The 110158-nt window shown below is 40.5% G+C and overlaps 2 protein-coding genes across 3 annotated transcripts; both read left to right on the plus strand.

The window, feature by feature from the left end:
• Positions 1 to 13215: 13215 nt before the first annotated feature.
• LOC310943116 (plakophilin-4-like) lies at positions 13216 to 87762 on the plus strand (the record flags this gene model as incomplete). The annotated part of the gene is made up of 22 exons (XM_083908633.1): positions 13216 to 13344; positions 33286 to 33398; positions 39406 to 39440; positions 44232 to 44354; positions 45670 to 45863; positions 48943 to 49534; positions 51062 to 51088; positions 58833 to 59003; positions 62823 to 63033; positions 64468 to 64600; positions 66669 to 66882; positions 75936 to 76119; positions 76757 to 76874; positions 77473 to 77664; positions 78237 to 78410; positions 78526 to 78676; positions 80879 to 81071; positions 82470 to 82554; positions 82981 to 83098; positions 83214 to 83354; positions 84791 to 84852; positions 86822 to 87762. The coding sequence occupies 22 exons, from the start codon at positions 13216 to 13218 to the stop codon at positions 87065 to 87067; spliced, it is 3606 nt and encodes a 1201-aa protein (XP_083764759.1). The 3' UTR covers positions 87068 to 87762.
• An 833-nt stretch (positions 87763 to 88595) lies between these two features.
• On the plus strand, positions 88596 to 91991 carry dap1b (death associated protein 1b). 2 transcript variants are annotated; one of them, XM_083908267.1, is made up of 4 exons: positions 88596 to 88741; positions 91008 to 91104; positions 91244 to 91310; positions 91426 to 91991. In XM_083908267.1, the coding sequence occupies exons 1-4, from the start codon at positions 88672 to 88674 to the stop codon at positions 91540 to 91542; spliced, it is 351 nt and encodes a 116-aa protein (XP_083764393.1). In that variant the 5' UTR covers positions 88596 to 88671; the 3' UTR covers positions 91543 to 91991. The 2 variants fall into 2 exon arrangements, with proteins under 2 accessions (XP_083764393.1, XP_083764394.1); XM_083908268.1 differs by having other exon boundaries at positions 91247 to 91310.
• The last annotated feature ends 18167 nt before the right edge of the window (positions 91992 to 110158 follow it).

Consider the following 110158-nt stretch of genomic DNA (forward strand, 5'->3'; position numbering starts at 1 on the left):
GGCCATGATCCCAAAATGTTAGTATTTTGTTGTTTGTGCAGCTCCAAGTATTTTTCCAAGTCATCCTGCCTGTTGCATCTCTATTTTGGCACTTCAACTGTATGTCATCAGTGAAGGAACATGTTCAGTGTCATATTCCACTATGATGGGATGTAATGGAAAAAAAAACGAGTTTTCTTATAACCTTGTTTGTCCCTAAAATAAGTAGGAGAAAAGTCACTGCAAGAGGAGTTTTCCATTTAATTTAAATTCCCGTGTGCCATGACTAAAACCAAGCCGGGGCACAGGGATTGAAGAAGCAGTCATTAATTCTGTTATGATGAATATTCACCAAAGGTCAAGTCTCAGGCTTTGACGCATGAAAGATGCTGTTGCCATGCAGACATGCAGTGGTTTGTCTGCCTTCATCACTGATGAGACCATGCTGCAAGTTAATATTGTTTTTGGCCAATTATCGGCCCCCGAAGTGGCTGTGGCAAAGGAAGATCTGTGTGTGTGAACTCTTTCTCACCCTCACCTAGTCTGACATAACACACACACACTTGTACATGTACATGCACCAGAGCTGCTGGGTTACTCTCCTCATGATTTACATTACCATACAAGACACTGCAGCTGACAGACACTGAGGTTTGTTTACTGTGGACTTGAGACAGGGGTCGGCTGATGGAGCAGGTCCCTCTGTTTATGTGCGAGTTTCCTCTTGCAGCTTGTGCTCGCGCTCAAAGCGGTGAGACTGTTGCAGTTGCAGCGGGTCAGACGTGCAGCCGACCGCGCGTCAGTTTGATTTGTCCTGCTCCGTGGGCTTTGTCACAGTTGCTGCACAGCACGGTGAGCCACGTTTGTGTATAGATTGTGTAGGTGATACAGTGGATGTTAAAACATTCCCTTTTTTTGTGTGTCAACGAAGAACAACAACCTGTGCCGCAGTGGAGACAAACACAGGCATGCTTGCGATGCTATTTGTGTGCCCGGTGTGATTGTTTGACCCAGTCTTCACGGTGAGTTCCTTTTTAATGGGAACTGACAACAGTTGAATAGTGTGCAGCACTTTGCCGGGTCGTTCTTCCTTGTAGCATTTTCACTCCCTAATTCGGGCCTAACATCAAAGCTTAAGCCCTCAGCCTTATGTTACATGTCAGCTTAAGTTTTTTTTTTCCCTGCCATGCTCGAAAAGCACCCCTCATCTTTTTTTAAGAATGGAAGGAATTTCCAGTCTCCATCTCACAGCCGTGTTGCTTATTTATTCCCCTTGTGTGTGTAAAGTAAAATGCTGGAGAATCCTCCTCCTCTTCATTCAGCCAGTCAAGAGAAGGTCAGGCCTGTTTGTGCACCATTCAGTCAGTCAGGTGCTCCTCTAAAGTCAAGCTTTTGCTGAGTGGCAGTCAGCCTTTTGTGGTTTATTTACTCTGTTTCCAAGCCTCAAGCGTATGTTTTATAATATTGCTGTATTTGGTATGGAAAAAGGCTGGGGGGGGGGGTTACTGCTCATAAGCACAGGTTACGATTGTACGTATTAATATTACATATACAATTTACTAGCATTTGGGAGGATGCATAATAATTTAGATTTGTTTAAAGTGGTGAAAATAAGATATTCAGTAGATATTGGTTTGTTTGTTCTATGTCTGGGAAGTTCTCTTGGTTGCTGTGGTGTGTCTCCAATGTGGGAAGGTAATAACAGTGCGCAGCAGAAATCAAGTTCAGAAAACTTTTATTTATCCGACAGAGTGAATTTTTTTCCCATCAAATCCAACCCACGCATCTTTTTTTTTCCCCATCCCACATTTACAAGGTGTGGTCTAAACAGATCTCATCCCACTCTCCTGCCTCAACAAACCACATGTAATAGTGTAGGGAGTTTCCATCGTGATTTGATGTCTGTCTTTGTTATATTTCTTTGGATACTTCTCACAATATTTCCTAAAATCCGTGCCATAAATGCCAGTCATTCATTAGCTAGTTAACTTTTACACTCGGCGTCCTTTCTTATCATATTTAAAATCACATCATAGGCGGAATAAGCCTTGACGTGTGCAGTCACTGACCGATTGTTGATCTAACTGGATATGTAGATAGATTCCTGAATGTGTTCCAGATTTCATGCTGTGGCTGGATCCTGGACAGCTAAAGATAATACAGAACACAAAAGTATGTCAGCGCTTTTTGAGATTAAGTGCACAATAGATTTTTGTCTCGTGGAACAGCCCTCCGTGGGCCTGACATGCTGAGTCAGAGTAAAACGTGCAATCACCACTGTCCACTTTGCGGACGGCAGCAGTGGAGTGGACAGAACTGTCTGTCGCGCCACACGCTGCCGTACTACCGACAACGTCTTCCTTTCAAGTTCAGTGCTATAGCGATTCCATTAATCTTATCACGTCTGGCTGCAGAAATGCCTGAAAAGGGCACATTATACGTTGTTGAATATTTAAAAGCGACTCGCATTATCACCCCAGGCAAAAGCTCTCTCTTCTTTCTTACTGAGGTAAAAAGGAGAAGTGGTACAGGAGTCCATACCAGTGGAGTACACAACATAATAAGTGAGCGTCCATGAAAGTAGCTTTACAGCCATATAAAGACGCTATAGAGTGACAGTGCTGAATGGGGGGATTTTTGAGCTTTGCCCCAACAATGCACTGTTTCTGTTTAGAATGAGTGCACTGTTTTTCAGATTTTTCGCATATGAATATTTTCTGGTTTCTAGCTTGTGGACAAAACAAGACATTTGAGAGCATCATCATTGGGAAACGCAACTAACCGATTCTTCAAGTAATCAAGCAAACAAACGGTAGATTAGTCCATTTAAAAACAAACAAACAAACAGCAATTACAGATAATTGCACAATTTTATCGGCACGATACCTGCAGATATTGTATTATCGGATATCGGCGAACACACCAGGATCTGCAGAGATGACTACAACATGAGGCTAAACATGCTGCTACTTCCTTGACTTCACTGCTGGTACCCTCTACAATTATTATTTTATTTTGGTTGAATTATTTTTGCTCAACGAAGACAATTTCTAAATGCATGTGCATAAGTATGAAAAATATTCTGTTAATTTCACTATAGAATAGACTAAATGACCCGGCGTAAGCACTCCGGGTACATCGTGGATATCAGCAAAAAAAAGTCTAATATTGTACATCCCTACAAATAATAATAATACTTTGAATAATATGGTGATTTTTGTTTTGTTTATTTAATTCTTTAATTTTTGACCAGCCGTCTCCACACACAGTCGTGGTAATAGAAAATCTCCCAGTAAACAAAGTGAAGCCACTAAGTGTTTACCGTTGTCAGCCAAATGAATGACTCAAACAATTAGTTCTCTCTCAAATCTGATTAAGTTTTAGTTCAGTCTGTTGACTGAGTTCTTAATTGACTCACTGCACACGAGGTAAACATGAGGTTGTGTGCTTTTCGGCTTCGTATTTTTCAAAGCTCAAATGGCTCGTTTGCTGGATCAGGTGTCGTCCAAAGGTGGTATGTGGGTGTACTGGTGGGTGTATTTAGTCAGAAGGTGAAGGCATTCCTCCAGTGTCAGGTTATATTCTAGTGAGCACGAGCATAACGCCTCCTCCTCTGATTATAGTTGGATACTCAACCGATCTGTGGGATTTGCCTTTGCCTCACCGGTTTCCCCAAAAGTCCGCCAGAAGAAGCAGAAGACACACGTCTTAAATGTCGAGGCATTTATATATGGCTGCAACAAAAGAAAATGATCTCTGATAAGGGAAAGCTGTTGATGTTGAAAAAGTGCGACTACAGTTCCAGACAATTTTATAGATCCTGTAAGCTCAGAGATTGGTTGTGGAGTTGTAAAGCATAGCTGTGATATCAAAGCTTCTGCTGTATCTTTTCTTTCTCTGTCAGAGTAACTTAATACACTGACAACATCAAAGCTGACAAACCTGCAGCCTTAAGGCAATGGTGCACAGATTTGATATCTTCCATACAATCACAGCATGCCCAGCATTTTTTGTCTTTAAGGTATTATTATTTGACTGGAAAGTGACCATAGCTGTTACGCTCACATCTTGCAAGCCCATTCAACCTGTTAAAGAGGTTGTTCTCTCTAAGGAAGAACTGTTAATCTGTCCTCTGATCAGTAATCCCAAACAACACTACCCCCCTCTTATTTTTTGGATGTTCTCTACATTCAATTCCCATGTGCTCACAACATAATGTAGGGCTTCCTGTTGTCGCTGATATAAATGAAGAAATACTAAAAGAAACATTACTCACACACTGTGTAGTGGTTATGAGGATAAGAAAGTGCATACTGATGTGTCATACGTTTAAAACATTTGCAAAAGTAACTTTGGATATGACACTGATGCATGTGGCCAGATTTAAATGATAGAAAATGCCTTAAGTAAAAATACATGTACCTCTGCAGAGCTGCAAAGTCAAACACTGCCTCCATGAATCATTACAACTAAGAAGGGATTTATTTAACTAACTCGTGGGATGTGATTTATTTTCTTTAATTAAATCCCCTTTGATATATTTTCTATCTATACGGTGCCCTCTGAAATCAAACGTTCCCCTCGGTTTTCAGTGACATTGCAGTGTGGGAGATATTCACCTTTTTTTTGTCAGTCTGTGGGAGAGCGAGTCGCAGGGATTTCTGATGAACTGTGGCAGTGAATTAGAAACAAGATTGGATATCAAGTACAGTTTATATTCACCCGAGCAAACTCATTGTTCCAGAAGGGCCGGTTGGTGATGGTGGTCTGACCTGACATTTACTTAAAGGCCTTCATATTTTAAGGAACTATATCATTTCCCTCTGTCTTTCTGCATTAGTGTCCTGATTGTGGAGCAACAGTAAAGTATGTTACACATTTTCCCTTTGGTTGCATTCACACTACTATGTTTGCATTTCATCTCCTTACCTGAAGTAACCCGCATCCATATAAAAGCATGTGAAAAATGCATATCATGTGACCATTTAGGCACACTAGACGTGTGCATGCCACTGTTAAGAGACAGATGATGACGTGATAGTGAAACTGCTAAGCTGATAGTTGAGTTCTGGCCTCAGGTAACTGCCTCATTGTTTTCAATGGGAATTTCTGCCAATCTAGACTGAAATGCCTCTATGGAGCTTTAAAACAAAAACAGAGCTAGAAGCATTTTCAAACCCCCTCGTTTCCAGATCTTGAAAGCATCAGATTTGGGTTAGTGTGGACAGCAGATATCCAGGACTAGGGATGTGAATCTTTGGGTGGCTCACGGTTCGATTCGATTCCAATACTTAGGGTCACGATTCGATTCAAAATCGATTCTCGGTTAAACTGTTTAGATTCATGCGATTCTGGATTCAAAAATTGATACAATGCATAGTGTGTTAAGGCAAATTATGGCATCAAAACAATACAGTTTGTATAAGATAATGTGATAATGTGATCACACAAAGCCAAACGTAAGACAAAAGTTAACATTTATTCATTCAAAACAAATAAAAACTTGCTTGAATAACACAAACTGGTGTTTTGTGTGTTTTTACAAAATAGAAACTATTTTTTTATTTTTTAAATCGATTTTTGAAGTTTATTAATCGATTCAGAATCGTGGATGATTAGTATCGCGATTCCTATGTGAATCTATTTTTTTCCCCCACCCCTATCCAGGACTGAATGCATTTGTTTTTAAATGAAAACCAAGTAGCACCTTACTGTATTCCAGATGAATATACCTTCCAAGGTGGTCACTCATTTTATGCTTGATCCTGAAGATATTCTTCTTTTCCTTGTCATAATAATTATAAAAATCCAAAGGCAACAGTCTCACTGACCTACAGTCTGCCACTCACTTCTCCCCTGCATACTTAATCACATTTAATAATATCAGCTGTATATTGAGTTCAGCTACACATACAGAATATTAAGCAGAGCAGGAAATCATGTAAGGGACCCGGTTCATTCTTATAAGTATTCTTACTGGCCACATATACCTAAAGGAAGCCACAGGCTTCCCTGTGCTGTGGTTTGTTGAGCTCAGAAAGAGTCTTTTCCACCTTCACTCTCTCTGCATGTGTATGAGCGCATGTGTATTATAATTAGAATGAAAATTAAATCATTCAGTTAGTCTCCACCATTTTTTCCTCTTACTGTGTTTGTTTTGGGTCGATCCCTAAGGTTGCAAAGCTCCGTGCCTGTGCCGTTCGTTCAACAATAACACATGATCCGTTTATGTTGCACCATTAGAAATAAATCTATAAAAGTCCTTGTTTTTGTGTTATTTACAATCATCTACTTCTTCTACCACATCGTTACTGCAAAAATAAACCAAATTCCAAACTGATTTGTCCATCTTTTTATTTGTTTACCTTTATCTTTATTGTGGCTGTAGTATTCATTGTACTAGAAGCCTTTCTGTGGAGTACAGGTTATACAGTAGAGAGAGCTCATAAACATCCACAATTCTTCTCAATTTACTGCTGAAAATCAGTTTAGTGCATTTGTCACACAAGAAGTTAAATTTTATGACATGTACACGGTTTAATGCTTCCATTGTATAAATCCAACTGTAAGCAGAACGGCATTCGGGTATCCATCTATTAATCTAACTGTGTGACAGGAGGAAGAGCATCTGTCTAACACAAACCTTTATTCTACTTAAGGGAATTACATCTGATCAGAATAATTTATGTCCACTTTGGTCACATCATTGTACTAATGAAAGCTGATGAGCCTCTCTGCTTCCCATCAGTTGCGAGGTATCGTTGCAAGGGTATGATTTTGAAGGTTGGGAACGATCGCTACGGGAAGTTGTTCTGGCAAAGGTTGGTCTCATGTTTGTGCTGGTTGCACAGTGCAAACACGGATTATTTGGTCTGCGGTGTTTCCTTCCCCGTCCCCGTTGCTGCTTTAGAGAGTTTGGATGTGGTGGCGTGTGTGGCAGGTTTGTGTGCGCTGTGAAGACTCCTTCCAATGACTGTGTTTCTTCCTGCCTTTGCACAGGCACAAGCCCTGCCCTGTGGATACACATGCTCAGATAGGCCCTCAGGTTATTGCAGCATTCGTCAGTGTATGGCTCGAAGGTGTGAAGTAGTGATAGGTGCAGCAGCAGAAGCAGCAGCAGCAGCCTCGGAGTAACTTTTACCTCTACCCATTTCATTAAAAAGAGTGTTGTGGGGATGGTGTTGGACTATTGTCTTCACTCTACATCGTCTCATACGCGTCACCTTGATAGGTTCCGTGTCAACGAAGGACAGGGTATGTGTCTCTTTAAAGTCAACTACATCACTCTCTGCTTATTTAGGGTAATGATTGACAGAGTCGTTTTGTGTCTGTGTGTGTGTGTGTGAGAGGGAAAGAGAGAGAGACTGTTTCTCTGGAAAAGAGACATTCCTTTGCACTTGGGCGTGTCATCATGAGCAAAGCATTTTCAGCTGTTGAGAGCAGTAGAAAGTCAAACATCTAGGGATCTAATAATAACCTTTTGTATTTTTCTATTGGCAAGTCTTTAATGTGGGACATTTTTATGTTAGAAACGTGTCATCCCTCCTTTTTAAAAGACTTTTACCACACGTGGCACTGACTTAGAAGCCACAGTATGTGGATACTTAGACGCACACAGCCTGAGGTTGAAGGTTAATCAGTGACGTGCTGTATGAGGATATTAGGGCACTTATTAACCACATCCCAACACTGTGCACAGATTTCGGCATAAATTGTTTATTTAACTAATGAAAAGTTGTTTTTATGGTCTGTCTGTCCTGGTAAATTGGGTTAAATTATGTTGGGGGTTTTTTGGGAGTTACTGGAAATGTTGCTCTAGTTCCTGAGAGAGTAGTCTTGCGGAGCTTTCACATGCCACATAATGCTCCCAGTTCACCCTAAATTTGTTAAGAGCAATCATGTGCCACTGGGGCCTGAGAGCATGAGGGTTTTCATCTGATTGCATTGATCAGTGCTCAGCCTGAAGTTGATTTCCCTCTTTTGGTAGCAAAAGTGAATCCAGCTTAGATTTATGTTAGGGTTGTACATCATGGGCAAAAAATGTCATTGCTGTTATTAACTAGATAGATAAGTTAAAGGCACCATATGTAAGAATGTGGACAAAAACAGTTATTGCGCTCAAATTCAAAATACCAAGGTCTTTTAGGTTTCGTTTTCTCTGCCATTGTAGCTCAGACGTAACTGGCAACCCGTGGTTGCTCGGCAGCTGAGACTCTACTGACTGCAATGATTAGTAGACGGTAGATGGTAGGTGGCGCCACATGCCAAAACATGATTTCAAAACATAAACATGATTTGCAGTCTGCAAAAGATTGTTTTTAATGTGAATATTTTGGCTGTACTGTTGTTGTTGGTGAGTTCAGTTTGTTATATGAACATTATTCCTGAGTCTCTGTGACATATTAGGAGGATTTTATGGCCAGTTGCTTTAGATTTATTACATAATGCACCTTTAAGATGCAGACAGTTAAGTTTCAAGCATCCTGGGAAACCCCTCACCGTCTGTGCTTATTGCTTTTAGATTTAAATTTGTGTCCTCTGTGTAATTTCAGGCTGATCATTTTGGCTCCGTTGTCTTCCTACAAAATGAACGTGGACCAGATCAGATTCCGTGTGACAAAATGTTTTCTGCATACTGTAAATAAGCTTTTGACTATTTCATGTTTGTTGGAGACCAACAGAGGTTTAATGGAATATTGAGATGAATCCACTGTTGAATATCTACTTGTAACGAGTAGATGATTTGTGATTTCGCGCCATGTATAGTTTGGGACCATGCAGAGAATTTAAATTGAGTTTTAAGGAGATGATAATCACTTAATGCTTTTTTTTTTTTAAGTGCAGTGATATATATAGACTGTTGTTGCTCTTGTTTCTAGCTTCTCTCAGACTCCTTGGCACTTAATTTATCTCCAGTTGTCTGTGCAGGAAGTCCTTTCTGTCACACATTGGGTCTTTTTGAATTATAGGCAAACTATATTCAGATGATGGCAGTTTATCTCATTTGATGTTCAGGTAGAAAAAATGAAGGATTTAGTCATTCATGTCACCTGTTTGACCTCTGATAGCGACAGTAATGTTTGATGTCACATAAGCAGCAATTGGATTATGATAACACGGTCGAACTAAGAAGATTATCATTGGGGATTTCACAGCAATGAATGTGAAAGTAAATTAGGTTTTTATTTGAGTTAAATGAATCAGAGGAAAGACGGGTAGTATGAGTGTGACAGCAGTTGCAAACATAGCCTATGATTCCAAAAGTCAGTTTAAAATACACTGTTTGAATCTGTCTTCTTTTGCATTGTCTTCTGTCTATCATTTTGACACATTTACAAATCCTTTTGTGAACACCCTAATATGCTACATTTAGTTGTGTGGAGATGGAGAGTCACCGACAGAGGACTTGTGTAAGAAGCTCTGAGGTGTGGCTTGAGTTTACTAGGTCACTAGATCAGGTCATGTGATACGAAGAGTCAGGGTGGGGTCGCAAACTAAGACTTTTCTCGGCAGACTTGAATATAATACTTGTGAGAGAAGCTGTACCTTAGCTTGGGAAATGGTGTCTTATAAAAGAGATGTTTTTTTTTTTATTCCAAATAAAATAGTTGGACAAACTGGTCACTGTAAGGCACATGTGTCAAACACAAGGCCCCGGGGGCTAGATGTGGCCCGCCACATCATTTTATATGGCCCGTGAGTGATTAATTGGTCTTATAAATCTGTGTTAAAATAGGTCTATGCTGTTTTAAGGCGTGCGTTGTCCATAAACTACATTTCCTACAATGCATGGCGATTGCGTTACCCGCAAAGTGACGGCATCCTGCCACTAGATCGCAGGTTATCATTGTATATGCATCATGCGACGAGTGAAATTGAATAAGTAATAAATACAGAAAGTTATTTATCAATATGTTATGGAGTAGTTACCTTTATTTTACATTATATTTGGTTACATTTATTCTGTATGACAGTTACATCTGGCCCTTTGAGGGTAACCATTATGCTGATGTGGCCCTCAGAGAAAATGAGTTTGACACCCCTGCTGTAAGGAATGCTGTTCAAACTGTTTTGTTTTGTCACGTGTTACTCAAAGATCTTGTCGTCTACAATCATGTAAACATGTTTGTCGGACTGAAAATCTAATAAATTAGAGCTGTGGGTGGAGCCGGTCTAGCTCCACCCTGACCGTACCATACTTTTACTCTGGTACCCCAAGGGAAATGGAACAGTTATGGCTGGTTTATAGGTAGATAATGACACTCAGTTGAGCTACCACTGCATGTATAACTTCCGTAGGACCAGAGTCAAACTTGAGATGTTCTGGACATAGAAGAAGTCGGTATAACGAAGAAGAAGAATAACAGTGACAAAAACATGGTGAAATTCATGTGTTTATTTGTTGACTGTTGAGGGCTTGTAAGTCAGCTTAATACTAACAAGCTGAAATGTGGTTTTTCGCCCCCTAGCAGAGCGGAGGCGCACCCACACCATTCAATAAATTGTATAGCTTGTTTACGAGGACAAGAGTCCAGTTTAATTTGGCATATTCGAGCGACAACCATAGGTTGATTTAACTGTGCATGGAAACGTACAGAGTGCGCTCGGTCACTTTCTGTTTTGTTTTGCTCTTTTTCAAGAAAAACAACCATAATAGTAATAATTAGACAGTGGCTTGCTGCTGTTAGTTCAGACCAGAATGAGGTCATCTTTACTGTGTTGGAACTGTGTGCAGTATAGAGTCCTCAGGCATTAGTGTAATGACAGCCTCGGAAGCTGCACAGTTTTTTTTCAGCTCCTCTGCTTCTCACCTACGTCTGTGCTGTGTGTTTGCTCCTCAAACTCTTAAGTTTTTCTGTGTGTGCATGTGTGTGTTATTCTAAGGAACCAGAGTGTTCAGTGAGGCTGTTTTTCCCTCTCAGCATTTCGAAGGAAACATGTTGAAGAACCAGTCAGCCATGTGCTTATAGGACTGTGGTAGGCTGGCAGCAGCATCATTGTCTTCAGTTCTGTCTTAAAGCCGCAGCGAGAGCAAAGCAGAGTGAAATCATTCTGGGCCTATTATTTCAGAGACATTTCAGAGGTAGGCTCTGATACACATTGCAGCTTTTCTTTGCTTTGCTTAATAGTATTGTCGATTGGCTTTGATTTCCTTTATGTATGTTGTTTTTTTCCCCGTGGCTCAGTTTCCTAGAGTCTGTATAATAGTGCGCAATTTCCTTCGGGCAAGTTTAGACTGAAAAGAGATATTCATTCAGGCTGATTATATACACACAGATTTTGGTTATAGCAAGGATTATTTTCTTTAAAGGGGAAGCCTAGTTTACATTGCTGCCATCGTGAAAGAGAAAGTCGTTTTATCCACCCAGACCGGGTCGACGACTTCACAAAGTTTAAAAAATGTTGTTCACTTGCTCCTGTTTGTGTTGTTCTCTTCTGTGTTTATCAGGGAGCTGGCATTCCCTCAAATTCATACAGCTTTTCCCGTTTCCTGTTGCTGTGTTTTCTACGAATACCATGCCATGTCCTTGATTCAGAGGCTGCAGTGGAGGTGGGAGGGAGTGAGCGTGGCATGTCGCAACACTATGAATGAGCAGGAACTGACAAGGGGATACATGAAATATCCAATGTGGACTCACATACATGGTAATAGCAAGTGCTTATCTGTCATATAACACCAGCATTGCTCACCTCGGCTCAGACACCTCGAAATGTTCTCCCTGCCTTGATGACAGACTCCCAGAATACCTCGGGGTCACATTTTGTTCAAATGTCTGGGGGGTGGGGGAGACCTCCCACATGCTCCTGCAACCCCCCCCATTTCCCCCTCACACAGCTTCATCTATCACCAAAAACCTATATGATCTCACTATAAACAATCAAACCAACTCACATGAACTGGCTGAGCTGAAGAAACCACAACTCATACAACTTGTGTGGCCTTATTTAACTCTTTCAAGAAGTATTTTAATTCAGTTAGTTTACTGTCTAGCAGGTTATGCAGTCGTCCTCGCTGTATTATAAGCTGTTTTCAGGCACAAACCTTTGGAAATGTTCAGAGGCTTGGTTTAGACATTCTCTGGAGTTTGCTGTAATAGCAGGAGGCTGTCTGAGTCAGATGTGTTCACATAAGAGGGCGAACATCAGGATCATCTAGGCGAGGAGTGGCACCTGGGTTGGTCAGGCAGGAGGTAAGACATTTGCTCAGTGTGCCTGCTGTGAATTATCCAACACTTCCCCTACTGTGATCTCTCATGCACTTGGACATTAAGTGGAGATACGAGTAGAGAGATGGCAAAAGTATTTCCGTAGAATATCCAGAGTGATTTAGGCGGACTCTGGATTTGCTGAAAGTGAATAAGGTGTCCTTTAAAGATATAATATGTAACTTGTATTAGCTATATAGCTATTACTTTGTATTTAAATAATGTTATAATACTAGCAGCAGACGTATAGTAACAACTACTACTACTACATGTAAAGCAGTTTTTGTCATTGTGTCAATTTAGCAGAAATTTAAATTTGCATTATTTGACTAGACAGACTAGACACTTATCCCACGATATAATATATATGTACGTGTACAAACCCATCTTTTTGTTGATATCCAGGGGATGACAGCAGTAATGAATCTCTAAAGCAGTAAATGTCATAGTAAATTCTCTGTTTCCCTTAAGTCGCAATGCTTTGGTGTCATAAGACTCAGGTTTGCTCTTTGCTGCTACAGCTCCGAGCTACAGGGACCAGGACCAGCTTCCTTGCCACAGCAGATATCGTCCTCTCCAGTGCCACAGGCACCAAACCTGTTCACCTGGAGAGTTTTGCTTACATTCTTGGTATTTCAAGCCTTTTTTTACTTTGATGGGTTTGAATTCCCTTTGTTTTGAGCCTTGATTAGAATTGCCGGTCTTATACGGAATCATAATTGAACTCGTTTTGTTGTCTTAAGGCCATATGGCTTTGATTTGCACTGATCCAGACATGAAACACGGATATCATTTTTTTTCCCCAACCATATGGCATGTGTGGGTGTGTGTTTGTACCACTGGCGGTGGTGGCATGTGACTGTTGATAGTCGCACTCAGCATCATACGCACGCCTGTGTGTACTGGGGAGGAGTTTACAAAGTGTGTGTGTGTTTGGTTTTGCACACACTTACGAAATGTTAGCGGTTTTTTTCTGTGAGTGCCTGAGGTCATCAGATTATTGTGTGCTGTGTGTGTGTATGTAGGAGGAATGCCAGCTCCTGAGCAGAGCCCAGTAACGGAGGAGGGGCTTCTGCTGACCATCCGCGACACGTTGCCTGGCCGTAGAATGGAGGTCGACAACACTCCAAACAACATCCTGGCCTCCGTCAAAGAACAGGTAAAGAGTTTCTCGCATTCAAACTGCTCAAATTACTTGAGCAATTCCTTTTATACCTTTTATGTTGCACATTATACTGAGATGAATGAAGAAATCCTTCACGTTCTCACAGTGTTCATAATGGTGTAGAGTTATGTCACTTATGAGAGTTTCCCATGACCATCTTTTATGTCCTGACAGAAAACAAAAAAAATATAAACTGTAGCAAACATACCACGGTGAAAGACCGTTGAGTCTTTTCATCACTGGCCTTTTCAGGAATGAATGAACTGTCCAGAGAATTTGATCTTGACATTTGTCATAGTTTGCTTTTCACACATGACAAATACAGAAGGGGAATGTGTCCGGATCATCCAGGTGAGATGGCGACACTCGGATCAAGCATGTAGGAGGTGGGAAACTCACAAACCCATCCACTCTAGGTGATAGGTGAAGTGTTGAGAGCAATTTTTGCAGACACTTGTGTTATCACACACGGAACCATCCAGTCGTTCTCCACAATGGTTTGTGCTTTAGTGCAAGTCTCAAAGCAGCTTTTAATTGCACAGAAACTAGCAGTGTTCCTGCTCGCTCACCAAACATACAGAATTACACTGTGCAGGCTGGGAAACAAAGAGGCACGATTCTCTTTACTGGATGATTTTGAAGCAATTATTGTAAGGTTAAAAAGTTGGAGAGCGTTGCTTCCAGACTCGTTAAAAGATTTCAGGTCAAAGCCCCAGATTCCCTCTGACTGAACTACTCCTGGCACTGAGCTATTGTCTTGTCATGTGTTGTGTGTGTGGGATTGTGAATCTGTTGATAGCAGGATCATGGTCAGAATGTTTTATGTCTTGCAAAAAAAAAAGAAAATGCAAGTGGAATTGTTGGTTGTTTATTGCCTGCGGTGGTGGCCTGGCTTGCATCAATGGCCAACCAGGAAGATCATCTCCTGCTGGAGCCTCTGGAGGGACAAGCCCTCTGACTCACTTCATATTTGCCTTTCTGTGATTCATCCACACTCCAGTCCTGTCTCGTACACACACTTTCCTTTCCTTGCTCCTCTCGAGTCCTCCATATTCTTTGGTAATGCAACACAGGACAAACTGGGCTAAAGGAAATTTGCTCATTACTATTGACGTTATCATCAGAGTCCTTTTATGGGATACCCTTAAGCAATCATTAGACATTTGAACTACACGTTGAAATAAAGTAAATGTATTTATGGTCAAAGATGTCACATAAATCTGATTCAGGCTTCCTGTCGTAATCTTTGTTTTGTTTACAAGAGGGAGAAAGGAAGGAAGTAGGTAAGGAAAAGAGGAAGGAAGCAAGGAGGGAGCACCTGTCAATGTCACTTCCTTCCCTGGAATATTCCTCACTGGTTTGCCCGGTTGGAGCAGATATCCATGCAGGCGAGCAGGAAGAGCGAGCTCTCCGTTGCGTGAGCTGTTGCTCTCACGGTGACATGCTGGAGATCAGCCTCGGAGGGGATTCCTGCTAAATAGACAAGACTGCAGAATGATTGCTTTTGCAACTAAATAGTGAGCGGAGCAAACGGGGTGAGCGAGCGTGAAAGAGTGAAAGTCAGAGGAGGTCAGAGACGAGGGTTAGTGTGAGTGTGGTTTTTTTTCTCCCCCCTCTGTGCGTTTGCGTGAGGTTTTCCTGTGATTGTTGAGCGGCAGAGCTTCGAGGGATCCCGCTGTTGATGTAAACATGCACATCTGCTGGGCTGAAACGGTGGCCACAGTTATGGCTGGGGCTTAGGATGACTGGGGTTTTGGTAAGTGTTTACTCTTTAAGACTCAATTGTCTTTTATTTTTAGCTCCACAAAGGATGTTATGTGCAGCAAAACTGTGAAAATTAAGAATGGCTTTTGATTAAACTTGCTGGGGGTGTAGGGTATCGCCCATGAAAGAAATTATTATTTGGATTATGGATTGAGTCGACTGATACTGTGGGAAACTTTTTTTTTCCTTTTCCGTATTTCCTCCCTTCAGTCATTCCTCTCTTTCGCTTCCCAAACTTCTGTTTGTGTCACTGCGGCAGTTACAGCTGCACAGGCTTTGCCCAGATGCCCAAACAAGGACAGATTCACCAACATATTGTGGACGCATGTCCTCTGTGTCCATTTGCTTGATTTTATGTCCCCTTTTTCCTCCCTGCAGTCTTTCTTCTACCAGTCATGAAGGAACTTAATTCGGTTGTGTTGCAGCTTGTATTAAATCCAGTCCTGTCTTTGCTCTGTGCTTACACTGATCCACCATGTGAATGACACATCCATAATGGCTTATTATAGACCCAGTTTAAGTGCTACAATGTCATTGTGTTTTTCTTGCTGCATGTTCCCACTCGCCTCAAGGAACTTCACACAGTATTTTTCAAACATGGCTTAACAGCAAAGCTGAAAACTGTAACTGTTATGCAGAATAAATTTAATATCTATTCCCTCCTCAGTATTTATTATCATATCAAATTTTAATTTAACCCAAGGGGGTTGTTTCAAGTATTATCTAAGAATTTTATCTGTTTCATTTTAAGAGTAATTGAAGCTGCTGGAGGCTGTGGCACTAACTCAGACAGACCCGTCCTTCTTAACGGACCCAGAAATCACACACAGCTTGGATGTGTTTCTTGTCAGTATGTTTTTTACTGTTCCAAAAAAGTAACGGGTAATAATTCTATAATATAAAGAAAGATGGGTGGAAAGATGGGTGATATCATTATGACAATTGTTTCAGCCATACTTGGTAATACATTCAAATCAGTAAATGTATGCAATAATATGGGCTATTATAAAATTAAAGTTAAAGTTTAAGAAACCATTTAAAAACTCTTTATTTGCAGAACGCAATTAACACTTTTGCAACACATTTGTTAAAGAAGGAGGTGAAACATGCTCAGCAATTATACATGTTATATCTCAGTATGTTTGCACAATGCATAAATATTTTGTGGTCTTGACCTAAGCTACATTGCCACAGAAGAGGTGTTTAATATGCTAATAATTATTGCCCAGCCCTGGGCTATTTTTAGCAAGTATGTCCCTTGTCAGAAATTGTCAAAAACAAAGAAAGAAAATCCCATGATTGCATCTTTAATTTCATTCCTTTCCCCCTCTTGTCGATAATGTGTCTTGCGAGCGATGCAGAATAGAGGTTCAGTGTTGCGTTCCTTGCTGCTGATGTGCGTTGATGGCTGCTTTCAATCAAGTGGCTTTTAACCACCAAGTCATTAGTAGGTTACAGCTTTTTAATGAATAGAATGGTCGACTGCATTTTGTCTGAACCAAGACTTGGCACATTTACATTCACACCGGAGCGTTCTCTCCTCAGTGGTCTCAACGGTGAAATTAACAAGTCATAGGTCATATGTCTCATTAATGTATGTGCATCTTAATTAGCTTGAACCTTTTTTGTTTTATTATTTATTTATCGTTAGCCTGCCTTAACTTTTAGTTAATGGGATTCTGCCGCGGCAAGTCCTCACGCTGTTTGGCTGTTTTAAAAAATTAGGTCTGCAAATGTTGTACAGCGAGGAAGGACATTAACATTTCATTTTCAAGTTCTCCTGGCCGTACCATTTGGATGATCAAATACAGAGATTTAATTGCATATTCATTTAGCACCTTTTATAAATGATAGTATTTTTGCAGTCTGAGCCAACATCGTAATCAAGCCTCACTGAGAACCAGTCAAATTATATTTTTAAACCAGTATTCAGGCTGTTACAAAGCTGTCTAGTATAGACTCCTGTGACACCCAATGCACAGCCATTAGTGGGTGTGAGGTCAGGTCTTTAAAGAGTGTTTTTATTGATTACACTATTCTCCTCTTTGCTCCCACAACATGTCCCGAGAGAGGAATAGCTCCTCACCAAGCACTCCACCAAGTACACACACATCACCAGTGACTCCTCAGTGTGCATCCTTCACTTATGTTGCGTGTTCCAGCATCAGTTATCTCAGGGGGGGGCGAAATGGGAAACGTGGGAGGTAAGATGGGCGATGATGAGGCTTGTGGCTGCATGACAGCACACGCATTGTTTGAGTAAACCTGGGTATGTGCAAGTTGGTATTAATTAAAGCTTTTGATTCAGTACAGCAATATCACATAATCTGCCGTAGTTATAGTTTGTTAGAAGAAGTTTTGTGATTATAATGTTCGGTAGCGACCAAAGTTCTCAGGTGTCATTCAGAGTGACATTTACAAACTCACACTTGCCTGATGTTATTGTTCTGTTTATATTCAGTGTTTCCGACATTACTAATTCAGTTTATATCAGGCGTATTGGGAGCATCATATGCACATGGGAGTTCGCTCTTGGGCACAACCAAGACAGAGTGAAAGGGGAGTTTGTGCGCGAGAGTATTGCTCACGGCCACGTGCCGTGAACAGCTACAGCTTGAACGATGGGATATATGATGTAATCATTTTACAGAAGATGTCGCAAGCGTGCAATAGCATCCTCGCTTTCTTCGTAGAGCAGTAACAGAGAAAAACACCATGTTGTGACATCCGTTGTCTCGCAAGGTTAACAAAATCCCCAGAGAATTTCAACAAAAATCTGTCTTTTACTTTTTGAGTCCTACTTTTTACAGGCAGGCCAACAAATAAATGGCTGAAAACATAACCACCTTAGTGAAGGTAATCATTTATGGAGAACACTGCCGTTAGTGTTTCTTCATTTCACAGGATCAGCAAGTTCTTTATATGCGTTTTATAGCTCCAAGAGCTTTGGACATTGACAGAGGAGGCAGGTAATTTAGTTCTTTATTCTTTCTATTCCATGCTGAGATTTCCTTTTAAACATAAAAGTAATTATCTGGTCAAATTAGTCCTTGCAATAGAGCGCCACTGAGCAGACAATTCCTTGAATCAGATTGCGTATTTTGCCCTGGGAAACACTGTGTGATGGTGTGCTCTCGTCCCCGCTCTATTATGAGGCTTTGCCCTCAGTGTAACGCAGTTATTAACTGTGCCTGAACATGCCTATATGTATTACGCAGCTGGCAAAAAGGGGCTCCAGCTTCATTGCACGGTGATGTTTCCACATGCCACCTCACAGAAAACGGCACAGTGGAATTTTACCACTTTGCTGGAGTCTGTTCTTTCACTCGAGTGCTTTTTCCCTGGCAAACAAGAGTCAAAACACTTCAGTGACCTTGTTTTCATCTGAATCGGGCACAGATTCACAGGCAGGCTCCGGCATACTTTGCAAAGCCCATGAGCTGACCTTGCTTTGAGTGTTATTACTCCCAGCTTTCGCTGAAAGACCTGATGAGCTGCCTGAATTAGTCCTCTTTTTAAATACAGATGCCAGGCTGTATCTTATTTTAATGAAGCCACTGTCATCTTTTTCTAAGCGACTAAATTTGAAGAGTTAACGGTTTAGGTCAGGGAAAAGCTTCAGAGCAGTGTTTTTGCCATTATGCATTTTTCAGGCCCTAAGTGCAGCAGAAAGGTTAAATTCTCCTCCTCCTCCATAGGCGAGGTAAAGACTCTAATTACAATCGACTAGCAATTTTCTCTGCTACTCGAGGTCTTATCTGCCTTCCTCTCCCGAGTGCTGTGACACAGGCAAGGCGAAATTCAGAGGCATATGCATTCTGGCCTCGATTGTAGTCATAAAAATGGAAGCCTGGCTCCGAGCAATTACCCCAGTGGGAAGCAGAACAAGCATGAGAGGAAAAGAGGCAGATTCAGAGCGGAGGGATACGGGTGAAGAAGAGTGCCCAGATATAGAGAGGAAAGACTAAATGCTCAAATATCGAGGGAGGGCACAGGCGGTGACGGAAGGTGGTGGGCGAGGGGGAAAGGGACAATAAGCATGACACATAGAGAGGCACAGTCAGATAAGCTGTCACCTGTGAATGCATAATGCTCTGTGGCAGCAGGTTGTCAATGCAAAGGAAAGCAGAAGAGGTAAAGACGAAGAGGAGATAATCTTCACCCCACGTGACATGGAGGAGGTGTGTATTCATTAGGAATGGGCAAGGAATATTTGATTAGAAAGCACTGATCACCGGTTATTGTGACTAATTATATTAGAAAGATACAGAACTGAAAACAGTTTTTTATCAGATATAGATCAGTGAAATTTAACCGGTTTCTTGAATGCATCCTAAAGCCGCTGCTCTCCGCTCAACACTCTGTGGACTCTGCATTATTTTCACTAGCTCTCATGTAGTGGACATTGTTGTGGTTTGTCTTCTTGGAAAATGGAGAATATCCCACTGTTGTTCGTTTCTTTTTGGAGAATTTGGAGAATCGTGTCTTTTGAAATAGCTGGAGATGACTCAGCTTTAGTTTAAAAGGTCTAAAATGACCGTATCGGACTGATATACGTATCTAGCGGCAGAAAGTGGTATTGTGCCATCCCTTTTTGAAACGTAATTTAAATTCTGGGTGAAGAACTAATGGTTTTTTCCTCCCCTGTAAAACTGCAGTGAAGTTGGTTTGAACTTGAAAAAAGTACCCTGTTGTTGTTGCCCCTGAAAGAGTCAAATATGTGGCACAAAGTCCTGTTGAATATTCAAGTAACACTACACTTACCTATCCCATAGTTTGTTTGTGTGTGTGTGTGTGCATGTACGTGTGCAATCATGTGTCTGATCTGGCACATCACTGTCATTTTGAATCCAGCCTTGGGAGATTTTTCCCAACTCGCCTGTTAATTCTCATCACCATCACTGTCATCATCATTGTTTTTATCATAATCATCCTCATCATGTCAGCGGCACGCACAGAGGAACTGGTCATTGGGGAGCAGTAGTTGTACTTGGGGAAGGTGAGAGCACAGTGAATAGTTAATTGTTGATGAGTCCACTGAGGAAGTTGAGGAAATTGAATGGATAACTGGCCAATGGGAGTGAGATTTATAGATTTCTCTGCATCCATCGTACGGCCAAACATCGCATCTTTAAAGACGCGTTTCTCAAAAGTGAGTGATGCAGAGGTATTAACATTGGCAGTCTTTGTTCACAGCAGCACACCTCCCAAACTGACAGTCCCTAGATTGCTGACTTTCCTCATTTTGCCCTGGAGCTATGTTCTTTGTGTCTAACACAATGCCGCTGATCTGTTAGTGGAGCGACATGACTACATGAATAGCGCTGGGTTAGTTGTTACACTGCTGTAGCGTTGTAGCCGTTTTTCCAGTAGAGGAGATACAGATTGCTTCTTTGAGTTACACTCATTTGCTGGCCCGCATGCCTTGGCATTATTATCATCAGCTTGTCGCTGCACAAAATAACGGCGGGTCTAGTACACACCCTATTCCAGACCTGATTGCATTTATAAATGTTCAATCGACATTGCCAAATGAGTTAACACAGCAGTGGCTAAGCTTATGGCTCGCTCCGCTGATGAAATATGCTGCAGTATTAATACATGAATGAATGAGCGGTACTGGATGATGAAGGCAGAAGAAAGCAGTAATGCAACATTCCAGCCAGTGAAACACCAAGGCTCGATAAGGGAAGTGAAAGATGATGGAAAGGAAAGGAAGGGGATCACGAAGCAGTGAAAAGATAACATCCAAGATTTCTATTCAACGAAATGGATGTAATTTGTTTTTGTCATCATTATTTCTCGTATGATTATTTTTGAACAACTCTATTTTTGGTAATATGTTACATACTATACTGTGTAATTTCATTCACAATTCAATTATTATTCGATTTAAAATAATGCGGCGTTTCCAAGGAGATTTAAGGAGAAGCAGGTCTGCAAACAGAAATATGGTAGAACATTACAGATATAATAATAACAATAATATAGTAATGTAAACATAATGTCTTGATAAAACCATATTATTTGTAATGCAATTCCGAGCTTGGTAATAACTCACAATGTTATAATAGAGAGATAATTTCCAGCTATTTCCAAAGTAATATTAGAAATAATAGCACAGTTATGAGAATTACTGTATAGGCTTTTTATTGGTGTAATTCCTTCACATGAAATGTTGTTAAGTTGAAATTCATCCTCCCTTATGTCCAAAACACAATTTTAATTGTTATTATCAAGGTATTATTTGATGATTACTGTACAAATAAGATGATATTACCACCATATAACCAAATTATTACCACATTATTACCATATTTTTACTGGACTGTGTGGTGTTTGTTACCGAACAATTCATTGTCTACCGTTTTATCCTCCACATGAGGGTCACGGTCGGCTGGAGACAATCTCATCTAACTCGGGGAGAAAGGCATGTTTTTGGACTGTGGGAGGAAACCGGAGAACCAGCTTACATTAAAGATGTCTATTCAGTGATGGGTAGCGTTTGGCAAGTGCGCTCGTCAAGTGAACTTTACTGTTACTGTTGAGCAGAATTACTGATGCAAAGCAATAAAGTTGTCCACTGTTCAACTTGGCTACAAATCCTCTCGTGAGCTCATCCAAACTTAGCTCGAGTCCTCGGTTACTCTCGTAGTTTGAGGCTCTGCAGGCACTACTGTGTTTTTTTTATCTTGGGGGGCGGAGAAGAAGTGTCTCCATGGTGTGTTATGAGTTCACTTTCATTATGAAATAGCTCTGTGAAAAATGCATTAGCTTTCCCGTGACTAAGAAGCCACCACTATCATTCATCAAGAAAAAAAAAAAAAGTGATTTTCTGGATTGTTCAACAGCGGATCAGTTTCAGTGTTGCAGAGAGTAATGGAACAATAAGGCACAGCCACAATGAGCTGGTGGTTGGTTGGTGTTGAAGAGCTGCAGGCGACTGGCTGCACATCTCCCAAATTCACAGCGAGGTAACCACCTTCTTTCACTGTGCTAGACTCCACACAGCATATGCGGGGTAAAATAAGGCCACAGTTGCTCACAGAATGAAAAGGTCAATTATTGTCTCGCTTTCATTTTTCTCTCTCTTTCAAAACAGCACTGGCTTCTTTGGCTGCCCACAGAATTTTGTGACATAGTGTCAGTAAATCAAACACAGCTTAAAGCTCACATAGAGTGGTCCTGTTGCACATATATGTTAGTTATGGAGGTCTACTTATATACATTAACTTGTTTTTATGGTCAAAAACCTCCTAGTTGCTGTAAACGAGCCGATAGAAATCCTCTTTTCTGACGCTGTTCCCCATCCGCGATATTTCAGACTCAACTCTCAACCCAGCTTCCCAACTGTCTTGTGATTGGCCAGTACCCGGAAGTGACATATTCAGCACACCCGCTCTCAGAAGCGCAGCTCCCCCCTCTGGAACGGTGGATGCACTGCTCCTCATTATCAAAACATTGTTTTAACGATGTTTAAAAAAAGTTTTGTCACGACTCCCCGCCGCAGTCCCTTTTATGACTTTGACCCGGAGTCAGACCCAGAGTCAGAAGACACTGTCGCTCGTGAAACACCTCCACAACGGACGCTATTCTTCTTCTGCGGTTCAATGTACGCAACCGGATGTGCCCAGAGCAGGACGATCTGCTGTTCCGGAGAAGCGTTGTTTACGTAACCAGACTGGGTTCTTTCAGAGATCTTGCTGAGCCCGGGATTACAATTAAACACAGCGTTCTCAGCAGTGGCTGAACTGTTTGTTTTGAACCTTCAGGGCTTCTTAAACAAGGTAATGATGCAGATACACACTAAAAAACAGCGTTAATTGGAACTTCCGGTCTAGGTCCGCTTTAAATCTTCAGTATTTTTTACAATAATGGAAATTTGCCACTGCAAAATCTGCTTTTGAAACATTGTGTTGTGACCACTATGCTGGGGAAGTGATGGTCATAGTCTGGAGTAAAAATGCAATTGCTGGCATCACGCCGTCTATGCTAATGAGGCAAAAATGCTTAGTGTGACATGGTGATTTAAATTGAGAGATTGACGATCACTCATGGTTCTCATCTTTAACCTTCGTGTCCCTTCTGTTTGTACAAATCACATCTCACAATAACCAATTTATAGTAGTCGTTGCAGATGGACCATTTACATATTCTGATGAATTAGTATCTGCAAATGAGCGCCAGATTCCAAAGCTAGATAAACAGAAAACCCCCTCAACAGTTTTTTCAACAGGCTTTTTAAAGTCTGATCTTTTCATGTTAATTTTTCCCCTCATATGGTTCGTCTTTTATGTTTGTGTCATTGGCAGTGTTCTCTTTTGTTGTCAGTCTTTTGAGTGGCAACACATGACAGCTCTTGTTATAGTGTTCACCACACAAATGACAGTTTCTTTATTAAGCCAAATTGTAACTTCCTTTTCATGTTCAAATAAGAGAGCAATTATGTTCCGTGGGGACTTACTCATCTTTTAGTTTGTTTTTGTAGGTACGAGGTCTTGATTGTGGGTTTGGAAACCAGGTATATTTTATTGATCGATTTTATTTAGGAATTATTTGGTAGTAACTACTACATGGACTCCTCCACAAAGGTCGATATATTTGGAAAATGGGAGCCAGTAGTAACTCAGGTCAGAAAGACCTTCTTTTTTTTTTTAGAAACCCAACTCCTACAACAGGATTTCCCTGCATTCATCTTAAACTCTCTCTATTCAAACTACAGTACACCAAAGTGTTGTACACAGAATATGAAAAAACTAGTAGCCGTGTTGCCTGTTTGTGTATTCTGCTGTTAATACCTATGACATTAGAAATCCTGCTAGAAATTACGTCCTATTGTAGACTTGCGTTTTCATTATCTGAGAGCGAATGGTGTTTCACGTTCCTGTGTGTGTGGCTTCTTGACACATTATCAGCTCATACAGTACAAAAGCTGCAGCGTAGCTGTGGGTGCAAAAGCAATTTTCTCCTTCTGATTCCACCCATAGCTATGCCAGCACCCACTCTCATACCTTAGCAATCCACTGTACTGTATTTTTGAAGATGTTTATTCTCCTCTGCATGATTAAACAATAGGTAATCGATTACTTCTTTTAATGGTTAAAACCAGCTCTCTGGTGTTAAATTATTTGACTAAGACATTGAAGAACATCAGCATTTTTAGGTGATCTTTGGTGAACTTATCTTTCATATCCTACAAAATATGACTTTTTCTATTGTTTTTGATGTATGCTTGTTTGAGAGGACCATCACGTTTCATGAGTGTATGAATGAACCATCGATATCAGATTTGATTCAGGTGTGAACAACGGATCTGGTCATCTGAACGTAGCCAAGGTGACTTTGTGGTGGATTTAGAACAGTACAGCACGATGTGGTTCCTTCAGGTCTGGCCATGTAGCCTGTTCTGGGCCCTGTTCTCTTTGCTGACACCTTGGGTGTGCTATTCTATCCCTGCTGCTGCAAAAAAAATCCTTTAACCTCTACTGTCATTCTCCCAACGTGCAGCAGAGCCGAGCTCCCGTTGGAATGCGTCTGCAGCGACGCTGCATCGAGCGTTACAGTTCTGTCAAGCCTCACTGCATCTTTAAATCCCTGCAAAGCAAATACAGGGGTTTGACACGTTTTATTTGATGGAAAATAGAACAGAACATGTAAAAATAAATTACCACTGTGGATTAAAGAATGAAAACAGTTTCTCTCCGGTCTTCTGTTCAGGGATCTTTTTTTGGTGCGTTAAAATATGGCTTGATAATGCACTAGAGTGATAGGGTGAGGAGTGATGACTCCTCCTCAAACACTGTAATGACATAAAAACCCTCAGCATGCTTTATCACCTGTGAGTATTTGCCCTGGTTCCTGCACTTCTGCCTTTATTTTGCTACTTTGATATGTCACATGAAAATGTGTCTTTCCTGGATGTATAAACACAAAGATCTTTATTTATATCTACTAAAGTTGAGGTAATGAAGTAGAGAAGAACACAAAGATGAACTAAGACCGTAGTCTGACTAAGACAGGCAATTGGACAACTTGCCTCTATAGGGTGCCACTGTATCTCTCTATAAGCTGCTAGTGCATATTGAATCAGTTTCTTGTTGACCTTTACGTCACAGGAAAAACAAAAAGCGAATGGTGATATGGATCATGCTGTGGTTTTGTATGTTTCTTACTTGTTGTACATGTTAGTCGTGATACAAATAAGATGGAGCATGGCTCTTCTGGTTGCTACGCCGTGGTACATGTCTCCTTATACTTCCAGGTCAAAGACGAGGGAGGAAGTTTTGGTTCATGTGCAGAACGCCAAGTCAGACTCCAGTCTGACTAAGCGTTTACATGCAGGACTAATCGGACTATGAATCGCATTATCCAGGTATGTTAGTCGGACTAAGACTAGCTTGATTTAATCGGACTAACATGTTTACATGACATTAAGAAAACTGAATTATTGCCTTAGTCCGACTAAAATCAGGTTTTAACATGTATGCATGCATGTATGTAAACGCAGTGTGGAGTATTTTGTTAAACTGAGACCCAAATGGTTGTTGAACAGGAAGTTTGATGCCGGTGCGTTTATTTTAATATTCTGCACAAACACTGGCGAACACCGGTGTTCAAGGACCTTGGTCCCCAATTAAGTACGATGAAGTATTAAATATGCATGAAAATATATTCTGTAATTTGCAAATGTGACTAACTTAAAAGCAGGAGACAGCATCTGCTCACACGACATGGTGACATTTTCTGAATGAAGTTGGGAGGGCAGGAACTAACAAAGCGTGAGTTGTGCTTTTTGCCCAATGAGCTTGTGAAAGATGTTGGAGACCTTTCATGACATCACGTTATCTGTGCTTCTTTGCCTGCGGAGCTTTTTTTTCCCCAGCCATCTTTTCAAAATAAAACTTTTTAAGATTTCATATATGTGTCTTCTGACATTTGGTGAAATTAATGCAAAACTCTTGTTTTTAATGACACATTGATGCCAAAACATATCAGTTTGTTTATCTTTGCATTAGGCTCTTTCAAAGTCAATGTATTTAAATCCAGTTTTATGACATGTTGGGGGGGGGGGGGGTTGTGTGTGTTTCTTATCTATGCTGAACCAGCAGCAGGCAGAAGCCACTTCAGGCATTTCACATGGGTCTTGTGTTGTCAGCAGCACCCATAGAAATGACATGGGGAGCGTGTATGTTGGTAGTGTGGTCTGCTGCCATCATGTGTCATCAGTTTCTTTAGAGCCTGGCTAAGGACAGATGCAGACAGGATCTGATTCAGCTCATTGTACTGGCAAATAAAGGCTGTGGAGGCTTTGTTTTTACAGGAAAGCCAGTGGCACGTTGCCCCTGCCCTCTCCCTCCACACTACAGTAAGGCCAGTTTCACACAGAATGTGTGTGTGGCGCGTCTCTCTTTTGATTTAGGTACACGTTAATTAATGAGTGTTCACACTGGCTACACAGTGGAAATGATGTTTCTTCATAGTTTCAGCATCCGTATTTGCCAGACACAGCATGTCCTGTTTTATTGTGAAATAAGTGCAGCACCAAGGGGGGTGTGGCTTCATGCTGACGGGTCCTGGTATTAAGCGAGTACAGAGGCGTATTTAGAGTATTTAAAAGTATGTTTTGTGATTTTCAAAGGCAACCTCTATGTAAAACACAGCAGAAGTATGGATGGGAATCAATATTGGTCAATATAGGTATTGGTCCGATACTGGTATTTTGTCTGTACTGTTGTTGTTGGTGAGTTCCGTTTGTTATATGAACATTATTCCTGAGTCTCTGTGACATATTAGGAGGATTTTATGGCCACTTGCTTTAGATTTATTACATGATGCCCCTTTAACTCTCAATATGAGATCTAAGGAGCTGTCACTGTAAGTGAAGTAAGCCATCATTAAGCTGAAAAATCAAAACAAACCCACTGATTTGTTTCATTTCAAATCCATCGTAGTGGTGTATAGAGCCAAAAAGATGTCCCAATATTTATGGACCTGACTGTATGTCTTTAAAGTGACTCAGTTTAAATGTGTTGTTTAACAGCTTCATAGTTCATGGTCTTAAATGACCGTATTGGCCTAATATCGGTATCGGTCGAGTTTGTGATATTGGTATCAGTATCGCACATGGTTTGTCCCATCCCTTAGCAGAAGCTCTGCAGCAGCTCTCTGGCAGGTAAGCAGGAGTCATGCACGTAGTGTGAATGACAGACACGTGCAAGGCGCCGCAGAGCAGCGCTGCTGTCGTCACGTACTGCACACGTATTCAGTGTGAAGACTGGTGCGAGGGTGAGGCTGGGTCCTCACCCGTTATAAAAAAAAAATAAAAAAAATCATAAGCCCTGTTTGATGGTAATTTCTGTTGTGCTCAGCCTGACTTGGTGGATCATTAAACTGAATAAATGTGTCACATCCTGTTTTGCGGTCAAGTATAGAAAACACCATGAATTATATAGAGCAGCGAGTGCTCTCACTTCATGGCTAATTTGAGCCTCGCTCGCAAATGTGATCCCCGATTCGTCAAACCAGAGATTACACTGGCACTGTGCAATCCCAAGCTAATTATGGATATATTGAATACATATACATAAGAGTGTTAATGAGCCATCCAGAGTAAAGTGCTCCAGTAATTTAAAAAAAACAGAAATGAAATGAAAATGACAGTATAAATTTTCTTAATAGTGTACGAATAACCAATGTCAATGACCCAATGATTCCACAGCTGAGAATCATCTGCAGCCACTTTGTTGGGAGACAGAAAAAGGAGGAGGAGAGTGCTTCATGAGGGAACCTCTGCACTGCCTCAGCGCTTCTCCGTAGTAAGAGAGAACAGCAGGGTCGGTACGTTGCCTTCTCCATCTGTGAAAGGCTTTGAGCGTCTCCGAGTATCAGGGGTGACACAGACTTTTGTGACTTATGGCTGCAGCAGATGTCTCTCTGTGTGTGTGTGTGTGCCGCGTTTGATCAAGATCGTAGATGATCTAATCACCGTTGTTGTCGTCCTTTTGTCTGCATGATTTGCCGTATATAATGAGGTATCCCGAGATGAAGAAGTCACATGGACTGGAGACAATGACACGCTGCCAAACCAAACAAGTGGATTATGAGATTAAAAGACACAAGGCACAGGAAAATGGTGGGCCAAGAATAGTGACATAATGCAGGAGCAGGGAATCTCCATCTCTTAATTCAAAACGACAACAAAACAGTGTGTTCTGTCGCTCAGTACGTGTTTAATCATTTCATTAGCTTTTGTTAAACATTAATTAATGGTAACTATAACTTCATCCATGGTATCCACTGTATGTTAGAGCCTGATACGGATATTAATATGAGGGAGCATTTTTTAATACCACTGAAATGTAATTTCTTCATATTTTTCCGTTCATCCTGAAACTTAATTATAAAAGAAGTATTATTTTTATAAGGGAATGCAACCAAATAAAATGAATAGATAAAATAAACATACAGTTAGTCATGTTAATACAATACAATACAAAAGTCACCGTAAACAATGTCTTCACATCTCAAATTAAAAAGTTATGTTATTATATAACAAATAGTGACACAAGTGCACTTTTGTTAAATATTAGATTCAATATCTGTTGTCAATTATATAAACCAGTGTGTTATTGCCAGTTTTTAAAGGTGCTAATGGTCTAATTTAGGCATTTTCTGTATCAGTATATTTCCATGCACAGTTTCATTCAGTTGGACTACTGCCCTTGTTCCAGTATACAAGCATCCGAGGGCGATCGATTTGCAGACTGTGTAGAGTCGAGCCGTGCCGAACCAAGTCGTGCCTGAACTGCATAGTGGAAAAGCGCCAAGGCAGGAGGGGGGGGAACTGTGACACAGGGGCAGAGAGCTCAGGCCCTGCTTCAGTCGACTCTCAATCACGTGATCTGGCTGTGTTAGTCCAATGTTTGGAAATTCAATTTTGTACGCTTTCAATCAGCCTGACATGTTTACATGTATTTCAAAAGACTGTGTAAGTCAATAATGAGTTTTTCTTCTAATGTCATGTAAACACACTGAGCGTCCTCTTGTTCTCAGGATATCTAATTAGAGTAAACTTTACACATTTGATTGTTTATTTTTGATTATTTTTCCCTTTTAATATGTGTGTGTGCCTTCATACTGGTTGCCCTCCTCCCTTTGCACATTCACTACATGTTCTCTCTTGCACGTTTGTGGCAAAATCACACCGTCGTGTTTTCATATTTGTATCAGGAAACAGTGACACGATAATTCAATAATCTCTCACGTCGTCGTTGTCTCTTTCTGCATGCATGTGTGGCTCTGCTGCTGTTTTTCCACTCTTCTTTCTCCCTCATTCAATACTTTGAAGGCATCAGTTCACCTTTTAATGCCGACTACGTCATCCTTTGAACACACACACCCCTGTAAATGCATTCTGAATGCGGTTGCCTTTTGTGTTGTATAATTGTCTTTGACTGTGTCTTGTGGAAAACGAGTCTCTAAACTTGCACCGCCACATACATTACTTAGGGATGGGTTTCAAAAGAACAGTCTGTTTTAGACTAAGCGTCACATCTCACAACCTGTAGGTCAAAAATTAATGTTTACAACAGGCTGTCAAATGAATGTGTCCTCCTCCTCTTTAGAAAACGTGCTTCAATTATCACATGCTGTCGAAATTCATATCCCCACACAGTTATGCTCGCACCTCTCTCTAGAAAACTAAGAATGGAAACAAAGATTGGATGGAATGATGGGCAGACATTGGTCATTTTCATGTGGCGAAATCTTTCAGCTGCGACATTTGTCTCACAGAGGCTTGATGGCTCATTTCTTTTGGTACATAAATTAGTATTGTGGCTACTCTGTCTCAGTCCTGCTCCAGTGTCTGTGTGTGTGTACACTCTTAGAAATAAAAGTGCTAAGTAGAACCATATAAGGTTCTTCGGGCTTGTTCTCATAGGAGAACCATTTTTGGCTCCAGGTAGAGCCTTTTTATAAACACTTTTAAAAGGTTCCACCAAGAACCCTCTTAAAATCCTTTATTCAGGAAAGGGGTTTTAAAGGGTTCTCTGGATCAACATGGTTCTTAGTGGGACCATTAGTGTTACCAAGAACCTTTGAAAAACCCTTTCCCAAAGAAAGGTAATACTTTGTTAGTATGCAATTATTTAATTTGTGTAAAATTGATTTTGGATTATTTCTGGGACATTTTTATCAGACGTCGGGAATTCCCCTTGATTCTTCGATCGTGGTACGGCCGGGTTCTCCAGGTCAAATTTTTAATACCCTTTCAGTACCACTAGCAATGACATTTAATGTCAACTACACGACCATAACAGTTGGATACTATCGTAGCTCAGTATGTATTATGTACCAGGACTGCACGAGAGACCCAATATTTATTTCTTAAAGAACATATTTAACAACCACTTTTATAAATGGCTACCTATAAACTTGTAAGTACTTTTTTTAGGGTTACAGGGGTGGGGAGTTGTGTGTGCGACAGACATTTCAAGCTCCCACTTATTTCCAGTGAAAGGAATAACAGTGTTCAAATAAATGGCGTTATCTTGGGTTCATCTGAACTAATTGCTGTTTCAATCGTCACAACACCGTTACTGACAATACAACGTGGTGCAGGAGCAATAAAGTTGTTGTTGTTTTTTCCTTTCCTTTGGTGGGGGGTGGGGGGGTGGGGGGGTGGGGGGGACAACCGCATAAGTAATGATGATTGGCTAACGAGCCCAGAGAATTCTAAGATAGTGTTTTCAAACAAGTAGACGTTAGTTTTCCCACCTTGAGATAAAAGGCAAGAATGTATATGTGTGTCAAAAGTTCAAAAACATCTGTTGGGTTTCATTGTCCTACTATTATAAACATAGCAATGATAGTATCTATAATAATAATAATGACATCTGATGTCTCGCATTGTCCCACAGCAACGTTAAAATACTGTACAATATTTACTGTTAATAATATATTCTATTTAATGTCCATTTCCTTCATTCAACATGTTTAATATTCAGTTTTATTATAAATCTTTCTATTGGGGAGGCAAATCCAAATTCGTTGTCGTATTTAAACATTAAACGTTACTTTTTAATACTGCTAGATACTTTTACAATGCAGTAACTAACTCCGTTACTTTTTAGGAGAGTATCTAGTAACTATAAGTAATAACTTTTTTTAAAGTAAAGTGCGCATATTGGAAAATGCAAATACTGAACTATGAGGTCAAATATTGAATGTTTTGGCCACACTAGTCTACGATATCACAAACAAACGGGCTGTTACCATGAACCTTACAACGAGGTTAGTGCTGCTTGTAAGTTAATCACTGTGGTTCAAGTGCACGTTGTCATTTCCATTTCCCGGTGGTACTTTCTAACAAGACACCAGCCTCACCACATCTGTACTATAGTGCTGTATTTTCTGTGGTGAGTTGTTGCTGTTAATGCAAACTAAACATTTCCTGCAGCTGCTTTCCATTAAATGACTTTCGCAGATTAACTAACCCCTTGGAGGCTTTTTAGCATGTATTCATACTGGAGGACACACTTTTGCATTTGTCATGAAAATGAGTGTTGCTTTGTTAGCCGCGCTATTGTTCGGACAAATCTGGTCCACACAACAGGATGTGAGCATATTGTGCTCTGCTCTAATTTGTTTGGTTATAAATATTGCAAAAGGAAAAATGCTATCGGAGGTCACAGAGCGCAGGGAGCTGCAGGCTTTTACTGTGGTTTATACAAGTCATCAAACCTTAACTACATCATGAAGGTAAACAGGACTTTTACTGCACTGTCCTTTTTTTATATTACAGTCAATAACAATAATATTTATGTGTTAAAACAGTATAAATACAGTGTTTCTATACACACACACAGATATACACATCTTTGACTGAATTTCCCTGAATATTCCTACCTTTCTTAATTTTTAACACCATTTATTTGTTGTTTTGAGTTGTGTTATTGTTTTATGTTTTGACTTTCCACATAGTTTTGTAGTTGCAACCTCCAGTGTGCTTTGGACAGCACTGAAATGCACTGTATAAATAAAGTTTCGCTCGCATTCTTGCTTCCTTTTGAATAAAGGTGTTCTTATCTTTTCTTATTTGCACCGTGCACACACTGCACAAGATGGTATCGCTCGTGGTATTGCAGGGAAATCCCAGCACCATGAGCATCATTTCATTACGGAAATACGGATGAGCGGTTTTTGTTCCTGCTCCCTCCCACTGCAGTCGAGCTTCATATCAGCTGAGGCTGAGGAAGGCAGCAGAGGGTTTTAAAAGCAGTGGTTTGTAGGGAGGAGGGTGGGGGGTGAGATCACGTTTCTAGCCTGGAGGGAAAAATTCACTTCACCCTCAGGAAACACTGGGAGAGCAAGTGTGAAAAGTAGGCTGGCCTCCAGTACAGTACTGTAGCATGACTAGACTTCTTTGGATGGGTCACAAAGGAAGCTGCTCTCTGTGTGTGTGTGTGTGTGTGCAGCTGGTTATGGATGTAATTGAGCGTGGTAATGGACATTACATGGGACAACTAAGGACAGGAAGGTTTCTACCATCTGTGCATGGAGTTATGGTGAGTGAGGCTGTATTGCAGGAAAAAACTGTTGGTCCTGGAGTACATATATTCATTATACTGCCTTGGTAGAAGTGTAAGTGAATAGAAAAATGGATATATATGCGATGCAAAATAGCAAACGTGCCATAATTTGTCTGAGCACAAAAGATATTTGGTGCGTCCGACATGATTCAGTGCCTGGAGCCTGGGAGCTGTGCAAGTAATAGCCTCACTCAAGCCAGATAATTATTCAACTGCTGATTTCTTCTAAATTCCCACAGGAACACAGTGCCACCAAGGCTAAAGATCACCAGCTGAAATGGTGCTCGTCTCTCTGTGTGGGCTTGAAAAATGACAGTACGATATAGCCAGTGTGTCTGTATGTATCCAGGTTTGTGCATGAGAGGAACTTTTTCCTCTATTCTTAAAGGTAGTTGTGGCGCAAACATTTCTCTTGCCACTTATCTGCAATGCAACATAAATTCCAGAGCAGACTGTCACCATCCAACCTCTCATATTGACTTAACATTTGTCAAATGTTTGTTAAAAGAAGTCCGTAACTCACACCTTGATGCGAATGAATATATATATATATTTTTTTTTTTTTGTCTTCTGTGTACAGGAGCTCCAGTTTGAGCGACTAACCAGGGAACTGGAAGTGGAGAGGCAGATTGTGGCCAATCAGCTGGAAAGATGCAGACTTGGAGCAGAGTCGCCAGGCGCTGGTAGCAGCAGGTAATGAGAAGACACGCGCACACACACACACCCCCACACACACACACACACACACACACACACACACAGGTTGAGCTGCAGTCCGACACATGGCTTCTTCATCCTTCACAGCTGTGACTTTAGTGAGGAGCAACCACGCTGTAATCTTCCCTGTTTTTTTCTTCATTTCTATTAAAGCCTAAGATTTTTAGCCTTATAATACGTTCCCCAACAACTTTTACAAGCCGTGGCTAATCACCCCTCATTGGCTCACAGTTGACCCTGAATTTATTTTAAACTCTTGAGTCTGCGATGGCTCAGTGGGTGAAACCCAAACGGGGAAACAACAGTGGTTCATTAGTGAGAGGAAAAAGGAGAAAGAGAAATACAATGTCAAAAATCATAGTTTTTGTCACCACATTTTCCCCCCTGGCGGCACACACTCAGCAGTTCCTCCAGGTGAAAGATCCTGCAGGTTATGACCCTGCTGCTGCTCAGTCATGTAGAGTGAACTCACAGCGACTGCAAAGACCGATGATCACAAGACAGCATGTTCATGTAAATCGCTCCATCTCCGAAAGTGGTGTGGTGTGCACTCGGCTCATGTTATTCAGAAGCATGTAATGTCAGTCTGTCACAGACATATGGAGAATTTGTTTCAGCAAATAGACTCGAGTCCCTTTCAAGTCGAGCTGACACTACATACATATACAGGTGATAATAAAGCCGGTGTTTATCAGTGACAGCATGTGATTTTGTTTGCGAATATGTGTGTGTGACAGCAGAGTGTTGTTTGCTCAGTGAAGCATCGCCGCCAGTGTGGAAGTCGAACTACGTTTGTTTAGGGAATTCGTTCCCACCGTATCCGTGAACACACGAGGCTGCCCGATCATCACACCTCACTGACCACACGTTTGGTTCTGTCTGCTGAGGCTCACACGTCAGGTTCATTCGTAAAGCTTGAGGTTGAACGCCAGATTTATATCCTCACATATATATTTTGCTTTGGTTTCTTTCAGTGCCACTTTTTCAGTGACGCAAATTAAGTTAAGGGCACTTTCATACCAGAGCTGTCTGGACCGCTTTACACTTATGTGGACCAGAGTTTGTTTCCTCAGATAGTCGGAACGCTCATCCAAACTCACAAACAAGCAAACTCTGGTCTGAACACATGGGCTTCAGTTTGCTTGCAAGTGAACCCTGGTGTGGTTCGCTTACAGTGGGCAGTGCATAGTGGGCAGCTTCTTGTGGAAAACCAATTAGCTTTTTAAACACCAAAGTAAAAACAGAAACTCCAAGACTGCATAGATTTGGTGTTGCTCCATTGTTTGTTTTTGTGGTGAACAAGCTGGCTCAAGGGAATGGATTTTAGTTTTTAGTCCTGGCCAGTTGTTGATCTGGGTGTTCTTCTTCCTCATGCTTTTTTTCTTTCTAGTTAGCACTTTAACACAATACCACCCCAAACGAGCATCTGTTTTAACTGCGAGACGTTGTCCAGGCAATTTGGTCCACGTACAAAAGTGCAGTGTGAAAGTGAACCAAACCAAATGACATAGAGACTGTGTTTGGCTATTGTTGTGACTTAGATGAAGGTCAGATCACATTTTATGCCCACTTTATGCAGAAATCCAGGTAATTCCAAAGGGTTCACATACTTTTTCTTGCAACTCAGTACAAATAACTGTGATTTGTTGGCCCACAATTCTATGAAATGTCTCCCCATGTCGTCATAATATGAAAGATTATGTTTGTGTTTTGTAGCATTCATTGATGCACTTCAAATGTGTATTATGCTGCTGTTACACTTGAAAGGCGATATTTATTTGGACCAACGTTAAGGTTAAGTGAGGTTAAATGAAAAAAGGGGGGAAATTCATTAACAGTTAGATTATGCAGGCACTATTGCTACAATCCTTCTTGTTGCTTTTGTTAATTTGCTCTGACTGAGGGCAACAGATTTGCGTGGGCTGGGATTTGTCAGGAATAATATAATTAATCTTGCAATGCACCTGAAAACACACATTACATGACTGTGTACACTGGTCATTAGCTTGCTTGTTTAAGCAGGGAGCAGATTGATGCAGACAATGTTATGATTAAGAAGTGAAGAGGAAGAAGTACAATGAGAGGCTTTTGTATTGGCCGTTGCTAATGTCATTAGCTGCATGAAGTACCTGAAAAGACTCTTATAATGTGTTTGAAATCATGGGCTTATAATTTAAGTCTTAGTTTAAAATGGTGAACTACTGAGCTGCCTTTGTTCTTAAATGGACCTTGATGCATGGGCTATGTATACAGTATTTTGGTCATCCTTGTGACAATGAGTCCCTATTACCTTAACGAATTATTGCACTTCAACATATACACCTGAAAAATAAACCCACTAGCTACCAGGAGATTGCAGCACTCCGGAATAAGTGTCCATTCCCCATTCCCTTTTTTGGAGTGGAGTAGAGTGGCATGTATAGAGCAGCTTCAGGTGCTCAGAAAAAGTCCTGGACATATTTCTGAAAATATGAGATTGTTTTAACCTTCATTTCTGTGCGCCTCGCCATTGTGATTATTTCGGACACTCTTGCTTTCCCGTGGTTAGGTCAGCAATTAGGCTTGTTTTTACGCAGCTCTCCGAGCACTCAGTCCTGATCCACACACGAAAATAACTTCCCCAATACACGTGTGGGCTATGACATCATCGTTTTCCCAGAGTTGAATATTGATCGTTCACACAAAAATGCAAGGGTGGTGTTTTAAGACACTCTGGTCTTTGACATGTAAATGAACTCAGAAACAATCAATATGTTTTCATGACATAAGAAAAAATAAACTACAACCAGACTTTTAAAATACAAATAGTATTGTGATAAATCAGATTTCTCATAGTCAGACTAACACACCACACACTAATCCTTAAAACACTGTTAAAATATTGCCACCAACGCTGATGGCACTTTTTTATAAACTTTGACAACCTCATTAAAGAAACCTCCACTCTTACTTTTCACCATTGCTGTTCTTGTTTGTCGGGTTATTTATTAACAGCACAGGAGAAAATCTGTTTCCTGTAAACACAAGCATGTGTATGTCGGAAAGCAGCTTTGTTTTAAAATGCACATGTTGTTTAAATTGGTCTACTGCCAGCAGATATTATCTCATTTGTCAGAAAACCATGTAAATGTAAACACAGCTACTCCTCTCACTGGGAGACTGGTGGCTGTTCACCAGCTCCTACAGATCCTTGAAAGCAAACATGGAAGTCAATTTTACATGCTTTTAAAAGGCGGAGAATGACAAATGAAACAGCGAGCACTGGTTATTTGTGTGTGAATGGAGATTATCTTTAAACCGTTGAGGTCACACTGCTCAGCTCAATAGCTCAGCGGGACGACAGCGGAGGTGAAAGCATACTTAAGGGTTCTGATGGGAGCCATTACATTTCACGACACCTCCTGAGTTGACCACCCTGTTTATTTCTGCGAGTCTCTGCGGGGGCTGGTCATCTAACTTGACCTCGGGCAAAACTTTAAAAGAAGCAATGTCCCATCCAGCCTGTCTCTGATTAGCCACAGGGCTTGATGCGAAGATAAAGTATTGTGCCAGGGTCAGATCTGTTGTTTATTAGCATCTTCAGTTTTACGATGGGTTTACAAAAGCTTTTTTACCCAGGCAGCCGGTCGGTACATCACCATCATGGTATCCATTCTTCTTTTCATCTGCCATGGTTCAGTGGAGCACAACTGACCCAACTTTCTCTTTTTAATTGCCTGCATGCTCATTAAAATTTGGAAAGCTGTGCTTCTTAAAGCTCATAGAATAGCACCTTGGAAATAAAAAGCTCATAGAATAACAAAAAAAAAAGCAGTAACAAGATTTGGTGCTTATTAATGGGCAGGAAATCTAAAAAAAACTCAGGTCCCCTACTTGGCCTTTGTCATAATAAGCTGTTTTGGAAAAAAACTGCTCTGAAAGTGAAATACTTTTCCTTTAGTCAGTAGGTATTTTGAAGAAGGTGATGTTATGCCTCCTAAATTGCAAGAATTGTGGAAGGTTTCTGTTCTTAAGCCTTCATCAAGACATAAACTGGATATATGAATTGTATATGGTTATATAGTGTGTTTTATGTGGTCCTAGGCAAGTCCTTGTCAAATAGTTGTGTGGGCCCAATTGCACATCCACATCCACAAATTGATGCATCTTTTCTGTTACAGAGTAAAAAACAATGTGAATACAGTTCTTCTTTGTTGTAACTTGAGCTATATTTTGTTTTCTTTAATGTTAATAAGCATACAATATTATGCAGAGGTATACTTAAAACAATTTCATAGAGAAATTATACTATTTATAGCCACGGTGGAGAGTGGGGGGGGGGGCGATCCTAAGGGGGGCATAGCAGATAATAATTGAGAAGCACTGTCCTAGGCAAATGAGACCAAGGCAGTGGTGATTCCTCGAAGACAGCGGGGGAAGCTCAGCTTCTATGAGCTCTGTTGTATTTACATTTCAATACTAAATGTGCGCTAGAACGCGGTTAAACGTGTCACTAGTTCGTTTAGAATCAGCTGTTTATCACAGATGACGGAAACCACTTGATGCTCAGCTTCAGCTGTTCTATATGGGATGGCACCGGATAGTTTTTTCTTAGTGCGGTGAGCTGATTGGAGAAGCTCGGCTTCCATGACAGCAGAACTGTCTGAAAGAGTGAACTAGGTTTTGATTGACAGTGTTGCAGAAACATAAACAACACTGAGGCCTTTTCTGCCTGGATTTCACGAGGGAAGTCTGTAGGCAAAGAGCTGGTCGTTGTGTGTTATTTGATATAGCTGCGTTTCCTTGTTCTAGTTGTTCAGAATTTGCAGAATTTATGATAAGATAAATCAATGGGCCTGAAATTAGCTCCCCCTGTTTCATAGACCAGCAACCACCACTGGATCAAGGGTGGAGTAATACGGTGTGTAACCTCTATCGCCCCTTGTGGACCTCTGAGTAATTACCACAACAATGCATTATTAATCAGCATTATGCAAGCTCATTATTTTGGTAATGGTTTGAATGTAGCCTTTGTTTATATGTTAAAAACCACAGCTTTTATATGCACACATCTACAGTTTAATTTTTACATTGATTTCTTGCCCCTTCCACAATATTAATCCTGACCAGCAGATGTTGACTTTGTTTATAATATTTAAATAAATAAAACCTTATTTCACAGCTCGGCACCTCCAGGCTCTACTATCGCTCCACTGACACACAAGCGCGTTGGCAACAAACTCATTTTTTATAGTCGGACCGAGTAAGAACATGATTTGTTTTCCTTGAACAGTAATAATCTACAAGTGGTCACTAGAGATTAACGTGGAGACACATTCATATGTGAAGCTCTTCGAGCTGTCCACTTGTGATTGGATCACGTGAGACAGATTGTAATACCAGATGTGAACAGTGTCATCGTTACAAACTGTGACCATGACTCTCTGGAGACACTCTCTCCGAGTCTCTCCGTGCTCTAATAGACACTGGCATGCTTGTCAGGATTACTCTATGTCAGAATATCCTCCTGCTCAGTGTGTGTAAATTTACTGTTTGATCACTTTTGATTTACTCCCGACTTTTTTCCCCCTCCCTCTTGTGTGTTTTCACTATCATCGACTGTTAACGCTAAATCATCCGTTGCCCTTTCGCCACACATTTCAACTTAGCATGTTTATTAAAGCTGCAGGTGCAAAACAGACTCCAGTCCCACGTTTATAGCTTTGTAGCTGTTGGTGGCGACTGGGTCCTCAAACAAAACACTATCTGTCACCAAAGGCACATTTTAGGTCTTTGGTAAACACAGATGACATAAAATGGACATAAATTAAATCACCGCTTGGGTGGTATAGTCTCCACCTCTGGCTCTGTCTGAAACATAGTGATTACAATCTCTGGCACTGTTGTGAGAGGCCTAAAGAAGTTGAGGCCCAAAGGTTGATTTCACACGTCATTCAATGTGGATTTACTCACTTTGTTTTTTGTTGTTTTTTCTCCCATGCAGCTCATCTGAGAAGTCCCTGCCTTGGAGAACTCCAGGTAAGTCAACTTCGGCATGAAAATTATTAGAAATGAATCCCTCTTCATAACCACTCTTTTTAGTTTTGGTCGTTTTTATAAGCCATGTGTGCATTTTGATCATATTTTATATCCTGTATAGTCCTTTAAGCTCTGTTTCCACCAATCAAGGTCATTTCGGTACGGTTTAGAAGGGTAAACCCTGATCTAGCTTGCATATCCACTGTGGGGTGTGCAGGCAAGATGGAGATAGCTGTGTGACTTATGTAAATATCATAATACACCAGTGTATCACACTGTAGCCTCACGGTATACTCGGTATAGAAGAACAGTGTGACACAGTAAAATACTGCTACATAAATGCTGACATTCACTCCATTTACATGGCATTAGAAGAAATGGAATTATGGCATCAGTCTTTTACACATGTATGTTTAAATTGTAGTTGAAATCGATTTTCTCACACCCAGATAATGTGGTTTGAATTCAAATTACTGTTGCATGCAAGGCACACATGGGGAAATCCAGGCCGGTGCTTTCTTTGGACTGACAAGGACATGCTCTGTCAGCTCATTGCACTGAATATTTTAAATATCTTGGCTGGTGGGAGGACTCAGATTGGGATTATTAGTATTATTGATACTGAAAATAGTATGTATGAATTTAGCTTACATTCCATTATTGGTTTTTATAGTGTTTGACCCTGGTTGTTCCCTCCTGGGCCAATTAGAGACCTGTAGTCAGTGGTCATTGACCAGTGCCAGACATGCATACCCATCTGCCTGCGTATCCCCAGTTTACTTTATGAGGCACACATTGATTTCTAATGGCCTTGACAATCTTGCCCAGTATCACAGTGATAAAATACCCTCATGTAACAGCAGAAGGCAAAAATGTTTTTGCCAAATGGTTTTCATTTATCCTTTAATCTTTGAAGAGAGCAGTTTGTGTGAGTGTGTGTTTTTCTGTGTCTGTCGTTAGGTGCAGGCTTTGTGTGTTCGTAGAGCTGCACAATATGGTCAGATATTGCGATATGATTCATAATTGCTACTGATTCACAAGAAAATTGAATTCCAAATCATGATGATTTGCCATTTCTTGGTTTCTGTCAACAAACAGAGCACATTTTTTCGTCCGAAAAGCAAGGTTTTTTTGGGCCACTGAAGTCTTGTATCTTTGTAGAATTGTGGCGCTTTTCCACCACACGGTCCCGTTACAACTCAGCACATTCTTGTTTTTAACTTTTCCATTAGCAATAGTGCCTGGTACCTTGGTCAGTGTCGTCACTGGAAGAGTCATCAGAGATACATCCGACACAAGAATCATAAGCGGACAATGCCGAACTGTAGATCTGTTAGACTTAAAAGTCTGAAAACTTGAGTTAATCTCCAACAGTTGCCAAGGAAATGTTTAAAATCTCCATATTTAACAGAGGACTCTGGTGTATTTAGCGACAGCACTGCTGATTATGCCGGCTATTATGAGCCTACATTACGACCCCTTCCGCTGTATTTCAGTTCAGTGACTGTGTCGGACTGAGTCTGTGCACCCGTCATGCAGGAAGTACTGAACAATTCTGTCAACAAATCTTTTTAATCAACTGATTGTAATGATTCAGTACATTGAAAACAACAGCTCAACAAGTCACTAATTTGTGTGTGTCGCGTGCTACGATGACCATAGTAATGGGAAAACCATACCAAACAGTGTAGAGTCAAGCCATGCCATGCTGAGCTGAGGCGGAGCATGCTGAGCATGCTGGTTGCGGTGTTGTGGAAAAGCGGTCTTTCGATTTGAACATTGTGATTTTGATTATTTTGCGATGGAATTGTGCAGCGCCTACAGTGTGCGTTTGTCTTTGTGTTTGGTCAGCACAGGCACGTTTCACGTTCCCATAATAATCATTGTTAACACGGGCCTTTTCAAGCATGCTTACGATAATGGACAGCCTAAGGCGTATTGTCGTTCTAGTATTTATCCACGCTTTGTCTGCCAGCGCACACACACACAACACAGTCAGTGATGGGAAGTGAAAGAATTTCTCACAGACCACTTTGGTTTGTTTGTTTAACCCACATCTTTGAAGGATCTTCTTGAGGAAGGAGATACTATTTGAATATACTAATGTGTTTCATGGCTTATTAACTGTGTGGTGGAAGCTAGTGAATTTCTGTAGTGGCCATTAATCTTTTATTGTCGATCCCATCAGAAGGCCTAAAGGGGTTATATTTGTACATATGCGCTGGGAATATTAATACGACATGTTTTTCTCATTTCCTTGCTGAATGCATTTCATTAGTGTTGGGGCAGCACGAAGGACAAATCACAATCACTGCTTTGCTTTGTATTGATTTCTCATTGTACTGTATATGATAAATGATAGTGAGGTGTTGCAAATCTACACTTTCCAATCGAAAAGGTTTTAACTCTCAATACAAGACCCTGTGAGTTTAATGGGCCACACTTACGTCGGCGAGGCTTCTTGGCCTCGGGAGCCAACGTACGAGTCCACCGCTCTCTGAGAGTTTGGGACTGAAGTGTGACTGTGGAACTGAGCCTTTTAGCCCCTGGAAATGTCAATGCAGTCCCATCTTGTGTCTACTGAGGATAGAAGATAAACTTCTCACAACTTTGTCTCTTGATTCTTTTAAACCATGTGTCTAATGAGAATAGAGGATAAACTTCTCAAAACTTTGTCTCTTGATACTTTTTTTTAGCTCTTTATTTCTCCAGCATCATTGTCAAAAAAAAGGACCCCATGTCATTTTAATGAAAGCCACTGGCTATCTGCCCACTTGGCGCCTAGCAACAGTTTTATAATACTGCTTTTATACAAAATGATGTGTAAGACAAGGAAATACTGACTCAGAATGTTAATATAGCAATGTGTGAGTTGAAATAATCTGATTTATGGAAATCTTCTTCTGAACATTTAATTTGAAAGGTATTATATCTAAAATTCTGAGAAATTCCATGTTTTTTCGACTGGTGTTAGAACTGCCTGATATCCACTTGCAAATGTTACCTCTGAAATAAAGATCCACAAACTCTATTTGTTCTTAGACCATTATTCCGTCGTGCATTTTCTTCTTCTCAGCCTGGAGCAGGCAGCAAATACACCAATTATAAAACGCTGGTTTTAATATGCTCACAAACATTTACATTTCAACCGAACCAGCATCAAATTGTGCCTTAGGCTCCACATTTGAAATTTGACCTCGCTTTGCGACTTGCTCTTCCTCACGGGATTATTCATGGGCAAATGTTTTGATTAGTTAATGAGTAAATGCCATCCAGAGGTCAAAGTGCATGATGTCAGCTTGTCAAGCACATCTGGCTATGTTTTTCAGTTCATATGTACTCGATAGCCGATATGTGGCCATGTGAATTGCATGAGAGAGCCTAGACCATGGGGTCTGCAACCTGCGCCTCAAGAGCTCCCTATAGCTTTCTTTGAAAGAAAAAAATTAACTGTGCACCTCTTATTTAGAGATCAAGGCGATAAATAAAAGTGTTCAAGCTAAAAATATGTGTCACATCCTATGTCTGCATCAAACTCCTCAAACTCAACAGACCTGTATTTGAAAGCAATTCCCAACACTTAAATGAAGTCATGTGGACATGAAAGAAGTGCACATATGGATCCACATACTTACACCAGCAGGTTTTCTCAAGCATGGAATCACTTTTTATAAAAAAAATTTATCGGTTTTCCTCAAATAATTGAGTTGAACATACTTCTATTTTGTGTTTTCCTTTGTCAACAGCTATGAAATATGTTTTCTTTTTTGTAGGCTAACAAATGCAACAAACTTTAGTTATTATATTTATATAAAAAAATCATTTTATTTTTGCAGCTCCAGATTAATCACATTTTGGTGTAGAGGGATCAAAAATGGCTCTTCTGAGGTTACAGACCCCTGACCTGCACGCATGTGCTGAGCATTGATATCATCGACCTGCCAACAATGGAGATCCTCTAGAATTAAATCTCCCTCACAAGTGTGCTGTCATAGCTCCCGTTTCTGAATCTCCCCTGTGTGAGAATTACTATATAAGTGTATTCTTTAATTGTAAGGTATTTGCATGCCGTTTACGAGGGCAGTCATGTTCAGATGCTTGTAGTCTGTAGACTGTGAAAAGTCAAATCTAATCTGTAATGAATCTGATTTGAATTGGATTGGAACAATCCAAACTGTGGCTGGTAATCTGAGCACGACCCGTGTACCAGTTTGAGCAACAACATTGTTTTTCGACATGGATCTCAGCTCCCATTCACACACTAGCTGACTGAGCAGGACTGGAAAAGTCCCTGGCAGCCAAACGCTTGCCTCCCTGTTCCCCCTCTGCTTGCTACCTTTTGTTCTAGTGATTGCATAGTAACCCGCTGAAGTCAGTCACGCTTAACTAGATTGTGATTGTGGAGAAACATGCACAAGCACAAAGACATTAGTGGGCTAATTTCAGTTCCTGTTGGCCGATCTGGTCGTAGCTCTGCATGAATAGAGCACGCTGTAGTGAAACGTTAGAGCGGTGAAACTATTTGGAGCGCGGTGGTAGACACAGCTGAACTAACATTCCACTCAGTTTTCTTTTCCAAAATTGGTAAGGCAGTAAATTTGAATGACTCCAAAATGTACACAGACGTGAAGGTAATGTTGCAGAAATTACCGGTGGTTATTGTTCCCTCTCATCTCCGAAAATCGTTAACTGCTTTAATTACTTTTTTAATCTTTCTGTCCCAAAAACTCTGTAACTGTTTCACACCCAAAGCCTCTGTCTGATCCCCATGTTTCTGCTGTGTCTCCCCAGATGCCGCCGCCTCAGGAGACACAAAGTCTCGGGTGACTGACAGTTCCCAGTCGCCCAGCTACCGCATCAGGACTGAGTCAGAGCAGGTGTCTCTGTATTCCCCGGAGCAGTCCTCCCATGAAAGTGAGGGTCTGTTATTGCCTTCTCTCCATCTTCTACCGTCCGTTTTCCCCCTCCTGATTCACCTCCATGTTTTCTTACCTCAGCAGTATCACACAAGGTTTATTTACTGTGTCTTGTCTTATCTATCGACGGTAGATATAAAGTCGGTGTTTGTCTTGCACTTTTCCCTGTTCCATACTAGACTGTCAATACTGATAAGTGAACTCTTAACACAGCTGGTGATGTACTATGGTACACAAGGTTTCACAAGTGGACAGCGCTAAGAAGAAGTCCTGAATATGTCTTAAGATCTTCTGATCACCTGTCTTTTGATTATTCTAGCAGTTAATGCCTAAACCTAACCAAACCACAACTCACATTTTAAGACCCAAACATAACCAGTTCCTCAGAAAAGAGGTTTTGCCTCATTAGGTCTTGGTTAATGGTACTGTCAAGGTCAGTGTTTATACCAGTAAAGTATTGAATTAACTGAACAAGAGAATTTAGACTGCTTTTTCCATTACTATGTTAAAACATATATACAGAGGCTATGAAAATGTGCAATATGTGTCTTTTTTAGCACAATCAATAGGCAATATGATGACATGATCAACATGAAATGCATTATAAATGCACAATAAATGCATTTAGTAAAGCCTGAAGATGTGACCTATAGACACACACTCCCAGGATGTCCATATAAGGACTTGTGTTTATTCCCACTGTAATTTGCCAAGGGTGTGCCTGTGACACAGATCTGTGACCCATGAGCACTAAGGGTTAAAGGTGCATTATGTAATAGATCTAAAGCAACTGGCCATAAAATCCTCCTAATATGTCACAGAGACTCAGGAATAATGTTCATATAACAAACTGAACTCACCAACAACAACAGTACAGCCAAAATATTTGCATTAAAAAAATATTTTGCAGACTGCAAATCATGTTTATGTTTTGAAATCATGTTTTGCCATGTGGCGCCACCTACCGCCATCTACCAATCATTGCAGTCAGTAGAGTCTCAGCTGCCGAGCAAACACGGGTTGCCAGTTACGTCAGAAAACGAAACCTAAAAGACCTCAGTATTTTGAATTACAATCTTACATATGGCACCTTTAAATACTATTGTACACACACACACACCAGCATACCGGGTCTCAAGGTAGTAGAGTACAGTTATCCTCCCACAGAGTCATTTGTCAGAAGTGATGTTGTCTAGGGAAAAGGTCGTGCCTGTGATGCAACCATTTATGATGTGCCCGTCTCCTGTGCCTCTAACCCTTCACCCTGACTCTCCCGCCTGTCTCATTTTGGTCTCTCTCTTTTTTTTTCACAGGGTCCACAGGGAATTCGCGCAGCTCCACTCAGATGAACTCGTACTCGGACAGTGGCTACCAGGATGCCAGCAGCGGTTATTTCATCGGCCACAACCTGGGAAAGGCTGAGCTGAGGGTGCAGCACTCCTTCCCCGGTGCTGGCACAAATACACTGATGAGAAATGCCAGGGCTGAGGGCCAGGCTTCAGCCCAGGTAATGTCACCGACTGCACCACACGTAGTATCTGGATGGTACACCGATCAAACACTTGATGTGGGCCACATGTGCACCTTTATAGGGCTGTCAAAGTTAAAGAGATAACATGTGTAGATGCTAATTCCCTTTAATTCCACAGTTTTCTTGTGTCGGACTGTAGAGTGTGTCTGCTGCAGAGCTGCTGTGGTTCACTTTTACATTGGGTTTGCCTTTGTAGATGCCATTAAACACTCGAAAATCTCCTCTGTACTCGACAAAATGTTAAAAGATCTGCTGGCTCTGCATACATTTCACATTAAAGCCCTTGTTGAAAAAACATGAATGGATTGAGGGAACAGAAACACTAGAGCGCTTTTACTTTGAAATGGCACAGAACTGACGCACGGCTCAGCATAGCTGGCTCTGAAGGAGACGTAAGAGCTGTACAAAGTGCAAACAGTTAAAATGAAGTAAGTTAAATATGAACAAATGTGAACAAGAAGGAGGAAAAGAAAATGATACTGTTTAAAACCAAACAAGCATGGCTGCAATAATATGAAACCAAACCAAAAGAAATGAAAATACCTAAAAACTAATAAGTATGAACATATTTGCATTAAGCAAACATATTTGTCCACCATGTTGATAAAAGTATTAAAATCTTTAAGTTACACATAGAACAGATAAAAAAAGCATGCAATTTATTGTGATTAAACATTTGAATCTATTGACGAATCGGGTTTAAAATTACGAAAATATAAACCTTAAGTTAGTGGTCACAGCAAACCTCAGAATTGAGAACACAAGGAAAGAGAGAGCTCAGTGACTTTGAAATGCAAAAGGATTGTTCTGGGTATCTCTGAAGCTGCCAAACCCCCTGGGATTTTCATGCACAACAGTCTCTAGAGTTTACTCAGGATAGTGAGCAGCAGCTCTGTAGACGGAAACTCCTTGTTAATGAGAGGGACTGATTAAAATTAGGAGATAGTCTTTGGCTATATATATATACAACCACCGTGGCAATGAGCGGAGAGGGAAAAAAAACAAAAAAACACCTCAGAATGCAGAACACGTCAAACCGTGAGGCTGATTGGCTACAGCAGCAGAAGACCACGAGGGGTTTGGCTTCCCGTCTGCCAAAAACGGAAATCTGATGAATGATGAACCTGGATTTCTGCTGAGATACACAGATGGTACGGTCCGGAGTTGGCATCAAAAGCGCGAATCCATGGACCCAACCTGCCTCGTGTCAGCAGCAGGCCAGAGTAGTAGTGGTGGTGTAATCATGTGTAGGGAAAGTTTTCTGGACACTTTGGACCTCTTATTATCGGTCATCATCATTTTCAATCTTGAGAATTGTTGGTGACCTTCATGCTGACAATGTCATGTGAGAATTCTGTCCAGATACACCTGCTCCCTGCGCTTTAGATATTTGAGAACAGAAGGTTTTTGTATGAAAACTCTAGGACAGCCGTTTATTGTGGAAGCAGGCTGCTTCTGCTAGTGTACATGCCGATGTGTCCTTGTGCCGGCAGCCTGTGAATGGATATGAACGATGAAGATAGACTGACCCATTCACGATGAAAGTTTGAGTGTAAAGTCTCTTTGACTGAAGACTAGAAGAGCACTTTAGAAATACAAACCACTCAATTGGTTTCTATAGGCCATGACTCAAGAATAAGCAAAAAAACAAAAAACTTTTCCATTTCCACTTACTTTGACTTTTTGATCCAACATTTCACTATTGTTATTATTTCTGAATCTAGCAAACTGCAGAAGAGATGTCCAGTATACTATATCTGAATGGTCATGTGATATATTGTATGTTTTTATTGTTAGCATCGATGCTGATTACTTCTAATATGAAGCCGAAAAGCACGTTTTATCTAAAAATAACAGCAGCACCCATTTAAAACAAAACAGTAGTATGCATGTATTATAGCTTGTAGTTTCTATTAATATTTCTCTCTATAACTGGCATCGTGAAAAGAGGTGGAAAAAGTACTAAAATATTGTACTCAAGTAAAAGTACCAATACTTTGATGAAATATTACTCAAGTAGAAGTAAAAGTAGTCATCTGAAAATGTACTCAAGTAGAAGTAGTTCATTTGAAATGTACTTTAAGTAAAAGTTACTCAGTCACTTTGCGTGTGGTGTGAGGGTAGTAGAAATATGACAAGGGCTCAGAAATCCCAAACTATTTTGAAGCTCACGCGTCCGGCGCGACAAAGGATATTACATCACTTTTGGCGCGCGCCCTCTATGTTCACGCGCCAGTGCTGGTGCTAATCACATCATCATTCGTCTGGTGTATATTTTCCCCCTGTAGGTCTTCATTGTGCTGAATTATTATTTTTACTCAGTGACGGATAGGATTTTAAAGTAACTAAGTACAATACTTGAGTCAATACGTACTCAAGTAAAATTCTAATCCTGATTTTAAATTGTACTTACAAAATACAAAATACACAAGAAAAGTATTCAATACAGTAACTTGAGTAAATGTATTTAGTCACTTTCCACCTCTGATCGTGAGCATAACTTAATATTAATATTGGTAGCAGATGACAAAGCTGCAGAAATGATGCAACGTCAATGTGAAGAAATGTTTCCACTGCTCCACAAAGACGTGAGGCTGAAGTGAGCCCTCCAGTCTTGGTCCATATGTGCTTCTGTCTATTCTCACACAGTGTTTACAAGTGTTTAATTCACAACTGCTATTTTTAAATGAACGACAACAGAAGAGAATTGGACTGGCGTGTTTTTTTTTGTTGTTTTTTTGAAGGTTGCTGTGTTGAGCTTTAAAGCACAGAAGGCACACAGTCACTGAGCACATCAACAAAATCATCCCTGCATATGGTGATGAACACAGACACCACTGAGAGGCCAAATGGCATCGCTGACTCTATAGACAATTGGTGTGGAAAAGGGAAAATAAATATGGCCTGGAGTAAAGTCATGTCCTGTGATGAATTGATTGTTCCCATTAAAGCAGAAAGTACAACACGATTGTTAATGATTTTTTTTATAGCTCCTTGGGGACTCAAAAAAACAAATACATGAAGGCTATTTTTCTTTTTTCTCCCTTGCTTGCAGGTCCCAGCGGTAACGACAGCAGTGCCTGGCCGTGCTATGCGGAGGGTAAGCTCAGTGCCTTCTCGCTCTCACTCCCCAGCCTATGCCAGCAGTATGTCCCCATCCCGCGGCTCTCTGCGTACCTCACCTGGCAGTGCCTATGGCTCTCCCATTGTAACTGAACCCAAACCCCTCTCCAGCATCTTCTCTTCAACCTTGCCCTCCGCCCAGCGAGCCAGCGCCACTGGAGGAGGTGGCGGCGGCGGCACTGGTTCGCCTTTCTCCACGCAGAAAAACTCCCCCGCTGCACTGAGGCGCATGGGCTCCATGAACTCACGGTCGGGCAGCGCTAGCCGCACCACCTCGCCCTATCAGGCTTCTGCGGGGTCCTCATCGGGCCGCATGGGCTCTCCTCTTACCATGATGGACAACATAAACCCCCCATTAACTAAGCAGCCCACGCACTCGTCGTCTCCGGTCAGATCGAGTATGACTGCTGTGCCCCAGCACTACAGCTCCACTCTGCCTCGCGCCATGATCCACAACGCTGACCCTTACGGACCCCAGAGTTACGACATTTACGAGAGGATGACGCGACCTGACAGCCTCGCAGGTGCTTTTACACACACACACACACACACACACACGCACGCTGGTTTTGCATTATTTCTTTATTTTTTACATTTATTTATTGAGTTTTTTGCACATATGAAACATACAAACATTTATAAACACGCAAACATTTATGAACACCTCTCACCCACAATCAAACACTCAGGGTAAAGAAGAGAAGACAAACATTCAGTTCAATTTAATTCAATTCAAGTCAATAATTAAAAAAAAGTGAAAACATTTAAATATAAACATACAAATACAAATAAATACAATTTAATATTCCATTGATTAAATCAAAAAGTCTAGAAAGAATAACAGGTAACACTTTAGGCACACCATATTCACCATTAAATAGGTGCTTACTAACATATATAAGTAGAATACTAGCCCTTTATTAGTTATCATTAAGCACGTATTAACACCTTATTCTACATAACCTTATTCTCCCTCGACATGAATTAAGATTTTTCCTACATAAGGTGTTAATACGTGCTTAAAATTTACTAATAAAGGGCTACTTTGCTACTTATGCATTTTAGTAAGCACCTAGTTAATAGTGAATGTGTTTCTTAATCTAAAGTGTTACCGAATAACGCTCTCTTATGAATAATATTAGTTATAACAATGAATATTAATCTTATTAGGTGCTACCAACTTATTCAGTTTTACTCATTCATTTCCACACATTGCATGAGGTTTTGCAGTCTTTGTGTGGACAAGTAAACGCCTAACCCTGACCTTTAACCTAACCCAATTCTAACCCTAAAACCAGGTCTTAAAAGCACAATAAACTTTTACACATATACACACATGCCTATAAGAGAGCAACATCATTAAATATGAGCTATTTATATTTTGTGTTTTGATAAGGGCAGTTGCAATAACTACCACTAATACCTTAAATAGCTCTGTGAATTACTGTGCGTGCCTGTGATTTATGACCCAAGGCCAACATCTTTGTCTTAATTCAAGCCAGTACTGTAAGAAATGAGTTTCTACATTTCTGGCAAAGTTGAATTTCGTGCCTTCACATTTTTAGTCTTCTTTCTTACCACGTAGTACTTCTCATTATATATTTGTCCCTAACTTGATGTAAATATTTGGACAGTGATGCACTTCTGTGTAGGATCTCTGCTCAGAGGTCTGAAGCAGACAGGAAACAGTGACTGTGAGGTCAGTGGTTGTGCAGGAGCGCAGCCAAAACACAGCTCCTGCAAGAAGACAAATATTAGCTCAAAGAGTACAACAGACTACTACTCATAGTAAGTTCTGCTTTTAAGAATAGACTGGACAACCAAATATAGTAGTCTTAAAATAGGCTGAGTTGAACCCTTCATTGTTAGTATGGTGTTTATGTGTTCTTTATACATGGCTCACAATGTTTAAGGGTTTTTAGTTCTGCTTTTCATCCAAAAAAGAAAAGTCTGCTTATCCGAGTCAATCAGGGGATCCAATAATGTGGAAAGCTACAAGGTTAATGGAGTGTTTTCTGCTTGAATTCACGCTGCCTGTGGAATATCCTCAGACGCTCTGGTTGATGATGACATTCAAGGTGAACATTTTTACATTTCCCGTCGTCGTCTTTAGCTTCACGTGACGTGTTTGTGTGTACAGTGAGTGCTGCATGTGCAGATGCACCCTCTATTTGTTCTTAGTTAAAGAATCCTCTTGCCTGCCTTTTTTTTTTGAATGTGCATGCACTGTAGTGTGTGTTGTTGACATATTAAGTTACAACCTGCTCTGTGGTTTTACTCTGTGCTCTAGTCAATAAGACTGGATAGTGGACATACAGTATTGTCACTATTGATAATTCATGTATTTTTTAGCTTCTTAAATTAGAGTATTTTCTGTTCTCTTTGCTCCCTGTAACAAAGAACTCCTTAAAACTAAATACCTTTAGTTTGTGGACAAAACACGTCATTATTTTAGGAGAAAATGAACAATATTTGTCAACATTTTCTTACAGTTTATGGACTAAACAACTATAAAATATATGATTTGATTATTAATTGCAGCCATTATCTATAGATCTTTAGAGAATTATCTTTATATGCAGTACATTTAAAAGCACCAGATAGTAGAAAGAATTCAGACCCTTCACTTTTTACACATTATTATTTTTCTACAATTTCTGTGTTTTAATTGTTCAATAAAATGTTCTGACTAATTTCATAATCCATTGTTAAATGCCACTTTTACAAACCATTAATGTTTAAACATCTTGCCAGTTTTAAAGTGTCCAATTTCATTTCATCAATAGATTGTCAGATGGCAGGCATTCATTTAAAAACAAAGAGCTTCTCTTAAGTAATGGCTTTAGTGCTGAATATATATATATATATATATTTCATCCATTTAATAAAGTTAACACAATAAAACGTGAAACAAAAGTGAAGGAGTTTGAATATATTTTGAAATATTGAAACATGCATCAGTTTTCAGGGTCTTGAAAGTTGGTCATAAGAACAAAGTGGTTTTCGGGGTCTGTTAATACTCTCCGTGTTCTGTGACAGTGGAGAGACACTTTGTATTTCCACGTTCACATAACCATTCAAATGTCATAAAAATGTTTACCAGTGTTTGCCAAACCTGGAAATAACAATGTTCTCAAATGTCTTGTTTTGTCCACAAATCAAAATGATTCCATTTTTTTATTCTTTTGCTGTTATCTGAAGCAAAAAGAGCTGAAAATATTGACCTTTGAGAAGCTGAAGAATGTGAAAGCTCGTTTTAATTATTGAAAATACACTCGAATATCAAAATAGTTGATGATTAATTAATTTATTAATTGAATAATTGTTACAGCCCTAATTTGTGCACGACCTCATGTTCCATTCCAGTCACGGCGATATCTGATGTCTTATCAGGAGATGGTGGACCTGCTCTCATAACTTAAGCAGGTTACCATGGTTATTGTGTGCTACAGGGAGCATATGGAGTTGTTGTGTACTTGCATTTGTTTGTGTCCGCTCCATGCAGACCACCATACAAATGGCCAGATGACAAAATGTACATAACATGGACTCTCAGGACACGTAGAAAATATGACCCAGGCTTTATTTCCTCCTGGATTGGTCTATGCACTATATCCTGTTGCTGCAGCCTCATTTGATTGAATAGTCAGCATTTAGTTGAATTACAGTTTTTTAACTGTTTTTTTTTTCTTATTTTGTGATTTTGATGAATTCGACTACTGCTACTGCACTCGCAACACGCATACTGCCACGATGACTGATGATGTCATCAGCAGACACAAATGGATTTTCAGTCCTCGCCCTTCAAGCAGACTGAGACACCAGTCTCCGTTTCTCGTTCTCCTCCATCCTTCCGTTATCTTCCTCCCTCTATTACCCCTCATTCGTGTATATATATGTGTGTGTGTCTCTCTCTCTCTCTCTCTCTGTAACTCTTCTGTCTTCAAAGCAGCTTTACCTCTGTCACAATAATCTGTCTGATGAGCCACAGTGGAAGGAAATGGAGACGATCACATGATCAGGCTCAATTGCAAGCATTTGGTCCGACAGCCCGACATTGTAGCCGTTGGTTATTTTTGTCAGTATCCATCAAGAGGTGTTTTGCCCCCTTCTCTCTCCTCTTTTTCTGCTCTGTCACACATTTTGTTTCCTTGTCAACAGTCTTCTATGTCTTTCCCTTCCTGTTTTTTTTTTTTTTTTTTTTTGTTACCACCCACCTGGCTCCACAGGTGCACTGACATTGGCAGGAAGTCATGCATTCCCTCAGCCGCTGAAAAAATGAAGACAAATTGTCCCTAATAGCGTATGCCTGTTTTGGTCAGTGTCCGTTTCAGAGCGCAGTGGAACAAGGGAGGGGAAAATTACCTTTGTGCACATTTGGCTTCTAAATCCAAAGCCACAATAACTCTATTATTATATCCACTCTGTATAAGCACATTCTCCACGTTTTTACGGAGACGTTGTTTTGAAAAAAAATAAAAAATTTGTTGAGTAACGCAGTCGGCTGTATCCATTTAAGTGGTTGTTTCTCCAGAGCAAGCACACGCACCAAGCTGCCACCACCCTCCATCTAGACTCTGCCAAGTGCAATCTGTTAAAGCCACGGTGAGAGGGCTGAGGGGGAGAATTAAATGACTATAACGCGACAGGAATGTGGGCCATTTATCCTCAATAGACAGCAGTATGTTATTTCTCCCTGACAATTTGCAGATGCTTTTAGAAGCGACCGCAGCGCTTCCGTCAGGGGAGCCGAATAAAGACGACAGACGGATTAGTCTCCTCTAAGGTAGTTTGAATCGCGCTACTTTCAGGAGTGGCGCGGTGCTGAGGAGGAGAGATACTGTATGCATGACGGCCTCCGTGCCAGGAGGATTTTTTTCCTTTTTTTTATTCGGCCGTAGCTCTGCCAAAAACCCTGTTCGTGTAACACAGGCTTTACAGGGGATGTAAGCTCTCTGGTGGTCTTCGACGGCCTCATTAACCCTCTTTTTTTTATTTTCATCTTCTCCTCCCCTCCCCCGCTTATATATATTCTTTTATGCTTTTCTTTTCAGTTTTCACCCACCGATCCTTTCGTCTTACTCCCCCTGTTCCCCCCGCTCTGTCTCTCTTCATATCCTTGGCCCCTTCAAACCTTTGAACAAGAGAAGCTGAACTGATTTCCTGCCAAGCTGCTGCTAGCGGCTATTGTGTGCACTGCCACAGAGTGAAAGGCGTCCTGGGCTATTGAGTGTGCCACTACAGCTCACAGTGGCAGCATTATTCAGTTTTACTTTGTTTTACCCCCGACTCTGCACGACAGCATGCCTTCCATTTTGGAGGACTTGTTGTTCTAATTTAACTTTAACTTGTTCGGGCTCCAAATCTGTTCTATGGGAACCCATCAGTAAGAGTAACCTTGAGAATCTACTGCATAATATGTTGTAATATTAGTCGTGTGACCTTCACCCTGAAATGCCTTCAACAGTCTAAGCTCAAAGAGATGAATTGATTTGGTTGAGATCTCTTTAAAGACGAGAAAGTTTTATATGAATTCCTAAATAATCTGCAAAATGGCTCAGATATTCAGCCTTGGAATTAAAGGCGCCATTTGTAAGAATGTGGCCAAAAATGGTTACTACACTCAAATTCAAAATACATAGGTTTTTCAGGTTTCGCTTTCTCCACCATTGTAGCTCATGCGTGGTTGCTCGGCAGCTGAGACTCTACTGACTGCAATGATTGGTATACGGCGGTAGGTGGCGCCACATGCCAAAACATGATTTCAAAACATAAACATGATTTGCAGTCTGCAAAATATTTTTTGTACTGCTAATATTTTGGCTGTACTGTTGTTGTTGGTGAGTTCAGTTTGTTATATGAACATTATTCCTGAGTCTCTGTGACATATTAGGATGATTTTATGTCCAGTTGCTTTAGATTTATTACATAATGCCCCTTTAAGTTCCATACTAAGGTGTAGGCAGGCTTTCTTAGACAATGGCCCCTCCTCTGCAGTCATTTTGACACGTTGCAGGAGGAAAAGCGCAGGTGTTAATTACCAAATTCACGTTGGCTGAGTTCCATTCAGCCGCCTCAGTTTCAGGGTGAATGCTGGATCAGTGTCACGTCGTCCTACCTTCTTACACCTGTGCTTTTTCTGCTAAAACGTCTCAAAATGGCTGCTGCGCAAAGGGCCCATGGTATCGTATTAGTCTTTATAGTCATGAGACATCACTTTAAACCAACAGACGCGCACTTAATTAACATTTAATTATCAACACAACTGCTCTCCACAGTCTTGTTTACTTCCCACGGATGTCTGTAGTGCCTGCTTTAATGGCGCAAAACAGTCATTTAGCAGTGAAATGAAATATGGAGAGCAGTTCTCTCGCCTCCCTCTCTCTCTCATGCAAACCTATTGGCCACTGTGTCATAATCAGAGTGGCCAAAGGCAGCACTGGGAGAGATCCCGCCTCGTCAATGGGCCTTCAAAACATCCATAAAATGTTTACAGTCCTCAGCAGGTCGGCCGCCCTCGGTGTGAGACCTGCCCTCTCTTGTCACATTGGCACAGATGAAAGTAAAGTGCGCACAGTTAACGATCATCAAAGGTCATTAAGTGGTCTTGCTGACCTCAGTCCTCCATCGTGGGAGGCGGCACGTCTGCTTCTTTTCATTCAGAGATGGCAAGATAGTGAGGTCTGCAGTGTGTTTACTAGTAGACCTATGGTGCAGTTGGATACCTGCTCTGATGTTAAGGAAAAACAAAGGTAGCACCTTGGTAGACTGGCCAACCTCAGCAAACATGTCTGATTTAAACTATCAGACCTGACTGAGGGAGTGCTTGTGTGTATACAGTGGCAGCTCAGAGGCGGATAGGGAAAATAAGCGATAATAATCCCAAAAAACTGCTGTACAAATGGGTTTTAGAGCAGTAGAATTCACTTCTGAAAAGGTTTTGTGGGCGCTGTGTTTTCAGTCATCCTTCAGTCATAGCCTGTTTGTGGCCGTTTGACTTTACTAGCGCAATGTGACTAGTTACCATGTCTACTAGAGCGACGGTTTAAAGCTACTGCTACTTCCTGTCGTCTTAGTCTTCTGTCACTATTTCCTGTGTCACGCCTACTCTTTTTCATTGGCTGTTGGCATTATGTTATTGCATTTGGGTCAGTTTTCTGTGCCAACTAGCCACACAACTAGTGCTAATTGGTGCAGACTCTGTCCAACTGTGAATTGTGGGTCAAATCGGGCCACAAAATATTGTAGGTTGTTACCGGTTTAGCTCTCTAACTGATCCGGGCAGAATAGAAGAGGTCATTTTGGCCAGTGACCTATTTTTAATTCTCATTAAAAAAAATAGAAAAAATCAAAACAAAAGTATGACTCACCATTTCTATGGATAGTGATAGAAAATTAAATACAGGAACTACATTCAAGAATAATGAGAATTCAAAATATTATGTAAACAGAGGTTAGCTGAACATTTGGCCTGCTGAAGCTGGCTCGATCTCGGCATTCTAAACCACTTGGAGCTTTAAAGGTCAGCCTCAGGCTGGTCCACTATCTAAAACAAAAATCTTCACTTCAAGGCCCTCCGCTCCCAGGAGAGGCAAACAAGCTTATTTATTAATTTCCTCTGTCAGACTTTGACAGGAATCCCTCATTCAGGTGCTTCTGCAGGATAGCAGCAGTCTGCATCTGAGCTCTTACGCATAGAAAAAGGACTAGTGATATTTGGAGGATGGTGAAATGTGCAGTGAGTAGTAAGTTATCAACTGTGAGTGACATCGGTGTGAGCTTTTACACAAATATTTCCAAGGTGATCGCTTAAGATGTGGAGGTTTGTTAGACAAAGGCAGTTAAGAATCTGAATGACTGAAAGATGAAAAGATTAGATAAATTGAGGTCAGTTTTCCAGCACTAACCATTAGTGAGAGAAACTTTGCAACCTGCTGTCATTATTATTCTTTTCTTATTCCTTTGTTATTAGAGAGTGTTCCGTGCCAACACTTCTCTTGATCTGGTGGAAATGTGGACCAACTGCAGCAACAGGCTTCAAAGTGGGCTGTAGCAAACAGGACGTTCTCACAGTAGCAGCCTAATGTCGATTATCACACTCCGATGTTTTCAGCAGAGGCTTAGATGTTTGCAGCTTGTGTCACTGCATGCAGGGGTGAAAGAAGAAATAATCACATTTCCTCTCATTATTACAAAGACGCCATGTTTCTTTGGGTAAGAGCAACGTTGACATGATAATGAACTTCACTTCATTTGTACCTTAAATCTGTTCTTAAATGTATTAGTTGTGTAAATAGGCATGATCACCATCATATAAAGAGAATATTTTGAATTTAAGTGACTTTGTACCGTATGTTTTTCCTTTTTATATAATGCATGTCTTTAGATCGGAACTATGGCTGTACCGTAAACAACAGAATGTGAAACCCTATACCCACGATAAGTGGGTGTTTTGTAAATATAGTTGCGTCAAAAAAGAATTGTGAAGTGAGTGATTTGAGGTGTGACATAAGATTGAAAACACAGATAAAGCACATGCTGCATTTTCAATGGGTTTGTTTTTTCGGGCATTGCGAGTGATGTGTGATGAATGTGACAAATTCACAGCAGCAAAAAAAAAAAAAAAAAACACACCTGCACAGAATCTGAGTCAGACAGGACTTGCTTCTTCATGCTACCCCCACGGCCTGTTGTTATAGTGATCTGTCTGGAAGGAAATGTTAATTGCAGCGCTCACCTGTGTGTGTTCGTTATTCCCACTCGTGGCAGGTCAGTCTGTTGCTGATTACAGGCTTGGGCTGCTTCCTTTTAATATGCATTTCCCAGCATCTGCTTCCTCTGACCGTGCTTTGATTGGTTCTCACTCTTCTTGGATGATCACCGTTTACTCTGCTTAGGTGGCCCATTTAATGCAGAATGTACAATGTGCTTCTCTGTAAGTTAAAAGAGCCTTTTTCAGGCTTCAATTTAATGCACAGTAAGCAGGTCCAGTTGCCTATAGCTTTAGATATGAGTAATATGCCTTTTAAGAACCATACTATTATTTTAACACCTCATTGATCATAGATCCCGGAAGTTATTTTTTATTTTGGATAGGCATCGGTATCAGTATTGGTCTGATACTGGTCAAAATCACTGGACAGATAAAAATGTAAAATGTTATACAATCCAAGAATCCTGTATATATATCGCATGCTTCACTATGCACAAAGTGTAAATAAAAATCAGCAAAAGCATTTTCGCTGAGTCATGTTCGAGCTGTTTTTTTCTTGGAAAGAATATTTGTTACACAGTTGGAGAATTCTGTCTTTGAAATGACTCGGCACAAATGTGTTGTTAACAGCTTCATACGTTCATAAATGGTCTAGCATGACCATCATACTAATATCGGTATCGTGATATTGGTATCAGTATCAGGTCACAAAAAGTGGTCCTTTTTCCTAAACGCCTTTCTATTCATTTTGATTTATTATAAAAAATGAACTTTATTGGCAGAGGTCATAGTGAACATATTTTGCCAGGGCGGTGTTATCGCTGCATGCTAATGCAGAGCAGAGCGGGCAAATCAGTGAACGACGTTATCATGCAACACTGGCATCAACTTTGACAACAATGAAAAGAGACGTGTTGCTCACTGTGATTGATTACCATCTCAAGCAAGGATCACAAATCTCTCAAAAATAGACCATCATTCAGTGTCTTCAGCTCACTATTTATCATTACTGTATACATGGCAGTTGTCAATGTTAGAAAAAAAAAACAATTCAATTAAGTGGAATCTGCTGCTTTTTTTCCCCACTAACCGCTCTCCCGCATCCACAGGAATACGGAACTCGTATGCCAGTCAACACAGCCAGCTTGGCCAGGACTTGAGATCGGCCATGTCTCCTGACCGACACATCGCACCGATCTACGAGGACCGGACTTTCCACGGCCCGTTGTACCGCAGTCCCAGCCACACCCAGCAGGGCACGCTCTACAGGAGCAGCTCAGGTTGGTCCCAGAAACTGTTTATGTTATAAAAATCTCACATGACTTGAGGAAGGTCATGTTAAACAAAATTCACACACACAGAAATCTTTGAAATCAAACATCATTTTTAATTAATAAAGGTCATTGGAAGGTCATGAGGTAGGAAAGCCTGCATAATGGTTTCCAGAAATAAATGCCTGTTAACTGGTTAAAATTTGGAAATCATGTTAATGAATAAATGTAATTTCATTCATAATTTTTTGGTGTGTAGGATTATTAGTACAGGCTATATTATTTAAACAAAACAACAACAAAAGTTACAGCAAATGTTATTTCCTGAAGCCTGTGCCACAGATCAGTGCCAGACCTTGATAGTAAAGTAATATTTTGCACTTCTTAGTGCACTCCTTATCTTCAACCTAGTATTGTCTTGGTGAATTTTGTCTGTAGTTAATCATCAGAAAGCAAGGCGATCAATCCCTTATTACATTATCTGCCTTTGCAACGTCCTGCCAAGAATAACTATGAACAACAACAAAAATAACAATAATAATAATAATAATAATAACAAAAGTGAATCTGAGAGAGGTGTTATTCTCTGGTTATTCTCAGATGATTGATCATATACTAAATAAGATTTATTTTGGTGATTTCTCTCCCCCTGTTGGATCGATGCTGTCATATAAAAAGGGTTGCCTGTGTAAAAAAAGTGAGGATGTGCTGCTGTAGTGAATAACCCACATACAGTGATGTGTGAGAGTGTAACACACCAGACTCTAAATTATTTCAAAACCTGTCAGAAACTCTATTTGGTTTCCTTATTTACCTCCATTACCCTTCCTTTATTGCTCATGCTGTTTCTATATCTTCATGCGAGTAGAGTCAAGATAAGCACTTTTCTCTTGTCTTTATTTATTTAAGGAGGACGTATTTTCTCGTCAAAGGTCCTTTCGTGTCAGTGCAGCTCAAATCAGAATCAAATTTGATTTGAATGGCACTTTTCATAAAAAGTAATGTTAACGTGCTTTGTAACACTTACGCATGCAAAAAATATATAGATTTCATCAAATTGGGCCTGAATATTCAGTGCTTCACAAATGTATTAGAGGTTTATGCCACAGCATTGCTAATGATCAAAATAATATTTTACATTTCTGTAATGATTAATACACCAGTGCATAGAAGCTCTTTAATTTAAATGAAGATATTTTTTATTTTTTATGCAAATTAATGCAAATTATAGTTATTCACTTGCATTCCTGAACAGAAAAAAAATGTTTTAGTGGTTGAATGTTATGCTGGAAATGCAAATTTGGATACAACCAAGTGAATTCAATTTGTTATTTGCCAAATAAATAACAATAGAAAATTATGAATTCACGATTATGAACGATTTCTAAAATATTGTGTGTTTTCTCATTTTAATGTGAGGTGTGTATATGTATATATACGTATATATATATATATACATATATATATATATATACGTATATATATATATATACATATATATATATATATACACATATATATATACACATATATATATACACATATATATATATACACACATATATATATATATATATATATATATATATACACATATATATATATATACATATAAAATAGGTCACTGAACAAATAGATCACTAATAATGTGATATAAAACATTCCAAAACTCTCCTAAACAAGCTCTATAAATAAATAATAAGAATATAAATAATTTTGGTAACCTTTTAACGACATCATCCGCTTTAGCCGTCTCCGCTATAACTTCCAGGTCAAAGAGGAAGGAAGTATATAATGCTACTAGTTTACCCAGTGTGTTGTACTTTGGTTTTGCATTTGATTGTCTATTTGTCACCATCCATCCATCCACTCATCCATCTTCTACCGCTTTATCCTCCACATGAGGGTTGCGGGGCGCTGGTTCCAATCCCAGCTGACACCCAGGACAGGTCGTCAGTCCATCACATGTCCACATAGAGACAAACAACCACGATGAATCACTATTACTCACTGTGGTTTGCTGCGTGTGCTGCCATCAAACACACACACGAGTAAATGAGTTAAGAATTCAACAATTCCTGTGATCTCACGATTGCTCCCCACATTGTCAAAAAAAGAAAACGTACTGAAAGTTAAATTACTTTGAAATCTTCCCTTTTAATTTTAGGTCGTTGGCACGCTGATGTGTTTGTCTTGGGGAACACCGTGCCCTTTAAATGCCCTTTCAGCTCTGCTTTATTTCTCTCCTGCTGTTCATTTTTCATATCTCTCGCCTCCTCGTTCCCTGCCCACCCCTCTTCTCCCTCCACTGTCAAACTGAAAGGGTGAGACACAAGTTAATAGGCAGGTACTACTATGTCATCCTGCCACAAAAGAGTCCATTACCTGTGTGTCATGCGGAGAATGAGAGGGATGGCGGGGGCCTGGGAACAGCTTGGTTACCCACGTTCACACCACGCTCTTGTGATGTTACCGTTCTCCTCCCATCATCCCTGGTGCCTTGGATATGTACGCACATTCCGGCATCTAGCCTTCTCTTTGCCACACTGCTTCAACCAATAAGTTGACAAATAAATGGTGTTGATGCTGTGAAGAAGCTGCACAGGCGGCTTTATACGGAGTGATATGGAGTCTTTGTCAGGGCAAACTCATTAGAACAATCCAATTTGATCCTGGAGGATTCTTTGTTACGTCGTGAAAGGAAATTTCAGTGTTGCTCGTCTCCTATCAGCTTTTCACTCAGTATCTGCCTATTTTTTTTCTTTAAGCTTGCAGCTTCTCTTTTTATGCAGGTGGTAACACGAGTTTATGTTGAACAGAAATACTGATCCTGAGCCTGAAAAGACGAAGAATTTGTATCCAAATAGTTCCGCTTCAGTTGCAGAGCTGCGCGGTGTTGTTTGTGTTCCAGTTTTCTTGGTGATATTTTAGGGCATAACCATATTGCAGGGAAGCACTGCAGCCCAACACGGGGAGTGCACTGATGTGAGAAATTGTGTTTTTGGAAGCAGCCGCACACGTTGACGCCTTGGCTCCTGGTAGGAGGGGGAGTTTGTTTTTCCGCACATGCCCAGTGCTGTTGGGCAGCTGATAGAGATCTGAATCAACACAGCAGTCACGCTGCCACACGTCACATGACTCTGGTGTCAAGCGGGACTGTATCTAGTCAGCTTGTTGATGCAGTTCAGAGTGTGACCCATTGTTTTACAGAACTAGGTCATAATATGTCTCGGAGCGGCTGAAGGAAAGAATGATCCTGCCAAGCTGAATATTGGACCCTTCTTGGAAGACGCATCTTCTCTGCATGTGTTTGTGATGGTTCTACTTTACTAGTGCATCTCTGACTCTTCTTTTTTTTTTTTGGAGCCGGTCATGTTTTACCATCATCATTCGATTAATACGTCGGCACAAAGAAGGCGCAAGAAGCCGGTGAGGAAAGGATTTATGGATCGCCGAGCAGGTGGAGTCGTCCTGTCGTCTTTGAAAAACCACCAGGATCCCCTCTGGCTAAACGCAATCTTGTAAAAAACAGAACAACAAACAAAACAGGCCTTTGAAGGAAAAGGCTTCAGCTTTGTGGAACCATGGGAGCAGTTTTTATCCTCCACATTTATTGGTTCCAGATTTGAGAATTCGCTGAGTTTGTCAGCTGCATGTCTGTATTTTCAGCTCGCTTTAAAGTTGCCTGCGACCCATGTGCAAAGCTCAGACTTTAGCTGAAAAGGCTGCTAATCTCCACTTTGTTGGCTCGCATGTGTGTTATTGTTTAAACTTTCTCTCTGAATGGTGTTTTTTTTTTTTCTTTTTTTCTATTTTGTGGGCCCTCAGGGGTGGGGAGTCTCAAGCGGACATCCAGCCAGCGCAGTGCCATGACCTACCAAAGAAACAACTATGTGCTGAACACAGCAGCCACCTATGCTGATCCGTATCGCTCGGCACAATACAGGCCCTCTGATCCAAACTACGCACGGCAGGCTGTTGTCATGGACGACGGCGCCACCCGCTCACCCTCCATAGACAGCATTCAGAAGGATCCCAGGTAAGAGCTGCTCTCTTTAGTGTGCTTTTACTACTGGATGTAGCCCCAGACTAAACTAACGTTGCACATCCACAGGAGACTACTAACGCTTACAAGGCATCGCTGTTCTGCCGGAGCAACAGCAGTGTCCACTTACTATTCAAACAGAGAGCCCTCTGGGTAGCCACACGGAAAACTGACTCTGCCTTGGCCATTTAACAATAGATTCCCACATGCACCAAAGTGCTGTGTTTGCTCTTGTCATACAGACGTGTGTCAGCGTACAGGCTTTAGTAAAACCCCTGATTTTTGCACACTGGGAGCTTTGTTTACACCCTGTAGTGTAAGAGAACTTGAAGTGAGTGCACTCTCAGTTTACAGCCACACCTTAGGTCTGTCCAGGAACTTCACTGATGTAAAATATCCCAGAGAATGTTAATTAACGGGATTCCTGTCCAGGAAAATCTGTCAGGATTCTTTCTTACTGCAGACCCCACGAGGTAACATCAGTGATTAGTTCTGTGTTTTACAGCCAAAATCTCATATCCTGATAAAGAGTCTTTTCAAATTTGCTCATACCTTTTATGAACTTCGTGAACTGAGATCATGACTCCGCAGATGTGGTCTTTTTTGCGGGTAAGAGCCTCTTGTAAGGTCCGAGTGTGGGGTTTGTACTTCTGTGGCTCTCGTTTCCTGCGTAGGTGGTTAAAGAGGGAATCGTTTGAGCGTTCACCGGCAAAAGTATGAGCTCTGAACTATGTCAAACTTCTCATAATCAAACCACAAGTATTTAACACACAGAAGTAGCCCCTCTTTTAGGTCTAAGCTCCTTATTTTGTCTTTGCCAGTCGGAGTCCTTCATTAATACCAGCGTTTGCACAGGTGCTTGAAATCCTAATGGTGTGTTTTCAAGGTTTGATAAGTGCTCGAATATTTAATACAGTGCTTGAAAATGCTCGCCTGTATGTCTTTTTGACATCAACAGCGACTCTGTCTGATTGAGTAGTTCTCTCATTAGAGCGGGGAATAAAATAAATCAGAGAATGTAAATGAAAATCCTCTGCCTAGACCTCACATGAGTGTGCGACTATTAGAAAACACAATTTTGGTGGTTTATTGCATTAAATGAGCTCCTTTAATGTGTCAAAAGAAGTGAAATATTCTCTATTCAGTATGCATTTATATAAATGTGTAATTTACAACAGCTATGAGGTGCTGGGAAAGCGTGAAAATTGATCATAAATGTGCTTCAGCGTGAAAACCCTGGATTTACAATACTCTGTACACCCTTTACCTTGAGTGTACTGCTCGTCGTAAAACAGTTACAAAGAAGTGGTTGTGACTTAAGCAATATTTTAATTCACATTGAGCTCTTGTTTTTTCCTCTTCAGAAGACGACCTTATTCCTCTCTCTGTTGTCTCTGCTGATACATTTTGTGCTCCACCTGTTTCTAGAGAGTTTGCCTGGCGTGACCCCGAGCTGACGGAGGTGATTCACATGCTGCAGCACCACTTCCCCTCCGTGCAGGCCAATGCGGCCGCATATCTGCAGCACCTGTGCTTTGGCGATAATCAAATCAAAGCAGAGGTAGGCATTTTACTGAACCCACTCACTGTCTTTGTAGAATGACCTCACTCACCCCAAGTATTTTCTGGTAATTACGACACGTTTCATGTTTCTTTTTTTGTTGCTGCTGCTGTTGCTGTTTTTTTATTTTAATTTAGAAGCTCAAGTCATTTGTTTTATTGCACTAATCCGACACTTACATTCAGAAAACAAAGGCTTTCTCTGTGCTCGTTTTCAGTTTAAGGGTTGGGGGGGAAAGAAATTCTTGAAATATTGCATTCCATTTTTTTTGGTTGGGTGATTTTGGAAATGTTGGTATTTGAATAAAAGGCAGATGTGAATTACTGCAATAGAAACACAGGGTGCATGCGTAGCTCTTGAAAGTCTAAAAAAGTATGGAATTTTGGATTTTCCAGACCTTAAAAAGTCTGAAAGTCTTGGAAAAAGTATTTTTTGCACACACTTTGACTCCTGCGATGTGAAAATTGTAGTGCTGTGCAAAAGGTTAACTCATGACACGTTCCCATGACGACTGACTGGAAAAAGACGCGAATGACGTCATGTTTGCGTGCCGCGACACCGGAGTCCAGGCACCGCTTACCAGTTAGCTCCGTTAGCAGCATTAGCTCCTTTTAGCGCTAAAAGTCTGTTTATTTCACGAAATAGGGACGCACTACAAATAACCAGAGTACCTGTGTACTGCGTATGTGTGCCTCTGTTTTTAAAGTTTAGTGTGACTTTAGAGACTCATTTTAACAATCGGGAGTCACGCGCGGTTAGTCGTTGACGCCGTTAAACGCCATTTACGCGTTAACGTTTGACAGCACTAGAAAATTGCAGTAAGCTGTATTGCGATTTTTCGATAAAACTACCTTTGAATATTAGCGTTGCAGCCGTCGATGAAACCGCAGATAAATTCACATTTTCTTTACGTTTTAATACAAAACCTTGTTAGTGTCAGTCTGTCCACGGCTTAAATCCTCTCTGGAGTGTTATAACATCTGTTAAATGGACTGAGTTTCTTCAACAGTTTTGATTTAGGACCAAACATTCACAAAATTTATTCCATTCTTGTTGTCATTTATCGTTGTCTGTACTGCAGCATCATACGTGCAGACTCCACTCAGCATGCAGCCGGTCACTTGTGTTGCCAAACCCTGGTTTTCAGTTCCGACTGCTCAATCGCAGATTGCCTTTGGGTTTTCGCTTTGGCTGAGAATTGGAACTGCCTCCACAGTTTGTCAGCACAAGAAAATGGAGGAAACAAACAAAAAAAAAAAGCTCCTTGCAAAAGCACCAACAACAACCCAGCTGGGCCCCCAACAACTGAATCTGCTGCAAACACATTCGCATGCTCAGGCTTACCAGTACACACTGGAGGAAGAAGTATTAAGTTCTTTGATTTAAGTACATTTTGCCATTCTAGAAATGTAGAAATATGATTAATTTGGGGGGCGACAGTAGCTCTGTGGTAGAGCGAGTCGCATGGGTATGAGTTTGAAAGATGAGTGATAGAAAAAACGCGCTGTGGATGGCCAAACTGTAGTGTAAAGCAGCTTTGAGTGTATAAATACAAACCATTTAATACTAATAAACCACAGTGTGGATGGTTGTCTTTCTCAGTATACTGAATCATCAACATGATAGATACCAGATCGCTGGAACAACCAGAACCTAAACGTACGTTTTTAATATTTTTATATTGAACATGTGGTAACATTAAACATTAAAGGGCCGAATTAGAAGGAAGAATAAAAATAATAATAGCCCACACTGCACTGCACTGCAAAGGATATGCAGCTCATCCTCGTGCATGACAATGATATCATTTTAGTGAACAAAGTAATGGTTTGATCGGCACAGACAGAAGAATAAGACATCAGTGTAATTTAAATCTCTGTCCAAGAAGAAAGAAATGTACACTTTTAATAATCTGCGTCCGGTTTGAATGAATGACTTCTGATTCGCTTCGCATGAATAAATGTATGATAGTGCTCTTTGTGATAGATGAGCTGAGCAATTGTTCGTCCACTTGTCAGAATCATTCTCAGATGTGTGTTTCTGATTCACCCCCCCCCTCCATCAACAGGTTTGTCGACTGGGAGGAATTAAACATCTGGTGGACCTTTTGGACAACAAGGTCCTGGACGTCCAGAGGAACTCGTGTGGAGCCCTGAGGAACCTTGTTTATGGCAAAGCGATGGATGACAATAAAATCGCGGTGAGGAACGCAGGTGGAATCCCAGCTCTGCTCCGACTCTTGAGAAAGACGGTGGATGCGGAAGTGCGGGAGCTTGTCACAGGTGAGTTTGATAGTTTTGGTGATTGTTTCTTCTTTTCCCAAACACCCCAAAATATTACGTTTTGTATACATTAATTTTAATGTCACTTGTAAGTCAGAAGATGTATTTGACATTCAGTTTGATTTGTCATTTTAGCACTATTTTCAGCAACAATCCCTTGCAAACTTTTTTTTGTCAGTGGCCCGTTCTCACATCATGTCCTCAGGAGATCCACCGTGAGGTTACAGCAGGACAGATATGTTACATAGTTTCTGCCAAAAATGAAAGATTCAAATATTTACCCCAGTGTGTTCTCGGAGAGATGGTTATAATAATCGTATGTGAGGCTTTTCATTCATTCAGTGGTATCCAATTGCATCTGTTGAGTGTGAATGAAGATATTCCGACCAAATAATAGATCCTAAAGTTACATTTACTATAGCTTCTGCATTTATTATGTGCAAAGAAATGAAAACACACTTCCCTAGGATTCATATTCTTAATTTATTACTTTGGCTGCCGAGGTTTAGTACACTCCCTTATGGTCTTTTTGTCAGTTGCATTGGACCGAAACCTGATCAGTCCTGTGTGTGTGTGTGTGTTGTCAGAGCTCTGAAAACGAGGTATAAATCCTTGTTGTTTTGGACCAGGGTGGAGCGCAACAGAAATGAGCAAGCCAAGACATTTGGCTCCCAGGTGGCTGACTCAGCTGTTTTTGTTTGAATTCAGCCCCAGCGTTAACATAGTCTCAGGTTACACTCCAGCATTTCCTGAGGGAAAACAATACAGCCGAAGCATGCAAACACTCGGTAGCGTTTGTTTGTTTTTGGTCCGCAAAGAGGTTTGCATTCAGCTCTGTTACAATTAGGTGTCGATTTACTTAAAAGCAAAAAAAAAAAGAATAAAAAGAGAATCATTAGTCTTTGTTCATACTTGAGTTTAATCTAGTTTTGTCAGAGTCGTCAGATATGTACTGTGTTGTATTTACATTTTAATACTAAACGTGCACTCGATTAGAACGAGCTACATGTTTGTTCAGATTGAGCTGTGGCTGCTGCATGATGATTGGAGGAACTGTCTGAAAGGCGGAACCAGTTTTTGATTGACAGCGTTGCAAGAACACACACAACATCTGTGGACAAAAAGCTGTGTGTTGCGTGTTATTTGTTCGCCGATATATTCCATTTTTGTTAGTACAGACACTCACACGCATTTCAGTTTTGCATAATTAGCATGTTTCCTTGTTCTAATTGTTCGTTTGCAGAATTTACGGAAGAATTTATGTATAAATAATTGGGCCTGAAATGAGCTTCCCCTGTTTCAAAGACCCCCCATAGTCCAAAGAGGAAGATTAGGATTAGGTTAAATTGAAGAGTCCAAATTGACCATGTGTGTTAATATGAGTGTGAATAGTTGTTTGTTTCTGAATAACCCTGTGGTACAGTGTGGTACATCGTGCAGCATTTCCATTGTCAAACGTTGAGCAGTGTACCAAAATAGCACAGTGGTCCAGCCTCTAGGGGGTGGAGCTAGAAACAATGCAGTCCGTTGATTGACAGAGAAAGAGTCATCATCATTTATGTGCTACAATAATCTTATCTCAAACAAATCTGCTTCCTCTTGTTGTGACAAACAGCCACGTGCCAAAAAAGAGACAACACGGAATGCCGTGTGTCTTCCATTGTTGCTCTTTGTTAACTCTGTCCCGTTTTTCTTCTTTGTGGAATTTATTGGCGAGCTACACTGTGTCGTGCTGGTATGATGTCATACCATCGATGTAGGTGAAGCAGCTGTGTTAATAGCTAAATATTTTGTCCCACACACCCTGCAAGTCAGATCAAGGTGTACCATTTCAAACAGCACCGACGTGAGCTGAGCTGGACTGTACCGCAGGGTGGAAACACGGCTTCTGTTGGCTCTGGTGGCCTTTCCAGAGTGTACTTTGCCTGGTCTCAGCTGGGACTGTGGTCTCCAGCAACCCCCCCCCGCTTTCATTCACAAGTTAAAGAGCCTGCTGTGGCTAATTGGTGGTGCAGTCCCCAGGACAGAGAGCAATTAGAAAAGGTCACCACTGCTGCATCACCTCTGTTTAATTACACCTGATTAGAACCTTCCACATGAAGAGCTTTGAAGTGGACGACCAAAGCTGTAACGGGAGCAAACAGAGATCAATCGCTCATCCACAGCTCATTTCTACTTATGGAGCACAATATGGAAAATCCTGCTAAATCCTGAAATCTGTCTCATCCGAAGAAGTTCAAACTCAGCATGTGAGTGGCTGAGGACCTGAGAAAGGACATGAACAGGGGTTAAGACGGCAGCCGTGAGCCACATTTAGTTTAAAATCCACTTGTTGTGACATGACAGAATGTCCCTGTGTGAGATTGTAAACAGAAGCCATTACAAAACACTCTGAAGTCAGTCCTGTCAAAGGTCGTCAGGAAGCATCCAATTGTCAGGATTTTGTGGCTCCTCTTTGTGTCACTGTTTCCGTCTCGTCTCCTCCTGTGAGGTCCAGGTCCAGGTGTTGGCCATGCTTCACTTGGGATAAATGGCCACCAGTGGCTTTAGGTCAGGGGTCACGTTTCTGGGACAGAAAACGCTCTCTTAGCTCCTTCACCGGCCTCATCATCCAGCAGCTGCTGTGGTTACTGCTTTGTGTGTAAGATCAAAAAGATCAAACCTCACAGCACCGTCATTACCTACAACTTCAGGGGACACTTGAAACGAGCACTGACATGAATACACACACTCACCCGTACATGTTTAATATTTTATGTTTCTCTTATTTTGCCATACTGTCAAACTCAAGTTTATATTTATTGTTAAAATGTGTACAACAGGTGACTTTAGCCTTCACAATGGTTACTCTGAGTGAAACAAGGAGGCACTTTTACCTGCTGTTACACCGTGTTCATGGACAAACAAACACTGTTTTATTTTTAATGAACATTGATCCTATTTGCTATATTTTCACATCAGCAAAAGGTGGAGATTGAAAGTGAATGTGCAACTGTGAGTCCCAGCAGCAAAGAAATACAGTATAGTAAAGTATAGTAAAAATCATTCTATTTGTTAAATATCCACACACAGTGTGTATAAAAGACAGCAAGCATCAGCTGACCTTGGCTGAAACTTAGTCGGGGAGAACATGATCCACATCAGGTTACCTGTCCTCAACTTACTTTAAGCATCTCCAATGCACACCCTTGTTTTTCTTCTCTTCTGGTTTAGACATTTTTGAGAGGGGTAGTGGGGCTTTTTATTCAAGTTATAGTTATATTGCCTGCACTTTTATCAGTGTATCTATTATCTCATTTTAACATGTTTCCTTGTTCTCTTTTATGACTTTTTTATGACTTAATATAAGGGATGGCTTTTAAACAATAAACAATAACCCTAACAAATAAGCAGCCCACAAATATTGTTGCTGTTTTTTTTTTTTTTATCTTTCCCATCCCTTCTTGAAATAATACATTTCTTACATGTAGCTACTTTAAAAATAATTGTACTTTTTCATGGAAACACAACAATAACACTAAACTAATTAAACCACGATAAGTTAATACAAACAACATGTCAAACTAACATTAAAACGTCCAAATGACAGAACCTACCGCCACATGATGGTATTCACAGCTGTGATATTTGTTGAGAGTAAAGAATGAAGAAAAAAAACTTTCATCAAATTAAAAAAGAAGCAATTAATTTTAAAAATAAATCTAGTTATAGCAATAAGCAGCGATGGGCTGGCTTCCACTGCGGGAGAGAGAAAATGAGAAATGCTCACTGACATCAGAAGTACGCCTCCAAGCTGTTTGTCTGAGATTTAGTCGATGCGGCATTGACAAGTTTCCCGTTCAACTCCACTGAAAGCTGCTTAATAAACCTGTAAATGCCCACACAGTAATTGCTCTGCCTGACAAAGTCAATCACATGCTGCCATGTAGTTTAAGAATTGGTGATCGTCAAAGGACCAGGAAGACTTTTTGGGGAATGATGCCATAATCGCTTGCATCAATTTGTTGTCGTTATTGTTGTTAAAGTTGTTGCTTATTGTTGATAAAAAAAAAAATGAAATTCCCAGGATCCTTTTCATGATAATTATTATTCATCAGAGTCACTGTAACCATCACAGCACAGGCTCAGCTGACTGTATATTCCATACATATCACTCAAAAGTTTCTGGGACAGAAAGTGTTTTGAAGTCACTGGTCCTCGACAGCTCTGGGCCGGATGTGTCTTTGTGGTAATACCATCAAAGTGATACCTGCAGCACAATATACAGGGAAAAAGCAGGATTTTTTGGGAATTCACACAAGTTTGAAAAGATAGGAAAATATTGACCTAAATTCACCCAAATTATTACTTTGTAAGTGCCATTTTCTTGTCATTTTGTGACGTGTTCTGGCAGAGAAGAACCTCAAAAGCACAACAGATACAGCAATCGGTTCAAAGTGGGTGTTCAATTTACTGATAACAAAGGGGTCAGGGGTCAAATATATCAGATAGTCAATCCAAACGAGGCAAACAAATCCAGTAAGCGGCCGGCAGGAATCCAAGGGTCAGAACACTAAACAGGTCAGATCAGGTAGACTGTCAAACTAAAAATGTAGGAGAGCTTAGCCAAAAAAATACACAAGATAACCTGGCAGAGGTCAGATGATAGTGAGCTGGTACATATACAGCACAACTGATGACAGGTGAGGAGAAGGAGGCGTGGAACAACAGTGAGCTGATTGCATAGGAGGATCTGCAGGATCTGAAATGACAGGAGAGTAAGTGATGAGGCATGGAAATAATCGTACACTTTTTAAATCTGTTGTAACAGTCATTTTATATGCTCATAAAGAGTTTTAAAGCCAGAGTTAATCTAATAAAAAGTTACAACGGTCTCTGTCGGGAGTTGTTGGCCTTTTATTTTGCTTGTTGGAGAAGAAAAACAATAATGTATATTAGTAGAGCAATGCAAAAATCTGGTAATTTACTAATGAATAAGGATGGGCAGTGTCAGACACATCGTAAACTCGAAACAGTCAGACACTCAGTGATGACCCAACATCTGTGGCTGCGTCAGATTGGAGTTACACTAATGCAATGTGTTCTGGCCAGTTAGTCCATTCCTGATCCGTTGACATTCATCCTCTCCATATTCCATCAACTCCACCCAACCTGTTCCACCCAAAGGAAATGTCCACCCAATTATCAGTAAGGTTAGTTCTTGGATCCAACTTCAGCTGCTGTTAGAGACATTTTCACCAGCTTTACGTTGTTTTTTTTCCTGTCGAACCTTTGCCTCTGTGTGCTCGCTGTAGATGAGCCCTGGATGGATTATTGGCCTGGGTGTCAGAACAGTTTTTAATTGAGGTCAGTGAGTCAAAGCCAGACCGAGGCAATGGAGAACGCTGAGCAGAGAAGAAGGTTGAGGTAGGACTGCTGCAGATCCTTTAAAAGTCTTAAAAGGCGTTGAATTCATCATTAACAAACAAATGCCGGGTATTTACCACTTCTGTTCACAATGGCGTGACCACGGCAACCATCAGAATTTGGACGAATTTCAACCAATCGCCACGGAACAGGTGCCCGTACATTGACCGATCACTGACCGATCGGGTGACGGTAGCTCAGTGGTAGAACGAGTCGTCTTTCAATTGAAGGTTGTGGGTTTGATTCCCGGCTCTGTTAGTCTACATGCCGATGTGTCCTTGGGCAAGACACTTAACCTCCTGACAGGTTTGTGAGAATGGTATGAAAGATGAGTAAAAATGCACTGCAGCTTTGAGTGGTCATCAAGAGTAGAAAAGTGATATATAAATACAAACCATTTACCAGCAGGAAGTCAGCCATTTTGAATTTAGCTGTGGTTTTGCCACGAAACAGGAAGTGGCCTGTAACTTTGCCGTACATTGACCAATCTGTACAAAACTTCATACTTGAGACAAGTCATGGGTATAGCACTACCTGCTGACAGCACATTGCTGCTTGCAGCTTTAATTGGTCTTAAATCTCAGTCCTAGTGGCATAAAAAATGGCTTAGAAAGTCTTGAATTGAACTTGCCTTAAGCTGTAGGAACCATGCACACGAGGTCTTCTCTATTTGACCGTCAGATATGATTTGTGCGTATTGGCTCTCGCGTTACACGGCTGACATCAGTGTCAGTCACACTCGAGTGAATTTGCCTGTTGATTTCTCTTCACTGCCACCACAGGGCCAGTCCTGCAAAGAATTTTCATTTCCACCAAATTGACATTAGAGTGGGTGTGAAGTCACATGTCAGAGGCAAGAGGCAGGGCGAAGCTGGTCAGCAGGCATGAGAATCTGTGTGTTATCGCTGCATTAATAAGCCGACTTTGGGCCAAACCAAGTTTCCCGTGAGAAAGGTAAACACGAAATGGAATGGGCTTGTGCAAAAAAAAGTGAGACTCAATCTCCACAGAAAGATGTGATTTAAATGTATCCCAGTGCCTATCTGAGCGTGGGCAGAACACCTGATGCTCAGGGTTTGACACACAACAACACACAAACACACACACACACATATTGCTTCTATCACATCATCCTCAGCTTTGCTTCAATCTGTTATTTGTATTAAAATGAAGTCATGAAAATTCACTGAAGAAACTTGAATGAGACTTTAATGTAGTCTTAATAAGGATAATGGAATGTGAATTGACTGTTGATGAAATGACTGGCCGAGTGTGTTTGGCAGGGATCTGTATTTATCTTCGGAGCTTCTTGCCAACAGCGCGTCTGAATCGGGCTCCTGTGCCAATTTATAGACTGATATCATCTCCATTTGTTGATGCGAAAGAAAAACAGTGTGTTAAGACAATAAACAGCGACGGTTGCGAAAGAGGAGGTCGGGAAAGCTGAGAATGTCTTCCTTTTTTTTTTACTCTTCCAGTGAGGTATCCTTATCTAATTTACGCCGACATTTACAGGAATCAGCAGCGTTTTCTGACTTTAATTGACTCATCGGTCTTTCACCATGTTCGAGGTCATAGAGGCACACAACAAAGAGGTGCAGCACACGACAAAACACAGCACCACGGAGAGCAGTGGCCATGTCGTGGTGCTTTCACTTGAATCCCTCTTACGAACTCAGCAGCAACCGGGTGATTTTATTTTCGCCGCTTGAATGGTGTGCATCATATCGTAACACTGGGAAAGTAGTAGGTGGCGAGAGTCACTTGACCCAAGAGCGAATGCCGATTGTGTTTGTTCCCAGTGCAGATGAAATAACAGATGTTAGTGTGTGTGTGTGTGTGTGTGTGTTAGTGGGTTTTTTGACCAGTGGAAAAAAGGCTTGAGTTTACAAACAAGGACTGAACAATTTGGGGAAAATCCTGTATTTTTCTGACAGATAATCATAATCGCAACTTGATTTGTAATCATACTTTTAAGTTAAGCATTATATTAACATATATACCATTTATACCAATATTGAGCTCTTAAAGTAAGTAGTTTATAGTGCCATCTAGAGGAGAGGCTGAAATTTACAACAACGAACTGCTCCTCTGCTCACCCCCTCCCTTCCCTGAGCGCTACGGTATCCTCAGCCGGTCAAATGTCGCCCTCGTCGTCTTTCTCCGTGTCAGCAGATGAGGTTCTAGTATTTATTCAGATGTATATGTGTCTTTAGCGAAGCTTGATTTGTTCTCTCGGGTTTGTCCTTACAGGCTCTAGTAGAAACATGACGTCTCGCTGCTAACAGTGGCTATGCAACAGCGGCCCATGTCTATGTTATTTTACATGCCTTTTTGAAACACTACGAAAATGAAACCAAACTATTATACAGCCACTAGACAATGCAGGTGCACATAATATGTATAAAAGAGTGGATTTTGGGTCATATAAACCCATAAATACTACGCAGTGTCCCTTTAAAGTAACACCATTATTATTATAAGTTAAAATGCAGTGGTGTAATTAGGCCGAAACAAAGTCAGCTACTGACTTTTCACACGAGGCAGATTAATTCCCAGCAAGATAATTTGCTCTCTCATCATCCTCCTCTTCCTCACATATACTTCACACACTGGTCTAGTGAAATTAGATTACGATGGAGCGAGAGATAAGGCGACTCTAATTATGATTATTAATTGAATTGTTTTATTTTCTACGCACTGCGGTCAAAATCCCTCAGCTCCGTTCCGATCACATACCCTGGTATATGCAGTAGAACAGTATGTCTGATTTAGCTTGTGTACCACTGGTGGTCCACGTACCGCAGTTTAAGAACCATTGGTGTAATAGATTTATGCGATGATGAAGCGATGGGAAGCATTGGAAATATTGACTACTCTATATTCCAATGCAAGGATGACAACTAAAAACAGTGATTCTGAATATGATTTGGTAATTGCTGTTATTTGCCATGTCATGTGTTGTGTTTGTGCGACAATTAGAGAATTGCGAGCATCATGCATGAGTCATAAACCACACGCATGCGTTTAAATTTCTGCTGTGGCACCGTTGGATGAGAATACTGTGTTCAGTCCTGTGTCTGCTGCATTATTAGTCTCCTCCAAGGTTAGCGCTGCCCTGCAGAAGTCAGTCAGCCTGTGCATTAGTGTAAGCCCAGTACCAAGAGCCATTTAATTAAAAGAGCATGCTACATGCTGGCTAATCCTGAACAGATGTAGCATCAAAGGCTGAAGCTCTGTGCCTGATTATCAGTGGTTACCAAAAGTATATTTGAACTGTGGCATCATTTCTGAATACTTATATAATTTCTGAATATAATCTTAATCCTGCTTCTTTTTCATTTCATTTCCCGCTGAAAGGGTTCTCTGCTCAAAATGAAACTTGATACGACTGATGCCTTGATGCTCCAGTCTTGGTTCATTTGTCAGAGGAGTGTTTGTTCTCTGTGTGTGTCTGTCTCTGCCTATTTGTGTGTGTGTTTTTTCATGGACACGTCCCCAGAAACTGAGCTATTTAAAGCTCAGGTTGTTTGTCTCTCTGTTGGGTTACTCTAACTGCACAAGACAGCTGACACAACTGGAGGTTTTGCACGCCTGTGTCTCACAAACCCGTGTTTTTTTGCGTGGTGGGGTCTGTGTCTCTGCAGGAGTGCTGTGGAACCTGTCGTCGTGTGACGCGGTGAAGATGACAATCATCCGGGACGCCTTAACGACCCTCACCAACACTGTGATCGTCCCTCACTCCGGATGGAGCAGCTCCACCTTTGACGATGACCACAAGCTGAAATTTCACTCCTCCCTGGTGCTGAGGAACACCACAGGCTGTCTGAGGTGAACCACCTGATGAACACACTGGGCACTAGCACCACACGGTGGACGTGGGACGCTATTGCGTGTAGTTGGCAACACAATTAGAGCTGAAAATATGAATTGATTACTAAATTAATTGTCAACTATTTTGATAATCAATTGTTTTGAAGCTTTTTTTCATTATAAAAACAAGATTTCTGATTGTTTTAGCTTCTTAAATGTGAATATTTTCTTAGTTAGTTGCAGCTCTACAAACAAATCTAAGTAATTCTTATCAAAAGTCACATTTCATTTACGAACAGTATCATAATGTGTACTTTTACATAAGCTCTAGCTTTATTGTCTTTTTTAAGAATTGTTTGTTTTAGTCTGATAGCTATAGTCACGATACTGTGTTTATTCTAACACTATTTACTCAGTGAAGTGCTCTAATGATTCCACTCAGACCACACACACACTTCATGCATTATTGATGGTGCATGTGGGTGACAAAACCACATTACACACTTATGTGGGAGACACGCACGCACACACACACACAAAGCTGTAATTTTTGTGTTCATTTATCCCCCGTTTGTTTGTTGAGCTTTTAACTCAAATAACAGGTCCACTGTCTGGTTGTGTGTGTGTGTGTGTTTGTGGGCATGTGCTTTACAAGGAACCTGAGTTCAGCTGGAGAGGAGGCCAGAAAACAAATGCGCGTCTGTGAGGGCCTGGTGGACTCTCTGCTGTACGTCATCAAAGCCTGTGTAAACACCTCTGACTTCGACAGCAAGGTACACACACACACACACACACTGAGCTGCACACGCACACTTAGCCAAGAAGACATCACATGCTGCCACGTGATAAGAGGCTCTCAGGAACAGACCTACTTACTCTGCCTGATTCATTTTATTGCCTGCATCTAAATGACCCTCAAAGTAGCCAACAGCAGCGGTTTCATGTGTTCTGTCACCCAAAGCGAAAGCCACACTGTTCTTTGTTGACATTCAGAATTCACCGTACAGGACACTTCGCCCAATGACGTGCTGTACAGTACACTATGATATCATTGGAAATGAAAATAGAGCTCTCAGATGTGCAACTGTGTAACTGTAAAAGACAAATCTGTACCGTGGAGATAATTTGCCGTGGAAACTGGGCTCGTTCACTGTGTCAAACATTCAGTTTATTCTCAGTGATGTTCTGTGTGTGAGCTAAATCATAACCAACACAGTGTGGTTTAATGTTAAATCCATTTGCTCTGGTCCAGACATTCACTTTAACTGGAGACTCTTGGGTCTATATCTAATAGAATTGTAAGGCATCAAACAGCAACAAACTCTTTCTCTTCTCTTCTTCTTCTTCTTCTTCTTCTGCTGCTGCCTTCAGATTGTGGAGAACTGTATTTGCACTCTGAGAAACTTGTCCTATCGCCTGGAGCTGGAGATGTCGGCGTCGCGACTGATTGGAGGACAGGAGCTGGACGGCTTACTGGGCAGTGAGTCGCCCAGTAAAGAGGTGGATTCCAGCTGCTGGAGCAGGAAGAAGAAGAAGAAGAAAAAGAGCTCGCAAGAAGACTTGGTAAGTGAGACAATGGAACTTCTGGAATTCTGATTTTTATTATCTAATGTTAAAAATCACATTAAAATCAACTTCCTGTCATGTAAAAGTAATAATTTCTACACATTTGGCAGGTTTGTGCACAAAATAAACTTAGAGCTGAGCAATGAATCACTTTGAAATTGAAGCAGTTTGAAATAAAATCATTTTAAAAGGAGTTTAATTCTTGAATTATTTTTTATAGATCTGTCTAAAACTGGACTGAAAACAGTTAATATTTCCCATCCTTGGAACAGGATACAGTGTGTAAAGTCATAATTGCAATACCTGTTGCAAATGGATGTAGTCTGTTTTTTTGCAGTCACTTAATTTGCTAATTTTAACAAAATGTATTAGATTTAAAGTCTTTACCTTGTGTACTATGTAAATCTGGACAGAAATAGTTATAAACTGCTACTTTATAGAGCAATTGTAAGGCGTTAAATCTCATTTTTTTATTATAAAGACAGATTTTTCCATTATTGACCTTAAATATGCACTGTTTTACATAGTAAAGTTAATAAAGAGAAGTAAAACCTTTGTTCTGTGTTCAGTGGGACGGTGTGGGGCCCATCCCTGGCTTCTCCAAATCTCCTAAAGGGGCAGAGATGCTGTGGCACCCTGCTGTTGTCAAGCCTTACTTGACGCTGCTCGCTGAAAGCTCAAACCCCGCGACTCTGGAAGGAGCAGCTGGCTCTCTTCAGAACTTATCAGCTGGCAACTGGAAGGTACAGCAACATCTTTGTAGTTTCACACACATTTCACACACTGATTAAAGCATTAAGTGCATGCGAAACCTCTCCGGTGTCTGGTTTACATCCATGTTATTTTGTGCGTGCACAGTTTGCAGCATACATCCGTGCAGCCGTGCGTAAGGAGAAAGGACTGCCCATCCTCGTGGAACTACTGCGCATGGACAACGACAGGGTGGTGTGTTCGGTGGCCACTGCTTTGAGGAACATGGCGCTGGATGTCAGGAACAAGGAACTCATAGGTCAGGAGCTACTCAGACATACAGCCAAACTTTCACACTGTATGGGTTTCAAATGAGCTGAATAATAGAAGCACAACATGAATATTCTTACTTGTACTGGTGCTGTGTGTAGGATTTCAGAGAAAGATAAAGCATATAATTAATGCTGGGCACATTAACCACATCAACGTTAACGCACGTTAACTTAACTGACCGGCAAAAGGCGCGCACAACGTCATGTTTACGTGCTGTGGCACCAGAGTCCAGGTACCGTTTACCATTTAGCTCCATTAGCTGCGTTAGCTGCGTTAGCTGCGTTAGCTTCTATAGCGCCTACAGTTGAACTGGAGCAGCCTGTTTATTAAAATATTTGCGCTACAAATAACCAGCATAGCTGTGTACTGCGTATGTTTGCCTCTGTTTTTAAAGTTTAGCGTTACTTTAACGGCGGTTAGCGGCATCAACATTAACTCACGTTAAGGCGTTTCCATGACAACTGACCGGAAAAAGACGAGGGTGATGTCATGTTTAACGTGCCGCGGCACCAGAGTTCAGGCACCGTTTACCAGTTAGCTGCGTTAGCTGCGTTAGCTCCTTTAGCGGCGTTAGCGCCTACAGTCGAACTGGAGCAGTCTGTTTATTAAATTATTTGCGCTACAAATAACCAGCACAGCTGTGTACTGCGTATGTGTGCCTCTGTTTGTAAAGTTTAGCGTTACTTTAGAGACTAATTTTAACAATCGGGAGTCACGTAAAACATGACATCACGAGACATCCTTTATTTCATTCAGTCATCATGGAAATGCGATATGCGCTCACGTCATTAACGTGCCCACCTCTACATATAATACATATAATATTCAGAATTATGACCGGTTTTGAAGAGCAAAATGTTCACTTAGTATTTATTGTGTTTTTTTATTTTTTATTATAGTACAACTCAACACTGTCTTGAGGGAAAGGTAGCCGTGTCATTTACTGGCATCTTGTTACTGCTGCGTTTCAAGACACAAAAGTCATCAGTTGTGTCTTTATATTCTCTTCTTGCATTTGCTTGGAGCCATGAAGCAGTCTAACACGAAGCCATTTGGTTTTGCTTGGCTACTTCCACAGTATTGACTTGTATTGTATTGACTTAAGTGCGTATGATACATTCCAAATGATCCGGCTGCAAAGTACATTAATGTGAGTATTGGAGAACTTAAAATGTCACAATTATAACAAACAGATTGTGCCGGACACGCAGTATTATTGATACATACATAATATTCATTCAGCGCATTACGCCCCCAAACAGTTTAATGTTTTGTACAATAGTCCTGCTGACAGAGTGAGCGTCGTTAAACTGAGTATTTAAAATGAAACGGAACTGAGGCTTTTAGTTTTTACGGCTTTAACTGCTGCTTATCATTCTTAATTTTTATCTGACTCCAGACTTTTCTGTCCCAAGAAACAGTCTCGCTTAATGAGAAAGTTTTTATGTGCTCTCTCTCTCTGCGTGGAACTAATGAGAAATTACACTTTTGGTGAGGCAGGGGTGATGCCTGAGGGGGGGGGAAGAAAGAGGAGATGCAGCATTTGTTTAAAAATGCATTTATAACCTGTGCTGCATGTATTGAGGTCCTTCAGCTGAGCTGCATATACAGTATCTATAGCACCAGGCTGCATGCAAAGCAAACACACCCACGACCTTGCAGTGTTAATGCAATGTCATTGTAAAAAAAAAAAACTGCTTACTTCACTGCATTTTCAAGCAGAATGTTAATATGTCGCTCAAGATAGAGAACACTTTGATTAGGGAACACATATTCACCATTAACTAGGTGCTTACTAACATATATAAGTAGCATACTAGCCCTTTATTAGTAATCAAGCATGCATTAACACCTTATTCTACCTCTGTTACAACAGGAATTAAGATTTTTCCTATATAAGGTGTTAATACGTGCTTAATATTTACTAATAAAGGGCTAGTACGCTACTTATATATGTTAATAACCACCTAGTTAATGGTGAATATGTGTTCCCTAATCTAAAGTGTTACCAGAAATTCTAGAAGACAGTCTGTGTGATAGGCATCCACTTACACATTATGTATTCAAAACAATGCAGTGACTGTGTGTGTGTATGTGGCAGCAGCAGCAGCAGCAGCAGCCTCCCTGTCCTCTGCTCCTGCTGGCACACGGCTCGTCTCACTGTCCTTCTTCCCGTTTTTTTTTTCAGGGAAATACGCGATGAGGGACCTGGTCAACCGTCTCCCCGGAGGAAACACCTCTCTGCTGTCGGACGAGACGGTGGCGGCCATCTGTTGCACCTTGCACGAGGTGACCAGCAAAAACATGGAGAACGCCAAGGCCTTGGCCGACACGGGCGGCATCGAGAAGCTGGTCAACATCACCAAGGGCAGAGGAGACAGGTGTGTTGCAGCGCGACATGTTTGTCCACACATGCACTTCTGTGAGGGGGGTGTAGAGAGCGTGAGAACACAAGTGCCACAGTCCTGCCACAGTTATCAGCACATGTGGCTGGTCTATACATATAAATGCTTGCGGATGGAGAATCTGCAGCCAAAGGGAAGGTGATTTTGTGTGCATTGAGGTTGCATAGTATATCCCTCTGGAATGATGACAGCAGCTATTTCCAGCCTGCTATATATTCACTAAATGTTCCAGGTTAAAATACGCTGAGGACACTCTCTTCCATCTATCACACTCAGCATCATTTGGATTTTTTATCAACTCTGAGTACACTTAGGTCATAACAATGATCTTTTTGAGATTCTTGTTACTTTCCCATGGTCTTTGACTTCCTCTGGCACTGTAGTGTTTCCTCTCTTACTTCATATACGTCCCATAGCCTCATTAAAACAGCCAAAGTCACGAAAAAGTTTTGGGGGAGCTTACATCTGATGAATGTGCTTCAGAGCAGGGCCTCACAGGAGTCTTCAACATTCAAATGAAGTGTATGATGCATTAAAACATGTGAACTTTTAAATAAATGTAGATTCATAGATGGAAATGTGGTATTACTTACTGTGGTTTTGTGAGGACCAAAAATCGTATAAACCATATGAAGTAAGGACATTTTGGGAAAGTGAGGACATTTTGGCTGGTCCCCACATGTTTAAATGGTTTTTAGGGGTCAAGACCTGGTTTTAGGGTTAGGATTAGGATTAGGATTAGGCACTTAGTTATAATGGTTAAGATTCGGGTAAGGGGCTAGGGAATGCATTATGTCTATGAGGGTCCTCACTATGAGTGCTATACAAAATTGTGTGTGTGTGTGTGTGTGTGTGTGTGTGTGTGTGTGTGTGTGTGTGTGTGTGTGTGTGTGTGTGTGTGTGTGTGTGTGTGTGTGTGTGTGTGTGTGTGTGTGTGTGTGTGTGTGTGTGTGTGTGTGTGTGTGTGTGTGTGTGTGTGTGTGTATTGGGGACATGCAATATGAAGCAACACTAAACACACGTTTCTACTCCAGACAAACGCGATCCACAATCTGATTTAAAACCTTTCCCATTTTTTTAAAATGCACTGTTACTCTGACTCACACCAGCATATGAACTCTATCTGATCATTCAAAACACAGTTATTGAATATGAATGTGTGTGTGAGATAAAGTCATTTGGACGGAAATATTATGCGGATCTGAAGCCTTTGTTAGCTATAATGAAGCACACTCTGGGAACCAATCTGCATGACGATAAGAAGATTTAACTTGGTATTTTGTTCTACTCGCTTCCCCCGTGTCATTATTGAAATTGATTAAAGTGAATCATCCGTGCTCAGTGTTTGTTTTCGTGTGTGTGTCTGTTTTCCAGGTACTCGATGAAGGTGGTCAAAGCTGCTGCTCAGGTGCTGAACACACTATGGCAGTACCGGGATCTGCGTACCATTTATAAAAAAGTAAGAGCACTGGGATATTAGAATTTTTATTATTAGAATGATTATTATTCTCTCTTTCACTCCTCAGCTTCTTATATTTATTATTTGTTTGTTTGCTCTTGTCATTTTCCTCTGTGTTGATTCATGCATCAGGTTTATGTGGGTAGTATCTAGAGCTGGAACTATTAAAAACAAATGAAACAATAATAAATTACATTAATACAATTTAAACAGATATACATACTAGCTGAATTTAAGGCATGACCTAAATCAAAATAAATAATGAAATACTATAATTCCTATAACAAATAAGTTATCTTGGAAAAAGGGGAAAAAAGCAGCAGAGGCACTCACTCATTTATTTTTTTGACAATTCTACAGTCATAAAATCTAAACTAATTCCAAGGTTAATAATAGCACTTTCTCCTCTCTGTTCTCCCCTTATAGGACGGATGGAACCAAAACCATTTCGTCACTCCAGTGTCGACCCTCGAAAGAGACAGGTTCAAGTCCCAGCCCACCCTTCCCACCAGTGCAACTCAAATGTCCCCAGTCAACCACCCTGGTAGGTTCTTCCAGCTTCCAGCTACAGGCCGAGCCAGATGAAAATAGAAAACCACCAGTGAAACAGGAAAACCTCCGGAATTTAATGTGAAACCCTGTGTTTTTCTCTTTTCCAGCTGCCAGTGCCACGTCGTCGCCTGCAATGCTGGGCATCAAAGAGCATAGAGACATTATCAAAGATTACCAGAGAGCACAGTCAACTATGCAGTTTTATAATTTCCAAGGGGACAACAGTATTCATAAAAACCAGTATCCAGGTACACAAAGCACACATCTGGAAGCTGTTGAAAGTACATGCAACTATCTCTCAACTATCTACCCTCTGCATTAGAATGTAATCACAATCTACTCTCCATTCAGGAAGTGACTTATTTTATTCTAAGGATGGTCAATGAGGGATCCACAATCACGCAGTCATAGACTGTATTTAAAAGTGTGTACAATCCTCCGGTTGCAAAAGGAGATAAGTTGTGAAGCCTTGAGATTTGAATGACACATTACAGATTCTGCAACTAGAAATTCACAGATGTCACCTGCAGCCGGGCACCTAGACAGCTGTCAATCAGACTAGGTGTTATATATGTCCTGTTTTAAAGTCTACTTTTTTCCACATAGGAACATAATTCACAAATTTACATCATGTGCTATTGAAGAAGACTTAAAGTAGCGATAGAGAACTTTAACTCCTCAGGAAAATGTTATAGACAGTCTATGATCGCAGGTAGTGACGTAGCTGATGGCGTTGCTAACTTTCGTCAGAGCTCCATAGGTGTCAGTATTGCACATATTGTGTGCTTGCATCATACTTGCATGTCTTGTCTTAGCCAAGTTTGTTAGATCTATGTTGCACAATGTGATTTTATAATGATCTCTCGTATGAATGCTGAAATCTCACAGTGTGTAGGAGGCATGAGACACTCATGCAGGTTATTTCTCAGCAACTCGGAGCTGTTGTTTGTGTCTGCACAGCAGTGACATGGACTGACCAGACAGTGGAAGACACACACATACACACACATGCTTGTGCAACAATCTTAATGAGGAAACTTTGAGATATAATTCTCCCACCTATTAACCCTCTATCCCAGGGGTCTGCAACATTTGCAAAAACCTATGTGACCCACAAAGTGAAGATTACCTTTAAAGGGGTGGCTTTAAAGCCAAAATGTCCTCACTCCCTATGGTTTATAAATGTTTTGGTCCTCACAAAGATACCCATACAAAAACACACACACATTCTCTCTCTCTACAGTGGTGCTTTTGTTTGTGGGCCCAATTTGCAGTTTGCAACTTGAGTGGGCACGCAGACATACTACAGCCAGATGAGAGTTCTCACCAGCCTACACTGGTTTGGTGGTAGCAGGGGGAGGAGGGCAAAGTAAACGAGACGAGCCACAGCCTCCACAGTCCATGTGTTGCATAGCGATGTGGAAATTGAGTTTCAGGATTCCACTAGATGGATGGATGGATGGATGGATGGATGGATGCAGTGCCAGAGAAAATTCCCGTCCCATGGGTCTATCTTAACAACAGAACTGTAGTGGCCAAAAGCTCAGCATAGCACTTTGTGACCTGTCTAGCTACAGACAATTGTCTCCCCTTGGGGATTTGCGGACTGATATGAAATGAAGTTTGTTTGCTTGATGAACAGCAGCTCTGAGCACTGTTTTTGTATTTTTTCTATTTTTCACAGGGTCTGGAAAACATTCATATTACTACCCATCACCCACAAGAGAGGAGCCGAGAAGAACACAGGTAAATCACTATATTTAGCCACCCAAGTGGGAATTAACTCTTATTTCTCATAATTATAATAATTATATTATAATATAATGTATGGATAAGCATATTATGCTTACACCTGGGCTTTTCCTTTTTTAAAATATGTAACGTGATGTAGGTTACCTTCAATCAACAGAGCAAAATCCAAATAGATTCATCCGTATACACAGACATGAACTTAGAAAAGCAGTAAATGCTTTCTTCCAGGAAGCTGTAGCCTGGTGATATTTAGCATTTTAAAGTTTTATATGGCTTCATGGAAAACAGTAAAGAGAAGGGAAACATAGCTGGAGTGCAAAGGAAAAGACAAGGAGATAGAAATGCAACATCACCGGTGCCAACTGCTGCCAAAACTTCACTGTTGAGACTAAGACAAACAAACGTCATCTCCCAGGAAAGTGCCTTGTTTTTAGGAAACGTCAATCTTGTTTGAAATCCTTCCACCACATTGTTTAAACTCGGCGAGGATGACCAGCACTTCCACCTCACTTCACTGACACAAAGAGACTGTATTCCAGTGCAGATAAACGCCGAGGCAGGGAACGACCCAGCACATCAGCTATTGTCTGCGTCGGAGTGAATGTGACTGCTGGGATTGGTGTAGTCTGCATCTGTCAGTGCAGGACACGTCCATGTGTGCCAGATCTCCTGTTCAGATAACGGACACAGTGATGCAGGCAGAGATGGGAGAGGCACCTTGTTTTCTTGTGTCCTTCCAGCCGTCACATTTAGATTGGCTAATGTGTGATGGCAGTCATTCCCCCAGACATTTCAGACAAAAGAGAGTGTCGTTCATCTTCTGGTTTTGTACCAGTTACCTTGAAACGGGTTTCTCTTGTGTCAGAGGCCGGAGACGAGGAGGTGATTGTTTATCTTACAGGCTAAAACAAAATCAGCTCACACTGTCAATGTATGTTGTGACATTTTATCACCATCACATGGAAGATTTACTTTTTTTAGAAACAATAGAGAGATGGAAAGACACTCACACATACATGTGTACATACGTTTACATACAACCCACATTTCAACCGGTAATGTTTTTAACTGGCACTCAATCCCAGGTCAAATGACCACATCGTCTCAAGCTGTGATTGACATTAGTTTGGAACACAAGAACCCAGTGAAGCTGCTCATGTCCACCAGGGCTGTCCCCATATGAAATCTTCAAATTTGAAGGCAACCATTTTGAGCACCTTATGGACACTTTCTGTACGTTAAGGAGTGACCAATAGGGGTGGGTCAAACTAACTCTTTGGTGTTATATCATCATCTTTCCTCGTGCAATACAGGAATTGATACACTGGCGCAAATATCTATATTTTAGTTATTGAATTAAGGCACTCTTAGGTTAATAGTTCCTTCGTTACTTCATATGTCCTTGAGGTGGCGCTGCTCAAATGAATGAGGGAAACTGGGGTGGAAATTACCTGACCGAAGAAGAGGGAGTTTACAGCTGGATAATGGTGGATAATAAGAGATGCCCCATCCATGTTCAATACATAGAACGTCTTGTTTTCTTCAGTTATATCTGAATATACAGATATTGATATCGTTATGTATCACTATATAAATGTCATTCAGGAGGAAGATTCAAAACAACACAAAAGAAAGAAGGAAAAGCCCACTGAACCAAATCACATTACTCCACCATTAATCCACCAGTTTGTTCATCTAATGACTAAAACGTTGTTTTTAAAGATCTATTATAACTTATTCCACATCCTCTCTTTAAGAAATCAAACTCGCCAAATTAAGCCACTTGTTTTAACGTCCCATTCCTGTTTATATCATTTCCAGCCCTTGCAGCATCTCACACTCACAACATCTAAGTCAATGAGGGTTCAGGACTTTAAGGATTTCGGGGCAAACAATGGGAGTGGGTCCTATTCCAGTGAAAATCAGTTCACCATAACTTACCTTGTCCCCTTTGTCCTTGCAGCCTATGTATTACACAGACGAGATGGGCAGGAGAAACTACGATACATACAGAATGTACCTGCAGCATCCACACGGCTATGACGACCCGTACTTAGACGAGGTCATCACCTACCCGCCTGCCGTGGACTACAGCGCTCAGCCTCACGGACTGAAATCTGCCACCAATTATGTGGACTTTTATGCGAGCACACGGAGGCCTTCTTACAGAGCGGAGCAGTATCCCGGCTCTCCTGACTCCTGGGTATAGGTCTGCAGATGGAGCACCACGTTTACCCCCGATTCTAACATTCGGGGCATCATCACCCTGCCGCGAAGGCAAAGAGCCAGTACCACACAAGAAACAGTGAACTTTTTCATGAACTTTGGCTTTCTAAGTGTGTTTGTTTTAAAGTGAATGTGTGTATGGGGTGGGGGAGTTCAACTGAGTGATGGTAGATGGAAAGAAGGAAGGTTGTGCCAAAGAAGGAAATCACAGAATGTTTTTAATGGTTTTTTTATTTAGTAGAGGAAGATGGAAATCATGCAAGAGTCTGTTTAGGTCCAAATGTGGACACTACTGTGAGGAGACATGCGTCCTACGCTGTCGAGGTGTTAGTTTTATTTCCTTTATGAAACTCTTAGCTGTGATAGCATGGTGAAAGACGTGAGTCATGTGAGCAAAGGTCTGCGGTAAGAGTCAAGTTGGGTAATATGTATGTGCTGAAGCCAAAATGGATCATGAACTCATAAATGTATAAAAAAAAAAAACACACACAAAATACAAACGTAATGTAATGATGTTAGATTGTACAGAGGGATTAAATTGTATCTGTACCTAATGTTGAAAGTGTGTAATGCCATGGAGTCTTGTACATTTCTTTCATTGTATTGTAAATACAGAAAAAAAAAGTTTCCTGGTTAAACTCATCAGCACTGGTTAAAAAAAAGAAAGAAAATAAACTTGTGCCCTGTTAAATCTATAGATATATAAATATATGAAGACATATGTGGACAAAGATGGCATCATAGCACAACCATGTTAAAAAATAATAAAAGGTCAGTTTTGTTTTTTAAACCCTGTATTTTCATGTTTCTTGTGTGCGCTGGAATCATCTTTTTACATACACTATTCACAAAACACTTTGAAATCCTATCTGATCTGTAAAAAAAAACCAATAATAAAACCACCTCCCTATGTGGTTTGAATCCGCTTTGGAAAAATCAGATCTTGATCTTTTTAGCTGTCTAGACATTGCCCAAATATTTAAGCTAGATACAATGTGGATATGGTTAAAAATCTGATATGGGCTACTGTCTAAACAAGGCCTCTGTTTCACTATAAATGCTCTAGTTTGTCCTTTCAGGCCACTGTAGAAACATGGAGCTGCAAGATGGCCGCCTCTGTAAAGAAAGACCCTTGCTAAAAGTACACAAAAGGCTTATGCTAAAGCTACAAAAATCATACAATTAAAATTTACAAACATACTTATAGGTAGTATATTCAAATACACAACTGCTGTACTAGGTTACAACTATATGATTTAGTCCTAACTCATCGTACATATTTTAGTAAACACAGACATACACAAACAACTCAATTACAGTAATACAAGTTTATATAATCTACTACATTTCTTATTAAAATGTATTAAACCTGAAAAGAATACAATTAAATGACGCTTTTGGCCAAACATAAGACAATTTAATGCTAGAAGCTAACGTGAACGTGATTAGTGAATGTTTTTAAGGGGCGTGTCCCAGGAAGCTACGTGACGTCACTCTGAGTATAATCACAACGGAGGAGACAGACAGCGACGCTGAAGTTTGCAGCTTTCTCTCTGTTCTTTGCTTTTGTTTGGAAACTTCGGTGAAATGGTGCAGCAGTCGTCCAAAGCTGGAGTGAAGGAGTCTCCTTTGCTGAAGGCTGGTCACCCTCCTGCTGGTAAAAAAAAATCCGCTGTTTGTTCACACACTTTACTTCAAACCACAGCATTGTTGTTGTGTTGTTTTCACTGCTCGACCCAGTTCACAGAGGCGTGCCGTGCCGTGCCGTGCAAGTCCGTCGAAGCTGCTCCTCCTCATGTTGTCTCCAAGTATCTCACTTTCACGATTTATGGTTTTTAACCGCATTGTGGGAAATAACTGGCGTGTTTTAATTGCTTTGATTATTGCGTCATTGGGTCCACATGGTTTTATTTAACGGGAGGCCTTGAAGTTTGGTTGTGAGTGTTTTTCTGCTCATGAGGACTGAAACTTCAGTATTTTTTATTATTGTAAAATACTGAAGTGTAGTATTTTATTATTTTGACTGCGTCGTGCTGTAAGGCTCCCATGTTTGAAATTCGTCAGTGAAAATTGAAGTTTTCTTGTCATCAAATGATTCAGTCCTAACCACTTCTGTAGGCTCAGGATACGATTTGTCATTAAATATTAGGCATTTGCATCAATGTTTATTCATATTGCAGGTTTTACGTGATTTTAACACGTGGAATCTGCTTCACAAAGCATGTCTTACCAGAGCGTTTCACTTGTTTCAATCGAGTCATGCTAATTGCTAATTAAAAAGTGGCTAGCTTGAGCCACTGGACACCAGGGGCTTTCGTGAGTATTTATTTAGGCCTGAAGATGGGAATAATTACAGCAATTTTGGCTTTAACGGATAATTAAAATCATTCTTATGACTTGTATTTCCTTGTGACCTTGTAGGTTAATTTGCAACTTCCATATGTTGAAGTTTAGGCTACTTGACGTTCTGTGCCGTAGTCGCAAAAGCACAGGTGTAATCAATGAAGCTGATTACTGTGGCCATCGTTAATGTGTCATAGAAACACCTGTGTCTCTATGGTAAGGCCTGTATACATGAATAAGGTTTTTCTTCCCCTCTCTGGCTCTAAAAACAATCGTGTCAACACATGCAGCGTTCTTTAACATCCACACCCACATGAAAACACAGAGAGCCACTAGTAAATGCTGTCCACACATGCACATATCAAGGTAACTGTAAAGCCTTGTTGGCCAATCAGAGGACGAGTGGATAAAATGTCATTTCCTGTTCTGGCAGGCAAACAAACCAGATTTATAATAAGTTGCACTCAACAAAAATATAAATGCATGAAGAAAAACTTGTAGTTATTGTTATGTGACAAACGGAGTAACTATCCAAAAATAACAGTACAACTTGATCAATAAAGTGGCTTTAATTTGCAAAACAACAGTCCTGGAGTAATGGCAGGAAGAACACAATGGGGGTCGATGATCCAAGTTGACAAACTTCAATAACGTGTGTCCACCATTATCCTCACGCAGAGCGGTACACCGGCGATGCATGGACATCACCAGTTTGTCGATCGTGGCCTGGGGGATGCTCTCCCATTCCTCCTGCAGAGCCACGAAGTTGGCGGCTGTTCTGGGGAACTGGAAGTGGAACCCGGTTCACTGTCGTTCCAGTCTCTCTGAATCGAGTCCACAGGCGGTTGACAGTGGAATGATGCACATTCAGTTGTGTTGCCACAGCTGTAACGCTCAACCCAGCACTCAGCATGGCACGCTCACCTCATGATTTGTTACATCTGTGGCATATTGACAAGCGACATAAGTCCACTTTTATTGACCAGACCATAAGGAGTGTCTGTGTACTGGTCACGCATACTGACCACCACTCTGCCATGCTCCATGACTCTCTTGAGTTGAAATGCTCAATCTGAGATTGTAGTCAATAGGAGTGGCCAAGTGACACTGGGCTACTGGGTTTGAGCAAAACAAATCATTCCATTGCATCAAGAATCTGAGCAAATGTCATGACATTCTATTTTTGTTCACCGTTTCAAGTTTGTGCGTTTATATTTTTGTTGAGTATAGTTTGGCTACGTCAACTCGTTTCATGTCAATGACACAAAATTATATATTCCAAGCCAAACCGTTTTCTCTGTACATATTAGCATTTTCAAAGACGTAAGACAAAATTTGCATGTCTATGAAATGCCGAAATACAAAGGCAAAGCTATATTTTCTATAAATTAGTCATTGTATTTCAATTTTGGTACTTTTAAATGCTTATTTTCCACAAAGGGGTCAGGGTCCCCATACATATTGCAGTGCATATATTAATCTTTAACATCTGTGCTGCACCTGTGCATACAGATTCCACATTTATTCAGCTTTTTCTTTCTGGAAGAGTATATTTAACCCTTTTCTGTGTTGGTCTGTAGTGAAGGCTGGAGGTAAACGTGTTGCCAAGAAGACCTTGGAAGACACTGCCACCCATGGGACTCCAGAGAAGGAGACAAAGAGGTCTGAAAAGTTAGGGTAGGTCGGCCTAAGTCTGTATGTGTAGCACTTTTTAATAAATGGAACAGCAAGGATGTATGACTGAACGGATGTTTTAACTTTTAAAATAGCAGCTGTTTTTGACATGCAAATGACTTAAATACCTGTGTATTTGCAGCAGCAGATCCCTTGGCACATTCAACAGGATGCAGCAAGCTGGCATACTTCTGGGGACTCTTGACAAGGTAAATGTTTACAAAATAACTTTTAAAAGGCAGTTTTGTAGCTGGTATGTTGTCTAAACAGAGTATATGGATAAGTAAACTCTTGCACGGTGCTTTTTTTTTCTTTCTCCCTCAGTTGAGCCATGACTTTCCAGAGACACCAGTGAGCGTGAGGCACAGCAAGGTTCGCCCTTCTGTGGAAAAGCCCCACTCGACCCGGACCTTTTTCATTCAGCAGCCGAGGAAGTATTGAACGCCCCAGAGGCGAACTTTGCAGAGTTAACTGAGAAAGACAAACATGACGAGTTAACATTCAAGGGTTTCTGGTGTGATGTGAATAGTGATGGACAGATGGCTTTCATCAAGCCTGGTATTTACTTGGTAGAAAAAGCTATAAATAAATGCTGTAAATACTCCGGCAGATGGGTGGCGTTTTGGGACCAGTATGTTGAAATGGTGTCTTGGGACTGAGTGAGGCTTTTGGGACTGTTGTTTCTTTTTCCAGTAAAATCTATCTATTAACACTTAAGATTTATATATCAGAATTGCATGACATCACTATTTTTCAGACTTGTACACATTTAACAGTGAGCAGTAATGGTCCCTAGGTGGCAGCAAATATCCATTAATAAAGGGAGCAACAGAACAAACAAGAGCTTGGTTTACTTTTTTGTAAAGCAAAGTTGTTGGACTATAACAATAAAAACCTTACATTTCCTCAGTTCTTTGTTGACTCAGCACAGCATACTATATAGCATAATATTATTAATATATTAATTAATATTAAGTCGTGTAGTGTTCAATTTGTTTGAGGATGCGTTCCTCTCGTTATTTAACAGAACAAACAATATAAAACCTGTTTCTTTGTGCTTTTTAAAACGTTTAATTCTGTGTTTTTACTCCGTGTTGAGATCACCTCAGTTGAAAAGAAACTGCTTAAGCATGTTCCTCAGTTATTTTTTTCTATATATAATTTTCTGGTGTGATTCATAGACACAGGCCTGGGGTGCGTTTCACGTGAGGTGGCAAAGAGAAATAAAGAAGAGTAATGGCAAGTTGGATTATAAACATTTTCCCGGTTCCCACTTTACATTCCTCAGCCTGCTTACATTACAGGTTTTACACTCCTGTGTCTGTCACGTAATGTTAGTGCTCAGGAATAAACCTCACTAGGTGGCAAGACGCACTGTTACAAACAACCCTAACATATTTTCCAAGAATCTTTGAAGTGAAACCTTGTAAATCGGTGTGTGTTTAAATGCATTTAAGGACAATTCGTTAAAATAATAGCCATTATATTTCAAAATGGTTGCGCATTAACATTCTTGTGTGTTTTTTGTTCCCGTTAGTGTGTGGTATCTGCGGCATGTCCTCGTGTTAATACGCACAAGTCTTTCTGCTTGCATGAAAAAAAAGTTCACAAACAATATCTGCGAATCGTGCTTTTGCCACGAAAATGCATGAATGATCGCCTTGTAAACACAATGTGTTGACCCCAGATTCCCTGTGATGCTCATGCTGTTCACACATGCCTTTGATACCATCTGTGTGCGAAGTTCACAGACTTCCCTGGCTCTGTTTGAGGAGTGGAGCAGTTGGTGGTCTCGTGACTTGCAGACATGGTTTATTTCACTGCCAGTGTCTTGCCCATTCCCTGCCATCTGAGGAGCCTCGCTGACCCCGCGACGCCCACCACACTGCTGAAAAAAAACACACTGAGCATGTCATAATGCTGCCTGTCTCACACTGACGGCTGCATGACTGACAAGACGTGGTCTACTGCTAAACGTGCGTGTGTACAGTGTATGACATGTCATGTCTTAGGTCAGTGTTTTCCAACCCTGGTCCTCGGGGAACATGGCCATGCCATGTTTTAGATGTTGCCCTGCTCCACAAAACACATGATTCAGATGAAATATTATTTTTTTTAAAAAGTTGAAAACTTACAGAGCCCCCAAAGTGACATGAGAAAAAAAGGTGAAAAATAAATGATAAAAAAAAATTAATACATTTCGTCAATTTTTTTTTTCTTTTTTTTTCTGACCCAAAATCCACTTTTGTATACATATTATGTGCTCCTGCATTGTCTAGTCGCTGTATAATATTCTTTGTTTCATTTTCGTAGTGTTTCAAAAAGTCATGGAAAATAACCGCTACTGCATTGCCACGACGCCATGTTTCTACGGGAGCCTGTATAGACAAACGCGAGAGAACAAATCAAGCGTTGCTTTACTTGTAGTGGAAGTCCCGCCTCCACTTTTTCCGCTTCGTCTGCTACGGCCGCGGTAGCTCGCCCTCTCCCTCGCCTCACGAACCTCATCTGCTGACACGGAGAAAGATGACGAGGATGATATTTGACCGGCTGAGGATACCGTAGCTCTCAGGGAAGGGAGGGGGTGAGCAGAGGAGCAGTTCTTTGTTGTAAATTTCAGCCTCACCTCTAGATGGCACTATAAACTATTTACTTCACCTTTAAATCCCAGAATTTTTTTTTTTTTTTCGTAATTTTGTGGAAACTCGAGATCTCGACTTTGAAACTCAATATTTCAAGGTTTTTTTTGTCTGTTTTTTTTCTCATGTCACTTCGGGGGCACATTCACTTTTTGGGATATATATATATATATATATATATATATATATATATATATATATATATATATATATATATATATATATATATATATATATATATATATATATATATATTTATTTTTAAAGATAAAAGTTGAAACATTGTTGGGGGGGGGGGGGGGACGAGACAAAAGTTGAAACATTCAATTTTATTGAAGAAATTTGACAAAACTTAAAACATACCATAAAAAAAAAAATACGAAAGCTGAAAGTTGAGCTTGATGATGAGCTGACGATTTATTTGAATCAGGTGTTTCTGGAGCAGGGCAACATGTAAAACATGGTAGGGCAGTATTCCCTGAGGACCAGGGTTGGGAAACACTGTTTTAGGTGTTTCCCTGCTCCAACACACCTGATTCAAATAAATGAATCATTATCAGGCTTCAGCAGAGCTTACTGACAAAATGACCATTTGAATCAGGTGTGTTGGAGCAGGGAAACATCTAAAACATGGTATACTGGTGTATAATAACATTTCCTGCATTTAATATTGTGACCTCATGAGGTCGCCACAGTCGAAGCTGTGCAGTCAGCTTCCCTCGTCACACCCACGGTGAGTCCAGAGTCCAGATACAGTCACACGTGATGATAAATATGAAGGTAATATATACAAGGCTTGGTTACTAGAGTGTAAAACTCAGATGACATGTATATTTACATATATATAACAGATTAGAGGACTCAGTTGCCAGATATATTTAGACAAAACCTGTTCCTGGAAAAAAAAGAAAAAAGAATGATCCTTTCAAGACATGAGACATGAATGCAAAGCAGCATTTTAAGTCTGCAAGCCAGTCCAGGTGGTGCAGCATTTGTTTTTTTTTATATACCCTTAGAGATTTTAAGGAGGCAATGCATCAGATTTTATGAGCAGCTTTGTGTTTTGCATGTAAGATCGTTATGTGCAAAGTAACAAATAACTCACTTTGTAACATGAATTATAGTTTGATGTGAAATGGAGGTGCAATTTAAAATCAACCTCTCTTTTTATGTTATTATTAAAATGACAGAAAGAAGTAAATAAATAAAAAAGCCCTTGAGCAATGTCTTCAAGTCACATAATCTGAATGAATCCAGAAAACCAGAAAATGCTTCTGAAAATGATGTATCCAAGTACCTTTAATGATAATGAACCTGATGGATTTAATGTTAATTATTTAATTGCAGAATCACTTTTATCAGCTTGGCTCTAATTGTGAAATGTGCAAGATTAGTCGTAAAATGGTAATTTAAGTACACACGGGTAAATAAACCTCTGCTTTGCTGATGTATGAAGAAGTACGGATATAATTACAACTCAATGTAAAAATTCACAATAATCAGACAGTGAGTTCATTTCCTGCCATGTGTTAATAATGTGTGATCCATGGAGAAACCGTTAACAGTGTAGAAGGGGGGAACTTCTGCAGATCCTTAACCCCCAACTCTTTAACATCCTCACAGTGTAGAACATTCTAATATTGTAACACTAATGCTGTCACACCACACACCTTTTTTATTTAACAAGATTTTTACACCCCAGTATCTATACGTCTCTCTGTATTGGTGTAAATCTTGTGCTACTACACATTTCTTTTACTTTCTATAGTGAAATGTGTTCACTTTTATTTTTCTCTGTTTCTATTTTTTTTACACATTTATTGTTATGGGTGGTATAGTTGTTAGCCCTCTTGCCTTTGCAGCAAGAAGACCCTCCCATAGTCAAAAAAACATGCAGATTTAGGGATTAGGCAATAATTGAGTGTGAGAATTAATGTTTATTTGTCTCATTGTGACCCTGTGATAGACTAGTGACCTGTCCACGGTGAACCCTGTCTTTTGCCCTATGTCAGCTGGGATTGGCACCAGCGCCCCCCGCGACCCTAATGTGGAGGATAAATCAGTAGAAGGTGATTGAGTGACAGAGTGAGTGTATTGCTTTTTTTGTGCCTACTTAATTTACTTAGTGTGTACGACCTACTGACATCAAGTGGCGAAACTGCAGATTGTAACAAACAGCAGACGTCTCAAAAATGTGTCAGGAGACTACGGTGGCCTCCGTGTACCAGAGAGGATGTCATTTCCACAGAAAAAAAAAATAAAGTTGAGTTGAGAGTTGAGTAAAATGAAAAATGCATGATTTGGTGGCTGGTTTATCCATTCGGGTTGTGGTAGAAACATGGCAGTGCAAGATGGCGGTCGACTAAAATCTACACATCATTAAAACCTATGGAAAGCCGTTTGACCATTTGTTACATGTCCTTGATGTCCGACTTAAGGTCCATGTACTAGTACGCTCTTTGACCGCACCAGTAAGACAATACTGTGTGCTAGCAGAACAACTGTGTGTTACTAGTAATTCTTTTTCCACTAGTAGTGACACTTTTGGCCTACTAGAATGGGGGCACCAAACTTTACTAGCAAACAACTGTACCACACTAGTAACAATACTAGGCCCCACTAGTCAGCAACAGCTAGTAGCCCTCAGACCCTAGTAGCACTAATAAGGCATTTTGGCTCTCACTAGTACCAGCTACGAGTGAGGTAAAATAGTAGAAATAGCTGGAGCCAAAATGCCCACTAGTAGCACTAGTGAGAGCGAAAATGTCGACTTGTAGCACTAGTGAGAGCGAAAATGTCGACTTGTAGCACTAGTGAGAGTGAAAATGTCGACTTGTAGCACTAGTGAGAGTGAAAATGAGAGCGTAAATGTCGACTTGTAGCACTAGTGAGAGCGAAAATGTCGACTTGTAGCACTAGTGAGAGCAAAAATGTCGACTTGTAGCACTAGTGAGAGCGAAAATGTCGACTTGTAGCACTAGTGAGAGCCAAAATGAGAGCGTAAATGTCGACTTGTAGTACTAGTGAGAGCGAAAATGTCGACTTGTAGTACTAGTGAGAGCGAAAATGTCGACTTTTAGCACTAGTGAGAGCCAAAATGAGAGCGTAAATTTCGACTTGTAGTATTAGTGAGAGCGAAAATGTCGACTTGTAGCACTAGTGAGAGCGAAAATGAGAGCGTAAATGTCGACTTGTAGCACTAGTGAGAGCCAAAATGTCGACTTGTAGCACTAGTGAGAGCCAAAATGTCGACTTGTAGTACTAGTGCAAACCAAAATGTCGACTTGTAGTACCTGTGAGAGCCAAAATGTTGACTTGTAGTACTAGTGAGGTATTTGGGACCTCACTAGTACTACACGTAATGTCAAAAACATCTCACTAGTATTACTAGTAGGCATTCTGGCACTTACTAGTAGTACTAGTCAGGCCTTACTACCTAGTAGTGTTACTAATTCGTTTACTAGTAAGGTTTGGTTTCATACTAGTAGGCCAAAAATGTCAGTGGAAAAATAATTACTAGTAAGACAGTTGCACAATTGTCTAGAGTAATGAGTGTACTAGTACATGGACCTTAAATCGAATATCAAGGATATATAATAAATGCTCAAACGTCTTCCATACTAGCCTGTGTTGATGTACGAGTGCATCCTTTGCAAATGACCTCATGCCGAAACGAGGAGGAGGAGCCCAGCGTCCTGTAGCCTAGCCTGCCCACCTTGGTGGATCAAGCAAAGTAGTGACTGTGAGTCCTTGAGGAGATCTTACGCCAGAGGAGAGTGGGAAAACTTTCATTTTAAACTCTTCTATCCATGACATTTAACCGGTAAGTGACTTTTAAAGTTGTTTATAAGACGTTATGGACGGGGTGAGCTCCGGGGGAGTCGGTGTAACACTTTAGAGAAGTCCGGAGAAGATAGTGACAGGAGTGTGTAGCGGCGGCGGCAGCAGTGGTGTAGCAGTGGCGGTGTGTGTGTGTTTTCGGGAGGAATGTCGGGACATGCCCTTCCAGCAGCCGTCATTCAAAACCACCATGACTGTCATTTCTCGAGTTCGTAAAAGTGTGAACACGAAGCTGGATATCTGACCATAACAACACTCGGCTCGGTCGCTTCCTGCGACATTAGCTTCATAAAACCACACTGAAACACAAGTCAAGTTTGAGAGAGCATTAACGTGAGTCGCTGGTTTAACTGTGTCCGCCGATAAAAGTGATAAAAGTTGACCGTTTGTGTTTCACTTTTTGTGTGTTTGCCACATTTGACTTGGATTCAGTTTCGCGCTGACACAGGAATTAGTCGAGCGATTGGTCGATTGGCAGAGATATGATGGGAGTGCACAAGACGAAAGGCTGTGAAAGTGTTTACCTCCCTCTTAAATGTTCCAAAATGTCCACAAACCAAAGATATTCACTTTACTCTCATAGAGGAGCCAAGGAACCAACGCTCACATTTAAGAAGCTGACATCACTGTTGTTAAAAAAATAAATATATATAGTATAAAAACTGTTGAACAGAATAAGTAGTTTGAAGATTTGGATCTTGGATGACTTGTTTCCCCCCATAATTATTCCCCTTCTAATTAAATCCTTGTTGATGCATATCCTGACTCACCTAAAGATCAACAGACCTTTAATAGGATTAACTTATGTGATGCTTATGGAGTGACATCCCGCTCACTGGGATGCACATGCAGTTCATTACTTTTCTTGGAGTTGTGTGGTCTTGTTTGATGCTAATGTTAGTCTGTATTTTGTGATTGGATGTGGTGGTTTTGAAAGCAAAACCCAGCCCAGATATAGTGGTCGGCTTATGGCTAAAGGACTGTAATCTTGTCCTCCCTCATACTGTAAATTGGCTCGATATGACTTTTCTGTTTCCAGCATTCTTTTCAATGGAGGAACCGTCCTGTACCTCAGGCAGGTGCGTAGAAAATCAAAGCTGAGATTTTCCCCTCCTGAGGAATCGCTTCCAAATGCACCTTTGATCATTATCAGCCCTGGAAGACATTCAGTGTATTCTCTGAACGGTTGTCAAGAATTTTTTTTAGAACCTTACAATCTTACAAGCAATTTATTGTTTGTCATTTTTCTATGCTGAGTTGTGTGTCTCAATCTTGCTTCGATGGCAATCCCACTGTTCTATACTACAATGTTGATTCTCCCATTTTAAACCCAACAGGTGAAATTGACTAGCCTGGAGATACTCAGTATTAACTTCCAAACATAATTTCTGGCAATTATACGCAGATTATGGATTTGTATGCTTCCAATTGTCCACCAACTGCAGTGTTATGAGAAGTTTGTACTACAGAGCACTAATTTTATTGAAAGTGCCACAAGAGTTTGCCTCCCAGTCGCTAAAGAGCCTAGTTCCCATGGTCCCCTGCCAGTTGGCCAGTAACAGATGCTGGCATCGGAGTCAAATTGTTATGGCTGAGGAGGGAAAAACGATTGAAGCTCGTCTTCTGACGGACAGCACATACTGAGTCGTCCTTAATGAAGATGGTCATTATTGTGTACTTTTTAATTGAAGCTTCTCAGTGTTAGAAAAAAAACCTCTGTTTCCATTGGAAAAGCAGATTTTTTCTAAAGGATTACTTACTGTATGTTCAGGACCCTTATAATCGGCATAGTACTTAATTAAGATCATTTTTTAATTGATCATAAACGTAAAGGAACTCAGTAGATTGGGAGATTAAAGGATTATTGATACCGCCAGTTTGTAATTTGACATCACAGTTTTCATTTGCTTTATTAACAATTTGAATAGTTAACAGTGCTGCTAGCATTATTCATAACATACAGCACTCACAAGGGAATAAACACCTCCTGAATGGGAAATCGTTGACAACAGGAGGAGGCTGTACACCAGCTGTATGTAAAAGAATAGGAATTATAGTCATGGCAAACATCTTGACTTAATATCTAATAGTATCTGCCAGACCAGAGTCTGTCAACCTGATCGGGATTGAACACAGGCTGTCTTTTTATTTACAATATTACCCGCTGATGAGAACTCACTTGCTCAGATGGCACAGATGTCTCTTGGCACACACAAATATTATGGGGCAGTTTATAGAGAGCTGCGGTTACTTGGTGGACCCCATGTCTCTCCACCAAAGCAGCAAAGAAGTTTTAAAGTGGCAATTATGCACTGTGAGCTCTCATTGGTTCACACATACATGATCTGGTGTCAGTGCTACTGGCAAAGTTGGATTGTGTAATTGAATTTGCTCAAGTTTCTTAAACGCTCATGACAATTTCGTGTATCAACTTGCTTGCCTTACAATTTAATTGCCCCGTTTTCCCTGAGGTCATCTATTAGAAATGTTACAAAATGAAGCATATTGAGTTGCCTTTGTAGTTCTGTGATGGTGCTGGTCCTCCTAGTATTAGGCATTCTCCTGAGTTACGCATCAATAATTTATCAAAAACAAAAGCACAGTATTTTCTTTAGTGTGGAGTTGAAAGTCCAGGTGAACAAGCGTGTATATGTTTCCAACGTCTGTGCACGGGTGAATGTAACGCTAATGCTCGCATGTGTGCATCTAAGGCACGTGTGTGTTTGGAAGTGCTCCTTAGTAACAGCTGTTACTGATTTACATTTTTGTCAAGCTTTAGAAAGCTCCAGAGAGATTCAGTGGTGCAGAGAGCTTCAGACATACCGAAGTGTGAAGGCTGGTATTTGTAGCAGGTACTTGGAAAAAGCTCCATCATAACATTACTTATTTTTGATTTAGTTTAAAACTGACAAATTACACATATACAGTATTTTTTATCTAATGATTGAGGTGAATTATTTGCGTTAGGATTTTCATGCTTACACTTGAATGGGGAAAATGGACTAATGTTGACGCCACAGAGCAAAGCCCTCAAGCACTTTATGATTTCACAGTGGGAAAGTGCTGAACCCTCATAGACTTTGTGGGAATGTCTGTCAAAGTTGGTGAATCTTTGAATGCAGACAGGGGTGTGAGACTCAATGGCACAGTTTGATTTATTCCTGCCATAAAAAATGAACTAGTTTAGCTTGCAGCTTGTTTCAGACCTATATGGAGAATATATATATACTGTATTTCCCAGACACCCTGACCTGCCCTCTGCACGTTTGGCCTACAAATTAATAACTTCCTCTCACTTACACACAACAAACATTACTTTTTAACAGTTTTCTATAGACTGGATGGCTGACACTAGTTCACTCAACATGGCTAAAGAAAGATTTGCAAACAATACACCTGCATCTAGACATTAAAATGTAGTGATGACATCTGCAAAGTGCCTTTTGTTGAATGTGTGGTGATTTAATCTGGCCTACTATACCTGTCATTGGATACAAGTCTGACATATTGCTTTAATTCTAATATGTCTATTGTCTCACTAGAATGCTGATTAATTTATTTGACTCTCTGACTAACCGGGATGAGGAGATTCTCTTTTAGTGTTTGTAGAACATTCTTGTAGACTTTAAACACCACTTGTTAATGTTTTACCCTTAATCAAATAGCTGACTTCCTGGGAGGCAAATGTCAAATTAGGTGTAAGCAGCAATGACGCACGTTTGTTTATTTTTTTTACCTCCGATCTTCTGTAAGAGTTCATTGCTATGACAAATCAGTAATGGTGTCATAAAGTTTAGTCAGCAGTGGTAATGGGAGTTAAATCAGATGTAGAGATTGTTGTAAATCACTGTACAGTCAAATCTGTGGCAAGCCGATTATTTTAGAAGAGAGGTGGTTGCTAATGTGGTGTGAGGAGTGTTTTTAACTAAATGTAGAACGTGAACCACTTTACAGTGAGTTAGTCACATTACACAGCACTCTGAATCAACATTGAGTGTATAATAATTAGCTTGTGGGTGGCATACTTGTATCATTTTAATCTGTTCATTTTGAAATGATGTGTAATGACTTATTGTCTTATTTCAACATTTTAATTTCAGGTTTTTTTCCACTTTCCCTTGCCTGGGGTGCAGCTGTAAATTCAGAGCAATGATAGCCTGTAAAACATGCCTTGACACTTCTAGGGCAACACAGCTGGGATAAAAAGACACAGGTTTAACTGATGCCACTACTGAGGCAGCATGTGAGACGGTGTCTGGATTTAATCATCAAGACGTATTAGAGAAGATTGAGGACAAGAGGCCACACTGGGTGAATCGGTCTTTCCAAAATGACAGTACCTTTCCCATGGCAGTCTAATGAATAGATCAGACTTGGTATACTTTATAATTTCATGGCGAGCCATGAAGCTAGTCCTCCTCAATAACAGACTAGCTGGCTTTGCCCCCAGCTAGAACAGAATCCGCCTGTGTATGTGATAAGTATAATTTCCCACAACGTAAAGCAAAAATAATCAGAGGTTAGCTGTGGGGTGTTGTCTGATGCAGTTGAGATCTGGAGATGCAAATACTATCGCAAATAATTCATATATTTTTCAAACTGCTGGTTGAATCTTCTTTATCCTGCTTCACTTCCAGGGTCCTGGTGCTGTACTGTGTGTGCTGGCTCACTCTCACATGGGCAGGTCTTCCCAGGGACACTTGAAGTGAACAAAGCTATTCTTATGTTATCAGTAACACCTGTGCATTTCCTGCTGTGACATGTCAAAATGTTTGCCTTGAAAAAAGGCTATTGGCATTCAGGGATTTCCTAAAGGAATGGGACAATAGTGTTGCATACTCCAAGTAAAGATTTCCTTCCTACTTTTTTTTTTTTTCTTTTTTACATTTGAAAGATTATTCAGCCATTTTGTCATAAAAGGCATTGGCAGCAATGTTTTCATGAATTTAACGTTTATTTGAAACATTCAAAATATACACATTTGGAGACAAAAGCTCCACTTTGTGGAATGGTTAGTATATGTATTTTTTTGGCATTTCCTTTAGGAATAGTACCAAAATAGCTGGACCCAAATGTCCTATTCTTTGGTACCCTTCCATTGAGGTACCAGGGAGTATGGTACGGTATGGGTGGAGCCATCGAGCACAGCATACACCCTTCCTACCAAGTAAAGCTACTGATGTCAGTTGAAAAGCAAGTCTTACCCAGGGCTTTAGCGTTCCAAACCGTACTGTATAAACTGAACTGTACCACAATGGAACCGCGGCTAAAATGTATATTATAGAGACGGACCATAGAGGAGGAAAAAAAAGAAAAAAGAAAATTGGCTAAACATGTAGGCCAAAAAAAGAATCAGCCCTCAGTTGTAGTGATTTCTAAAGATTGTCATAGGCATTGGCCACAAAAAAACACATATCAGGTGACCTCTATTATTAAATGCATATTCTTGAGCAATTTAGGCTGCCAGCAAACACAATAGACTGGTGATAGATTTTTTTTTTTCATGATGATAGCACAATGTCAGCATAATACCCAGAGGCTCAGGAGAGTTCCCCTGGGAGTCTCTAGAGATCAATGACGTAACTTGCATTGCACATGATACAAGTTGGCTGTAGTATTATATTGAAAGGTTAAATATTGTCCTTGCTCTCTCAGACCAGCTATTTGTATTCCAGGACATTTCCTTTGTTACTTATTATAAGATGAAGGCATGCTTCTCTGTCTCAAAGGTGGAGAACTGTGCAGGAAACACTTGAGTCAAACCGGGAGACTTGTTGCATAAAAATGTGTCTTCTTTTGTTATTTCCCTTCCACTCCTCGTGTTTATGTGAATAACAACATTTGCTTACAATGGCCGACACTGAGACTGTGTGGCGTTCCATACAGCACCCAACACTTCCTCCTTTAAGGGTTTGTTCGCTAACTTCCCATTGTTTATGGACCACTTGTACTCACCGTTAAGCGGGAGCAGTTTCCTGCACTCTTTTGTGAATGGACAACAAAAGAACAGATAATTATGTAGTTAACAGGAAAAATGTTAAATATCTGATCCTTTTCAAGGCAGTGAGTTATACTCAAGCTTGAAGGTCAATCAGTGGTGAGAATTTCCATGTTGCTATGACAACAGTTTGGAAATCTGAGCGTGATTAGTCATGTAGAATCAGTTGATGAAAAGGGCTGGCAGGAAATAGATGAGCACATACGCTGGAAAATTGTGTTTGCAGCCCTGGAAGAGTGGTGAAGTTATTCTGAGCTTAAGGGTGCTGTCCCTATTGTCGGCCACCTAACTGAGGACAAAGCAGTTTTTAACTCACCAACTGCCAACGTATGCGAGTGCTTACCTGCCAGAGGCAATGGCTGTAAACCACCCTGTTTCCGTTGTGTGTGTATATATAGCTCTCTTCTCAGATGACTATGGAATGGTGAGATAGCTCCATTAACCACATGTCAGGTCAGTATTGTGTAGGTGATGATCTTTTCTTCTTCACAACTTTTATGGGTTTGAACTCTATCAGTTCAGTGGTGACCTGGAAAACATGGGTGTTGATACCCCGAGGCACCTTTTAACCACTCTGGATTCCAATTTCTCTTCTCTGAAAGTAAGCCGTTGCCACATTGTACCTTTAGACTGGAGTCGTTTTCACTGCTACTTTGAGCTGTTTGAAGGTCATACAGCTGACATACAAAGATAATGCAAAGGCGGCAACAATGATAAGCTTTAGGTGACATGTTATTGACCAAGTGAAATGAAAAATTGATGTTCATTTGTGTATATTGCTGTTAAATTTGCTTGTGGTTTATTTAAACCCTGCTCAAGATCCTTGATGATTTTGGCGGTTGGTATGTTCAAATAAAAGCGAAAAGACAGTGCCCTGCTGTTTCTTTGGCTAAATGTCAATATTGAGTCTATTTTACGTCTTCATCCAGTGTCAACAAAGACTTGTAAGACACTGTGGGACTTTTCTGTTACCTCGAAAGGCCCCTTGTAAGGGTCCATGGAATCAAAACGAAGCTTAAAAATGGGATAGACGGGACTTCTTGGTGCTCATTTTGCTGCATACCATGCAGTCCATGACTCCTCTTTGACAAGACTTTCTCACAAAGGTCACAATCATATATCACCTTATAGAGCCTGCGTTTTTCTGCATTTGATGTAAGCTGTGCTGCCTTAAGTTTTTTAGGATCTGCAACCTTTATTTCTGCCTTGAATAGAAACGACCTAAGACCTGGGCTTCTTGCTCATTTCAAATGAATACAGAATGAATACATAGTTGAAGATGCCCTAAGATTTTTATTGTACATGTATATTTCATTGTAGATGATGGCTGAAGAGGTGGTGTCTCATTCTTGGAGTGAGAACTGACTTTGTATGTGTCTGGTGGCTGTGATGGAGGGGGAGGGGGGTGGAAGGAATTTGTCATGTTGGCTTTTGGAGTTTCAGGAGGGCACTTTTCATTTCCTATGGGTTAACCTGGGTGATGTTTATTGTTACTGTGGAGATGAGCAGGCAGCTCCTACACAGTAGTCAGCAGGTCAACTGGCCAGCTTATTTCACTAAGATGCAGTGAAAATTAACAGTATCAGTGCTGGACTCTGTCAGAGATAACTGTGTACTTTAAATCCACGGATATCAACCGGAATTTCGCTGTTGACAGACTGAATATATCGGATCCGTATAATGCCCCTGGCATAATTTTCATGAGTTTGGAAGCAGCAGTAGAGGACATTATTCCAGAAACTGCAGTATCCTGACATCTTCAGCTTCCTGATTAACTTCCAGTCATCTTATTCTGGAGAGTCACTGAAAGTTTACAAGAGCCTGGAGGGAAACAAATGGACGCAATCTGGCTTCGTGACGAACAAAGATAAGGATAGCGTTGTTGTTACAGGAAGGTTAAGTGTCACGTTAGCATTAGCCATGGGGAGTTTAATGTAAATAATTGCTGTGCATACTAGCTCTGGGTAAATCTCGTCTGTGGGTACGATTCACCAATAGCTAACGATAAAATCTATGGGTTCCCATCGGTCCCTTTTCTTCTGTTCGCTGTGAGCACATTTCATAGCAGCGACTCTCCTCCACCATTTCTCTGGATCTGTGAAAATGCTCCCAGTTAACCTGTCTTTGACTGTTTTGGCATCCTGGTGAAAAGACAAGTTGTCTGACACATTGTCTGATTTATGTGTTGTCTAGCATATACGTCTATAGAGGTGAACAGCATCGTTTTTCCTGCCAGAGGGCATTAACATGGCTGTGTGACGTCAGCTACCGGAGCTCTGTATCATAATATACTGCTGTATGACACATCAGTTTCATACTACATCACACTGAGTTTGCTGACATGCGTTTTTGAAGTGGAAACACCCAGAAACCAACTGCATTTACATCCAGAATAGTCTTTCTGTTGTTGTCAGTTGTGTTAAATTTAGTCTTAGCTGTAGTTGTGCGTTTCCGTTAGTGATCAGTGTGACATGCGCTCATGCTAACCAAACAGTAGAGTTGATCGTAATTGTCATTAATATTGTGTTCTGCGTACATTTAGCAGTTTATCTGTTCATACTAACTTGTCTGAGTTTAATTATGTAGTGACAGCAGGAATATATACGGTCAACTAAATATTTTGACAGAGATCTTTTTTTTCCTGAGTTGTGGCAAATATTGATGGACACATCTTATTTTGCATGATGGAGAGGGCTGAAACCACACAACTCACTGTAAGAACAGTCATTCATGGCCAGATTAAAGACTTAAATGGTACAAAAATGGTTTTGCCCTGGAGGATAAGTTGAGTTATGCTGAATAAACTGTTGAAAGATTGATTTTTCCCCACATGCTGATTTGTTGCATTAATGACTGTCATCATCACAGTACAGTGTACAGTAATACAGCAGTGGTGTATACAAGGAAAGGGCATTGCACTCTACTCGAACTGATGAAAAGGCTGAAACTCGTTAGATATAATAATAAAAATGTGAAGGTTTATCCTAATTGTAGCAAGGTTGGAGAATGTAAGGCAATTACATTGTGTATCTTTGGGTAGTCCAAAATGTTGCCTTGAAACTATCATTTTAATATATGCTTTGGCTTTGTAGAAAAAGGTCAAGGCTGATATTAAATGCAGAATCTCATCAGTGATGTACCCATGCACCCCCAACTCCAATATCTGATTCAGTAGAAGGTTTGCTTCAGAGTGTTTTAATGTGACACCATCCCTGATGAAAAAGGGCAGATCGATAGTCTCTCTGCAGCTGTAAGAGGACCTAGATATTTAAAGTGTGGTCTCTGGGGTTAAGGGCTGTGTTTTGTTTGCAGGCAGCATACCCTTATTTGGTTGAAATGGTTCTTTTCTCTTCATTGGAAAGATTGCTCTGCTGCTATTAATACAATAACGCAGTCTATATTGTGTTCAAGTGGTTAGAAAGTCTCTTACAAATAACCACGTTAGCCTGTGTTGTATTTATCTAAGTATGTTTTTTTTCCCCATTCTTCTACATTAAACTATAAATAATTCCAAAGCAAATAAGCACATTCAGGAACAAAACTTGACCCATTTTATACAGTTTACCTGTAAGAATTTAAAATGCACACTAGCTTGGGAACAAGCACGTAGAGCAATTGCAAACACCTCAAGTTCAGCCACATAGCATCAATTACATGTGGAATTCAGGGCATTCAACACAGTGTTTTCCTGCATAACAAGATAACAGAACTTGTCCTTTTCTGTTTAAATATTAGAGCATTCTTTCCATGTGCCCCGCCACTGATGACCTGCAGGATTGGGAGTGCTGTGGGAAAACTCCCAGGCGGGTGCCAGCTAAGCAGTTTGAAATGCGGATATACACTTTTTTCTTCTTCTTTTTTTTGCCATTGCCATGTTAGGTTTTTGAGGACACATTTTGTATTGTTTGGCTTGTATTGGGTAACAAAATGCAAAGGCCTATAAGTCTTATAGAAGCATTTTGTTATTTACAAGTGGGAAGAGGGAATTACCTCTTTTTTGTTCCATAAATACAAATAGAACTGTTTATGCTAAGTAATAACATATTTGTTGTCTTTCCATGGCTGTGTGTAACATGTTCTTTTTTGCTGTATTTTTATCCAGGGGCTCTGCAGAAAGGATTCCAGGAATCTTGCCATGTTCAAGGCAGTGCTGAAGAAGAGCAGAGATGGAGGCAAGGGGAGCAAGAAGGAGTCAGGTATGTGGAATATTGACAAGACAAAAATGGACTATTTGGATTTTTGAAATCTTGTGACTTTGTGACGAGCAGGTTTTTCTGTAGCAGCCCGGATGACTTTATTCATGAAGTGAATATCATTATCATTGTTCTTTATAGGATTTAGAATGTAAAACAATACAGTGCCTCTATTAGGAAAAGCAGATTGAAGCAATGCTAAACAACCAGTCACCTCTGTTTGTGACTGTATGGTTGTAAGTCTCTGATATATTGAAATACCTACAGTATTTATACCACTTTAGGTCTGTCCATACAGTGTGAATATTTTGTTTTCTAGTGCTTTGTTTGCATTTTGTGTTTTTGTTCCCATCATAGTGCAAATGAAACATGACACAACAAATATACATGATGGTGTTAAATTTTACCAACCGTAACCCATCATACTTAAAGTGACAGGCCCCTTCTGTAATGGTAAGGGATAGTGTTGAGAAAATTGCAACTGTGTAGACTACAGCCCACTGTGTCTTTCACTCATTCCACTTTCATAGAACCAGTGTTATGTCTGAAACTCTCACTTCAGGATGGGATACGTTGTTTTCTATTTTAACTTTGACTTCAGAAGAAAACCTGGCCATTGTGTCATAACAGATGTTATCCTTTCCTTTGGAAATCTGCACTTCCCAGCATGACTTGACATGAGTCATTGTCAGTTATACACTGTTGACTAGTCTCTTTTTCGTACAATGCTCCTTCTTGAAATAGCAGGTTGACCATTTATGCTTAGACTGCATCTACCAGCCTGGACTTGTTTTACCACCCTTAGGTCTGACTTTAGCAGGCAGCCTAGTTCAAACAGTCACTATGTGTATAGTAGTTACACATCTCATAGTTCTCCTGTCTCTGCCTTTGTGTGATGTGATTACTTCACTCAACAGTCAATGTGAAGATTAAAGGGTAAGGAGTCTGGCTTTGCTTTAAACACCAGTCACCTCCACCGCTCTTTAATACAATACAGAGGATGACGTGACGATTGTATTTATTTGTTTCCTGCCAAGTGCTATCAAGTTGTTACAGCCTGTCTCATGTGTGTGTATGTATGAATCAACACTGATAACGCGGATAGCCAGTTTCAAGAATACACACTCACACATGTTCACTCTTAGAATCAGATGATTCTGTGTGAAACGTGAAAAGCTGGGAGCTGCTGAGTTTTTACGGCGGGACATGTCTCCTTTATCCCAGCCTCACTCTATCCAGTTGGAGCCCATCCATCAAGCCAAAGCAGCGCTCTCTCCTTTTCTCATGCTGAGACAATAAAAGCTGGCCACTCCCCTCCGTTGTTTAGAGCTCCTAAGACAGATGAGAGGTCACAGGAAAACATCAGCTCACAGTGGTCACTTTACCCCACTGTTGGCCCTGCATAGGACAGATATATGTACTGCAGGCTTTTTCTGGAGGTCAGACCAATAAGGCAAATGTCCTGTGAAATTGTCGACAAATTATGTGTAATAGCTTGGCAATGAGCTTTTTCTTAAATTATTTTAATTACAGTTCTTCAATTATGTGGCATGGTGATATGATAAAGTGTCAATCACTTAAACGCAGTTTTATGTCTAATTGTAATTTGCATTTAAAGTGTTGTTTACTTGGTTGTTGTCGTTGTAAGAGGTCCTGTTTGGAAATGCAGGTCCTCTCTGGCACTCAGAATGAAGTTAGTAACATAGAGGCCCTAATTGGAAAGACTGTGTTAATGAAATTGGTAACACTGCGGTATAGTTAATGGTCTCTTAGACAAGATAGTACCATATTGCACATAAAATATTCACTGCTTCCTCCGCACCATTTGAATAAAGATTTAATTTTTATTCCAAGTGGTTTGAATATGAAACCTGTGTTTACATTTCTGGCTCAGTAGGGTAGCATCATCTATTCTTTTCTTATTTTCTCACTATATTGAAATTATATTCAATGATTAGTCTGGTTCGCATAGTGTTAATATGGTTTGGAGTTTGTCAGCTGTCAGGCTATAATTCCTGCTGATTATATTTGGCTGCATACAGGTAGTTTTTTTTTTTAATGTTTTTTTCTTCATTAAGGTTCTACTATGCAAATGCTTCTGAATATAAGTTGTTTGATTTTCTTAGCTTTAAAAAAAAAAACATTTTCACATTTACTTTGAGCAAGGGCCTTGCTTTATGGATGTTGACTTCTTGAACCACAGTGTTTCTACAGCAGCTTGAATGGTCAAACTAGCCAGAACTTGCATTTTTGAAGCAGAAGCTTTGTTAACAGTGAAGAAGAATATCCTTTCTGGTATGCAAAGGTCACTATAGTTTCCTGATGTGCTTGGGAAAGGGAAGAGTAAGTGGAGGAATCGTCCATGTTATTATTATGTTTTTCCCCTA

Source organism: Microchirus variegatus (assembly GCF_963457635.1).
Source record: "Microchirus variegatus genome assembly, chromosome: 22".
Lineage (NCBI taxonomy): Eukaryota > Metazoa > Chordata > Actinopteri > Pleuronectiformes > Soleidae > Microchirus > Microchirus variegatus.

Bases quoted from the DNA above. Each gene is read 5' to 3' on its own strand.
- dap1b (XM_083908267.1), top strand. From the start codon at position 88,672: ATGGTGCAGCAGTCGTCCAAAGCTGGAGTGAAGGAGTCTCCTTTGCTG. The intron at 88,742-91,007 runs GTAAAAAAAAAT...GTTGGTCTGTAG, and splicing joins GGCTGGTCACCCTCCTGCTG to TGAAGGCTGGAGGTAAACGT. The intron at 91,311-91,425 runs GTAAATGTTTAC...TTTCTCCCTCAG, and splicing joins TTCTGGGGACTCTTGACAAG to TTGAGCCATGACTTTCCAGA.